This window comes from Zootoca vivipara, chromosome 13 (assembly GCF_965207765.1).
Source record: "Zootoca vivipara chromosome 13, rZooViv2.hap1.1, whole genome shotgun sequence".
Classification (NCBI taxonomy): domain Eukaryota; kingdom Metazoa; phylum Chordata; class Lepidosauria; order Squamata; family Lacertidae; genus Zootoca; species Zootoca vivipara.
In genome coordinates, this window is record NC_142596.1 from 26,889,617 (window position 1) to 27,031,976 (window position 142,360).

Here is a 142,360-nt window from a genome sequence, read left to right on the forward strand (position 1 = left end):
TGAGGTGCTGGACTACATTTTTATAATCCCTGTCATTTGACGTTGCGATTAAAAGGTCGTCAACGAAGGCAAGAATATAAGAAAATTGTCCATTACTCTGCTTAGTGTACAAACACTTGTCAGCTTCACCTTGCTTGTACCCAAGTTTCACCAGCATTCCATGCAATTTCAAGTTCCAGGCTCTGGCTGCTTGTTTTAAACCATACAGTCCCTTTTGAAGCTTGCAAACCAAATGTGCCTCATTTGGCTTTATAAAACCTTTAGGCTGCTTCATGTAAATTTCTTCAGAAATTTCCCCATGCAAAAACGCAGTAGCTATATCGATGTGTTTCACCTCCATCCCTTTAGATGCTGCGATGCTTAAAAGTAATCTTACGCTACTGTATCTTACTGTCGGTGCAAAGACTTGGTCATAGTCGTGGCCATATTGCTGTGAAAAACCTTGTGCCACTAGTCTTGCTTTGTAACGTTGCACCTCCCCTTCTGAACCCCTTTTAACCTTGAACACCCATTTGCTCCCAATTGCTTTCTTACCAGCAGGTAATTCTGTGAGTGTCCAGGTCTTGTTCTTGTGCAGTGCGTCAATCTCCTCCTGCGCGGCTTTCCTCCAGAGACTGGCTTCGGTGGCTGGCATCTGCTCTACCTCTTCCCAAGTGGAAGGTTCTGGTGGAGACGCCGACCCTGCAAAGTAGGACAGTCGTAGTGGCGGAACGCCCTTGTTGGTTCTGGATGAGCATCTGACCTCTGGTTGTGCAACCGCATCAGCATCCTCATCCTCCTCCAACGCTGGCATGTCCACGTACAGCTCCTCCTCTTCGTCTCTGGTGCCGCCAGGGGTCTGGACCTCTGCGTCTTCTGGGGTGTCGCCTGTAGGGGGTGTTGTGACACTAGAAGGTATATTAGTTCCTTGTGCTAAAGGAAAACTTATAAACTCTTCATCTGGTGACTCTCTAGAACAGTCAATAACAGTGTTCTTTGTATCAAACTTTCCTAGTTCATCAAAATGAACCACATGGTATGGGTCTGCTCTGCCACTCTTTGGATCTAGAACTCTATATCCCTTTCCTCCAGGAGCATATCCAACCAGGATACCTGCTTTTGCTCTGGAGTCAAGCTTGTGTCTGCGCTCTTTGGGCACGTGGTAATAACAGACACTTCCAAACACACGTATGTGCTGCAGACTTGGGACTCTCCCGTGCCAAAGTTCAAATGGTGTGCGTTCTGCACCCTTTGTAGGCAATCTGTTTTGCAGATAAATCGCCGTATTCGCCGCTTCAGCCCATAGCTTCTGTGACAAGTTGGCCTCTTTTAACATGCACCTTGTCATCTCCATAATAGACCTAAACTTTCTCTCAGCAATGGAGTTCTGTTGAGGCGTGTAAGCAACTGTAGTTACATGTGCTATGCCTTCTTGTGCCATGATGGCCTTCATCTGCCGTGAGCAAAACTCTCCACCATTATCCGAAATTAAGGTGGAAGGAGCTCTCTGGAATTTGTTCTTCACCATGTTTAAGTACAGTTTGAACAATTCCGGTGTCTGACTCTTTTCTTCTAGAAAATATCCAACACAATATCTTGAGAAGTCATCTATAAATATCAGAATGTACTTATTGTTTCCTAGGGAAGGTACATTCAGCGGACCACATAGGTCAGTATGAACAGTGTCCATGACTTTTGTGCTTCTCTTCTCTGTACAACGTGGGAAGGAAGGCTTGACTGACTTTTCAGTTATGCAAGTTGTACAGTTTGGCATTGGTGTACTGCAATTCTTTACCTGTAGACCTTTTACCAGATTTTCCTTCTGCATTTTCAGGATAACGTTGGTGTCCCTGTGTCCAAGCCTTTTGTGCCAGAGTTGCAGATCTGGTTGATCCTTTTCGCTGGGTTGTGCAACCCTTGCAGACTCATTCTCTGAAATATCAATCTCATACACATCATTGATTAGTTTGGCTTGAATAAACACTTCACCATCTTTTATCACATTGCATTGTCCATTTTTAAATATGATTTCACAACCTTTCTTGTCCAAGCTAGACACACTTATTAGATTACAGTTCAGCTTTGGTGCATACTTAACATTACTCACTGTAGTATCAAAAGACTCATTGTTCACTTTGAAATTCAAGTTCAAAGATCCTGCACCTATTGACTTTATAACATTTCCATCAGCAATTTCAATCTCAGACTGTTTATTATTGTCTATTTCATTGAAATATTCCCTTTTATAACAGAAATGGCTGCTTGCTGCACTGTCCAGAAGCCACTTATTGCGCTTTCCTTCACAGCTCTGGAAAGCTACATTTCTTTCTTGCAATATCATTGCACGCCCATGACCCCCCTTCTTTTCGCCTTTTGGTGGAAAGGGGCGGGATTCATTCTTTGTAGATGCTCCATACTTGCGCTCAATATCCTTTAAGATTTGCGCTGCATCATCTCTGCTATTAATTGACGTTAGATGCTTATTGCGAAGTCCACTCAAAATTATGTGTCTGGCCTCGCTGTTCATGCGTTTCCAAGTTGCTATCTTTGCTAAATCCTCTTCTGTTTCGCCAGTAGGCATAGGATTTTCAATGGCATCCAAAACATTCCTTGCATCTAAAAATGCTATCAGGCGTTGTTTCCAAAATACGTAATTGTGGTCATCTAAAGCCATTAATCCTAGGTTAACTCCACTATCAAAATCTGCAAAAGCCATCTTGGAATCTCAAAATTCTAAAGATTTCTCAAAATTCAAAAATTTGCCAAAAATTCCAAAATCAAAATCTCTAAAAAATATCTCAAAATGCAAAATAATCTTCACTGCCTCTGAGTTCTCAGTGCTGTAAACTCTGAGGGAGGGGAGGGGTAGCTAATCCCCTAGGCACACTGGATAACAATAGACCATGTGCTTACCAGGAAGTTCTAACTGAAAAAATCCTACTCAGTTCAAAATCACAATCCAAAGCAATCCTTCAAAAATACACAAAAATACGCAGTCCTGGGCCGTAATAACCCTTTATGGGAATGTTAGGGATGTGGATTAGGATATATTATTAGATAGATCCTATCCAAGCTTGTGTTAGCAAGCTTCCAATATCAGCAGAGTGACATTCCCCTTTTGTGCGCAGCAAAGCATGTGCGTTAGATTCGCTAGAATCTCTATAACAATATTACACTTTATAGTTCAATATTACACTTCCTGGCAAAGGTCCCCTTTGTCCCTCTTAAAAGAAATACACAATACAGTGTTTATAAAATAAGATAGAGTTTACTTACAGTTTCATCCTGAGTTACAGCATAATCTCAGAAAGGCAGGCTTGCTTAGAAAAGTTACAAGTATATATATATCTAGAGACTACTTAGTAAAGTAAGACTCCATTTGGTCTCACTCTTGGCTGCAGGCCTAGAGTGAGAACCATCCTAACTAGAGATTCTCTGGAGATGTGTCCTCATCGAAGGAGGAAGTAGCTAAGAGAGCGAGTGATTGCAGGCTAGGGCTTTTGTCCCACCTAATCTCTTCAGCATATCTGGAGGAACAGGAACTGACCTGTAGTCAGGTGTCCCTCCAGGTGAGTTCCTGTTAGTGGACACTCTAGGAACTGTTGTGACTTGTCTGCCCCAGTGTTCCATCCCACAGAAAAGACCCTGATGTTGGGAAAGATTGAGGGCACTAGGAGAATGGGAGGACAGAGGACGAGATGGTTGGACAGTGTTCTCGAAGCTACGAACATGAGTTTGACCAAACTGCGGGAGGTAGTGGAAGACAGGAGTGCCTGGCGTGCTCTGGTCCATGGGGTCATGAAGAGTCAGACACGACTAAACAACTAAACAACAACAACAACAACCCTATTTTAAAGCCACCCAAGTTGGAAGTCAGCACCACCTCCTGCGGAAGTCAGTTCCACAGTTTAACTACACTTTTGTGTGGGGAACTCCTTCCTCTTACATACTGCTATCTGTCCTTTTGGAACAATGTGTAACCCCTCCCACTGCTCTCCTCCAAATCTGGAGTCTCCTCTCACCTTCCCGGATTGCCTGACATATTTGCCTACAAAATGCTGAGCACCACCTCCTACACTGGGCCTGCTTCATCTTTCCCCATGCCTGTTCCTGTCCGCAAGAGGGCTTAAGCCCTGGACTTTTGCCTTCCTGTTCAGTTTCAAGCCCCTTGTGGTCTGGCTTGCAACGCACCCACTCAATGTGTCCTTCCCAGCCCTTGTAAGTTGCTCCCCACCTTCTGCCAAGAGTGTTTCATTTTGGTAGGGTGATCCCAAAACCCCAGCCCTTGCCCAGGAGGATCTGCATTGCCAGCTGTGCACTTCCAGCAAGGATGGAGAACTTTTGGCCCTCCAAATGTTGCTGGACTCGCAACTCCGATCATCCCTGAGCCTCCTGCTGGCTGGGGCTGATGGGAGCTGGAGCCCAAGGATGTATGGAGGGACACAGCTTCCCCCATCACCCCTGACTTCCAAGATTGCCTTGCTTTCCCTTTCTTCAAACAGGAAGGAGCAGCAAACACACACACACACACACACACACACACCATGCCCCCAAGACCATTTATTTCCTCCCTAAAGCCTCATAGTCTTTGGAGATCATTTCAAGAATTATTACTTTTTTCTTGCATTTCTATCCCACCCTTCCTCCAAGGAGACCAAGGTGGCAAACGTAGTTCTCCACCTCCCCATTTTATCCTGACAACAGCCCTGTGAGTTAGGTGCGGCTGAGAGTGAGTAACTGGCCCAAGTTGAGCTTTATGGCCACATGGGGATAGGAACCCTGTTTCTCTCTCAGGTCACAGCCTGACACTCCAGCCACCAAATCACATTGGCTCCTGGCTGTTTTTATGTATGTTTCTGCTGGTCATCTCATTCATTCCTACATGGACCAGCAGGACTGAAGGGCAGGGGGTGGGGTTGAAAAGTCTATTGACAACTTATTGACCCCTGGAGAACCTGTGGCAGGAAGGCAACCCACGAGGACCTGGCAGATTTGCACACAGCAGCCTTTTGTCCTTCTCAATAAGGAATCCCTGGGCACCAACAAACACATCTCCTCCTTCTCCTTCTTGGGGTGGTGGCTGGTTCAGAAGGCAGTGGTCCCCATTCAGAGGACCCCTGTGTGCCTTCCCCAAGTTTAGCCCTTCATTTCCATGCATTTCAAGGCTGCAGGGGGAAAAAAACAAGAAGTGAGTTTCTCTAATCATGTGCAGAGTGTCATCCTCTCAGAAGTTGAGCATCCTTCCCACATTCTTCAATTGTGGGAGGGGGCAAGGTTTCCGGAGCACAGGGGATGAAAAGATTCCTCCTCTTTTTTTAGGAAACTACCGGGTGAGGCAAGAAGAACCAAGGCCGCTGGACTTTTCACTGGTTCAGAGGCACGCTTACTGTAGGGCTGAGTGCTTGCCCATGTTGTCAAACATCCACAAACAGCTGTTGCCCCCCTGCCTGAGATGCCCTTGCACCACTGCCAGCAGCAGCCCTTTTTGAAGTTGGAAGTTGGCAGCCACCCCGGGGTGGCTCCCTCCTCCCACTCACGTCTCCGAGGGACTCTGCATCCTGATGACAAGCTAGAGAGGCAGGCAGAGGGGTGGGGAGTTCTCCTGGCATCTGCTCAGAGAGGGGACTGCTGGGTGGTTTTCCATATAGACAAACTTTCTCCAAGGGTGCAATTTCAGTTGACAACTTGTAAAGTATTCAATGTACATGGGAGGCCTGGCAGGCTTCCCGGAACGCAGAACCCTGACAGCACCCACCCAGCTTGTTCCAAAAAGTGTGTGTGTGTGTGTGTGTGTGTGTTGGAAAGAGGGAGTGGGAACCACCCCTGCCCCCCTGGAAGGCATCCTTTTCATTCTGCAGGGCAGGGCAGGCCTTTGCATGGCATTTTCCTTTCGGCAAGGAAAGGTAGCGAAATCTACCCTGCCATTTGTGGCGTGTGTCACGCCCACGGAGGCGGCAAGAGAGATGCTACTCGAGGATGGCAGAGCTTTGGCAGGGAAAACAGCACAGAGGCACTGAGAAGCAATGTTGCACTGGTTAGGCAGAGGTGCAGAAAGGAAGGTGGCCAAACAGCTGCTGAAACGCCAAGGTGGGCTCTCTTTGCTCGGAAGCACCAACTGGCAAATGACCTAGGAGGTGGATCAGTGGAATGCTGCGGATGTAGTGTAACTTGATTTCAGTAAGGCTTTCAACACAGTCCCTGGCGGGGGGTGCTGGGGAGAAGCTGGTTAAATGTGGGCTAGACAATGTTACTGTTAGGCGGATTTACAGCTGGTTGATTAACTGATCCCAGAAAGTGCTTGCCAATGGGTTGGTCTAGTGCAGGCACCCCCAAACTCAGCCCTCCATATGTTTTGGGACTACAACTCCCATCATCCCTAGCTAACAGGACCAGTGGTCAGGGATGATGGGAATTGTAGTCCCCAAACATCTGGAGGGCTGAGTTTGGGGATGCCTGGTCTAGTGGAAGAGGAGGGAGGGAGGGATGTTAGAAGTCCTGCAGTGTTTAGGGTCTCTCTCTGCTCAGACTTGTTTCTGCATCTCTCCTCATGGCTGGCAAAAGCAGAATAAAATATGTACGACAGAGCAAGAACATAGAAACACACTGAAGTCTAAGCACAGCCAGATTTCCACATTTGCCGGGGCTGTGCCAGAAATACTCAATCTCCTCTCAGTAGGAAGACTTGTAGGGCTAGCTCCTCCACCACCACCTTGGTTTGGCATCTGGCAGTGCAGGACAAAACATTACAGCTGGCACCTCTGCCTTATATATAAAAAAAGCCTGCTATCACATGAGAGCTTGTTTCTAACCCAGAGAGGCTTGCTAGAGAGAGTTGACTGAGTTCAGAGCAAAGCAGCCCTGCTCAGAGTTAGGTGGAAAATGTGATGGTGGCATTTATTTTTATTTTTGCAAGAACAGCTGCTTTTGCTTCTCCTTTCCAGCTGAAACTGGCACTTAGGTTTCTGCTGGTCAGCACAGTCCCCCCTGAGGCAGGATTTATTATTTGTTTGTTTGTTTGTTTATTGCATCTACCGCCCACCTTTCCTCCAAGGCTTGTTCCCCACCTCCACCTCTGTTTAATCCCCACAACAACCCTGTGAGGTAGGTTAAGGCTGAGAGGCAGTGACAGGCGAAAATCACCCAGTGGACTTCATGGCTGAGTGGGCATTTGGACCCTGGTCATTGAGTCTCTCTGTGTGTGTACGCAAATGCAGGCGTGTGTGCCAAACTGGGTCTTTGACCCGGGTGAAATAAAGCCTAGTTTCGCCCCTGTGTGCCTCCAAGCACACTTGACCTGAGGGGCCTGGGGCAGCCAGAAGCCCCACTGCAGGGTGTAGGCCCACCTCGGAGGCAGTCAGCCAGCACGCCTCGTTCCTGTGTGAACATGAGACAGGGCGGCGGAGACCTGAGCACATCTGCGCTGCTATCTGGAGCCATCTCTTTGAAAGCGCACGAGACACAGCCTCTCCCCCACCCCTGGAACATCACCCAGCCTTGCCTGTGGGTGGCAGGCAGCTCATTAGCTCGGCAGACAAGGGCTGCAGGTGCCAGCCTCCAGGGAAGGGGGTGGGAACCGAACAGGAAGAGCCGCCAAGGAGGTGATGCCAGAGGAACACACACAGAGACGGTGCAAGAGGCAAAGGTGTTGTGTTGCTGTTGCCTGAGTCATGGGAGGCAGGAGGTAGCAGGAGGGGGGGGTGGGGGCACTGCTGCGCCCAGTGCCAGGATCTGATCACTCCTCCTTGTTAATCACCCAGGCTGCTGAGCAAGATTGGGTGGGGTCACCACCACTTCGCCGGAGGGACGTTTGAGAAGCACAGAGCTTCCCTCGACAGCCCTCCAGGAGCTCCCACGCCGAAACCAGAGGTTGGAATGACACAGGGCGAGAGAGGTGCGAGGTGCAAGGTGCAAGGCGCAGGTGCAACCTGAGAGATCAGGGTTCAAATTTCAGAATCATAGAATTGTAACCAACCCCCTGCAGTGCAGGAATCTCAGCTAAAAGATGGCCATCCAACCTCTGCTTTAAAAACCTCCAAGGAAGGAGAGTCCCCCACCTCCCGAGGGAGACCACTTGGCCATGAAGAAGCTCACCAGGAGACCTAGAGCCATGCCTACTGCACAGGGTTGTTGTGAGGATAATATGGAGAGGGGGTGGCCAGATTCTCAGATGGTGCCCAGGTGGAGTTTAAGGCTGTGGCACACATCAAACTATACCGATGACAGTATTTGAAGGGGTGGTTGGTCCAAGTCTGGTTTTAAGAACAGAAAGCAAGAGGGGGGTTCATGGAGAAGGCTAGCTACAATGACTAACCACGACAGCTAGGCTCTGCCTCCACGGTGGGACATGGGAGGCAGCAATACTTCTGAATCCCAGTTGCTGGAAACTACAGGAGGGGAGAGGGCTCTTGAGGTCCTGCTTGCGGCTTGCCGGCTTTTTCCCATTTGGGCAAAGGGCTGGCCACTGAGAACAGGATGCCTGACTAGATGGGCCCCTCCTGGCCTGATCCAGCAGCTTCTTCTTATGTTCCTTGAAGTTGCCCATCAGGAATTAGCAAACCAAAACAGAGAGAGCAGGGACCTCGCTCCCCATTTCCCTCACGGCGGAGAGGTATCACATTGTGCGATTTCTATGAAAATTATAGTAACCCTTTCTCAATTTGCACCTCGATATTACCAACTAGCCTGGGCAAATTTTATGCAAATCCTGCGGCATTGCTCTCTCTTTCAGCAGCACAAGCAGCCCAGCCCAGCCCAACCTTGCAAAACAAGCATCGCTCCAAAGCTGTCAGCAATGGATGCTTAGTTAACAGAGGCACAAGTCGAGCCACAGAGAAGGCAGAGGAGTCAACCACGGTTGCAGGCGAACCTTTTAAGTTTCCTTTATTATTCCCCCACCCGCACCCCCAGACTCCACTCTGCTCCACGCCAGCACCCAAATGGCCTGTGCCTTGAATATTTGATAGAGGCAGAAATCCCTCCAAAGCTCAGCAAAGCATTTTGTGGGGGCTAAGAGGAAAAAGCTCTCCCAGACGAAGAGCAGCAGCTAATGAGCATCCCAGAGTCTCTGCTCAGTTTCGTCTTCTTCTCTTTTTTGCAGAGTTGCAGATGTTTTAAAATGAGGCAGAACCAGGCAAGGAGTTGCCTTTGGGGAGATGGCGGGAGCTTCTGGCTCTAAGCAACATTGCAGCGTTTGGGGAGCCTTCTAAGGCTGAGCAAAGCTTGCTTCTTCCAATTGAAGCCGACACCCAAAGTGGTCCAGGACCAAGCAGAGAGGAGCCCCTGCCTGCCTTCCACTCACCAGCTCAGATTCACTGACTCTTGTTAACAGGGGATGAATTGCTCTGGGATTTGCTCAAAAGCAGTGTTGCAAGCAGATAAGGATGCTCTGCACACACCCTCACAGTCAGAGGGAACAGAAACAACATCTTGCAGAGAGTCAAACTCCTGGTCCCAAATTGAGGCAAGTCAGCTGGTTCTGGCCTCTGAATTTCACATCGTAATATGAGATTTAACTTTGAAAAGTGTTGAGCTCATACGGTGGGCTGTTTTTTTCTTTCTTTCTTCCATCCTCACCTTTCTGCAAACACCGCGGGGAGCCTTAAAGTTTTATTACAATCAAGCTGGATTTCATATTCAGTTGTTAAATAAAAAGTGAGGCTGAATCCATTTTTTAAAATTAAAAAAAAAACCTGGGGGAGGTGTCCAGTAATAAAACAGAAGTAGCAAAATGCAAAATGTAAGAGGCAGGATTAGGCCTTGGAAGATGGACCTAGAGGCTATCGCCGCAAGAGACTCTAGTGCTGGAAGTCTACCTCTGACACAGGAACATTTCTATCCACTCAGAACTTTAGCAGGCGGCTCCTTAGAGACACAGGAAGGGACTGAAAATAAAACTCTTCTCTGATTCTAGAATTGTCATTACACCCTTATACGGATCCATGGTGTTCACACACACACTATAGAAGTGGGAAGCCTTTGGAATACCCTCTCCAACAAGGTCCACCTGGAGAACTTGCTATTTTTATCATTATTATAATCACCTAATACATATGTCCTAGTGACTTATGCACACAATCAAAAAGAAACCATCAAGTTTATAAAACAACGTCCCCACCCCCTGAAAGAATTCCCTGTTTTCCTAGGCCTTTAAGAACTGGCAATTCAGCACATTTTAACTTAGAGAAGTTTGATTCTCTAGTCTATTTGGATGAACTGTTGCTGTTTTAATTTGGCGTGTTAATAACAGCAAAATAAAATATCTTAAAATATCTTAAAATATCTTAAAATGGTTATTGTAAAAATGCACTTTTTGTTTCATGCTACTGCCTTGGGAACAAATTTATTTTTAAGGTGCAGGTTATAAATTATGTATAGTAAATAAAGAAATAAATCAGGTTGGTCACTCTGGGAAATATTCTTTCCCTCTCTCATATTCAAGCTGTATTGTATACTTTTTTTAAAAAAAAAGTGATACATCCCAATGAGTTTTAAAAGGATGTTCCCTAATTTGACAGGGAGATATTAAGAGGTGCCATTATATAAATGATGACTTCATTCATGTTTGGCAGAAGTGCTATGTGATTAGCTATTTCAGAAAGAACCCTGTTATAATCGCTTTCTTCTGTCATCAAGGAGATTATAGGGTAAATTTGGTAATGAGTCCCTGAGTTCTAGGAAAAGATCTCTTGCAGGTAACTTCTTAATAGCAGGAAACAACAGAACAAAAATAAGCTGAATGACTGCTGGGGGTGGGGACAGGTGGAGAAGGTGGGATTGGTATATATAATATTAACTAATTAGTGTTAAAGTTCTTGAATGCACCTGGAAAGGAAAGGTAGGAAGAGCCCATCAGTGGTGAAGAAAAGTGGAAGCCTTGGATCGTAACCAATACCTACTCAGAGTAGCCCCACTGGTAATCAATGGGCAAGTCAGTAAGTGCACTCATTTCAAGGGGCTTACTTCAAGCATAGACTGCAAGAAGATCAAACCTATCCATTCTGAAGGAAATCAGCCCTGAGTGCTCACTGGAAGGACAGATTGTGAAGCTGAGGCTCCAATACTTTGGCCACCTCATGAGAAGAGAAGAATCCTTGGAAAAGACCCTGATGTTGGGAAAGATTGAGGGCACTAGGAGAAGGGGAGGACAGAGGACGAGATGGTTGGACAGTGTTCTTGAAGCTACGAACATGAGTTTGACCAAACTGCGGGAGGCAGTGCAAGACAGGAGTGCCTGGCGTGCTATGGTCCATGGGGTCACGAAGAGTCGGAAACGACTAAATGACTAAACAACAACACTTCAAGCATGACTTACAATGCAATCCCATTAGAAGGAAACTGAACTGTTAAATGAAAGCCAGCATGGCAGAGAGGTTAGTGTGCTGGACTAGGACCCGGGAGGCCTGGGTTCAAATCCCCACTCAGCCACAAAGCTCACTAGGTGACCTTGGACCAGCTGCTTCCTCTCAGCATAAAGGTAAAGGTAAAGGACCGCTGGTGCAGTGCCCATCTCACTTTCAGGCTGAGGGACAGAGGCGTCTCACCCATAGAGGCTAGTGGTGTGGGGCAGCTTGCCACCCTTGGCCACCTCCACCATGCCGCCCATGCCAAAGCAGCGCCGTGCTCAAAGACTGTCTACCATGGCCACTGCGGCACGAAGCAGCCAACTGAGCCATGAGGCGCCACGTCCAGCCTCTTCCTTGCTAGAGGAGCCGCCCTCCAGTTGCTGCCCACGTCCTCCAGCCCCACCAGCAGCGCAGACCTCCCTAAAAAAAGGTTGACAACTCTGGGAAACGGAGGGAGCTTTGCACCACGGTGCTGGATATGCTTCATACGGCCCTGCCGTGGGAGCCAGCACTTGTCCGCAGACAGCTTTCCAGGTCATGTGGCCAGCATGACTAAACCGCTACTGGCGCACGGAGGACCGTGACGAGTGCCAGAGTGCGCGGAAATGCTGTTTACCTTCCCGCTGCAGCAGTACCTATTTATCTACTTGCATCGGTATGCTTTTGAACGTCTAGGTTGGCAGAAGCAGGGGACAGAGCAACGGGAGCTCACCACCGCCGAGCAGATTCGAACCGCCAACCTTCCCATCGGCAAGCCCAAGAGGCTCAGCGGTTTAGACCACAGCACCACCTGCGTCCCTTTCTCAGCTTCAGTCTACCTCACAGGGTTGCTGTGGGAATTAAATGAGGAGGGGGTGTAACCATGTACACCACCTTGAGAAAGGTTTAAATGCAAATAATAAAAATATTGTCTTTGTCTATAGAGTTTTCTTGGCAGGGATACTGGAGTGGCTTGCCAATTCCTTCTCCAAGTGGATCACGTTTGGTCAAAACATAACTTCTCTAAGTTATTTAAGCCCCTAGACAGCATCTTAAAAAGCAGAGACATCACCTTGCCTACAAAGGTCCGTATAGTTAAAGCTATGGTTTTCCCAGTAGTGATGTATGGAAGTGAGAGCTGGACCATAAAGAAGGCTGATCGCCGAATAATTGATGCTTTTGAATTATGGTGCTGGAGGAGACTCTTGAGAGTCCCACGGACTGCAAGAAGATCAAACCTATCCATTCTTAAGGAAATCAGCCCTGAGTGCTCACTGGAAGGACAGATCGTGAAGCTGAGGCTCCAATACTTTGGCCACCTCATGAGAAGAGAAGAATCCTTGGAAAAGACCTTGATGTTGGGAAAGATGGAGGGCACTAGGAGAAGGGGACGACAGAGGACGAGATGGTTGGACAGTGTTCTCGAAGCTACCAACATGAGTTTGACCAAACTGCGGGAGGCGGTGCAAGACAGGAGTGCCTAGCGTGCTATGGCCCATGGGGTCACGAAGAGTCGGACACGACTAAACGACTAAACAACAACAACAATAAAAATATTAAACGTTAGGGTCATACTGATGTGAGAAGGTATGGAAGGCTTCTTTTTCCCTGGGTTTCATAGTATTGCAACCATATCAAATTAATTGGAACTGGATCTTTTCGATTTTAAAGTTTTGGGTTTTGAAATCTAATATTGAGGAACATCACTCAGGGCACCAGGGGAATACAAATGCCAAATCCACTTGTGGGATCAACAGAGATCCTGGAGATTGAGCTGCAGAGTCTCTCTCAGACTGTCCCAGGCAAGTGATTGTGCTGCTAAATCATTCCCTTTGGGAATGGAGGTAAATAGAGGAGCAAATAGCACCAGCAGAAGCACTTGGGCTGGTCCTGTGTTCCAGCGATTCACAGGCTCCCTTTTCCCTGGTACATCTTTCCTTCCATTTCCCATTTCCCTGTTTCAATGTAGAAACACTGACCTCTGCTGGCCATCATATGTTCTTGCTGTTATTAATCCCTCTTCTTCCATTCCCCCCACACACACTTTGAACTGGCACCTGCAATTTTTTTTCTACAAGGGTCATTGACCTTTCTGGGCCCAGGAACACATTTGAAAGCTGGAGAAACTGTTGTGGGTGCTACACACACACACACACACACACACACACACACACACACACACACACACCAGCACTCCCCACGACCTATCAATTATCAGTATCACATCCCCATGTAAGACTGAGGGCCAGGCACACTGATCTTCCCTATTTGCCTGCTTGGAAAAACAAGCCATACAAGATTTTGCACAGAAATTGCCCAAGAGACGACAGAGAGACGGGAAATTCCAAAGTCGGCTGAGAACATTACTTTGCAGGCCGCCACTCTAACACAGAACACGAGAGCTGTTTAGAAGCCCTGTTTTTGATGCTACTTGCCCGAGATAACAGATAGTCACTACACACAACCACCAAGCAGGGATTGAAACTAACAGTTGTGCATGTCCGTAGTTGCAGGATGGCATCTACTTTTATACAAGCTGAAAACCGAATTCAAATCCTTTATTTGGACACTTGCAGTTCTCAGTGTTCAGTTTCCTGATTTTGTTTCTAAGGCGACTTTAAAGAAAAATACTAATATTAAGGCAACATGGTTGAACAAAACTTGGATTCAGTTGTTTGCTGTTTAGGCAGAGAGCTGCATTTGGGATCCCAGATGGCAGCGTGGGAAAACATTGAACAAGGAGTATATAAGAACAAGTTTTCCTGCAAGCAAATCAAGAGGTTTGACAAAAGTGAAGTTGCCTCTTCTAATCTGCTTCAACTCTAGTGTGAATTTAGCTCACGTTGTCACCAAGATATTGCAGTCGTTCTCTGGTGTAGACACACATAGACAACTCGGCTACTCTTCAAAGGTGATGACTTTCATAGGCAAAGAGCTTATAAGGAAGATAAATAAAATAGAATCAGAGTAGGAAGGAATACCAAGGGTCATCTAGTCCAACCCCAAAACACAGGGATCACAGCTGGAGAATCCCTGACAGATGGGCCATCCAATCTGTTTAAAAAACTCAAAGGAAGGAGAGTCCACCACCCTTCTAGAGAGTCTGTACCACTGTCAAACAGTTTTGACCGTCATAAAGTTCTTCCTAATGCTTAATTGGAATCTCCTTTCTTGAGAGGGATGAATGCATTTGAGGAATAGTCCATGTTTTGAATATTCCCACACTGGCAGTAGCTCAGAGGGAGAGAGAGAGAGAGCGCCAGCCTGAAGAACAGGTTTAGTTTTTTTTAAAAAACACACCATGGTTCTCAAAACACACACTGAACTCTGGGCAATTAGACTACCTCCATTTCTATTCAAATACAAATTAAGCCAACTTATCATCAAAGAGCCGGTGATGACAAGGATCAAAGCAAAGCAACAACTCTGGGAAAGATTAAAGAAAGTAAATGGAAGAGATTTTGAGAGAGATATTTAAAAGGCGTAAATGTAAATGAAGAAGAGAAAGAGCAGGCCATTCAATTAATTGCATGTTTGCACACCTCTTCCAGATCAGAGGGGGGGATCCACTGTACTGACGAGAGCTTGCATGGTGGTTAAAATAGCACCTTACACGGAACACAGATCTAACAGCCCAGCAGCGAAAGCAGTTAAGAGGAATTATTTGGAAGAATCTGAGACAGCCAACAGATATAAAGCCAGGCCAGATATGTGAAGGTTTAACCCCAATGTGGCATATTTAAGAGCATTAAAAAAAAAAGACTTGCATAGAAGGACTACAGTTTAGTAGGATGGCACCTGCTTTGCCTACAGAAAAGTCCCAGGTTCAAAGATCCCAGAAACTCCAGGTTGGGCTGAGAAAGGCCATCTGCATGGAATCTGGCTGAACTGGTACCAGTCAGTGTAGAAAGTGGACTATACAGTAAAAGGAAGTCTAGGTTGCTCTGTCTGTATTCCACATGGATTCTGCAATGCTGAATTCTGTCACTAGGAGCCAGTGTTCACCCCTTTTCACTTATGAGATGAAGCCATCATCCACGTATTTTAGTGATGTTTCCATGGATCCCAGACCCCAATACCAATCACTCCTCTCTGCACATTAGGCTGCCTTCTCATGTTTAATGCAAAAGTTGTATTTCCTTTGCAAATCAGCTTTTGCATTTCTAGTGCACACAGACTCCCTCGTGTTTATTTATTGATCAGGCAAACCTAGGCCCCAGGGAGCTCTTGAATAGTAATATATATATATTAAATAAGGTGAACAGCAACATCCAAGTGTTCCCACCCAGGTTGACTGCTGAATGCAACAACTTGCATCTGATGAAAACTGCTTGCCAGAAACCTTACATTTCCACTACTGCCGACAGCTGTTTTCCAAATTCTACAACCCAGGGTAGAATTTGGGCTGGCAAAGGTGAAGCCTAAAGCACAGCAACCAGATACTTTTCTGTGGACAGGGTAAGGCCAGAAATCCAGAAGACACCTCATGTTTACACCTCAGGCATGGCCCATCCAGAGACTTCACACTGCTGGCCAACAACTGTTTTTGCACACTAGGTTCCTTCTACACCTTGAGAAGATGGGCACCTAGGCAAGGACAGCCTGGTGTAACTCACTTAGGCAAGGTCCCAGCCTCAGACCAGCTGGTTCTTCTCATTTAAGCCCCCAAGGTTTCCAGTGCAATATGCCTTATATGCTACCCAAGGAATTGCCATGGGAACCACTGGATACTGGGTCCGAGACATTCCAGCCTCAAAAGGCACCAAGGAGCTTAAAAATAAATAAATCTTAAGGCTCCTAAAATCTTTGTAGATCAGCTTTCTTTGGAGTATTTAGATATTTTTATATTTAGATATTTTTCTAAATTCAGTTTTTCAGCAAGCTTAATCCCATTATGATAAAACAGTTGGAGGCAGCAATGCTTCTGAATGCCAGTTCCAGGAAACCACAGGAGGGGAGAGGGCTCTAGTGCTCGGGGGTACTGCTTGGGGGTTTCCCATTGGGACATCTGGTTGGCTACTGTGAGAACAGGATGCTGAACTAGATTTCCTAATCCAGTAGGCTCTGCTTATGTGTTGGGTATTTTATGGTGGTTTAATATTTCATTTTAAGCCACTCTGAAGTGCAGAGAATAAATCTCATCATCATCATATGCCAATGCTCTATGGCTCTTCATTTCTTCTCCCAAATTCACAGTCAAACTCGCTTCCCCCCAAGCAGCCCATAGTCTCAGTGAGGGATAGGAAACACTCAGCAACAATAACACAGAAGATAAAACTTTATTGATATGTAGTGTGGGAGAGAGAATAAAAATACACAAAATGCCTCCCAGAAAAAAGGAGAGTTACAATACCCAAACTGTCAGGATTAGTATATCAAAACCAATCGGTTACTGTCCAGTTGTTTTTTTTGGGGGGGGGGAATATTGCTGCTAAGAGCACGAAGAACACTTGGTGAACTGGGTTCCCCCACCCCAGGGCCATTCTTCAGAAAGAAGCAGTGACTGGCAGTTAACAGCAGGGTGTGTTCACTGATGTCCTCTGCAGATTCTGAAGTCCTAGCCCAGGGCTACCCAGTTAATGTGCAGGCCCTTCTGGGGAGTTCAGGACATAAGAAGCCCCTTTTGGCCTCTCAGTGGAGACAGCCAGCTCTGCAACAAGGAGACAATCCTGCCCCGAGGAAGGGCGGCTCATGCTTGCAAGCCACTTAATGATGTTGAGAGTCAAGAGCCTGCTATTTGCAAATCTGGAAAGTGAAGGCAACTGGGCTTGGCTTGCTTCATGGTTGGAGGCACTGGTTTCTCAAGCATGCGCAACATGAACTAAGAGGCAAGGCAACCTGCAGCAAGCTCTGCCTCCAGGAATGGATGCCAGGTGGGAATGGTGGAGGAGGTAGACACCACCCTGTGGGAGTAAGCAACGGCGCATGCGCTCTGCCTGAACAGTTTCCCAGCAGCAAGCAAGTTTGGCTGGAGATTATTCCCAGCTCTGCAGAGTACAACTGCCAAACTGGCATTTCTCTAAAACAACCCCCTTTTAAATATTTTTCCGTTTCTAAAGTTTCCGTTTCTTCTTCCAGCAACCCAGGATTTAACATTTCCGCGTTCAGAATTATTGCACATTTACTTAAAACCAACTATCAAGCCTTGTAGTGTTTATTCGTAGAAACAAACACACACGCACTGAGCTGAGTTACACCTCTCATCCTACCTACGCCTCTCCCTGCATAAATAAAAGCCACCGTAGTGATTTATAGTACATAAATTTACAAAACAATAGTATTTAAAAACGGAAGAAAGCATCTTAAGAAGTTGCTACAAAATTGAATGTCAGTCAAATCCAGCTCAGGGGGAGGCTTATTGAGTGATCCACACTTTTTGCATATAGGGAGAAAAAGTCTAGGGGCTCAATCCAACCAAGTCATACTCAGAGCAGACCCACCTGACTTCAGTGAGTGCCCTATGAACACATGACTGGATGAATACAAGCTCCTTCAGGCACAACCCCCACCAGGGACATCCGCTTGCATCCGGGGATGTCCAAAAGGGCTTGGCATGAGAACATGGGATTCTCAAGAGCTTGTTCCCTAGGAAGGTTGGCTGTTAGGTGCTGGCAGCCACTCTGAGAGACACAGGTGACACTAGCCAGCTAGCTGCCAGGCCAAAGGGGAGGGGTTACCCAATTTTCAGAGAAACCAGCAGATGAAGGAAGATTCACTTGCTCCTACGTGAAGCTGGAACTGCCAGTGATCACCTTTCCAGGGGAGGCTGCCTCTTTTCCTTGGCACAAGGTTCAATGAGCCTTTTCAAGCTCAGCCATTGGTAAGAACAAGTGGTCCCTCCCTTCCAGCTTGCAAAAGACAGCTGGGCCAAGTACATTAGGAGTAAAAAAGCAAATGGTATCACAAGGTCATCTTAAAAAGCAGGAGGCACATGTGTTCGTCTTCTTGTTTTTGCAAGTGTTTGCTCTGAGTTCTCTTTCTCCCCCCCCCCCCCGGACACCACTACGCCTTTTTTTAATTGCAGGAAATGTCCTTTGCTTCTGAAAACAAAACGGAGAATTCTCTAAAACAAATGTTAGACTGCTGCATTTCAAGATAAGGCAATAGCTTTTCATTCACGTCTTCCTCAGCCCTGCTGCTCTTGAAACTATGTGTAAATCAGTAACAAAGAATCTGTGAAAAAATATATATTATAAAAAAACACGCAAAACCGTTTGTAGGAGATGGATTTTTTTGCTTGTGAAGACAGCGCTAGAAAGGCACGACTCCTTCTTAAAATGATTTAAGAAGATGCAACTCGGCCAGCCAAGCTGCAATGATACGGAGCGTGGTCCTTGCAGCCTCCTTGACCGCTTGTTTCACCTGACTGGGCTACAAATACAGTCAACCTGACACAGCCCCCGAAAAATTGCCCCATTCGGAAAAGAAGAAGAGTTACATGATTTTGGCCACACTGACTTGGTTTGGGGCCCCCACTTTTGTTCACACTTTGCACTGTGCAGTCGAGAGTGAGTTTTGTGAGAGTGAGTTTTGTTTGGACAGGAAAAGAGCAAAGAGGGGTTTTCTTTCCTGATGTTTTATAACATTTGCGTTGTCAATCCGACATTCAGAAGAACTTTGCTTTTGTCATCATTTTGACTACCCAGATATCTAAACCGCAGGCATTTCACCTTTCAAATTCTAAGTTTAGTAGGCAAACAATTAACAGCCCCTTTGCTTTGTTAAAAAAAATCAAGACTGTGTAAATATAGCCCTTTTTTTCGCTTTCTGGATCGAAGCAGGAAGGAAGGCGTGCTTTCACAGCTGTAGGCACCTTCAGGGCCCTGACGACAGCACGACCCCCTCCCACCCCGACCCCCACCCCTAGCAAACAAGCCCTTGTCGCATGCGGATGATCTGGAGTAAGGCAGCTTGGACGTCTTCATCCATGTGACCCTGAAAAACAAAGAGGAGAGCTGCAGAAAACACGGCAGGACTTGGAAATTTTCAGTGACTTTTCAGTTGCAGTGACAAAACCTGTAGATCCCAAAGTGGGTGGTATCACCCCCTGGGGGGGCAGTGAAATTCACTAGGGGTGCTAAGAGGGAAGGGGGCAGCAGGGGGGTGCTGGAGGTGTAAAGGACTATTAACCGAATTAAATTAAATAGCTTTAATGGGGACTTGAAAAATGTGCAATTAATTGATACCATTTTGAATTTTGTTGTTGTGTTACTATCTTCCTTAGTGAGTTGTACAAACTGCTACAGTCATACCTCAGGTTACAGACGCCGAGTGGGTTACTTCCGGGTCTCAGCACCTGCACATGCGCAGATGCACTAAAATCGCGTTTCGCGCATGCGCAGAAGAGCCGAATCGCAACCCGTGTGTGTGCAGATGCGGCGTTGCGGGTTGCGAACCTGCCTCCCACACGGATCACATTCGCTACCAGAGCGTCCACTGTATTCTGAATAATGCTTTTTAGGGTAGAGGGCCACTGGGAATGAGTATGGAACCAAGGAGGGGGTTGCTCCGAAAGCTTTGGGAACCACTGGCCTAAACTATTCATTGGTTCCAGCTGATCACAGAAGGGAGCAGAAGAGACGTCCCTCCAACCCCAGTAAGCTGTTCCTACTGAGTAAGAGAAATTGTGGTGGAACAAACAACACAGGCAAGCTGTGGAACATGCCCCCCCCCCGCCCCTCCATGCTGCCTCCCTTGAAGATTTATCTAAGGCAGGTTCAGCAGGCATCAGTCAAAAAGGGTGCGAGAAAACAGCAGGCAGCAGCAAAAGCAGAACACGTACCTGAACAGCACTGAGAAGGTGCGTCCGATATATTGAGATGACCTCTTGGTGCTGCCTCTCAGCATCCTAGGATAAAAGAACACACCTGGTCATTCTCCAGAGTCACATTCTCAAAGTTTAGTCTGCTTCGCTAGCCCCCTTGGGGAAGGGCTGTGGTTTACGGCAGGCAGAAGGTCCCCAGCTCAATCGCAATGGCATCTCCAGATAAGGGTCGGAGAGACTGCCTGCCTGAAACCCTGGAGAGCCACTGCTGCCAGTCAGTGTAGACAATACTGGGCTAGGTGGGTTGATGGTCTGATTCCATCAGGGAGTTTTTCATATTTCCTAGTCTTGGAGAGAGGCACAGCATTACTGGCACCCTACTTCTAAGGCCAACAAAAATCCCTTCGTTTCCTAAGACTCCATGCCAGGCATTGAGCTGGGAAGCAGAGCTCACGCCATCCGTTCTGCTCCATCAGGCCTCCTCTCCCCTCAACTGCCATCTGGGGGCAGCCATTGCCTCAGACTGCTGCTGTGGGAGAGCTTTGCTGAATGCCCAACTCCATCAAGCACCTCCTGACCCTGAGCTCTGCCAGCCAGCCATTATACAAACAACTGTTCAGAAACTGGTGCTGGAGTTCAGGATTTTTATTTTCCCTTCCGTGTTTCTTTTCCCTTGTGTGTCATTTATTTTTTAGACAGTAAGCCTGCAGGTAGGGACTGTCTCGCTTTGACTTTATGTAAGGCTGAAGATTCAGGAACAAAGGTTCTAAGTAAACGCATAATAAATAAATTGCCCACAAACTTTCCAGCTTAGCTTTGCAACCGCAAATAACAGAAAATCATTTTTTTTTTAAATGGAAGCAAAGGTTATTGGACCTTAAACTGTTTGCAAGCATCATGCAAGACCACAGGTCAAGGATGGTCACCACAGCCAGTCCTGCTGTCCTCCCCTCGCCCCCAAGCACCAGAACCCTGATCAATGAGACAAGTTTCAGCTACCACCTGACGGCTGCAGTTCACTACTTACGGCCAGCTGCTGCTGAAGGGTCTTCACCTCCGCCTGGAGCACTTCGACCTGCTGGCTCTGTCGCTTTGTGGGGAGGCCGCTGTTGTATGTAAGCTGAGAGAGACCGTTAAGGGCCTGTTTTAGCCGCTCCACATCATTAAGTAGCTCAGTTATCTTCAAGAAAGACATTGCCAAAGTTCAAACCGTAAGCCTTTCCTCTGCGGTTCCTCAGCCACATCTACTACAGGGATGGGGAACTTGTGGCCTGACAGATAGTTGGATGACTACAACTCCCATCATCCCTGACCACTGGCAGTGCTGGCTGCAGGGGCTGATGGGAGATGGAGTCCAGCAGCACCTGGAGAGCCACAGATGTTTCCCATCCCAGGCTTACACTTGTGTGATCAAAGCAAAGAAAGAGGTTGAAAGCTGCTTGCTTCCAACCTGGCTTCTGCCCTGCCTGGAGCAGAGCCAAGCAAGCAACAGGAAGGTCACCCAAACCATAGCCCTTTGCTGGGGGGTGGGGTGGGCTGGAGGGGGGGGGGACAACAATGTGCTATGATACCCAAAGTCCCCAAAATTCAAGTCACCAGTTTGCAAGGAAACAAGGACTGTCTCAGGGCCAGGAGCTGTGGATGGATGCACATTGCAAAGGTCTATTAAGGAGGAAAAACAAGGTTGTCAAAGCACACACATGGTTTTGTCTGAGCTGGAGTGGCAAGAAGGTGGCTGTGCATGAAGCAGTCCAGAACCTCGCTACTTTTATTATCATTATTAATCTGCTCTCTCCCCTTCCCCCCCCCCCCAGAACACAGGCTGGTGCACAATGCAATAAATGCAAGACAGCAAAAATAATTAAAATAAGGATAATTTAAAACATGGGCTTTTGAACTAACCAACAGGAAAGAAGCCCATTTTGAATTCCCAATGAGCTGAAAGCCACAGGCAGCACCTCATCAGATGAACCAGCTCTGCAGGTCTGCCTCTCATGCAAGGAAATCATGTCTGAATCCATTTCCGATGTGGCTTAAAGGGTGCAGCCCACGCCCACTTCAACCAATCAGACTGCATTTGGCTTCCAAGTTGATTTGGGCAGGATTCGGAGGTTGTCTGCGTCTACTACAGGACCACCTTCACCAGCCTGGAGCCTTATTATGTTTTAGACTACAACACCCATCAGCCACAGCCGGCATGGCCGTACATCCTTGGGGGTGATGGGAGTTGCAGTCCAAAACACTCAGAAGGCCTAGTCTGGCAAAGGCTGCAGTGCAGCAGCTCTTCCAGGCCTACCTGCTCCCCCAGCTAATGTCAGAAGCTAGTCCCAGCGTTGCCTCTCCCACCAAGGATCCCTCTGCATTCGTTATCCTCTGATTTGTGCCTTATATGCTGCCGGCCGGCCTTTAGCCTACTGAGTCTGCTCCCTTGCCCAACTCACCTTGTTGTCTTTGGCTTCCACTTGCTTTGCGGACTCCTGGATCCTTTTCTGCAGCTCTGCGATGGTGCTCAGGGACTTGTCACACCTCTCCTTCTGGTCCTTGATCTCCTGCTCAATGCTGAAGTTCCTGGACTGCAGGGGCTCCTTCTTGTCCTTGGTGGGTGCCTCCTCCATCCTGCCTTGCTGGGCTGCCTCCAGCTTCCGGCTGAGCTCAGCCAGCTTCTCTGCCATGCTGCCTACTTGCCCTTCCAGCTTGCTCTTCACCATCTTGTGCTCCGCCATCCCAACCACCTCTCGGCTCTCCAGGTCCCACAAGGCTTCTTTGGCGCTCTGGATTTCAGACTGCAGCTTGGCAACCTTCTCTGCCCTCTCCTGGCTCTCTCCCTCCTTCTCTCTTAAGGCGGATTTCGCGGCGGATGCTTCCCTCTCCAAGCCTTCCTTGATGCGGAGGTGCTCGGCTAGAGGCACAGAGGCAGCCTTGAGATCGGCCATCTCCCGCTGCAGCTCCTGGGATTTCTGCACCTCCTGCTGGCAGCTGGCCTCCTTGCTGCTCAGCTCCCCTTTCAGCTCTTTGATGGTGCAGCCGAGCTGCCTCTCCAGGGCTTCCACCTGCTCCAGCGGGACGTATTGGCCGTGGAGGCGACTCTCTGCCTCGCGGGCCTCCGAGCGCTGCCGGGCGCTCTCTTCCTGAAGCCGCTCCTTCTCGCACTGGATCTCGGCAAACTTCTGCTGCAGCTCGCACAACTGCTTGTTGAGGCCGTCCATCTTGCTGGCAAACATCAGCTCCATTTCGTGCGACTTCTCTGCCAGGACGTAGTTCTGCTGCAGGTCGTTCTGGACGCTCAGGAGCCTGGCCTTCAGCTTCTCGTTCTCCTGGCTGCATTTCTTGACTTCCTCCTCTCTCTCTCTGCGCTGCTCCCTCTCCTTCTGCAGCTGGCTCCTCAGTTCTTTTGCCGTCTCCTCAAAGCGGCGCTCCTTCTCTTCGAAACTGGCAAGGGGGGCATATTTGGACTTGATGCATTCCTGGATCATATCGAGCTCCTTCTTTTGGGCCTTGATCTCAGCATGCAACTGGGCCACCTCCTCTTGTTTCGCCTGGTATTTTGCCTGCATTTCAGAACCGCTCTCCTGTAGCTCCTGAATGTTTTTGTGGAGGGCGGCAACTTTTGCCTCATGCTCCCGTGTGTTTATGTATTCGCCTCCTTGCACTTGGCTTTGCAGAGTTCGCAGCTTCCTCTTCAGGGTCCCGTTTTCATCGCTCACCCTCACAAACTCTTGCTTGACACTTTCCATTTTGTCCTTCAGCTCCGACAGCTCTTGGCCCGTCCTTTCGAGAGTGCTGTTCAGCACTGCCTTGACCTCCTCGTGAGTAGCCACCGGCACGTACTGCTCTTCCATGGTCTCTTGAAGAGCGGCATTTTTGGATGCAAACTCGGATGCCTTGGCTTGCTGCTCCCTGTACTTTTGGCTGAGCTCGGTGAGTTGCAGCTCCAGGCTGGCCGTGGTTAGCTTCAAGGCTCCCGTCTCCTTCTCGTGCTTCTCCCGGGGGATGTAAGCCGCCTGGAGCTGCCCAACCGTCTCCTTCAAGCGGAGGTTTTCTGCCAGCAGCTTCTCTGCCTCTGCGCTGTGCTTCTGACACTTCTCTCTGCTCTCCGCTAGCTTCTTGTTCAGGTCTCCAACTGTGACGTCGCTCGCCCGCTTCACCTCCTCACTGACCTTCAAAGGCACGTACTGGCTCTTCATCTCGCTCCGGAGGGCCTCCACTTGCTGCTTCAGCAGGCTGTGGCCTGCCTTGGCCTTCTCCACCTCTGCCTGCCAGGCCTGGCTCTGGTGCTTCAGCTCCGCCTGCACTCGTTCCAGCTCCCTGGCCTTCTGCTCATACCTGCCCTTCAGTTGCTTGTGCTCCTCCGGCCTCACATACTGGGCAAACTGGCCTCTCTGGCCCTCCAGCTCTGCTCTCAGCCCCTGAGCCTCCGTGCGCAGCTTCTGCCGCTCTGCCTCTGCCTCCACCAACCTCCGCGCCTTCTCCTCCACTTCGCCCGAGAGTGAGCTCTTCACTTTCTCGAGCTTCTCCGCCAGCTTGGCCGCCGCCTCCTTCAGCTGACCCTCCGCCTCGCAAGCCCTCCTCTCCCGCTTCTCGTGCTCCACCTTCAACATGCCCAGCTCCCTCTGCAGCTTCTTGTTGTCGTCCACCAGCCTGGCCTCATCCCTGCGGAACTCCTCCACCAGCAGCTCGTTCTGCTTCAGCTGGTTCCTCAGCTTGCCCACCTCGGCCGAGGCCCCCTCGTACTTGGCCTTGGTGTCCTTCAGCTGCTCCTTCAGCTCCTCCACCGCCTTGCTGCCGGTGGCTGCCGCCTCACTCGTCAGGTGGTCCTTCAGGGCCAGGAAGTGCGTCTGCATCTGCTTCACTTTCCCTTCCGAGTCGAACATCCTCTTCTGCACGTCCTTCAAGGCGTCTTCCAGCTGCTTGATCTGCTGGTCCGACTCCAGCTTTGTTCTCTCGCACTCTGCCGCCAGCGCTTTGCACTCTGCCGCCTTGTGGGAGAGCTCCAGCTGCAGCCTGCTCACCTCCCCTCGGGCTGCATCGTAGCAGTTCCTCAGGTTGCCCAGCTCCCGTTTCAGAGCTTCCGCCTCAGAGGCAGCAGGAGACAGGCTTGGGCTCAGGAGCTCCAGGGGCCGCACCATGGATCTACTCTGGAGGGCAGCTGGCGCTGAGACAGGGGCCTGCTAGAAAACAAGGAGACGGACTTCTTAGATTCCAGAGAGGGGCTTCTACCAACAAACACACACACATACCTTTAACTAGCTTTTATGTAGGGCAGCATTTCCCAAACGTGGGTCTCCAGCTGTTTTTGGACTACAATTCCCATCATCCCTGACCACTGGTGTTGTGAGCTAGGGATGATGGGAGTTGTAGTCCAAAAACAGCTGGAGACCCACGTTTGGGAAACACAGATGTACAGCTCAATGGCAGAGTACATGTGTCTTGTGTACGAAAGGCCCCAGGCCCATTCCCCAACATCTCCAGTTGAAAGGTAAGTAGATCTCAGGTAAGTGAGCTGCACAATGCCTCTGGGGAGTCACTGCCAGTTGACATTAGGGATACGGAGCAGACAGACAATAGGTTCATCCAGGAAGATCCTTAAGGGTCTCCTCTGCTCCATTAACACATTTTGACTGTGTAATGGATCTGTCACGGATCGCAGTAACTGAGTTACTAAGCTGAGGGCAGAAGCTCAATTTATCTTGCTAATGGGGCAATTGCAACAAGCCTCCCGCTTTCCGCTGATTCCCAGCCAAATAAGTGTGACATCCAAGTAATGGATGAGCCTGTTGTTCATTTCACTGGCTCTGCCAGAGGACAGTTGCTGGCCCACACCTTCCATTTCTGAGTAGAACACAGCAAAGCTCCTACAGTAGAAGGAACAGGGAGCAACTGGACACCACGATGGCACTTTGGAGCCCCAAGAGACGGCCCAGTGACTAGGTGCACCAATGGTATTTTAACATGCTCAACAGCATAGGAAAAGTAGCAACGCTGCAGATGGCCACATGGCATTCCCAAATGCACGAACGAGCCAACAAATAGAAGTACCTGTGGTTCTGCAGAATACGTGGAACCCTGCTTCAGCAGAACATCTTCTTTCCCTACAGAAAGACAAAATAAAGAACTCGTTCAATCTAATCTGACAAAGTACAAGTGTGCAATACAAATACAGCTCAATGGCGTAGTATATGTTTTAGAAGGTGGAACTCAGCCTGCACTATTGAAAGTTAAACAGACGGCTGCTTCCTGCAAGGCCCTGTAGCCAGGAGATGAGCAGCTGGGATGTCATAGAAAGCAGGGACACCCCCATTGCTGAGGGTAATGGGAACCGGGCCTCAGGGTAGCATCTATGGAAAGGGAATGGAGAGGCAAGAGAACCACAGAGGCTGCAGGACCACAGACCATACTATAAATCTCTGGTCTTGAAAGCACAAGATCTAAGACAAGGTGGGGGAGCTCTTTCAGCCCAAGGGTCACATTGGCAACCATCTGGGTGGGGCCAGAGGAAAAGCAGGTGGGCAACAGATGTAGCCGACTTTTGTACTGTCTGTTGGCTGCATTCCACCTGCACAAAAGTCAAGAGATTTACCCACTGACACACACATCCCTCTCCAACCCCAATCCAAACAAGCAAGAGGAATTGTCTCAGACCAAGGTCACTTCCCAGCCAGACAAAAGCACTTGAGGAGGGGGCAGAGCAGTGCCAGGGAGGGATGTGGCTTGGGTCAAAGAGGTGTGGCCAGGGGAGGGGGGTGGTCTAAGGAGAGCCTTGTGGGCGAGGCAGAGAGGCCTGGACAGCCACATTCGATCCCTAGGTCTGAGGTTCTCCGTTCCTGCTCTTATATTATCATTATTATTAAATTTATGAATGGGATATGTGTCCCAAGGTGATTTACACACAGGGCAGCTTACAACATTAACAGGTATGGTCAGTGAACTTTATAGCCCTGCTGTTTCCGTACGTCCCCAAATTACCCACTTTCACTTGACTGCCACAACTTCAGATAGAAGGGCACAAAAACCCCACAATGTTAGCGCTCGATTCCCTTTCTAAACGAGGTATCAAGGTACAGCAATACTCACTATTACCAAAACTGTTTCCAGGTGCCCCGTGGTCTCCCTGAAATCAAAACACACAGACTTCGGTTCAGAGAGATAACAGATTAACCATTCACAAGGGTTCGGGTTTTCAGAATGAAACTAGTTTTTCATAGTCTTAATCCACAGAGAACTTTCCTGAAATGAATATGATACTTAATACCTTCACAGAATAACAGAATTGTAGAGTTGGAAGGGATCCCGAGGGTCATCTAGTCCAAACCCCTGTAATGCAGAAATCTCAACTAAAGCATGCATGACTCATGGCCACCCAACCTCTCCTTAGAAAACAACCTTGCTCTATCTTCCACATGACAAACCTCCAGATATTTGAAGATAGGCAACATATCCCCTCCCTGTTTTCTCTTCTCCAGGCTAAACATACCCAGCTCCTTCAACCATTCCTAATAATGCTTAGTTTCCAAACCCTCAATCATCTTGGTCGCCCTCCTCTGCACACCTTCCAGAAGGGTCTGTGCAAGAGTGGACTGAGCCCTGTAGCTATGGCCTTGTCACCCAATAACACGGCTCCCAGTTCCTGCTAACTTAGTGGAGGGCTGCTTGAAACGGAGACTGGCTTCCCCACCAAAGGGCGACGTACCTCATAGAATCTCAGCTTTGACTTCAGAGCTTCAAGCATCCGTGAACTTTCTTCCTGCTGCTTCTCCTTTGCTGTTAGCCGCCTCCTGAGCTCATCTTTCTGAAAGTGAGCAGCAAATCAACATGGGACATACTGGTAATGTTTAAGCACGAAGAAATATAAATACGGAAATTGTGCAGGACAGAAACATGACACTTTCCAGCCTACCGTAGCTTACAGAAAAATAGGAAGCTGTTTTATATAGAGTAATATAGGAGAACCATTGGTCCATCTAGCTCAGTGCTGCCAACACTGACCAGCAGCAGCTGCTCTCCTGGATTTCAAGCAGGAGTCTCTCTCAACTCTACCTGGAAATGCTGTCAGAGGTGAACCTGGGACGTTCTGCATCCAAGACAGATGCTCTATCCCTGAGCTGCGGTCCTTCCCCTGTAGATCTCATCCATGCACAAAAGCACACCCTCCTTTCTGGATTCAGCCTGCAAGGTTGGCCCCCATGACAGGGTCACTTGACTCTTGCACTGTGCCTAAAGCATTGTGCCTAAAGTGGTGTGAGCAGATCTTATGGTGGGTGCAGTGGATGCCAAACACGTTATCAGAACTGACCCCAAAAGCAAAGTTTCCTTCCTTACTTTTCCATTTCAAATCAAATGTTCAGGTGCTGTTTAAGAGAGATGGAATAATTTTCTCCCTCAGGTTCAGATTTCTCAACAAATAAGTTTAGGGTGGGGAAAAAGAAAGATTTTTTTCCTTTACCTCGCTTTCGAGATCATCTGCAACCATTTGCTCCTGCAAAAAACAGAAACAGCCATTGGAATCGTATCTCGATTTATATTGTTATATAACATTATCAGCAGGAAACCTGGCCAACCTCGTTCAGTACCTCAGTCTGTAAAATGGGGATAAAGGCAAATAAATGCACCATAAACCCATGAGCGCACCAGCCCATAAAACGCACCAGATCACCCTAGAAGGGCCCTCTGAGCTGCTGTCATTGCAAACGGTGTTCCATTACCTCGTTCAGCTGCAGCTGCAGACCATTGATTCTGTCCAATAGAATCCGGTGCTCCTGCTGGATCTCCCTTAGCCTGCCTTTCAAGTCTTCATTCTCTCTTTCTAATTCCTTAAAACAGAGGACATTTTAAAATTGAGATCGGTTATCTCCTGCAGCATTAAAGCAACTGACGGATAAAATTAGAGAAACGGAGCAATTCCTATTTTAATGCACACCTCCCAAATTCGCACACTCCCAAACCACTATGCTAACCAAAAACACAGCTATCCTCCGAAATGCACGCTTCTCTGCATTCTGTGGCACAAGTTTACTTGCAAGATCACCTTACTCCATATAAACTCACTCAAACACTTTGATCTGCAGAACCAGCACTGTTACAGGTGCCACCCGTTCTGCATTTTTAAGAACTCAATCTTTAAGTGTGGCAGCACCCACATGTTGGACCTCCCTGCCTATTGACATCAGCTATGTACCTTCACTGTACTCTTTGCAGTGCCTGCTAAAAGCATTTATACACAAGGCCAGGTGTTTAGAAAGCTGGTGCAACTTTGTCTGTTTTTAGTCTATTGTTATTTTAACTTTCTGAAAGTCTTAATTTTTTCTTAATTCTTATTGACAATTTTATTGATTTAGCTTTTTTACAAACCACTTTTGAGTTTTTTCTTTTTACAATCAAGTGGTGCATTATTTTTTAAAGAAAGAAAGAAAAGTCTCCAGTCGATCAGTGCATACAGAAAAGTGCATATTAGGGAAAACAACTTACAAAGATGCTTTATATTAAGGTGAATTGTTTGCAAAGATCTGTATATTAAGAGAAACACGCATGAACTCTCACGCAGACTTTTAAAAAATTAATAAACTAATGTGGAAAATGGGGCAAACTGAACAAGACAACTGCTACTGGTGGATTTGTCCGCCCCTAGATATGACAAATCAAAGTAAATCCTAACAACTACCACTAGTGGGCACCCTTCCTAAATATGGCAGGTGGCCAGTAACAGCCCTCTTTCCTTATCCATATACTTAAGAGGCCATCAGCACTTCAAACTGCTGCTTATCTCCAGCCTGTCAACAGCTGAAAAACCAGCTCTTAGAGATGCTTAAAGTGTTTTTCCTCCGACTTGGATATGCCAGCTCAGCCCACACACCACAGACAGATCTGCTTAGCTCAAAAGCAGGCAGCATTTCTTACACCCAGACAAAAAAGGGGGGAAAGCTATCATGGTAACCAGTAATGGACCATCCCAAGCATGCCTTCATATTTCATAGTACTAGAAAAATGCAACCTGTGCTGCTGGCAAAAGTAGTAGTACAACTCATGCAACGCGTAGGCGTAAAATATTCACACAATTACTACCAAAATGATATACATTGTTTATCGATCTTGTGAGAAAAAGACAAAACCTAACACAATGCCACAGAAACTACCCAAACTAAAATGAACTTATAACATCTGGTTTCACTAGGTTTTTCAAGTGCTTGGCTCTGTTTTTTTGTTTTCTTTGTATTTTTACGTAAGTTCATGCAGATTCCAACAAAATGTAAGTTTGACGTTGTTCACAATGACCGAGGGATGCTGATGAAGTTGTAGACACGGTGCTGGTGTTCTGCACCTGTTTCGCCCTGGCACTCCAAGTAATTACGAGACCGCTATACATCCCCGTTGGGGCCTGTTTACTGGGGCTTGCAGATAGCACACTCCCTTGGTAATTTCGGGCTTTTTCAGTGATCTATTCTTGATACATTGAGGATACAATTTCTTGGCTTAGGTTTGAGAGACTGATTTGCTCAGCCCATAATTTGCTTAGCCCAAGTTTTTGTATATCATTTTGGTAATAATTGTGTTAATATTTTTTGCCTACGTGTTGCATGAGTTGTACTACCTCATATTTCATAGAGCAACCTTCCCAAACCTAATGCCCACTAGATATTTTGGACAGTAATTCCCATCATCCCTGGCTGTGCTGGCTCAGGCTGATGGGAGTTGTAGTCCAAAACATCTGGAGGGAACCAGGCTGGGGAAGGTTGGACTAGTGCCACCCAGTTAAAGGTACAAACAACATGAGAAGGGTAGAAGATGCAAGACAGCACCAAAATGGGTCCTCATACAGATCTCACTTAATTTTCTCCAAGCAAGCATTTGTACTATGCTAACAAGAACCTAAACAGCCATGTTTTGCTCAGAGAAGACCCACTGAAATGGACCTAAGCTAGCCATCGCTATAGATTTCAATGGGTCTGCTCTGCACAGCTCTTTTACATTTACTGGTTCCTATCACCCATTTAACTTTTGTGCCACACCTCTGCAACTTTGAAAAGAACCTGAAAAGCTGGAATCCCACACTTCTTTCAGCGTTTTCTAAAACCTGCTCGCTTGAGAGCATCCCACACAAAGCCCAAATCTCTCCCTTCACCTGTACATTCCAGTGTTCCTTCTGATGCGTCTTGAAGCTCATGTCCTCTAAGGTATTTGGTTGACTCCATTTTGGCAGCATGTTGGTCACCTGTTGTGCAGCATTGAAACACAGAATTGTCAGAGGAAGTAAGAGATGCGTACGAACCGTGCTAGCAAAAGCAGCAGCAGTGTAAGAGATCCATCAGTCACATTCATCTCAGAAAGCTATTGAGTCATGGAGGCAAACAGCAGCCCAGAAGTTGGCAAAGTTGGCAGGCCCTGCTGATTTTGAGCAGGCTTACAAACATACCCAGAGCCTTACATCTTCTCCTGAGGCCCTGCTCCAGGTCCTGCCTCTGAAGGAGGCTCAGAGGGTGAGGACAAAGGAGAGGGCCTTTTCAGTTGTGGCTCCCCATCTGTGGAACGCTCTCCTCAGCAAGGTCTGCCTGCCACCTTCATTGACATCTTTTCAGCACCAAGTAAAGACTTATCTTCTTCCCCAGGCTTTTAATGGACTAAGATGAAGTTGTTTTGCTACTCGTGTGCTGCCAAAGCTTTCTCTGGCTGTTATAGGGATTGTTTTGTGCTGTTTTCATGGTGTAATACCGTGTTTCTCATATTATAAGACACGTCTTATATTTATTTTTTCCTCAAAAAAACACACTATGGCTTATTTTCAGGGGGTGTCTTATTTTTTTCCTCCTCCTCCTGCCGTGGCCGGCATTGCTGCTGCGCCTATCACTATGTCTTCTTTTCGGGGTATGGCTTATATTCCTTGAATGCTTAAAAATCCTGCTATGGCTTATTTTATGGGTATGTCTTAAAATATGAGAAACAGGGTATATTCATATTTATCCTTTAATTGTGCTGTAAGTCACTTGGAGACCTTCCGGTAACAAGCAACTAACAAGTGTAATAAATAATATTATTACAATTAGCATCATTAAGGATGGATGAGAGGTCAATAAGGCAAGACTTTTCCTAGAAAGCAGAAACTCCCCCTGAATAAATATTAAGTAAGCAGGACCTATCTTGGTTATGAACTCGTAAGAACATATATGAAAACATGCAGAATCCTCACCTTGTGAAGAGGCTGTCCTTTCTTCATGACTTCGTAACTTGCTAAAAAAAAAAAGGAATCATTTGTTTTCTGTTTAGAAATTCCACGCAGAAGATTAAACAAAATGCAACACTCTTTCCAAGGGAGTCCGTTCCACTGTCAAATGGCTCTTACCATCAGAAAATTCTTCCTAATGTTTGGTCAGAATCTGCTTTCTTGTAATTTCAATCCATTGGTTCAGGCCCTATCCTTCAGAGCAGCAAAAACAAGTTTGCTCCATCCTCCTCCATGTGACAGGCTTTCAGATATTTCAAGATAGCTACCATATCATATCACAGTACATTCCCCAACAATGGGTAGCAATCAAGTGTAGACTGTCACAAAGAGAGGTCCCAAAGGCCAGTCTCCAGCCTATCACAAATAAAAACTGTCCACTCCTGGCTTATCAGCAACTTCTCATGCCCCAAACTGGAACCAGACATGCGTAGAGGTAAATATTCCACATTTCTTTTTAACCACCCGCTCCTCAACTCCAAGGAAAGGTAACGTACCTTTGTTGGACTCCTCCATGGCAGCCTTTATCAGAGCCAAGATTTCAACGCTATCACCAATCCTTGCATAGTAAGAGCAGTCATGGCCAAGGGCATCCACCAAAGTGACGTCCGCACCATTTTTGAGCAAAACTTCCACAGCATCCTTGCAGCCATATTCACAGCCTAACATCAGAGATGTCCTGAGGATGGAAGAAGAAGTCACATGGGAACATCAGGCGTTTTGTGGAGATGGCATGCAATGGGCTCCGTGGAACAATCACTATGCTTTTTCTTTTCATCCGCTTGCATTAATATCCCCAACTCTGCAAAACTGCGGGCAACGGGGCTCCCAATATGCAAACAGGTGCAATAAAACAGTTCGCACAACAAACCAGGTGTGTGGTAATGTGTAGTCAGTGTGGCATAATGGTTGGAGACCAGAGTTCAAATCCCCACTCAGTCACAAAGCTCACTGGGTGGCCTTGGGCCAGAAGCCATCTCTTAGCTTAACCTACCTCACTGGGTTGTTGTGAGAATTAAATGGGGAGGTGGTGAACCATGTACACCACCTCGAGCTCCTTGGAAGAAAAGGTGGTATATTCATGTAATAAACAGCAGTACAAGTCTGGAGGATGAAAAATGCATCTGAAAAATTTCCATCAACTCAAAAACTCTCTCACATTCCATTGGTCTAATACACCTACGGTAGATCATCCCACAAATGATCACAATGAGATTTTTCTTTTCTTCTTTTTCACAACACGTTTGAGACTTGAGATGCTTTTTTTTCTGCTATCTGCTATTTATTTACCAGTGGCTCGTTGACAGAGATATCCTTGTTTAAGCAGCTGTAGTTTGAACAAACCACCATTTGCTACATTGAACCACAACGATAAACTATGGTTTGTTCCTAACCAGGAATGGAACCTTTAAACCTCCTCCCTCTTGGCCACAGAGGGATGCGGGGAGAGCACAGAAGCCCAAGATTCACCCAGGCTCATGTAAGTATTAATAAACCATGGTTTGCTGTTACATCTGAACCAGGCCAGAATGTAGCCAATTAATCTGTCAACTACCAAACAGATGTCACTGTATTAGTAAAGAAATAAACGAAGCAGTCAGAATTTTGCTATCTTTGAAGAAATTCCACCACTTCGGATCAACACACCCCAAGCTTGTGTCCAACAGCTTCATGGTTTGAATCCCCAGAGAGTGTTCTTTGGAAAGCATACAGACACATCACCCACAGGGGCTAAATGCATGCATTACCTGTTCTGTTTGTCTCTTGCATTGACATCAGCGCCCCTGTCGAGCAGAAGTTGACATATAGATGGACGGCACATCTGAGTGGCCAGCACCAGAGGCGTCCTCCCATCCTAGAGAGAAGGGGCAGGAAAACATTACAAAGGAAGGGTAAAATGAACTAGACCAATCCTGGAGAAGGACCCTGAAAGGGGCCTGCATGAGACTTACTGCATCTCTGGCATTCACCAAGGCTCCATGGTCACACAGTAACTGGATGCTGGATGAACAATCTGACATCGCTTTGGGACACAGAAGGACATGACATCGTTAGTAAATGGGTCACTTTGCTACCAGTGGGCTGTTTATACTTTTTCAGATTTCTATGAATAGCTGCGCCTTTAAGATCTAGAAGCCACAAATATGTATGAATGAGCCCACCTCCTGTTGACACCTCCAACATTTGTTGTCATTTCCTTTATATATTTTCGCCAGTTTCGCCGGGGTCAGATGCCACCTATATTGCATTTTTAGGACATTTTCTTTTAAATCATAATTTGGGGTAAAATTTATATCTTTAATCCATAATTTTTCCCATTTTTCGACCAAAAACATATTTGGTGGAGTTGTAAATTAATCAAGAAATATTGGGGAAATATCTATACAGAGCTAAAGAAAATGTTGAAATACTCCTTTAAAAAAATTCTGAAATGTTTCTGTTGGGAATACTAAGCGAGGAGATCAGGGAAGGCGATAAGTGGGGTTTTTTAATGTATGCAACCACAACCGCTAGCCTCCTCATAGCAAAAAACTGGAAAAGTGTACAAATTCCAAAGAAAGAGGATTGGCGAATTAAGCTAATAAGATATCAGAATATGGCAAGGAAAATAGGAGAAGCTAAAGGGCTATCCGAAAATAAAGTCGATAAAGAGTGGGAAAAATTTAATAATTATAAGAAAAAATTTGTGGAAAACGCCAACCTCTTAGCAGATAGGTGAAGGGTTCAAGTAATATAAAAATCAAGATATAAGATATCTCAAAAGGTATAAAAAAAAATTGGGGGGGGGGAATTCATTTCGAATTGAGAATAGGCTGGAAGTCACACGGGGGGGTGTAGGGTGAAGGGTGATAGGGAATTATTTATTTTGAATATCAGTTTTTTCTTTTTCTCGTATTTTGTTAAACAATTATTATTTATATTATTATTTGTTATATATTATTATTTATATATTATTATTATAATTTATGTATTATTATTACTTGTATATTTGTTTATTATTATTATGTTTCGTAAGCTTGTTGTGTTCTATTTCTCTATCTTTTTCCCCCTTTCTTTTTCTCTTTTGTTGTTGTATTTTCAAAAATCTCAATAAAAGAAAAAAGAAAAAGAAAAAAAGATCTAGAAGTCACAACTGTTCTAACGACAAATGTCCAATCAGGGAACAGCACTTTCAAGAGCCAATATGGCAGTACTGTATCTTCCATGCTTTACTCATTGCACCTGAACTCCAGCCCTGCAAGAAAAGCCTGTGTGCTGTTAGTGGCTCACCTACCCAACTACACCTTTATCAGTTGCCTGAGGCGCAGAGATAGTGTGGAAGAGAACCTAGCCCAGGCATCCCCAAACTGCGGCCCTCCAGATGTTTTGGCCTACAACTCCCATGATCCCTAGCTAACAGGACCAGTGGTCAGGGATGATGGGGATTGTAGTCCAAAACATCTGGAGGGCCGAAGTTTGGGGATGCCTGACCTAGCCTCTCCCTAAAAGCTTCTCCTAACTGGTGGTCTGGAAGAGGAAGATCAATCACTGGGGGGTAATTGGATTGTTTTTGTTTTATCATGCATTTTGTGTTCTCATTTTGAATTTTTATGTTGGGAACAACTCTATGATCTTTGGACAAAGGGCAGTATACAAATTTAATAAATAAATATTGAAATAATAAGTTTGCAGCCAGCCCTTCCCAATCTGGGGGGTGTCCAAAGGTGTGCGTCATATGATGCTGGAGCTGATGGGAGTCATAGTCTAAAACATCGAGACAACAAATTGGGAGAGGCTATCCCAGCCACATATGGAAAATGAGCAGCTATTCATATGCCTTGCCAAACACGGTCTTTCTCAAGGCGTTAGGAGAAATTGCTCCAAAGGAAGGACACTCCCTTACCTGCATCGTGAAGAGCAGTGCGACCCTGAAGATCCACATTTTCTGTAGGGCAGTTGTACTATGGGAACAGCAAAACACATTTCACCAATACTGTTATTACTATTAATTATTATTATTGTTCTTGCTGTTAAATTTATTACTTGCCCTTCACCAGCAGGCCACAGGGCAGGTTACAACCATTTAAAATTCAGCTTTAAAAACGGCAAAAACAAATCACTGTCACAAGAATATGGGATAGGCCTGTAATTTATTTATTCTAACATTTATGGTTAAGGATTCCTAACAGTGGCAGCTCTCTCATGATGGGAATATTTCAAGAAACATTTAAATAAGATTCAGTTCCAGAATGTTAAACAAGCTGTTCAGCTTTGCAAATCTATTATTATTATTATTATTATTATTATTATTATTAATTTATTAGGTTGTTTTTTAAAAACAAATATTACTCAAAGTGACTTACAACAATAAGTAAATCACACATGCATTAAAACCAGCATAAAACAAAATGGGGGGATCTAAAATGCATTCATATTTTTAAAATAAAACATCCCATCTACTGAAAGAGGCTAAAGATAATTAAAAGGAGTCAGAACATATAGTGGCTGTGCTGTGCTGTAGATATCATACCTAACCTAATAATCTGGGAGGCATAACAAAGGAAGCTTCCTTATATAGAGTCAGACCTTGATCCTTGATCCACCCAGCACAGTATTGCCTACACCAGCTTTCTTCAACTAGCTGCCCTTCTGATGCTTAGGATTCCCATCATTGCTAGTAACAGGCTGGAGCTGATGGGAGAGACAATGTAAAAACATCTGGCTTTGGGAGCCTAGCCTACACTGACTGGGAGCGGTTCTCCAGAGTTTCAGGAAGCAGCCTTTTCCCAGGAGATGCTGGGTAAATGAACGTGGGAGCTTCAGTATGCTGTGAGCTATGGATCCTTCCCCATAAATCTTTATGAAACAGAAAGCTTCGTACACACAGAGGAATTACCGGTACCTGTTTATATCTATCCTAGCACAAAGACTCTCAGTTTTCTGCTTGTTTCTTCAGATTTCTTCAACATCCCAATTTGAAAATAACAAGGTTCAGGGTGATCAAAACCTTATTAGATTTTTGGCCATTCCTGCACCAACATTTGGGTTAAGGTGTCCAAACAGTGGCAGCTATCACGTGATGGGAATAGTTCAAGAGACGACACAGAGAGAAAGGGGAAAGTTTTGCTGTCATGGTTTCTCCTCACCCCCTACCCTGCCTTTTACATGCAACAAACAACTTGTCAAACATACAGTACCTGCAACAATTTTTGCAGACAGAGTGCATGCCCATATTTCGCAGCAAGGTGCAGACCGTTCCTTCCTAGAGAGGTCAAAGTGACAAGGAAATGCAGAACGGAATCATGAAAGACATGCCAGAGTATTCATTCAATGTCTAACACAGACCCATACACACAGAGATGGGTTGTGTGCTGCACATAGCTTGAGTTAAAATACTGACCATGATGTAATTACTGTTATTTTATACAGGTGAAACTCAGAAAATTAGAATATTGTCGAAAAGTGCATTTATTTCAGTAATGCAACTTATTATTATTTTATTTTTACAAATGCTTTCTTTTGGAAATTCCACAGTAATAAAACAAATAGTTACAATAATACAAAAATAAACATCGCTATTACATTTCATTGATTACATTCCATTTATAATTGACCCGCCTAACGACAAATAATTACAATTACAACAAATAAAGGCTTCACATATCTTGCTTTGCATGTCATGCATCTATCTCATATATTGGTTTCACCTTTTAAGTTGCATTACTGAAATAAATGCACTTTTTGACGATATTCTTATTTTCCGAGTTTCACCTGTACATCAATTCACCAGGGATGGAAAGACAATGGATTATTTTAAGTCAATCTACCTTGAAGAGTGACCCAGTTTATACCCTTCCATGATGTCTCAATTTCCCCATGGCTGCCAACAGCAAACCCTCACCACAACCCCAGAGATGTAATCAGCAAAAAGGTGGCTGGGAACCCAACAGGGACACTGATACACATCTAAGAAGCTAGTTTACAACAACCCCTTTCCATATTCACTCAGCAGGTTTGAGCAATACATGAAAACATTTGGCCAACATCTTCTACAATCTCTCTTTGGGAAGATCTTATCAGAGAGACAACCCTCTTATTTTAAACAAGGACTCATACCTGCTGCATCAGTAGCTACAATGTCAACCCCATGTACAAGAATGGCATTCAGACAATCAAGATTCCCTTTGGCAGCTACAACATGGAACCTAAACAAAGTAAAACAGGGAAATGTCTGTATAATGTTTATAAAAAATAATAATTTTTTATTTATATCCCACCCTTCCCGGTTCAGAAACCTGGGCTCAGGGCGGCTAACAACAAATTTAAAACACATAAAAGCAGCATAAAATACAGTATAAAAGAATGAATAACAATAAAAATCAGAAATCAATTTGGGGGAAATCCATCCAATGAACATTAGATAGTCACCAGGGCTAGCTGGCTAAATTAGACCTACTTGGGCCTGCAAGGAGGCCAGGGGAGAATTAGCTGTGGGGTCCCAGAGCGCGTAATCTTCATAAAAAGGGGCGGGGGGAGAGAAGGGAAATAAAAGATCAGGCTGAGTTCAAATTAAAGGCCAGGCGGAATAGCTCTGTCTTACAGGCCTGGCGGAAGGAGATTAAATCCTGTAGGGCCCTAGTCTCATGGGACAGAGCATTCTACCAGGTCGGAGCCATCACTGAAAAGGTCCTGGCCTTGGTGGAGGATAGTCTGACTTCCTAGGGGACCTCTAAACTATGGTTATTCATGGACCTTAAGGTCCTCTGCAGGGCATACCAGGAGAGGCGGTCCTGTAAATATGAGGGCCCTAAACCACAAAGGGCTTTAAAGGTCAAAACCGGCACCTTGAACCTGACCCTATACTCCACCGGGAGCCTGTGCAGCTGGTTTACATATACAAAGTTACAATTAAAATCTTGAAGTGCAATCCAACACAATAAAAATACAAAAGCAGCACATAAAAACACCTCCAGCAGAGAATAAAAAGAAATACAACAAATAGGCAGCTGGGATAGCTCAGTCTGGAGAGCATGAGACTCTTAATCTCAGGGTTGTGGTTCAAACTCCATGTTGAGCCAAAGATTCTTGCACTGCATTTACTCTTAGCCTAACCTGCCTCACAGGGGTGTTATGAGGATAAAATGTGGAAGAAGAGAATTATGTATACCACCTTCACCTCACTGGAGGAAAGGTGGGATGCAAATGTAATAAATTATTATTATTATTATTATTATTATTATTATTATTATTATTATTATTATCACCACCACCACCACCACAGCTATCTATCTATCTATTTCCCACCCTTCATCCTATGATCCCAGGGAGCTTACAACATTAAAACACAACTATAAATATAAATGGGATAAGTAAATGTGAGCTGAAAAGTCTCTTAGAGCCCTCGGGATCTAATAGCTTCTGGGGGGTCAACCAATTTAATAGGCCACCACACCCTTATAAAGAAGCAAGAGGAGGCTGACAGAAATTTAAACCTCAACAGGAAATAGCCTTACCATGGCAAAAAGCCTTCTTTAAAAAAACACACACACCCCTACCCCACTTTCAGACCTCCCATTCTCCTCCTGCCTCACAGAGAAAACCAAACCAAGCGTCTCCTGCTATGTTCCGTGGGCCAATAATGTGTTGGGGCCATAAAGTCCTGAACAGCTCTGAATCTGGCGGCACCAGAAGGACACTCATCCAAGGGGTTTCTGGATGTCTTGTGCAGTGCAATCCTACACATGTCTAGTCTGAATTAGGACCTTTTGGGATTTAATGGGATTTACTCCTGGGACACGGGTGGCGCTGTGGGTTAAACCGCAGAGCCTAGGGCTTGCCGATCAGAAGGTCGGCAGTTTGAATCCCTGCGACAGGGTGAGCTCCCATTGCTCAGTCCCAGCTCCTGCCAACCTAGCAGTTTGAAAGCATGTCAAAGTGCAAGTAGATAAATAGGTACCACTACAGCGGGAAGGTAAACGGCGTTTCCATGCGCTGCTCTGGTTCGCCAGCTTTGTCATGCTGGCCACATGACCCGGAAGTTGTACGCCGGCTCCCTCGGCCAATAAAGCAAGATGAGCGCCACAACCCCAGAGTCGTTCGTGACTGGACCTAATGGTCAGGGGTCCCTTTACCTTTACCTTTTACTCCCGGATTAAGCAAGTAAAGAACTGCAGTTCAAATCTTCCAACAGGAGAACAATCTTTTAGAACAAGCCTTCTAAAATCTTTACTCCAATTTGTATCTGGGATTTGAATTGGTTTTATGTATGTACTGTTGTTGTTTTGAATTGTTTTTGAATTTATAATTGGGTGATTTCTAAACTGTTCTTTTTATTTTTGCAATTTCTTTAACTTTTATAATATACACAACTGTTGTATATATGTTATATTGTAAACTGCTTTGGGATGCCACACAGAAAGAAGAAGAAGAAGAAGAAGAAGAAGAAGAAGAAGAAGAAGAAGAAGAAGAAGAAGAAGAAGAAGAAGAAGAAGAAGAAGAAGAAGAAGAATGGAAAGGCAATCTTTGAGCAGCCAGATACAATGTAGGTTAACCCTGGATTTCTGTTTTTCAGTCTGCTGAGAATGCACAAACTCAGAGATTTATCTAATTCTCAGCAACCCTTACAACAGCCCTGTGAAGCCAGCCATTGTTATCTCCATATTAGAATAAAGGGGCTAAGGTGCTGGCTTGCTCAACACCAACTAGTGAGCTCATGGCTAGGCTGAGAAGCCACACCTCTGGATGTTGGTCCCAGATAATGAGAAGCTGTGCCTGAATGCCTCTGACCTCTGGCTTTCATCTTGGAAACTCTTGGGGGTATGCAGGCTGTGACCTACAACCACCCAGACAGAGTCACTCACCACAAAGCATCCAAAACAAAGCTCACAGAATAACCCTAGCATTAAATGTCCTCACCGCTTACCATTTAAGACAGAAAACAGCTTTGTACAGTAACTTGAGACTGCCATTCAAAACTTCTCCGGATTGGCTACTGAGAAGCTTCTGAAGTTACCACAAATATCTCCCCTTTTATTATGTGCGCACACAGGAGTTCAGAGAGAAACAAAAAGGGAGCCGGGAGTGGGACAGGCACCACACAAGTAATACAAACCGCATGGGAAAAACCCAAGCCTTTTAGTCTTGTCCGGAGCAACTTTGGAACCAAACCACAAACACACCCTGCAACCTAGACAGATTTTTTTGAATCAACCAGGCAGAGACCACCCAATTACTTGCTTCTGGATCAGCTGCCTATTACTGTGTCAAGGAAAACAATTCATCTCAGGAAGCTTTCATAGTGCCTTCCAGTTGCTGTTGGACTACAGCTCCCATCAGCCCCAGCCAGCATGGCCCAAGGTTGGGGGTGGCCAGAGCTGTAGTCCAGTAACATCTGGAGGGCCCCCAGGTTTCCCCTCCACTAAACCACATGTTTACACAGTTCGGCATGACATCCAAACATGCCCTGTATGTGTGGAAGCATAAAATGCTCTTCCGCAGGATGCAGGTCCCAACAGCTTTCTGTTTATTTAAAACATTTCTATGGCACCTTTCCAAGGCTCAGGGAGGCTTACAGGAAATAAGCACAAGGCAGATAAGAGCCAACAGAAACAACAGTGCCCCTCTCAAAAATTTGGAAGGGGCCAGGAAGATCAAAGACAAAAAAGGCACATCTAAGCAGCCCTCCTGCAAGGGGTGGGTGGGCTACAAACTTGGTGGGAGGTGGGAAGAGCAGCTGAGGTCAAAACTCCGACTTCTACTCACGCAGATCTTCCTTCCACATCGAGTTTGGTGGGGTTTACGCCCTTCTTGGCAAGGACAGACGAAATCTTCTCCACGTCGCCCCGATCAGCAGCTTTCATCAAGCGATCATCGTACTTGTTCCAGTCTGCAGTCAACTGTTCAAAGAATGCAGGAGAAATGTTTTCAGTGTACAGTGGTGCAAATCCCTCAGAAATACGAGGAAAAGTGCCTGTTTCCCATGGAGGATAAAGTGCGGGAGGGGGGACAAGTGTTATTCATCTGCCATCCATGTAGCTGGAAGGGAAAATCCCTTAAGAAACGGAAGCCAAGGAAAGCTGCTTCTGGGCTTTAACAAAACAAAAAACTGAAGGAGCTTGGTTTCACATATTATTGTGTCAGTTTAATACGGGAAGTACTTAAGAAAAATCCAAACACTGAGAAAACCATGAAGGATTCATGCCTTTTGCGTCCCACTATTTACTGGCATGCAATGTTATTCTCAAGAAATAAGATAATAGGATATTTGCAGCACCTTTCTGCAGTTCAATTCATATTTGAATGTGCTTAGAGATGCAGAAGGTCTCAGCTCAATGGGCAGCTTCACTTAAACAACAATCAGAGGAATGGGTTACTTTAAACACAATCAGGCTTGGTGTGGGGAGTGTTTTGGCTTTTTTGAGCCTAATTGCTAGAGGGGAGAGATGACCTTCTTGCAGACTTCAGCTGGGGCGGCAAAGTTAGCCCTCCAGCCAACCACCCTCACTGCATTCTCTCCAGAAAGATCACCTCTCCTGCAACACAGTTAGCCTTCAACAAGGCTTTTTTTTAAAAACTGAATTTTACATAGCACACACATCAAGGCAGCGGTGGTGCAGTGGTTAATGCTGGACTAGGACCTGGGAGATGGGGGTTCAAATCTGTACTCAGCCTTGAAGCTTGCTGGGTGTCCTTGGGCCAGTCACTCACTCTCAGCCTAGCCTACCTCACAGGGTTGCTGTGGGGATTGAACAAGTAGGGGGAAAACCACGTAAGTCACCTTGAGTTCCAGGGGCAAAAAAGGTGGGATATAAATGCAAAAAAATAAACAAACATCCCAGTTACTGTACAACTAATTCTATACATACACACATGCACACACACTTAAAACTCTCTCATGCAATAAATAGGTTTTTTCCAAGCCTAATTCTGGTGCAGAGGAAGTTTTCAGAAGAAGGGTCACAGCTGGGGAGAAGACAGTCAACCATAGCTGCCAAGTTATCCCTTTTTTAAGGGATTTTCCCTTATGCTGAATAGGCTTCCTCGCGAGAAAAGGGAAAACTTGGCAGCTATGCAGTCAACCCTTCCCAGCTGCAACCCACTTTGAAAATGCTCACCACCAAATTCTATTGCTTCTAAGGGCGGAGTGTGTGTGGGTGTGGTGTGGGTGTGGAGAGAGGCGGTAAGGAAGGAGATTTGCAGGTGGTGTGGGGAGGGCCCAGGGCCTTCATTGCACCCAGCCTGAGGGCTGGCAATTCACCATCCCTGGCATAGAAGCTGATAGGAAAAGCATCTTCCTGCCCAAGATTGTGGAGAGTCGCTGCCTGCCACAGCTGACAATGTGCTAGGTCAGAGCTGAGGATGATCTGTGGCCCTTCAGTTAGTTGCTGGAGTCATGAGGGTTGTTGGGGGGATTTAATGAGGAGAACTACTATGTACAGTCATACCTCGGTTTAAGTACGCTTCGGTTTGAATACTTTCAGTTTAAGTACTCCGCAGACCCGTCTGGAACAGATTAATCCACTTTCCATTACTTTCAATGGGAAAGTACGCTTCAGGTTAAGTACAGACTTCCGGAACCAATTGTGTACTTAAACCGAGGTACCACTGTATACTGTTAGGATCGTCCTACTCTCGTGTAAGATCCTGGCAGAGACACATGCCCGACTGGCATGTTCTCTTCCTCCTGGTCGATCGTTTGGGAGCTTCAAAAGCTTTCTTCTGCCCAAACATCACAGCGACTGATGCCAACAGACATCAGCACACTCAGAGATCTGCAGTGTTCGCAGCTCGTGTAACAGACCTCAGCAACTCAGCATTTGGCTAATCTACTTTATTTACATATAAACACACACGGAGCACTGCAACATGGCTCCCTCTCTCTCTAGCATCAGACAGCAAAGAGAAAGAAGAAAGGACAATAATCCCATTTCACGGAACACAGTAACACGAACATCCTGTCTCCGTCAATTCCCATTCTGTGGAATGAAAACATACACCGTCATGTGATAGACAACAATCCCATGACTGCAGACACGGGGAATGAATCTCCAACACCTTGAGCTCCTTGGAGGAAAAGTGGGATATAAATGCAAATGAATGAATGAATGAGTAGGATAATAAGCCAGATCTCCCACAAAACAGCTTTTCCCTCTATTCCTTTGACTGTTCGAGAATTCTACCTTCCGGTAGAACTAATTACAGTTCTTCTAAAACAGAAGGAGTCTATGATATCATTTGCACACCAGTTTAACCATCAAGAGGCCCTTTCTGTTTCCAGAGCCTCCTTGCACTGGTTTAATTGGCAGGAGCGTTCAGTTTGGATTTCCAGTCAGGCCACCTCAGTGCCTTCTCAGAATAGAAACAAGGTTCTCCGCCCTACTTGGCATTTCTTGTTTTTAAGAGAGACAGAAAGAAAGAAAAAGCATTGCAATCTAAAATACTCTCTTCCCCTACTTCAGCCCACCCACGCCCAAGTCCTCCTTTCTTGCAAAAGGCTTGCATTTCTACTCAAAGGATAATGGCTACATTTGAACTGCACAGGAATGTGTTGTTTTTGAGGTTCTCCCACTTCCCATCTCAACTGGGTGTGGGCCTATTTCATGTGTTATTCCTCTCAACCTGCAGATTAAATCTCTGCCTGAAATGAAAGCAGTATCTTCCTGCCTATGAATGGCGGCATGTGTGGTTTGCTCTGGAAATGTACAGAAGAAGCCAAAACTAATGCCCACTGCAGCTTCCTGGCAGAAACACCTAGACCACAAAAAGAGAGAGAAAGGGCAATCCATAGTGTCATTCAAACACTGCAAGGCACCTGCTTTTTTCCAGTCATTTCTACAGAAAGACAACTTGCAAAGTGACCCAAATGAATGTGGAAGCAATAATTTTATTTTATTTTATTTGCCTATAGTGTCACATGAAACCACAGTAGCACAATTTGGGCATGCACCCCACTAGCTAGCAGGAAATCCATCACCAGAGGGAGAAACAGCAGTTGCCATACCAGCAGCAAACACTAAACTGGTACCAACAGGGAGAAAATTCTAGCCACTCCCCCCCCCCAGGTGCTAGCTTTCTACATGCAGGAAGCGTCCAAATACATGTTGCCATTCAACGGTCCACCCAGCTACCTTGTTCCATGTACATATAGACCAGGCTTTGCTCAACTCATTCCCTTGCAAATAAGAAGCTACAGTACTGTACTTCCAATTAGGGCTGGGCGATATCTGGTTTTCAACATCACAATATATCACCAGCTAAATATCACTATATCTCAATATATATCATGATGTTATTTCAATACCGGTATTTATTGCACAGCCCTGATTCCAATGTGCAACAGCAGTTAAAGAAAGCTATGAACAACAATATTTAAATCTTTCACCTCCCAGCAATCAGATTTTAAAACTTGTGCACACAAAAATCCCCTTGGTTATCAACAGCTTCAGAAAGGCATATTTGAGGGCACAGTGACCCACAAGTTGCATGTCCAGGTGTACCTTTCCATCTGGAATTGGGGCCGCAGCAGGACACCACGTTTGCATTTGCTGAGAGTCAGTAGGGAAAAACTGCACAAAAGCCAATGGACGTCATATTTGATTATCCCATGGCTAATTCTGGCCTGTATGGGATTATAGTGGTATGGGGCGAGCCTGCTTTCATCTCTCAGCCCTTCAGTCTTCAGCCGCTCCCTTCTAGGGCTCTTCAAAGGAGCAAAGGCGGCAGCACTGACCTCCTGAACCCTTTCTGGAGTCATCGAAATCAAAACATCCAGCATCTGAAGGCCAAACGAGACATTTCAAAAGAAACAAGCATGGAGTTGAGGGTGCTTATGTTACGCCGATTTTAATGCATGTGATTTGGGGGGTGACAGGGGCATTTGCAGGGAAGCTTGGGCAGGTGAGTGTCACTTAAGCCGTTCCCAGCTGGCCAATTCTTGCCTGCAAAACCTCTCCCAGAAAATTCTCAAATACCACCACTGCAACTCTAAAGCCACAAGTCAGTTTGGATGGGGAAGAAACAGCCTCACCTGGACCACCTACAGGGAAGAAATGACAAACACTTGAGGAGTTAAAGAGCACTGACCCTCCAACACATTCTCTATTTATTTCAGGATTGGGACCAAGCACTTGCAGCAGAAATCAAGTCCTATTTGACTTTGAAAAAGCCTGATAAATATTTTCAAGGAATCACAAGCAGGCACATTTCAAAAAGAAGAAAGCAATTGGAGGCACCATTTCAGTCTCTTCACTTTCTATATTCCTGCACATCTGTGTCATTGACAAATTAGCAGAATTCTCAACAGCGAGCATTTCTACCTAGCATAAAAATATGCTGGGCAGTGCTGGTGCAGAACGCAGAAGTGATGCATCCCTTTCCAGGAACTGAAATAAATGCTTTTGACCTCTACCCATTCCCTAAGCATACTTGACATTTTTTTAAAGTTTAGGCAATTAATGTTTCCTTTCATTGAAAACTTAAGAGCCCACGAGTGCTCCAGCATGCCAAGTATATAGAAGAACTAGAATGGTTTTGTCAAACATTCCCAGTTACAGTTATACAGATAAATACACCAATAGAAGCTCCTCTCAAAGTGAATACCTGGAGGGCTGCAAACAGTGTGTCTGTCACAGATGCAAGGTTCCAAGATGGAATAAAGGTGGGATATAAAGACAACAGGATTACAATTTAAAGGATTTCAAACATTAGAAGCCCAGCAACTCCTTTTGAACAGAAATCTACCATAAAGAGTGCAGCACTGATATCATCCATCTCTTCAATTCACCTGCTGCCTACTGCACAAAGGTGTAAATTAGCAGAAATTCTCACAAAGAGTACTAAGCGGAAAGTATACCACAACAAGCAGATGTTGCAATTCAGACCACATCAAGAAGGAACAAGGCAAGCTGTGGCAAAAAGTTGTAAGCTGCTCTGCCGTAAGATGATACCTACTGTGTTTTTAAGGGCACAGGAAAACCAGCAACTCATCCTAGAGTTCCCGAGTCCTGGCTGCCAAGAGTGAACAGCAAACCCGACATTCAGCTACAGCCAGAGTCCAAGGTGGCTGCCCAGTGCAACCTGAATTTCTGCTGCCCTTCTGCATTCATCTTGGCCCTTCTTCCCTTAGCTCGGATCCCCTGACATGCTGTCTCCGTCTTCGGGGTCTTCTTCAGACTTCATCACTCTTGAGAAAACAACTGGGCAGCTTCTAGGGACAGGGCTGTGCCAAGTGCCACCGTCCCATCCAGCGGGCTGTGCCAACTGCTGCAGCTGCCCCCGCCTGGCACTGGAGGAGGGGGATGCCCGACACCAACGTGGCTTTTGTTTTCACTCCTCCTGCGCCGTAGCGCCAACTACTGCCTCTGCAGTTCAGACACAGTAAATATTGCCCCGCTCCAAAATATCCTGTAAACAATATGCAGACAGTCTCACACCAGTCCAGAGCTATTTTTTGATTTGCCTGGTACTTGATAGCTGAGCGATCGAAAGAAATAGCTAATAATATATCCAGTGCATGCTCAACCGGTGAGTAATACATGATGGCCGCTGCCGGCCAGAGAGGCAAGAATGTGCACAAACTGCTCGCACCACGAGCGGGCGACATGTGCTACTGACCCAGGCCCTGTGCTCCCTCTAAGAAGCAAATACAGTATGCTGTACCCAATTAGCTTTCAAGTGACACTTTCCAAAGGGAAACTAAGCCACTGTAAAATAGGGCATGATCGGTTCTGCCAGGGACCCCTGTCATTAACCAGTACGGGCTCCCAACAGCTTAAGAGCCGATCACGGCTTTGTAATCATATGACTGCGTCCAGCAGAGAGGAATGCAAGAGTCTATTTTGACAAAAGCATCTCAGATGTTTATTTAGAAGACACACGTGCCCCTGCTTTTCTAAAAAAAAAAATTAAATAAATAAAAAGAACTCTCCTTTTACAAGCACGGACCCCATTCTGAAAGCCAAGGAGGTTTCAGTTTACTTTTGCTGCCAGGCTGTCTCCTTGCTGGCTAGTTGAGAAGCCCCATGGAGGTTTGTCAAACCATCAAATAGACAACGCAGTGATTAACAGGGCAAGGGATGCGGTGCTCCCTTTTCTCCTTTTCAGTTTTAACAAGGGAGGCACACTCTTAAAATGCCATCTTTAGCACAGTTGGATGACACCAGCTTTGAATCTCCCGGATCAAATGGTCCAAAGGGAGCCCATGAAATATGTGTTGGGGGGGGGGGTAGCCCTCCGGACTATTAAGACAGAGGGACTGAAAATACAATTTGCTGAGGTGACCCTTCTTGGAAAGTTCTAATGGCAGCTCAGAGGTCGGTTGGTGGTCTACCAGAGGACATTTGTCCATTCAATAGGCGAACTTCAGTTCCTCCTTCCCCTGCACCTCCATAAAAGACTCATGGACAACAACATTCAGCGTTTTAAAATAGAAGGATCCCCTCACTCAACCCCAGCCACAAAATGCTTGCCTAAATAAGGTCTTGCACTGATACCACTCTGGTGATGCGGAGTGGTTCAAAGCTGGGAGCAGCCATTGACAGCTTCTTTGGTTTGCCTCAATGCTTGGGCTCAGATAGGCTGCCCCAGTGCCCCAAAGAAATAACACTCGAGAGAGTGCAGCAGTACTCAGGTGATCTACTAGGTATGGGCAGGTGAGCTAACATTATCACTCCTTTTTCCTGGCGATGCAAGACACAGGCGAACTGTTCCTCAACCAACGCTCCCCTCAGCCTCGCACTCCATTCCACCCATGCAAAACTGCATGGTTGCAAAGGTTGTTGGTCATTTTCGACAACTGAACTCGCTTCCCTGGCAAGGCAGAAGTGCATCCACTTCTCACAACTCTGGAAAGTAGCAGCTGAATTGCTTTCTGCTTTAACATTAGAGTGAACTTGGAAAACAGTATATTCTAGGAAACCAGCTGTGCAACCCAGCAGCTTTTCCTCACGAAAACAACATTCCAAGAAAAATGAAACTGAAATGGTTAGCAAAATCTCATATGAACGGGACCAGCAAGTCATTTTGTAAATCCACCACAATTTGGGTTTATAATGTTAAGAAAGTTCAAGGGCAAATTAAACCAGCTTCAAAGATATTAAAAATAAGTTGTTTACCTGACTTGCCACATTATATCTTACTTCCTTCTGCCTACAGCAGGTGCCAAATGAATTCACATCCAAGTTCCAACCTGGTGAAAAACATTATACTCCCAAGGAATTGGTGGGCTCTTCACCCATTTGGTTCCATAAACTCATTCCCACTGCCCCTGCAACTAAATAAATACATGATTAAAAATCCCTTCTGGGATGAAATTACGTACTCACGTCTTTTCTGCTTTCTTTGAGTGAGTGGTCTCTCTCTCTCTCTCTCTCTCTCTCTCTCTCTGTGTGTGTGTGTGTGTGTGTGTGTGTGTCTGATAATGATTTTTTGTGATTGTCTCAATGTGGTCTTCATGATATTCACATGTTTATTTTTGGAAGTTTTATGGTATTAGCTGTATTAATGACTGTGAATAACATTTAGATATACAGAACCTCAGTTGTGTAAGTAGTTGACCAAATAACCTCAAGCCCAATTCCAGCTATGTGGATTTTTGAATTGGGGGCTGGTGGAAACAAGATGCTTGGATTGAAAAATGAGGTTGAATCAGGTTCCTGTAGGCCAGAATAAGGAACACAAGGAATATTTATAGTAAGAGGAGTGATGAAAGTCTGCAGGATAGATAAACCAGACACAGTGTAATGGGAATAAGGAATGAAGTAATTGCTGCAGACCGAGGCAGTGATTCTTTGGGAGGTGGGGGATAAATCACAAGACATGCTTCATCCTGATCAGAATACAGCCCAAGTTGGGTATCTCCTGTAAGTTTAAGTTCTTTAACCACTCAACCCTGAAAAATGTGAAGGAGTTCATTAGTCTTGTTAAAAAAGGCTTTTAACTACCATGTCCAATGGAGCTTACTCCTAAGACAGTTGGTTACTGAAACCACCTCACTCCTGCTGGTGGGTTTATTCTCCTTTTAATGCTTGACAAAGGTTGTGCTCCTTTTTTTATCTGCTGTTGTTTCTTTTCTGCCAGTTGTTTTGTTGCTTTTATTACTGTTAGCCATTTTCAGCTTCTTTTTGAAGAGAGTGAGATTTAAAGATAATAATAATACAGAAAATCCTAACTGCTGACAATGCTATACATTTATACTATATATAAGCAGTGTTAGAAACTCAGGTATACAAGCTAGGTGTCAAATGGTACCTTAAACCAAGGTCACGGTCACCACAACGGAATACCTATTTGCCAAGGGGTTGGATGATCCTTAGTGTCCCTTCCAATACTACAAATTTACGATCTTAGAACATGCCATATCATCAAAAGCCAACATGAAACAGATTATAAAGTTTTGCAGACACCCACAATACATCCTGAAGGAGCGTCTCCACCCCCATCGTTCTGCCCGGACAGGTCCAGTACCGAGGGCATTCTGGCGGTTCCCTCGTTGCGAGAAGCCAAGTTGCGGGGAACCAGGCAGAGGGTCTCCTCGGTGGTGGCGCCCGCCCTGTGGAACGCCCTCCCATCAGATGTCAAAGAGAAAAACAGCTACCAGATTTTTAGAAAACATCTGAAGGCAGCCCTGTTTAGGGAGGCTTTTAATGTTTAATAGATTATTTTATTTCATTTTTCTGTTGGAAGCCGCCCAGAGTGGCTGGGGAAACCCAGCCAGATGGGTGGGGTATAAATAATAAATATATTATTATTATCATTATTATTATCATTATTATTATTATTATCATCATCATCATCATCCAATGCAGCCCCTGTTGTTTAAAAGGGGTAAATCCTTCCTAACTTGTTTGGTTTTTGAGAGTCTACATATAAAAGACTTACAGTATCTTGCAGTAAAGGTAAAAAGAGGCATTTGTGGTATGTAATGTACCAAGAAGGGACGCGGGTGGTGCTGTGGGTTAAACCACAGAGAACTAGGGCTTGCCGATCAGAAGGTCGGCAGTTCGAATCCCCGTGACCGGGTGAGCTCCCATTGCTCAGTCCCTGCTCCTGCCCACCTACCAGTTCGAAAGCACGTCAAAGTGCAAGTAGATAAATAGGTACCACTCCGGCAGGAAGGTAAACGGTGTTTCCGTGCGCTGCTCTGGTTCGCCAGAAGCGGCTTAGTCATGCTGGCCACATGACCCGGAAGCTGTACGCTGGCTCCCTCGGCCAGTAAAGCAAGATCAGCGCCGCAACCCCAGAGTCCTCTGCAACTGGACTTAACGGTCAGGAGTCCAAAAAATAAAAAATAAAAATTTATCAAGAGCATGGATTACTCTTGCAGATCAGGGTAAAATGAGACAGGATGTTCTTAAATTACCAACGGAAAGGGCATACAGCTGCTGTGAACACAGAGAATTGGAATCACTGGGTGCTACCACCAATAAAGGCTATTAATAATTTCTGCTGCTTCTAAGCAGTTTGAAGTTTTCAAGTTTCTAGATTATCCAAGCAGTAAGGATCAAGGCCACCACTAGACTGGACCCATTTCTTCTTTCATTCTACAGAACTCAAGTTTTTGTCAAGTTATCTTACAAATGGAGATGGCCACAGGCTAATAAATCCTCAGCATTTGCTCTCAACTTGAGAAAAACAGCACCTGCCTTACAAGGCTTACCAACTGGACTGGTAAGGTGATCTCTCTTGCAGCTAATGACCTATGGCAAATGAGAGATGGTGGTGATCACTGAATGCCAAAAGAAAAGGGTGACAACAGAAGTGTAACCTCCTCAGCCCCGCATACCCAATCAAGTGCAAATCTCTGGCCTGCAGTTAAGTTAATGAGAGGTTTCCCTCTCAGAAAAGCCCCAACAAAGATGTACCCCAGTCAAAAGGAGCTGCTTGGTGGGGGCTTCTGAAGTCCTCTTACAGTTTTTGAAAACTGAAATCGTTTGCTATTCCTCTGTCACAATCATTTATCTCTGAGCCACATACACTGAGCACTGTTACAGCTCCAGTTCTAATGGAACCTTATATAATCACAGAACTGAAGTGTTGGAAGGGACCTCAAGGGTCATCTAGTCCAACCCCCTGCAATGCAGGAACCACACAGCTAAATAATCCCTAAGTGATGGTCATTTAACCTCGGTTGAAAAACCTCAAATGAAGAAGCATCCACCACCTTGCATGTCTCTAGGTCACAAAAATCCGCAAAAGAAGTAAGAAGCATAATCTGCCAGCACAATTAAGTCACACTAATGTTTTGATATACTTTTATGGGATTTTGGCTTAAGTGGTGGTACTTATGCTTTGCCACCACATTGTTCCAAGCATTAGACTACACTTCAGAATCAGGTTTTTGCTCACTGCATGTTATGCAAAACTCTGCAACTGGAATGTATCATGGCACCATGTTATTAGCCCATGCACCAGAATTTGCCTAGGGCAGCGTTTCTCAACCGCTGTTCCGCGGCACACTAGTGTGCCGCGAGACGCTGGCTGGTGTGCCGCGACGTGCGGCGACGAGAAGGGCGATTTGCATTGTCACGTGCCTGGCGGCCGCCAATATGTAACACTGACCCACCGAAAAGCAATATTTCTCCTCCTCTTTCCCAAAGCTCAGTGCAAACGAGTCTGGCGGCCGCCAATACACAACACTAACCCGCCGGAAAGCAATATTTGACAAGTGTTTCTTACAGTCATAATTATAATATAGGGCGGCACAGAGTTAAATTTTTTAACCTTTTTAATGGTGGTGTGCCTCGTGATTTTTTTCACGGAACAAGTGTTCCGTGGCCCAAAAAAGGTTGAGAAACACTGGCCTAGGGAACAATTCTAATGCTGGAGACTCTAAATGGAACAACTGTAAACAGGAGAATCATGGGACATTCCCAGATTATTCCAGGGATTTCTATGAAAGATACATATTGTACTTCTTATGCTGTAATTCTCTTTTCCGGTCACTCACTGCCCTGTGAATTCCACAACTGATTAAGTTTCTTTTAAACTGAGTAACTTTCAGAGTTCCTGTAAGAGACATCAGACTCCCACAATTTTGGGCCAAGGAGCTGTCTCTACATGGTCAGGATGCTTAAACAGATAACTGATAAAAGTGGCATTCTGTGGGATCTCAACTAATTAAAATGAGGGGTGATGCAGCAGTGTGCTAATCTTGTCAATGACCTCTTGCCCTCAAAGCCCACTCTTCTCATCAGCTTTGCAAATTTAAGCAAAAATTCAGATTCAATTTTATTAAACATATTACTGTTCTGTCTTCTGATCACACCCAGGCAGTGTGTCTAACAAGACACACATCATCCAAACACAATAAAATACTAAGTCAGACAGAGCAACATGACCTAGGAATGAGTGAAACATGAGTACTCAAGGGCTTACAATGAAATCTGTCAGGGCACTTATTTTCGGGGTAACATTTAATAAATCATACCCCAAATCTCCAACATATTTATTATTAAATAGAATGTACATACTATTTGATTCAGTGGGAGGGGACTCAAACATCTACCAAAGCAGTTTACAACCAAATAAAATTAAGCATTTATAAAAAAAGTTTAAAATAGGTATTAAAAATATTTAAAAGAGGCTTAAGTTCCATACTAGCTAAAACGATATTAAAACACATGTAACTACATGCATATAGACATCATATGCATCCCTAGGGATGAACATTACATGGCACCTTGCTGAAGCTAAAGCAGGTCTGGTTCTGGATCAGTTCCTGGATGGAACATGACTTGGGAACTGCAGGCATGCCACCTTGGGTTCTAGGGTGGGTGGCATACCTGCCAAGTCCTGGACTGCAAAATCCGGGATCGGCAGCCGCCTGACACCGGAAGTTGCTTAGACGCAACTTCCAGTGTCGCTTTGCCCATTTATGGGCACCAAAAATGGCCGGCGCCGGCAACAGATGCGTCTATGCATGTCCAGAAGTGCGTAGACGTGACATCCGGTGCCGGCGCCAGCCATTTTCGGTGCCCATAGATGGGCAAATAGCAAAAAAAAAAAAAAAAGGCCGCTGGCAGGAGCAGAATAAGGGAGAATAACGGGAGAGGAACCGATGTGGGGGACCGCTGGGAAACGGTACGAAAAAACGGGGGTTTCCCGGGGAAAACGGGGTACTTGGCAGCTATGGTGGGTGGAGGGAATGGGATATCAGCGTAAGGAAATATACATACAAGGTGCAACCCAAATCAAGAATATTCAAATAATAGTGGGAATTGACTAGAACTAGCCATACTGACAAATGCCACTGTTTGTATCAAAGATTGGGAATTCACTGAGATCCGATGGAATGCTTCCATGCATTTTAAAACCCACTATTCCTAAGGTTCTTCATTTGGAAATTTGCAAAATTGATTGATTGACTGATTGCATTTCCACCCCACCTTCCCTCCAAGGAGCTCAGGTTCTCTTCCTCCCCATTTTATCCTCACAACAGCCCTGTGAGGAAGGTGAGGCTGCAAGACAGGGAGCTTCACGGATGAGCAGGGATTTGAACCCTAGTCAAACACACTAATCACTGCACCACACTGGTTCTCCAAATGCATTGGCTGTACTTGTTTATGCACGTCCCTAGCCTGCCTCACATGCCAGACTACACACAGAAAGAATTAGTGGCAGAGGGTCCCACACTCATGCACTTACCCCAACTAATCATCCTTAAGTGGCATTTGCTGCCAAAAGGGAACTCAGTATAAAATGTGTATGTGGACCATCAAGATCCCTCCCTCTACCGTCGTTTTTGCCACAGATGCTCATGTGAAATTAGTGGTTGTTTGTTTACATTACACACACACCCTCCCCTTTTTGCTTCTTCCTGCCTCATGGCCCGGACTTGTAGCACGAGAACAACAACGCTAGTGATTCTCCTGCCAAGACACACAGAGGCACAGGCTTCCAACCACACAGCAGCTTTTATTTTAAAACAGGCTACCTGCCAAAGTGAGTGCCTCTGTAGATGGCACCCCACCTTGATGACACTCTGGAAGCCATGCAGAAACACACACAGCGCTCAATCCAGACACATTTCCCTTTCATAAACACAACCAGTCATGATTTCCAGTGGACCCCACCTACTGCCGGTCGTTTGCCTTCCTCATGGGGAAAACATAGAAAGCTGACATATACTCATTCATTCAATTTTATTTACGGTCACAGACCAGCTCACATACAGAATCAAAAATCATAAGGCTCAATGATGAAGCATTAAAATTTACACGGCAGGGAAAGTACACGTGTATATATTACATTTAAAATATGGTATATAAATTAAAAGTGGGTCGCTAAAATATAGCCTAAAATTGCCGTTGGAGGCCTTAATCATTATGGTAACACCGCTTGTTCCCTGAGTTTTATGGCAGTCGCACAAAATTTGGCTACTTTTAGCGTAATATCAGAGTCCTTATCTTCTACAAGGAATTTTAGGCATTGGGATTCAGATTCATTTGAGAAATTTTGTGGGAGGCAGTTTCTACCTCTGACATACCGCAGGGGCAGACTCGTTCCACATATGGTTTGCCTGTGAATCTTCCCTGCAGTAAAGCAGATGGCAGTACATTAAATCTAACAAGGGTAAATGCCCGTCTGTATTTAGGTATTTGTAATTTTGACAAATACTTTGCTGGGGAAAACCCTCTCCTATTATCTTGTATAGCTGGATGTTTATTCATCTCACGCTGACATATACTGAGTCAGACCATTGGTCCATCTAGCTCAGTATTGTTCACACTGGCTGGCAGCAGCTCTCCGGGGTTTCAGAATGGGGTCTTTCAAGGCAGATGGCTCTTCCTCTATGGGTCTTCCTCTGCTATACAGTCTCTCATTACCTCATTTAACGTGATAAATAGCTTTAATACTATCAAGCAACCAGAGGAGTGCGGTCATTGGATTAAGGGGACTAGGCGAGTTCCCTAAATATTCCCCTGGGACCTCCTTCCCAAAGCCTGGGAAGCTTCCGGCTGGCTTAGGGAGGGAGGTATGATGCTCACGTGTGCAACATCGCAATGTCATATGCACATTGTCGTCCCCGCCCCCCAAATCGTGCTAGCAAGCTGACACCTCTGGCATTAACTGTTCCCCTACAAAAAAAATTCGTCGCACACCACTGCAAGCAACATATTAGATACCAACATTGCTCACGAAAATAAATATTTTTCTGTGGAGTGTATCTAAGAACAGGTTTGCTCTTTAAGTCACAAGTCTGCCTACAGTAGCAACAATTCTGAGAATCTGGGGGTAAACTGGAGCAATGGGGAAGTCATTGGCATGGCAGCAACTGGGCACAGTTAGCCAAACTCAATATGTCAGCATCAATGACAGATAAACAGATACTGTGATATTCCATGCTAGCTCTATTCAGACTAGACTCTCTGAAGTTAATACCGGTAACTTAGGTTAGGACCTGAATACAACCCATATAGTCCTAGACTGTGCCAAAAGTGGAGATGAGGGATGAACAAGCTATACCAGCCTTCGTGAAGCTGGCTCCCTCCAGATGTTTTGTACAACAGCTGGTGAGAATTGTGGTTACAAAAGATCTGGGGGGCACCAGCTTGGCAAAGCCTGAACTACACCACACCAAAGTGTTTGCAGGGCAGATAAATCCAGAATGGCTTAAGCAAATGAGTAAATCTTTACAAGTGGACATGGAAGGAGGGGTGGGGAGGAAATGGAAGGGTCACAAGCCAATTGGCCTTGAAAAAAATTTGCTTACAAATCTGGAAAAATAGGCATCAGATCCTGAGAATGAACTAAAACTCTCCCATGAAGTTTCTTCAAACTCAGCATAGACAGGTCCCCTTGGAAAAATATTTGGGGAACTGGTTTTTTCCTATCGTTAAAGCTGCATTCACCCGAACTCACGATTTAGCCAAAGGAGGAGAGCATTCCAGAAAGATTAAAACATCACAGGAAGATACTGACCTTCCTGTTACATGTGGGAGGGACAGCCTGCTCATTCTCAATTAGCTGGCAGCTTTCTCGGTTTAATTGCCCAGCTCATAAAGTGTGTGTTTTGCAAATGTCAGTGTCTTCACCAAAGTGGGGTGGAAGGAATAAGTCTTGTGCAACCTTAATGAATAAGGACAATCTGCCATCAGTCATGAGATGGCTTCTCGAGGGTAGAATAAATTCCAGGCAAACACCCACAAGCAACAGGAGGAAGCACTTTCACACACTTCTACTCTTCCCGCAAGAAAAAGGAGTTTGAAGCTTATGTTTAGTTTGCAAAGAAACAGGACCCCACTACCACCTCCATATACAGGCGCGCACACACCCAATCTTACACACAGTCTGAGGGACAAACAAAATTAAATCCAGCTGATGTTTACATGCCATCACTCACACTGGCACAAGTGCTTCATTTCCGATTATGAAATGGAAATATCCCTTTCAAAGGGAAACCAGCAGAGCTTAGCTGACAGATTTGGAGGTGCCTGTGATTTGCACAGGCTGGAATAATAATACAAGCAATCCGACCTAAGAGCCTCACTCAAGAGTAGGAAAGTTAGAGAATACCCACAATGTGCATGTTGGCAAGAGGTCAGGACTGAAAATCATGCAAGCAAATAGAAGTCATTTTTGCTAGGGCTGTCTTTTAAACCCACAAACATTACTTAAATTGCATTATTCCTTGCATTGTTTTTTGTCATTTTACTTCCATTGACAGCACTGAAATTAACTGTGTACATTTCAGCCACAGCTGAAAGAGAGGACTTGGAGAAAGAACTATGTATGTCACCTTGAGCTCCTTGGAGGAAAAAGGTGGGCTATAGATGCAATTTATTACTTATTATTATTATTATTATTATTATTATTATTATTATTATTATTGCAATGAATGCAATAGTCAGGTAAACTGAATGTGGTGCAAGCGCAGGCCAAAGAATCACAGGCCTAAGCCTGCAGCTATCCACTGAGCGTACAAAACTGCCTTACAGGAAGTCAAGCCTGCATCATCTTCTCTGGCTAGCAGGGTTCTCAAGTGGAGGAAAGTCATTGCCAACTCTGCTACCTAAGGCTGTTTTTCACTGTGGATCAGCATTCCTTAATCTGGTGCCCTCCAGGAGTTTTGGATTACAACTCCCCAGCCATCATGAATACGGGAGTCCTATTCCAAAACATGTGGAGGGCATCAGGCTGCTATGATGTTGGGAGGTTGAACCTGGTACTTTCCCTATGCAAAGCAGATTCTGCTCCACCAGTGAGCAGCACTGGCCCCTCCCCTGCTAGAAGAGCAATGACTTGACAGTGTACTCTAGAACTGTAGAACAGCAGGTTTTAGATTAACCCTCCACCCTGTAATTAATACAGGCAAGTCTCGACACATTTAACCACTAATAGCATTTCATTCAAGGCACACATTTTTCTTCTCAGATGAAGTTGCATAAACATCCACTCCCTATATACCGGTATGAAAAACACACAAACACACATCAGTAAACAGTTCAGTAAAGTATGCTTCTGAGCAATAGAGCAGGCTGAAGTAATTCTGAAGCATGGGAACATGCCGTTGCAACACTCTGTTGAGACTCCAAGAAGAAATCTACAACTTGGCCATAATGATTTCGTTCATCGGCAGATCTCCTCAGTTCTTTTAAGCAAAGCTGAAGATCCAACATTCTCTTCGGCTGCAATCGCTGGACTCTGCAGAGAAGCGGCCACTGATCTGCCTTCAGTTGGGTTAAGACTCCTGAGTTTGGAACAAGGAGGGTTATGTCCACTATCACTTGTTAGTAAAGTAATAGCTGTGTAATTTGGCACAGATTATCATTGATCCAGCCAACAGCAATCAAGACCCCACACATATCCGCATAAAATCCATATTCCCATGAGCAGTGCAGAGTAGGGAATGCTGGAGGAACTGGGGGAAGGGGGTGCAGTGGTCTGCATTCCACAGCTAGCTTATTTGACCTGAAACTCCTAACTGAGTTGCACACTAGAACATGGTCCCTCTCTGAAATCCACATTCCACCAAATTCTAGGTGGTCCAACATCTATCTGACACATATGGTTTATTTCTCCTACAGGTAAAAATAGCTCGGAGCAGCTAGAAAGTGTACAGCTGCTCCCATCTGTGATGCAAATGGGGCCACAAGTTCTCCTAGGATTGATGTGATATAGTAATGTCCCTTCCTATGAAATTGTATGGTAAGTTTCCAATTTCATAGGGAATTGGTAGTCCTCCAATGCCATCTTATTTAAAGCAAGAATCAGCATACATTTATTTTTTGAAAAATATTGCTATCACACTGAAGTGGCTTATGGCACAGAAGCAAAACAACAAAAAATAAACACTTTGCTGAGGCTTGTTTTAAGAAAATAAAATAAAAACAATACCAGATGTTACAAAGAACAACAACAGTGTTACAAAGAGTGTGGTAATTGCATGGGGTTTCTGGCCCTTGAAGTAAGCAATTCCTCCTACAGCATGACCACCTTAACTACTACTCCCTTCCAAGAAGTTATAAACCAGGATGGCAACCAAGGTGCAAACCTATGTAAAAGTTTGCAGGAAAGCTAATGCTGTCAGCATAGTCAATATCAGATGCTCAGCATTCTGTTTGCTCTCAAGAAAAGGGCCACCTTTCCCTTTCATCTGATCACATTAAGGGTCAGCAGACTCTCCACAAAGCTGTTTGCTGAATGCAAAATCTGAACAAAGGAAAGAAGCTGCCCACTGAATGTGCTGATAACCCTGTGCCCCAATTCAACTCCACAGCCTCCACACCACTCCCACCCCCAACTGATCCGGGGAAATACCTGGGGAAATTTAAGAACAGAGCTGTGATCAGCATGTACTGTAAACTTAATAAATTACATCAAGGGTGAGTAGAAGGCAGATTTGGATCTACTGGTAGATCTCTTGGGAGACTCGCAATAGATCAACATGGGTTGCTGACTCCCAGTAGCAACAACAAAAGGACCTTTTCCACCCAAATTAGGCTGCCAAAATGAAGAAAGTGAATTAGGAGCAGCATTTTGTGTGTGTGAAAGTCGGGTCCTGAAAAGAAATTTCTATGCTTGGAGGCACTCTGTTCTTTTCTTCCAACCATCTTTTGCACCCAGCTCTGGTTGGTGGATCTTGCGGTTGTAGCAGACAAATAGTAAATCTGGCAAACCAAACCTAAACTGCCCATTTCTCAGCTACATTATACTGTACAGTATTTATATTGTCATGGAGCAAGCATGCCAGCAAATGTGAAGGCTGCTTTTAAATTAAAGGAGTACAGAAACATCAGCGTGGGAATCTTTGTTTCAAAAAGAGGAGGTAATAACAGCATTCCTATAGTTACACACTGGGCCTGGCTTTCTATGACTACAGACACAGGATGACCTCGGATTGCCTCAACGTTGCTAATTAATGAGTGGTGCAAGTTTATGACCAGCAATTAATCCAGGCACAGCAGAAATTGCAGCATGCAATAGCCAAAGTCTGATCAATGAAATGGAAAACTCACACAGCAAGAGCCCCTCCTTGCTTCTGCTGCTGTGTAAGACGGGTGGAGTCATGGGTCTCAAAAAGTACTTTTCCACAAGATACAATTCATGGGGCAAAATCCAGTTGTGATTTTATAAAAAAAAACTGCCCAGAAAGAAGATCTACCTTAGGAGCAAAGTTCAGCAACTGACAGAAAGACTAACTTCAGTGTGCAGACAGATATTGCCAAGTCCGATTGCGATGAAGAGGCTACATTTCTCTCTGAGTTGGTGGCATATTCTAGGAGGAAACTGTCCTCCTCAAATTTGTTCTCTGTGTTCCTCATTTCTAGCCTAAACACACAAAACATCATCATCTTTCACTATCCTGAGTATATGCAGATTTTTAGCATTCCTCTCAATGGGCAAAGCTCTGAGTTCTGCCTGCATGAATCTCAACATCATTAGCCCTCATAAAAAAGAGTTACAACCATTTATATAGTTTATGACAGTTCTGAATCTTTCCCTGTCCGCCTTCCTTTTGAGGGGATTCATTCTAACCAAAATAGGTGTAGCAATCCAACTTGATTCCTTGGTTTGCAGCCTATTCCAAATTCAAAAGTAGGCTGATGAGAGCAAGAGTTCCTACACACCTCATCTTCTCACTTTACACATCCAAAATGTGTGTTCTCACAAACATACAATGGGCACAACCCTAGTACTATTTCATGTGCAAAACATGCAGACACACAAAAAATGTGCCACAAACATCTCAAGGAAAACCCTCCTTATGCGCTCATATTTTCGACATTTGAATCAAAACAGGAGATAAGTTTGAAGAAAATAATGCTGAGACAATGTCTAATTTCATGGTACATGTTATATGTCTACAGTATTGGCTTGCATTGGTCTGGATACCTTTGGCAAACAGCAATAATTTCCAGACAACAAAGCAAATGAGTTTTTGTAAATAAGAATTTGTTCTTCCAAACAGCTGATACATCACTAATGACTGATGTATGTGGTCAGGTAAGCTAATAATGGGCAAAGGAGATTCCACCCATTTGGAGTATACTCTAGCTATGGTTCAGTGGGTATGAATGTGTCAAACCAGCCTTGAACAACAGGTTCCATAGCAAAAAATAAGTCTGGCAAAATCTTTTAAAAATGAGCTCCCTCTAAAGAACGAGTTTGTGTGTACTGTACACAAGTTCTTTTAATTTATTATCCACTCTTCACCCTAAGGGTCCCTGAGCAGGTTAGAAAGTTCCTCCCTCCAGCATATTTATTGAGTCACTCTAAAAGTCACAAATTTCAACAGCTTGCCAAAAGCCATCCATAACCTTTCCTAAAGGGATTTGGTCAAGGGTGCACGTGGCTTTATTTTACTCTGACCATAATCTGATGAACATTTAAGGTTCTGCCTCAGTATAGAGGTTGATATGTTTTATACCTCATTTTAACTTAGCATGTATAAGTTAAACATATACATATAAAACATAAGTCTTAATCTAAAAAACATGTTTGGGGGGGGGTAGCTTGCTCAGCTCTACTGTTGCTTTCACAATCACAGTCAGCCCAATGTTAAGGTTCCCAATACCACTTTTTCTCCCATATACTGTATTAACAATCCATAACACCAAGAAGCAAAAGCATGTTCTAATTATAAACGCACTTCAGTACAGAGGCAATACACATTGTTCCATTTTCACACCTTCATTCATTTCCATATTATTATTACATATTATTTTCTATTGAAGTTAGATACCGCCGTATACCTGCAGGTCAGACAACATCTTTTGCAAGAGAAATGCATTCACCTTGTCAAGTTTGTGAGAGAGGTTGCCCTATTCCAGGGAAAAAGAACCGAGTTTAGACTTATGTGCTGCCTCACAGGAAGAAAGCAACAGAGCTGCAAAGTTCCCCTGTGACATGAGCAGCTCCAAAGGCTCAGCATCAAGCTGTTCCAATGATGGATGGGAGCATCATTTTCTGGGGATTGGTCAAAGGCTACCAACAATTTGAGAAGATTTTACTGAAGGAGAGACTGACACCAAACACAGCACACTAAAGGTGTGTGACAGCCACCAGCAAATTAAAAATACTGGAGGGTGGGGGAGATGCACTCCACAGTTATGGAGCATGAAGGAATAATTATAACCTGTCATGCAATCAAAGCAAAACAACAACAACAAAGTCCTCAAACAAATTATTCAGCGCCTTCCTCTCAGATCCCAACACAACACATGACCTCAATCTCTTCCCATGTGAATTCACCCTGAGGTGAATTCACCCTTCCTGATAACAAGAGTATGGTTTTCCGACATGCCAAATTAAAGATGACTAATTTAGCATGTATCTTGTCAAGAATCCCAGAGTCTTGTCATTGTGATGACAACCAAAGTCATTAACAGGTACACAACTCCACCGTGAAATTCCAGCACTAGCCCTGAAGTCATCAAGGTTTGTCTCACTTCACTTCCCACAGACATTAATGTGAAGTAATAGGCACACAAATGGATTCAGGCCTGTGGATCAAACACATCAGAGGTTCTCAGACAGTGGTCACAGACCACTGCTGAACTGCAAGCTCCCTTTAGGTGGTCCTGGGAGAAGTTGTGGAACAACTGGATTTCTTCTTCTTCTTTTTTGATGACTGACAAGACCATTTAGAGCTGGGACCAGATTATTGAACAGGTTATGGCCCATGATTTTCATACAACAGCACTAGTGCAATATGGGATTTTCATCACTCCACCTCAAGTCTAAATACAGAAGCAGGAAAAATGTTGCAACTGACAAACCCAACTTCAAATAACTTTTGTTCACAAGAACAGGTACATTCATCACATTAGAAAAGACAATACTATGGTTATTAAAATACTAGTTAAACATGCGCTTTGCTTTACAGAACAAAAAAAAGTTTCTTAAGTGGTTTGCTGAAAAAAGTTTGAGGACCAATAAACAACTTAAGTGAACAGGGCCCTTTCCTATGTACATTCAAAGAAAGCATAATTACCGGTAATCATTTTATGGCTGCTGTCCCAAATCTATATAGTTGTAAGTATGTCTGGCTAGAAGCAATGAAACTTATTTCCAACCATACACACTACTGCAACAGTTTTGACTTCACCCCCAGGGACACACTCCACTGTCTCTTGAGACAGTTGGATGTCAACAACACACTTTGGGGTGAGATACAATAAATCTTCATGTTTTGTGAAGTCATGTCAAACTCAATTGAATGCACAAAGTGTTCAACAACTCACTTTGGTGCTTTCAAGGGAAGCAGTTCAACCAAGAAGCCTTTTTAGTTCACTTCGAGAGCAGCTGAACAGTTTCCCAGATGAACTTATTTTCAAAAACATGGCACACAGCTTTCCATCTCTTTTGCTCTCACACAACATTTCCTGGGTGCTCCTATTTCAGCTTTGCTCAGCAAGTGCAGAGGATCGCTATGCAGGGGAGGCCTTCTCAACTGCACGTAAATTCTGCCAGCACCAGCATCAGGAGGAGGGCCAAACTCATTCAGCTTTTTATTTGTGTGTGTGTGACAACAAATGCAGAGCTTACGTTGCCCAGGAAAGTGCAACCCATGCAACAGAGGGAGGGAGGGAGGGAGGGAGGGAGGGAGGGAGGGAGGGAGGGAGAGATCTGTGGCAACTGGATTAAGGGCGAAAACTTTCCTACCTCGGGATTTGGATCTCCATCCTCCCCCACAAAAAAAAGAGGGCGAGGGCGGGGGCGGGGGCTTTGAGAACAATATGTCAAAACAAGGAAGAGCGTGACCTTCCTGCTGCTCCTATTGCCCCTCCCCCATTCCGTTTTACCCCATTTCCCTCCCTCCTCCAGACGACCCTCCAACTACCTCCCTCGCTGTATCCTTTGGAAAGGAGGGAGCTGCAAGCCAGAGCCCCCCCTGTTCTCCCCACTTTCTCTTTCCATCCCTCTGCCCTCGCCCTCACTTGGCCTGAGGCTGCCCCTCCCCCTCCCTCCCGCTCACTTGGCCTGAGGCTGCCCCTCACTCTCGCCCCCTCGGCGCCCCCCCTCCCCTGGCCCTCCTCCCAGCCACTCACCCCCCCGAGGCTGCCACCGCCTCCCGCCACCGACACTTCCTGCTTCCTCAGGCGGGACTTGAGGCTCTTCATGATGGTACTGCCGCCACCGCCGCCGCTGCCCCTCAGACTTCGGGACGGGACGACGCTCGGCGCCGGCGCCCCTTTCCTCGCCCCGCCCCTCCACCCACACCCGGCCAATGGGAGACGGCCAGGCCCCCGCTGCAGCCATTGGGGAGGCGGATCCGCGGGGGAAGGGCGGGACTTCCTTGGTCTCCTTCGCATGCCATAGCGGCTCCCCGAGCGAAGGCTCCACACCTGGGTCGGGAGAGGGGCGGGGCCGACCAGGTGCCTGTGGGGCCACGCCCCCTGGGCGGGCAAGAGGGCGGGAGGCTGGGCAGCTTTAAAAAGGGCCGCGCGGGCTTTGCGCTGGAGGACCGGCAGCTACAGCCTCCCGGATGGGAGGCAGGTTGGGCTGCCCTCCGCGCCTGCCATTGCGCGGACGAAATAGCCAGGCTCCAATGGCGCATCGAACACTCACGTTGCAAACTCTTGATCTGATAATGTTGACAATATTTTCTTGAACTTTGCTATTTTAACCCGATGTCAAACTCATTCTACATACCTATTTTATAGTTTTGTTTTTCATCTTTTTGGGGGGTATGTTTTATATACATTATAAAATGATAATAAATAAATTTGCCAAAAAGACACACACACCCCACAAACCTTGCTGAAGCTGAGCAGGCCTGGTTGTGTGGCCTGCATGGCCATCCTTGCAGGGAGGGCTTTCCTGGGTCCTGAAAGGGCCAATGGGTCAAGGCCCAGGATGGGCATAGCCAAGGGGGACAGTTGGCCCCTCCCAATCAATACAAATCAATACAAATCTAAGGTTCTGCCCCTCCCCTACAAATTGTGGCTACGCCCATGAGGCTCAGGGAAAATTAAAAGGAAGGAGTTATTCATACAGCACATGGTTAAACTCTGCAACTCAGTCCCAGAAGTGGCAGTGGGTGGCCACCAATCAAGAGGGCATTAAAAGAGAATTAGACAAATTCATGGAGGAGAAAGCTATCAATGGCTACTAGCTGGAGAAGCTGTTCTCTGCTGCCAGAGTTGGCAGCAGAAATGCTTCTAAATACTGATTGCGGAAACCACAGGAGGGGGAGAGGGGTCTTGAGGGTTTCCCACAGGTTGTCCACTGTGAGGACAAGATACTAGACGAGATGGACCACTGGCCCGATCCAGGCAGCTTTTCTTATGCTCTTAAAAGGATGGGTGGCTGGGTCCTGACCCCACGCCACCCCAAAAATAGGCTTTTAACGGGGGGGGATTTTTTTCAGAGTACCCAGTGGGAATAAAAGTTTTATGTGGGGGAAAAGAAGATGTAGAAAGATTGCAATCCAGTCCCCTATAAACCTACTTGGATTGCAATAGGACCCATTGCGGTAAGACTGCCAGCTGGCTGAAATTTGCATTGATGTAACCCAGCCTTCCAGCATGATGGGGACCGTCTGCATGCAGAGCAAATGCTTCGTCCTTGCCGAGCTGCAGCTTCTCTTTCCAAAGGGTTAAATGTCATGCGAGTCTGCCTCCTGAAGATGATGATTTCCACAAGATCGGATGGCCTATCTCAGGCATCCCCAAACTCGGCCCTCCAGATGTTTTGTGACTACAACTCCCATCATCCCTAGCTAACAGGACCAAGGGTCATCTAGTTAGTATAACACCCTGCAATACAGGAATCACAGCTAAATAAAACCTGACAGATGTGCATTCAACCTCTGTTTAAAACCCTCCAAGGAAGAAGAGTCATGCACCTTCTGAGGTGGTCCATTCCACTGTCAAACAGTTATTACCATCAAGGAGGTTCTTCCTAATGTTTAGTCAGAATTTTCTTCCCTAGCCTCTGGAGAAGCAGAAAACAGGCTTGCTCCATCTGGTCATGCTGGCTGCTTAGGGAAGGCTGAGGCAGAATAATTAAAGTCACATATGGAGCTGAAATCTAAAATATGAAGCCATTAAGAAAATGAGACAAGACCCCAGGGAACAGCTTAGATCATAACTGACTTATCAGGGCCCGTCTGTCGCGTCTAAGCCTCACGATGCTTTGCCTTGAGAGCATCCACTTCAGTTGCCGCAAGACTCTGTACACAGGTGGGCCAGTTCTCATTCATACTTTAGCTGTGATTCCTGCACTGCAGCAGGTTGAATTAGATGGCCCCCTGGGGTCACATTGACTCTACAATTCTATGATTCTAGCATGTGATTGCAAGCATAACGGTAAAGGTAAAGGGACCCCTGACTATTAGGTCCAGCCGCCAACAACTCTGGGGTTGCGGCGGTTACAGCTTCTGGGTCATGCGGCCACCGTTTACCTTCCCGCCAGAGTGGCACCTATTTATCTACTTGCACTTTGACATGCTTTCGAACTGCTAGGTTGAGAGGAGCAGGGACCAAGCAGCGGGCGCTCACCCTGTCGCGGGGATTTCAAACCACAGCACCACCCACGTCCCTGATTGCAAGCATAGGTCTGTGCAAAAGGAGGAGACAAGAGAATCTGCTGAGATGGGGGGAGGTTGGAGTTCTTTACAAGCTACAAAGCCATTGCTGCAAACCTTCTGAATGTTCCGAGATCTCTCAGTGCCACCAAACAGTTCCTGTTCTGAGCACAGGAATAGCCAGCAGCTATTTGAGGTGCATAATGCATGATAATCCTGGCCCCAAAAAACCAAGGGAGCACTCATAGAATCCTCTTGCTCAAACCAGTATGGTATATAGTGGTTAGAATGTTAGACGAGGACCTGGGAGACCAGAGTTGAAATCCCAACTCGGCAATGAAGCTCTCAACCGGGTGACCTTCGTCAACACCTCTCAGCCTAATCTCCCCCTATTTCAGAAAGTAAAACTCCAAACACAAAAGTTGTTGAACTTTAAAAAAAAATTGCCCAAAGTTGTTTAGCTTTTGTTGTTGTTGTTGTCGTTGCAAAATATCAAAAAAGAAGTTTTTGAGCCATTTCCCAGGAAAATCTCCAAAATCTAGACTTCTGACATTGGTTGCCATACGTCTGGATTTCCCTGGACATTTTAGCAATTTCCGCCCGGACACTGCTTCCAACTGCAGTATTCTGGCTATGTCCGGGAAATTTTGTATGTATGGCAACCCATTCATAAAGGCAAGAAAGGAAAAAGGAAACAATATGATCATTGCAAAGACAGGGACTAACGATTGGTTCCTACTCTCAACTACTCAAACAATCGCAATTCATGCCAAGATGCAGTTTGTCCATTTTAAAGTGCTGCAGACAGGGAGAAAAGTGGGGAAAGGCCCCCCACTTTTTTGCAGATTTATTGCCACATCAAGCCTCTCAGGATTTGACAACAAAATCGCCAAGGGCCAACCTTGATCACAGTGTAGCTTTCTGAAAAGCCCCGCATTCAAGACCCCCAATGGAGCGGCCACAATCTGAAAATAAATCCTCTAATTTTATACCTGCCCCCATGCTAGGAATTCAGGCCATGCTTGCGGGTGACCTAAAATTGTAGGAGGTTACAGACGTGATATTTATCATTTTAAAAGTAGCACTACGCTGGTGGCTGAGATGCCCCATGCCTCCTCCTCCCCCCCCCAACCCTGCCGCTGTGGGCTATTTGTAGTTTGGGGCGCATCAAGAACATACCAGACAGCTCTACCGTCTCCTGCCTCGTTTGTTTTCCCTCGCCCAATACAAATAAGGCAATTGCACGACATGCTGTAAACTTAACCTGCCGGGTGACACACAGCCGCAACAATCCGAGGCATGCTCCTTTGGGGTCAAAACCTTCCCCCGTGTTGCCTGAAATCTGCCTTCAAACGGGATGGAAAGCAGCCTGCACCGCTGCTCAAGTTAGAAAGGCAGTGGCATTTGGAAGGAAAGATTCCAGAGTCCAGAGGAAATGCTTTTACAGTTTGGACATTGAGAAGGCACAACTATGTTCACCCTGGCCTCGCGCCCTCTCTCCCCCCCCAACCAGGACGAATTAGGAGCAAATTGGCCCGTCATAAGCAACAAGAAGTTTGCAAGCCAAGGTTTAGTCACAGGGACACTGATCCAGCTTATCTTAACACACTTCAGCCAGTAATCCATCCTTGCACAGTTCAAGTGTTAATGAGAACCTGAAGAAAGAGTTGGGAGGGAGGGAACCGTCCCCTAGTACTGCCCTTCCACAAACTGGGGCGCCCCAGGCATTCTGCACTACAACTGCCAGCAGCCCCTCCCAGCATAGCTGTAGGAGGCTGGGGCTGATGGAGGTGGAGGGCACCTAGCTCTATCTCCAGCGTCAAAGCGGTGAGTGTCTTTGCTGCTATAGCCCCAAAGCACCAGTTAAGGTGGGGGAGATGACCTTTTAGCAGTAGGAGAACCTCCCCGCTTGCAGCCTTGCATATGCTGCTGTATGGCAAAGCCATATTTATAACGACTGAAAGAAACCCGCAAGCAGCCCCCCACTTCCTGCGGTTTCCAGCAACTGGTACTCAAAATTGTCGCTGCTGCCTCCAACTGTGGAGGCAGAGCAGATCCATCATGGCTAGAAGTCACTGATAGCCTTATACTCTACATGAATCTGCCCATTCCTCTTTTAAAGCCATTGCTGACCATCAGCGCCTCCTGTGGGAGCAAGTTTAATAATTTTAACTCTGCACTGTGTGAATAAGTCCTTTCTATTTATCTATCCCGAATCTTCCAGCATTCAGTCGACAGAGCATGAGACTGTTGATCTCGGGGCCATGGATTCGAGCCCCATATTGCGCAAAAGATTCCTGCATTCCAGGAGGTTGGACTAGATGATACCGTACCTTCCAGTTCTATTATTCTGCTTGCTGATTCTGCTTCACTGGACGTCCACGAGTTCTAGTGAGATGAGAGCGGGAGGAAAACCATTTCTCTATCCACTTTCTAAATGCCATGAATTAGAATATTCTAATTCAATCCCATGCATAATTTTATAAACTTCAATTATTTCTAACTCGCCTTTTCTCTCTACACTGAAATGCTGCAACCTTTCTTCACAGGACAGTCGCTCCCTCCGCTTGATCACTTTGGTTGCCCTTTCCTGAACTTTTCCCAACTCTTCAAGATCCTTTTTGAGGCGAGGCAACCAGAGCTGCACACAGTATTCCAAATACAGTGCAATAGGATGCTACCCTCATGGCCAGCACTGACCCTTGCTTCAGAACTGGAATCCAACTAACTAAGGCCACATCCTCTCTTGCTCTGCCGCCAACACTCGGCTTTACCTTTTGCGTTGGGCTTTTAGGAGTGGCCTGCACAGTCGTGGCACGAGGCCACTGTACAGATTCCTTGCTGATCTCCTCCAGCAGAAAGGGAACTTTAGCAGTAATGTCAGATTGAGGCTCACACTCTTAAGTAGCGCAGGACAGCCTTTGTCAAGCTGGTGCCCGCCAGTTTAAACACAGACTTCAAGACACCTTCTGGCCTCCCCAATGCAGCATCTGAATCAGGTAGGGGCAGAACCCGTGGCCCTCCAGAGGTTGCTGGAGTCCAGTTTCCATCAGCCCAGCTAACACAGCCAATGGACAAAGATAAGGAGGGGCTTCAGAGTCCTGCAACATCTGGAGGACCAAAGGTTCCCCACCCCAGATCTAAGATTTACTGTAAGTAGAAATACATGATGAAAGCAAGCCCAGCCTATTGTAAGAGCTGTTTGACAGTGAAACAGACAACCTCGGAAGGTGTAAACGCTCCTTCATTGGAGATTTCTAAGCAAAGGTTGGATGGCCAGCCACCAGGAATTCTTTAGTCGTGATTCCTGCAGTGCAGGGGTTTGGACTAGACAATCCTTGGGATCCCTTCCAACTCTACAATTCTATGATTCCAAGACAAAACAGTCACAGTGAGGGGGGGAAAGGAGGATTTTATTTAAAAAGTCACAACAGGATAGACATTCTTGGCCAACCCCCACCCTTCACTCCCAGTTGAGCCCCTCCAGAAAACAAAGTCAAGACAAAGAGAGAGCTCTGACTCCTATCTCCTTCCACTTCCCCGTCCTGTCCCCCATCCCCTGGCATAAAGGCACAGCGAACAAAGAATAGCAGCCTCACCCAGAAAGAGGCCATCTTTGAACTCTGGCGGACGTGGAGGAGGAAAGGATGGGCGATGCAGAGCCCTGGGACGGACAAGACGGTGCCTTCGGTCCTCCGCTGCAGCTTGGTCCGCCGGATCATTGGCTCCAATCAGCCAACAGAGCAAGAGGGGACAAGAGGCGGGCTTCTCGGGCATGCAAGCTTTGCGGGTATTGCAGAGGCAAATGGTGCAGGAAGCTGCTCCAACACCGAGCATGAGAGAAGAGGTCGAGCAAAAAGCAGTGGACCATTTGATGTGTCGCAACGGCAAAGGATATGGATAAGGTGAAAAGAAAACAGCCCCGGTGGAGGCAGGAAGCTGAAAATCAGATTGCTATGAGGGGGAAAGGAAGGAAAGGGCTGGGACAATGGAACAGCCCTGAAAAAACAAGGCACTCTCTCAAACACATAGCAGAAACAGCTAACTTTGGAGCAAGAGATTGGAACGAACACTAGCAAGGAAGGCTTAGGAGCTGCCGGAGAGAACCTGCCCCATGCCCAACCTTCCTCAAGCTAAGAGACTAAGAAACTAAGAAGAGCCTGCTGTCAGGCCCATGGCCCATCTAGTCCCAGTTCTCAGAGATGCCTGAGGAAAACCCACAAGCAGGATTTGAATGCAAGAGCCATCTCCCCTCCTGTGGCTTCCAGGAACTGGTATTCAGAAGCCTCCATTGTAGAAGCAGAGCAGATCCATTTCGGCTAGTAGCCATCGATTGCCCTCTCCTCCATGAATTTGACTCGTCTTTTAAAACCATCACCGTCTCCTGTGAGAGGGAATTCCAGAATTTAGCTATGCGCTGCTGCCCTCCAAGTGTTTCGGACCACAACTCCCGCCAGCCCCAGCCAGGTTGGGGAGGGCTGAACAGAAGCATGGGTGTGAAAGTGGGGCCAGGGAGCAGACAGCATTGCACCAGGTTCAAATCTCCGTCCTGTCAAGCAGCTGACTGATGGCCTTGGGCAGCAGGGAGCCTGGCTAAAGGCCGTTTCATGGGGGTAAAGGCCCCCAGTCCACCTGCAGAGCATTTTGTACCACCAAAGCCTCCCGCAACCCAATGTTTTCATTCCAAACTCTAGTGCCATTGGCTCCGCTACGGAGCCAGTTTGGCATTTGCAAAATGGCCTCAGCCACCAGAGCAACACAGACAGGTCCAGGCGACAAGCAATGCCTATTTCAGGAACATCTGAAGGATACAAATGAGGAATAGGGTTATTTTTGTTCCAGTTATATAGGGCACTGCCAGAGGACAAAGGGCCAGTAAGAGACGGGAGGAAAGAGGCAATGGATTTCTGCAGGATGGGGCGCAGTGTCTCCACATATCAAAGGAAGAGCTGCAAACCAACACAAAAGCATGGCCCTCTCACTCTCCAGTGAAACGGCAGTTTATTTATTTAGGTAATTTGTTATACCAGACTCTTCAACCAAAAAGGGTGGAACCAATCTTTTCTGCTCTGGAAACAGCTCCGCTGAACGGAACTGGATTTCATCCAAAGGCCCCTTGCAGGAGTATATTCTATATCCTGGTTCCTGGGAGCTCAAGGTCACTGTTTTAAGAGGCGACATAGAAGTTTGTAAAATTATGTATGGCGCGGAGAAAGTGGATAGTTTCTCTCTCTCTCTCTCTCTCTCTCTCTCTCTCTCTCTCTCTCTCTCTCTCTCTCTCTCTCTCTCTCTCCCTGATCCAGCAGATTGCTCTTGTATTCTTATGTCCTTTAGGACCTGGACTCTAAAGTCTCCAAGTTGCCCAGCACAGTGTGCAGAGAAAAAGCTGAGAGGAAAGTTGCAACCTGTGCTTGCTGACCTCCAGTTGGCGTTAAGAGGAAGGACTAAGAGTGCAAGATCTGCAGAAAGCACACATCCCATTCTCTCTAGCTGCCCTCTAACCCAATCCAGCTACCCAAGGCACACCCTGTCTGGGTTTACTTTGGGCTCTGAGGACGCTCCCTTCCTGAGACACTGTAAACCACTGTTAAACACATTATGGGCCACCTATTAGCAGACAATTATGGTTACGAACCTTCACCCACATAGAACCCCTTTTGCACCCCACTCCTTTGCACATTCACCACTCATGGCAAGAATGCTTACGCCCAGCTAATGATCTAGATACCCTCCCACATTATCTACTTGGTCCCGAGAAAACTCCCTTCTCAGGTGACCAAATCTGTAAAAGCTACCCACTTCTAAACGACAGTATCCAAGGCCAATCAGGACAAAACCAGTCAACGAAATAAACAACTATTTGACTTTTAGAAGACATTTGAAGGCAGGCCTGTATAGGGAAGTCTTAAGTCTTTATGTTTTATTGTGTTTTTAGTATTTTTTGTGGAGCCGCCCAGAGTGGCTGGGGCAACCCAGTCAGATGGGTGGCATATAAATAATAATAAAAAAATATTATAATTAAGAACACAGATTATTTCAGTCCTTGTTAGCTTCACTGCCCTCCCTCCCCTTCTCACATGGCCTTTCACCTTTTTCAATAAGCCCCTTCTGCAGCTACTGCTCATATGTTAGGTCAGCATTCCCCAACCTTGTGCTCTCCAGATGTTTTGAACGGAAAGCCCCAGCAGTCCCAGATAGGCTGCCTTGCTGTCCAAAACATCTGGAGGGCAGCAGGCTGGGGAAAGCTGTTAGGTGATAACTTGTTTGCTACTTGTGCCCTCGCCACCTCCCAAAATGTAGCCTCACCACCAATATTTGCACATTGCTCTCACTCACCACCCTGCTCCCAGATCACCATTTAGGTCCTAGGTGCCTCTTTCCCAAAACTGTTTGCTTGTGTACATCCCAGTGCATTGCAAGGGGCTCTGGGGATCCTTTCCAACTCTACAGTTATATGACTACTATACGCATGGCTGGAATAAACCCACATTTTAAATATGTGTATGGTTTTGCAAGCAGCAAAACAGACCCCAGTCTTTTAACAGTTGAAATAGAAAAGTTTATTTGGGGACCTGTAAACATCCCCTACCAAAAAAAAAAAAACATTTCAGAAAACTTGTGAGACACAATGGCAAATCCGTCCTATGTTAGAAGGTGCATTTGAACCCAAGACAAAAGTTAACCCCACAATTCTTCAGCTATGCAGGCAAAGAACACAGACTTAAACCCACACATTTTTACCCTCCCAACACCAAGAAAGCACATGAACCCCCTCCCCACCCTGTCCCTCCCCTCCCAAGCTGCAAGTAGACATCTGCGTTTGGTCCTCCCCACTCGGCTGGAAGCAAGAGTTTGTTTGCTTGTTTTGAAGGGGTTGGGGGATGGAAGAGGATGACAACACACCATCAAACCATCATCAGCTTGGTTTCAAGGGGGGGAAATGGGCCTAAAAGCATGCAGGAGGCTCGAGACTATGAAATGTTTCGTCACATTTCCAGCACCACATTCCAACACCAAAATCGATCCAATGACACGCTCCGGGAGGCTCTCCCCTTGAAAGAGATCCGTCTGAAGGAAAAGTGACCTTGGGACGTGGGGCGGCAACAGTTCCATCTGAAGACACAAAACACTATTCACTTGACACGGATGTCGGCTGCGCGGAAAGACGCGTGCAAGAGGAGACCGTGAGCAGACGTGGAACTGGGCAGGTCTGCTGCAGAGACCCAAGGATCCCTTCCAGTGATGCACACACTCATACACACGTGCACACACACCATGAGTGTGAGAAGCTTACACAGCTTTCCGATGATACTCCGGAGGTGCAACTTCATAGTCGCTTGCACTGAACAGCGCGGAAGAGTTCTTTGCTAGGTACCTGCGGACGGGGAAGGAAGGGAAAGAAGCGTTGAGAGGGTGCCCCAGCTGCCCCACTCAGTCTTTGGAAACCTTATAAGAAGCTGTGCATTGCATTAGAGGAGCTTCTAGGACCAAGGTGGAACTGTCAAACTCCCTTATTATTTTTGCTGTTGGGCGTTATTAATGTAATCTTGTTATAGTACTGAAATGTTGTTTTGCATGTTGTTATATTTACCGTTGTGGGAAAGCGGCATACAAATACCGTATTTTCCCATGTATAGGACGACGCTTTTTGCTAAAAAAAAAAGAGAGGCAAAAATTGGCTGTCGTCTTATACACGGATAGTGAATGCAGAGGGGGGGACGACGTGCAATTAACAGCAGCAGCAAGGAGATTGGCAGCGGCGATTGGGTGGGTGATTGGTGACGGCGGCAAGGCCTGCTGGTAATTGGCTGTGGCAGCAATTGGGCAGGCGATTGGTAGCTGTGGCGAGGCAGGCAGGCGATTGGCGGCTGGGGCAAGTGGGCTGTTGGTGGCAGCGAGCGGGCAGACAATTGGCGGCTGCGGCAAGGTGTGCGATCAGCAGTGGCTGTGGCAAGTGATTGGCAGTGGCGGGCAGGCGGATGAGCAATTGGCGGAAGTGACCTCCCCCACCCCCTAAAAAAGTTAAAAAACTTAATTTCGGGTTAAAGGGGGGTCTTATACATGGAAAAATACGGTAAAATGGTGGCAGTTGGATGGGTTTTGGGAGAGGATGTTGCAAAAGAGTCAAGCTGTCTGAAGAAGTATGAAGGAACCTCCTGGCACTGATAGATGTTTCTTTGGCCCTTTTCCTCTTCAGTTCTTGTTGCGGATGTTACTTTTGCTCTGTCCCATAAGTCCATTGCTTAGTCATTACCCGAATGTAACGCTCTACACATGTGTAAAGCTAAAGCGAGGGAATGTCCCTACATAAGCCTGTTTAATTTATAGGCCTGTGGACCCCACTGCTATGTTGTTCTGACCAAGCCATCTCAGACATCACAACTGGGTGTGGTTGATAGAAGAAAATCCACAACAGTGTCCAGTCTTGGTCTTATTGTGTTAGCTCGGCATTGCAAGGAATGTGGAGACAGGCCTACAAACCCAGCTCACAGCTCCATCACATGCTTCCCCTCAGCCCCACAAGCCCCCCCCTCTTGCACTATTTTGTAGAACTAGGACAGAAAGTCAGAACACCCCTGGGCTGTGCCCTTAAGCAAGGAGGAAAGGGAAGCTCAACTGCTCACCCAGGCAGACAGAAACCTCTGCACCTACACAGGTACCGCTTCAAAGTAACTCACACAGAAATCTAGCATTTTGAATATGAAAAAAAACAATGATCTCTTTTTCTCCCCACTTGTGGGAGGAAACATTTCTACCTGCCCATATTAAGTGGCAGAGTTATGTTACGACTTTAGACAGAAGCAGAGCAAATCCTAGCCAGTATGTTAGTGTGCCAGAATAGGATCTGGGAGGCCAGAGTTCAAATCCCCACCCAACAATGAAGCTCACTGGGTGACCTTGGGCTGGTCACTTACTCTCAGCCTAACCTACCTCACAGGGTTGTTGCCAGTATAAAATGGGAAGCGTGAGAACTATGTTAGCACCATGAGCTCCTTGGAGGGCAGGTAGGATACAAACATAATAATAATAATAATAATAGGAGGAGGAGGAGGAGGAATTCCCAGAGGGCTCACTGCCTGCTGCAGCAAAAACAAGGGGGCTTGTGGCACTCGGAAGGATTTGAATTGGACTCAGAAGCTCTGCAAGGGGGCATATTGTGTTAGCAGCACAAGTTTGTGGCACAGCAGTAGACTAGGTCAGATCACTAGGGTGGATCCTTTGAGATTTGGCCCATTAAGGGCTTGCTGTATCTATGCTGCCTCTCAAAAGCCTGAAAAAAATGCTACACTTCTCTAAGGAAATCCATGAGATTAAGAGACCATGGAAGAGGACTTCTAATCCTGTCCCATCATCCATCAACATTTCAGCTTGCCAAGAGATAAAAGCACACTAGAAGGAAGAAGACCCCTGGAGGTGCCCACAACCCCCCATGCAAACACCTTTGCACAAAACACAAGCTTTCACAAGGACCAAGGTGCCTCTCTCAACTCGGCAGATATCAAACGCGATCCATTGTACATACTTTAGAAAATCGTGCAAGTAGTTCAACAGCAAGGCCAGACTCTTCTCGTCCAAGGGCGTGTAAGCGAGCATGGCTCCGATCCGGACTGTTCAGACGGTAATTTAAGGACAAGGGAGAAGACAACGTTAAGGGAAGCATTTCCACAATTCATAAAATTCACTCGCTCTATTTCCAGTTGAGTTGTCCAGCCATCACATCATACAGGTCATGACTGCAGCTGCCTTTTGAAAGTGACACATTAGTGATCCTAAAGCAGAGATAAAGTTTCAGGGATGCCTGGAAAGCCCCCTGGGTCAGAAACAAGTGAGGAAGCATTTTGGAAAATAGAGAAGTAGCACTGAGGGTTATGAAAGGTCCACTTTGTATGTGCTGCTAACCCCTAATAAAGCCTGGGCAGTTTTGTCTAGCACAGTGGCTGGTACCACCCTCCAGGGTGTGGCATTACCTAGCAGGGTGCTTAGAGGCAGGGGAGGGCTGGAGGTATAAATGGCTGCCAGGCTTTGAAAAACTGGTGGATCATGTTCATCCATTTAGTTGAATTAAACTAAATAGTTTCAACTGGATATTGAAAAAATGTGAAATACACTGTCACCATTTTAAATTTGCTTGTGTTATCTTCCTTAGTGGGTCTTGCAAACTGCTATCCTGAACAATGCTTTTTATAGGGCAGGGGGCACTGGGGGTAAGTTTATGGAACCAAGGGGGCAGCTGCTCCCCAAAGCTTGAGGCTGGAAGCTTCCACCCAAAGGAGAGCAGTGCAACTCCTAAGGCCTCATTTATGGAGAAATCACACCACATGCTCACTCACATGAACTTCTGCAATGATGCCGCCCTACACCCTGGGCCTCCAATAGCTCTTTGTGCTCAATTCTCAATTTCCCCCAACATAATTCTTATGTCTCTTATAATCCCCCCCTCCCCATTCAATGAATTGCTTTGTGCAGCTTTAAGGTAGGTTCGAAAACAACATGAATGCTGCACCTGTGAAGGAACAGGACATGCATACCGGAAAAGGATGGCCTCGTTTGTCAGCTAAGAAGCGGCTTCCACTGGCATTTTAAAAAACAGTCTCCTTATAAAAGTGCTGCAAGCCACATTTGTAAAATGTATCTTTCAGGCCAGACTTTGCGACCTGATGCGCTCCAAATGTTTTGACCTACAGTTCCCAGAAACCTCAGGCAGCATGGCTGTGCTCCCATCAGGACTCAGCATGCTGGCCGGGATTGGTGGGAATCGCAGACCAAAGTGACGGTTACCAGGTTGGGAAAAGCCTTTTGTGTCCCACAAACTATGTACATACCAAACAGCCGCAGGAGGTGGGGAGCTCCGTACACCTGTGACATCGGTGCATCAGGATGGTCCGCTAAGATTTCTGCGTACTGCGGCCTCTCAAATTTATAGAGCAGCTGTGTGCCCAGCATGACGTTGAAGTACTCTTTGATGCCCGCCACGACTTCGTTAACAGCATATTCTCTGGTGCACAGCAAGAAAAATGCAGGGTCAGCAACAGCCAGAACAAGAATTAATTATTAATGATTATTAATAGTTTATTTATACCCCGCCCATCTCTCCGGGAGGCTTACAGCATATATAAAAACACAAACATAAAAAAAACTTCCCAATACAGGGCTGCCTTCAGATGTCTTCTAAATGTTGTGTTATCTCACTGACATCTGAAGGGAGGGTATTCCACGGGGTGGGGGGTGGAAATGGACAAGGCCACCAAACCCTCCTGCTCTGGGAATTCTAGCTGTCACCTCATCTCCTGCTGACCTCCATCTGTGCACATCTGCAGAGTGTTCTCAGCAGCTGGGAACCTCCAATTCCCACCATCCCTGGCTGTGCTGGCAGCTGAAGCCTAACAACATCTGGAGGGCCACAGATATTCTCCACCCCCTGGTGTTATCTGCTCTGCTCCCAGGCTGGCCTTTGCATAAGAACATAAGAATAGCCTGCTGTTTCCCAGCATCCTGTTCTCACAGTGGTCAACCAGATGCCTGTGGGAAACAAGCTACAGACCTTCGGGCATGGACATCATCCCACCCCCTTTCGTGTGTCTCAGAAGCCTATCGTAGCAATAAGCCGTTTGTGGGGGGCCTGTGTAAGTGCATGCATAAAATCATGAGCCTGCATGCAGGGCAATTGCTTTTTTAAAAAATTAAAGAACACCTAGAATTTATTTTTATTTTTTATGACACTGCACAAATTATCTTTTCTCACAATAGGGCACTTCAACACCCCTAAGGAAGCTGTCTTGACTGGCACAGCCTCTTGGCCTTCACGGCAACCCTGAAACTCGGCAGTCACATTCTGGACTAACTTTTTTGCACAAAGCAGGATTCTGTTGACACCGCGATTGGTGTATTACCATGCTTTTGACATGATTGGGCTATTGCCAGATCAAAGCTGGGTTGGATCCAGTCGCCCTCTTCAGCATGGCAGAGAGAGCCTGTTCGGATGGCCTCAGAGAGTTACAAATTCAGTTGTGTCCCGGAATGCTTCAGGAAATGTTTCAGGATATTACAGTGGGCTAAACTCTGTAAAACCCCTTTGTGGATAAATGGAGTCAGGCGTTCAATGGGTCAATTGACCAGGGTCGCTTCCCGGCACCCTTTTCTTCCAGGTTCACGCAAAGCAAGCCCCCAAATAATTTACCTCAAACCGGGCTGGGGGAGAAGAGAACTACAGAATTGGGTTGTAAGATTACTTAAGGCATGGCTGCAAAAAAACAACAACCCAAATCGTCATGCTGAATTTGAGCCAGCCTTCCTGCAGGACTGGAAGCGGGTATTCAATATAGCGTGTCTATATTTCTTTCCCTGGTTCTAAGCTGCTTTGAACAGCTGTGCAGCACATACAAGTCTCATGCAAATAGAGCCAGTGCAGCAAAACAGTTGGATATTAAACCAGGACCTGAAAGACCAGGGTCTGAATCCCCCACTCAGACATGAAGCTCACTGGGTGCCTGTAAGGGGGTGGGCTTACAGGGAACAGCCACCCCCATCAAATCCAGTTCTTTGAACGGCTCTGACAACAGCGGAGGGGCAGGAGACAGGAAGGAGGAAATGAGCGGAGTGGGGCAGGGCTCAGGCAGCATCCAGTATCGTGTGATACCAGCAAGGGAGGAGGGGCCAGCAGAGGTTTCTAGTGGGGAAACAGCAGAGGGGCGTCCTTTCAAATTCACCCCAGAACTGAGGCGATCAGCGGCTCGCAAACGCAAGGGGCAGAGATTTGGGGTCCCCAAACTACTCTACTGGGGGAGGAGCCAAAAAGCGCCATTGGGAGAATCTGATGATACTGAGTAGACATGTTTTCATGAAGCCCTGGCACTGTAAATAATATTCACAATAAAAGTCTTAAAGACAAGATGGTTTGGAGTGTCGTTGCTCGAGGGTAGCCAGCAACCACCCTGACAGCGCCCTTGAGCCAGCCACAAGGTTGTTGTGGGAATTAAATGGGGGGGGGCAGCAAGTAAGTAGAACCGTATATACCACCTTGGGCTCCTTGGAAGAAAAGGGGGTATATAAATGTAATAAATAAAGAGTTTGAGGTCAGCCTCCTCATATCAAAGGACCGATACTTTTGGTTAGCGATACTGCACAATGGGCCCTTCTGATGTGCCCTCCTCCTCCTCCTCTTCCTCCTCACTTGTTATCAGTGTTCCCTCGGGACTTCTTGTAGTTTGCGTAGTCCTCCAAAATGGAGTCAACATTCTTCTTGGCAGGAAGGTAGAAGAGCTACGGAAGAAAGCAAGAGGTGCCTGAGCCAGAACAAAAAAGACTGGAGCCAGGAGAGAGGTGCAACTCCATGGAACCTCTTCTTTCAAGTTGGAAGAAACTTGCACCTCCTTTGCAAGCACAAGATGGGAAGGCTGAAAGTAGCTAACTAGCCTACAAGGGAAAACCCCACTATGGTCTTTAGAAGTATGATCTGCGGGAGCCATCAAGGGCCACCAGGTTTTCCACCTGCCTTCCCACAATCTGCTGCCAGGGACCTTGTAAGGCAAAGATGCTTCTTAAGTATTCTTGCCTTCTCTTAATATTTCTGTAGGGAATGTTCTTTGCCTTTTTGGAAGGTGCATGGATGGGTTTAGTTTGTAATACTGCTGAAACGTTTTGAAATTCTATCAATTGTACTTGCATTATTGTATTTTTATGTGTTGATTTAGTCTTGGGAGCCTTTTTGGCTGAAAGGCGGCTTACAAACAAACAAACAAACAAACAGTAATATCACATTACGTAACAACCAACTCAGGTTACTGCAGGTGCTAAAAAATAAGCAGTCCATTTAGTAACACAATTTCAGAGTTACCTGCTTTTGCCGGGTGATCAAATCCCAGTCATCCACAAGCCACGGTTTCAGCTCCTCTGGTATTTTTACCTTGACTTCAACCCTGTTCATAAATGTCTCCTCCTGAAGAATAAAAGACACAAGTCCTGCATTCAGATACTGGCATCAAGCAAAGCACATTGTTGTGTATTGGGGCTCGGAAAATAAGGCAAAAGAACAGAAAAGGGCATCTTTTTTTTTAACAGTGTATCAGTTAATTTAACAATATTGCACCTCTGTATTCAGAGATGTCCTCACTAGCAAGATCCAAGGAACTGAGAACAGACCTTGGCACTGTGATGGCAGGACACAACCATTCAGAAGCCTGCACAAGGAAGAAAGCCTCAGCTGTCTATTGCCAGCCCTACAGGGAGGGTTGCCAAGTGTATCTTGTGATTCCATGAAGACACAAAGTTTCAAGGAGCTGCAAAATGTGTTCACTGCCACTCGATACAAGCATTCACGTACAGGTATTCCCACAAGCTGCATTTATTATTTGTTTCATAAAATCTATACACGTCTTGATTGTAAAAAAGAAAAGAAACCACGTATCAAAGCAGTTTACAAAAATATAAAATGATCAAGAAGAATTAGCAGCAATAATTTAAGACTTTTGAAAAGTTAAAATAACAATTGACTAAAAGCAGATTAAAATTCACACCAGCATTCAACCAATCTGCATCATAGCTGCCAAGTTATCCCTTTTTTAAAGGGATATTCCATTATGCTGAATAGGCTTCCTCGCGAGAAAAGGGAAAACTTGGCAGCTATGATCTGCGTAGGGTTGTCTAAGCAAAAATGTTTTTAACATGCAATGAAACAGTACAGAGAAGGCACCAGCCTAGTGTCAATTGGCAGGGAGTTCCAAAGTGTAAGTCCTGCTGCACTAAAAGAGTTTTTACAAATGTGTAACAGCAGTTCCACTGATCGAAGCTGTAAATTGGGTGTATGTGGTGTATGGAGATATTGCTGGTAAATTGGTCCCAAGTTGTTAAGGGCTTTGTATACTAATAGTAACACCTTTAACTTGGCCTGGTAGTAAATTGGCAACCAGTGCAGATCTCTGAACACAGGTGTTATATGCAGACAAGGCCTCACTTGTGTCAGCAATCGTGCTGTAGCATTCTGCACTAATTGCAGCTTCCAGATCAAGGGCAAAAGAAATCCCATGCAGAGTGACTTGCAGTAATCCAATACTGAAGTAAGGGATTTGAAAAAAAAAAATATTATTGCCATCTATCCCCCTTCCTTGTGAAGTTGCCCAAAGGCCAAGATGGATCCAAAACATATTGGACATTCTTTGCTTTTTAAGACTTGCAAACTGTTATAACTGTGTAATGACTGCAACCCAACAAGAGGAACTCTACCTAGAGTCCCGGACAGTCCAAAATACTTACACTTTCAACAGTGGGATCTACACGAGCCCTTTTCTTCCTGGGAGGCTGAGGGTTTTCATTAGTGCTGCTGCCTTCACCGATTCCAGGAGCTACACAAAAGAGGCAAGGGAATCACTGTTGTGGTTTTAGCTAAACGTTTTACACAGGTGGCAGTTCACACACAACACATACTCGCGGAAGGGGTCTACTGGACAGAATCAGAAATCAGACACACACACACTGCACCCCAATGTTGTGGCAGCCCCTTTAAAATAATCACTGGGATCCTGGATGCAAAACCCATTTTTAAGTTGCTCAGCATTGCTAAGAACTGCTTTGGGAGTAGCTCCAATGTCCTGAGTTAATTGAACTGATTACAAACTTTTTGATTGACTTAAAGATGCATCCCATTGATTGGGCAATGCTTTTTAAGAAGTATTACATTAAAACTTTTAGTACTAGCAGGCGCTAAAAGATACTTTCCCTCTGTAAGTTATGAGGGAAGATCCCTGCTTCAAGCAAAACCTTAAAGAAAAAAGTAACTATTGTTTCATTCAGAGCAAGCCATAGTCTAGACATGCAGATTTAATCTGGTAGCTGATCAAAACTCAACTAAGATTTCTAGGGCTGCCACCTGATTAGAGTAGTTTTTATCACCCAAAGCAATTAACTGTTTTTTCCCCTTCCCCTTTTATTTATTTAAAGATACCAATATAAAAAATTTTCAAAGTTCTAGCAGGATGTGCATTATAGTAGGGCTGCCTTTTAACGCTTGTTCGTATTTATGTAGAGTGGGCAGCTTTGAATAAATTACTGCAGCAAAACAACAGCAGATAAAAAAAATTGCCTCCAAGTAACTAATTGAAAGTACTGCTGCTGCTGCTGCTGCTCCCGGATTCTAGGACAGGCATCCCCAAACTTTGGCCCTCCAGATGTTTTCGACTACCAATTCCCATCTTCCCCAATCACTGGTCCTGTTAGCTAGGGATCATGGGAGTTGTAGGCCAAAACATCTAGAGGGCCGCAGTTTGGGGATGCCTGTTCTAGGAACTTCGATTTTGGAGCCAACACACTGGGAGGGCCATCTTTTCCTTAACCCCTTTTGCTCTTACAAAAGTAAGGTGGGGCCTGGGGAGAAATGTTGGCGAAACATTGAAAATCTAGAAGAACGTCATGCTAGATAAGAGTGGGCAACTCAAAAGAGGTGCTCTTACTTTTCTGTTTGTTCTTTTTGGTCTTCCTGCCAAAGGGAAAATAGACACTGTTATTGCACATGCAAAGCAAATATAACACCAGCACTGTTTTTTTTTAAAAAAAGTTCCCTCTTCTAAGCCCAATCACTTGATCTGTAAGGGACTGACCAAGCCATGAAGTGCAAGGCCCCGTGTTGAAAGGAACGTCATCCACACAGGATAATTCAAGGTGCTTAGGCCTAATACAGAAAGGACAGGCTTTGGTATATGTAGAAGCTGCTTTCCCGGCATTTGCTAAAATAAAGGAAGAGCTACATGCTTTAAATTTTCTGCAAAGCTAGTACGCTTCCCCCGTGACTAACCATTCCTGCAGCTGCAAAGGCACACCAGAAATGTACACTGCCTTAAAAAAAAAAAGGTGTAGAAGCAGCCTCTTTCACCCCACCCTAATAGCTGGAAGCATGGCAGACCAGCCAACCACCTGCCTTCATGATTTATAAAAGAGCACAGCTACAATTCACATCAACATGTTACACATGGGGCTTCCTATGAAGACGGTTCAAAGACCTCAGATAGTGCAGAATTCAGCAGCTAGGTAGCTCACTGGGGCAAGACAGACTGAGCCTATAACTACAACCCTGGCCCAACTGCATTGTCTGCCAATTAGTTTCTGGGCCCAATTCAAAGTGCTAGCTTGATCTATGAACCTTTAAACAACTCAGGACCACAATATCTCAAGGACCACCTCCACCCATAAGCACCGACTCAGATCTTGTGATCATCATCTGAGGCTCTTCTTTGGGTGCCTCCCCCACAAGAGGTCTGGAGGGTGGCAACAGGAGAACAGGCTTTTTCTGCAGTTGTCTCCCTGTTTGTGAAATGCTCTCCCCAGGGAGGCTCACCTGGCACCTTCATTACATACATTTAGGCACCAGGCAATATCATTTCTCTTCTCCCAGGCCTTTCACTAATTAAACAATCTATTGCCTTTTAAATGGGGGGGGGGTCATTCTTTTGTTTGTTATAATAACATAACACTATGTTATGTGCTTTCATGTTTTTATACTGTAAATCCTATGATCCTTGGATGAAGGGCGGTATATAAATTTAATATTAAGTGGAATATCCATATGCGGCATCTGAAAATCAAATCCACCCATCACAAGTGACCGGAGGAAGTACAAAAAGGAGCGATTAACCGAGATGGTGGTGGTTTTTTTTTATCATGTAGAACACCTTCGAGAAAGTCCAATGCATTAAGAACTGCATAAATTGTTATTCTACCAGCTATCTCCAGGAAGGATATTCCATTACAGTGGTACGTCAGTCTACGAACAGTCCTGTTAACGAACTATTCAGGCAATGAAATCCCCAAAACCGGAAGTAGGTGTTCCGGCTAGCGAACTTTGCCTCGGAAGACAAATGGAGGAAGGGCACCAGCGGCGGGAGGCCTCAGTAGAGAAAGCGCACCTTGGTTTAAGAACGCTTTGGTTTAAGAACAGACTTCCGGAATAAATTAAGTTCGTAAACCGAGGTACCACTGTATAACATGCCTATACATCATTTTTCAGAAAGAGAGAGAGAGAGAGAGAGAGAGAAACTTATAAATCTACACAAAGCAAGGAAATCTGGATTTCAGGATGAAGATCCTGGCGTGACAATCCATCCTTAACTCACCGCGTCGATATTGCAGGGGTCTCCAAACCGCAAACTGTATGCGCTCCATCTCGTCTGAAAAATCTAGGCACAATGGGGGTTGAGTTAAGGAGAGAGTGTCAGACCCGACACATGGAACTTTTAAGAGAATGCACTTCAGTTCAGCTGGAAAAGGCAAGGCAGCTTTTAGAGGAAGTTACAGCCCCATTCAACAAGTGTCTAGAGGGTGGGAAGCCTACAGGGGCTGACATCTTCCTCCTACCTTGAATGCTATTTGACATATCTGGGCTCTGTTATGTACACTATTCATTCATCCATGGAAGCAACACAAGGTTGAGCCCAAGCTTACACAGATCATTGGTGTTATTTTCTCAGAGGACACTTGGAGAAGCCAGCAGGCTCCCCTCCCAAGAAGGACAAGGCTAGTTTTGTTCGAAATCAATGCCCGCTGCACATCTTGCCACCTGCTCACTTGAGACTGCTCAACAGTAAGGGAAAAACTCCTGCGATATTATAGAAGCCATGACTGCCTAAAGAACGCCTGTTGGACCATTCAAAGCCCAGCCTCTTGGAAATGGTGGCAAGCTCGTTTCCCATCACGGTTCTTCATTGGAAGGCAGCTTCCTCAGCACTAAAAGTTACATTTTCCAAAGCAACATTCCACATGTACCAACAATACAGCTTTAACCTTTGGAAATATGCTTGCTAAGATCTTCAAGGCCAAAAGATTATGAGGGAAAGCCTTTAAAATAAAAAAAGAATAGAACAGACAAAATAGTTTCTTACACTTCAACATTTTTCTGCTGGAGTCCGGACGTTTTTTTCCCTGGTGCGGCCCCTCTCATCTTTCCTTCTGCATACTGTTCCCTTTGAAAAAGAGAGTCATCAAAACAGGACTTAATTAGAGGCATCTCTATGCCTCTATAGCCACAGCTGAGCACCTTCACCGTCACATCAAGAAACCTTGAGAAGGGGAAAGGAATTTGAAGAGGGTCCCAATGTACCAGTTGAAGACCAATGCTTTAGAGCAGCCTTCCCCAAACTGCTGTCCTCCAGATGTTCTTATTCTGCTGCTGAGACTTCTTTTGTAAAAATGAACTCAGAAATGTAACGTTTTGGACTACAATTCCAATCAGTCTCCACCAGCCCATCTGAAGGGCAACAGGTTGGTGAAGGCTGCTTTAGAGCAGTGTTCTTCAACCTTGGGCCCATAGATGTTTTTGGATTACAACTCCCAGGCAGCAAGGTTGAAGAACACTGTGCTAGAGGATCCATGAGAGCAAAATGCCACCACCCTGGGAACCCTGGTGGATAAGAAATATGCTAAATAAATAAAAATATTTTATTTCTCAATGCTAGGGGTATCCTTCAATATGGCGTTGCTTGGGTTATTTAATCAAAGACTGCAGTTGGTTCTGGTACTCTTGTGGATAAACAGAAATATCTCTGCAACAGAAGCCCTGCCTATCTTGCTATTCTTAACTGCCAGTGCAACTAGTTAAAATTTAACATTGGGAATGTCCCTAAGTATTGCACTGAAACTGTGGTATCCTGGTCTGTTCCTCTTGCCCTGACAGTGCCCATGCTGCAATTTTCCCCCCAACAGTGTTATATGTTTATATATACCTGCACAGAATGTGAGCTCCATCCAGTACGTAGTTCAGGACTACACAGAAGGCATTTCATAGTGTATGTTTAAAGCAATTTGGGGGTAAGTAGATTATAGCTCTAAAGAGCTCTCCTGCATGAGCAATGAGAGAAGGGAACCTTTTCCCATACTAGGGGAAGTGAGTTCTACAAAATTCACACAAACATAAAATCCATATAATACATAGTCAGGCTGCAGGGGAAGAGACTGTGCTGAACCCTCAAGGGGCTGTCTTTCCCATTTGTCCTGCCCTCCGCACCCCAGCCTGCAACTCTTATAAGGAGAAGCAGCTCCCCAAGAATTTACTGCTGCTCTCTCTGCTATCTTTGGGGGCACACCCCCTTCCCTTTTGGCAGAGGCAATAATGTATTCATCTTTTTAAATTTTTGCTGTTTTAAGTTTGTGTTACATTGCAAAGGCCAAAGGTTCCCCACACCTTCCTTACACAAGAATACAGAGACCCCTGTAAAAACCAACAACCACTTATTATACACTGGCCTGGCTTAGTTCCTCCATTACTAGGTAATACTCACTGATTGGCCTTTTGAAGTTCTTTCTGCTTTTGCAGATTGGTGTCCACGTATTTGAGCACTCTGCTTTCTGGAACCCATTCATCCCAGCTGCAAGGGAAGGGAAGAGTTTTCAGGAGCTACATAACAAGAAGCCCACTGCCTAGCTGTTAATTCAGTGGCCTCACAGAAAACCAATAAACTTTATTCATATATTAAACAAAATATTTATAGACAGCTACTTATAAAAACTTTGCTGTTCTGACTTGCAGCCCTGCCTAACACAGGGTTACAGGCACAAGCGGGTGGATTTCGCCTAAGTTTTGGAATCCAGCTATTCAATCAATTCCTGTAGAAAAAAGAATCATTGTTCTAGCTGTTGTTGTTTCATTAAGAAGCACTTTAAAGTTAGCTGAAAACTACATTCATGGAGAAAGTTTGGGAACACTTTCTGATTGGGCGACAGGATTATGACCTTATGGTTTACCATCCCCAGCTATGACTGATCAGTTTTCAGCTTATTCTGTGGGGTTTACAGACACACACACACACCCTTTTTCCATCGCTCTGTTGCCACTGATCAGGCCACCAAAACCTGCCAGGACTTCCACTGTGCCTCTCCTGCCCAATCCGCTGTCAATTCTTGCAAGCCACAAAAACATTGCTTTGGCACGGCAGGCCTTTTGAGGCAGGCACAAGCTTTATTCTAGCGGGAGCTTAGAGAGGGAGGACAGGCAAATTACTCCCTTTCCCCACAACCACCTTGGGAGTGTGTGTGGAGTGGCTGAGAATAGATAGCAGCCTTCAGGGAGGACTGTTAGATTTGAGTAAAAAGAGAGGGCGTAGTCCGATGCCTTGATTGTGGCCCACAATGCTGGGAGAGCACCACATGGGAGGAAAGCAGGAGGGTGCCCTGTAATCTGTGGGCAGATCAAGACTCCTTTTTTGTGTCAACTTAAACCTGGCAGAGAGGGAAGCAGCCTTCAACTTAGGAAATTTCAGTTAATATTTCCACAGAATAACTAGTTAAATTTGGGGGTATCTTTTTATTCCTTTTTCTCCTTTCTGGTAAATTATCAATGTCTGCAGCAGGAACCATAATCATTACTTAGCATGTAATTCATCTTTTTCCTATCCTGGTGCCACCCAAATGTTTAGAACTATAGCTCCTGTCAGGCCCAGCCAGCACAACTGTGCTCCCACCAGCCCTAGTATCATACAGCCATGTTGCCTGGGCTGATGGGAGTTGTAGTCTGAAACATCTGGAGGATGCCAGAATGGGGAAAGCAGATGTGAATGAATGCAATTATAGCTATGATACTGAAATTAGAGACTTAGGAGAAATCCCCATTTCACATTCTGACTCACACCACCTGTAACTGTTTCTCCAGCAAGAGGTGAAGAGCCAAGAGCCTTCAATAATTCACAAAGCTGTGTTGCCTGGGGTTTTTTTGCTCAGAAGCCTCACAATTGTGGCAGTGAGTAGACAAGGTTGACTTATGGGTTCAACACTATTATTATTTTATTAATCTTGAAACTTCAAGCACATCTGAGATTGTTGCAATAAAATAATCAATACATAAAAATATAAACACATAAGAAAGCTAACCAAAATGTGTGTCAAAACAAAATAAAAAAATCCTTCCAGTAGCACCTTAGAGACCAACTAGGTTTGTCATAGGTATGAGCTTTCGTGTGTATGCAGACTTCTTCAGATACCTATGGCAAACTTAGTTGGTCTCTAAGGTGCTACTGGAAGGATTTTTTTATTTTGTTTTGACTGCGTCAGACCAACACGGCTACCTACCTGCTAAATGTGTGTGTGTGTATAAAACAGATCAACCGAAGTAAAAAAGCTTAGGAAAATAAAATAGGTATCTGCCTGGCACCAAAAAGATACCAAAGCAGGTGCCAGATATTCCTCTCTGGGAAAAGCATTCTAAAGTCAGAGCACCACCACAGAGAAGGCCCTTTCCCCTGAAACCACAATATGTCAGAAAAACCTAGAGAAGAGCCTCTTCTGCAGATCTCAATGAATTGACAGGTACATGTGAACCCATATAATTTTCCAGGTATCCTGGCCCTAAGCCACGATGGGTCTTAAAAATCAAAAGCAGCACTTTGAGCTGGGCCCAGAAATAACTGACAGGGAGCTGGTCTTGTTGGTGAAACGCTGGCATCACAACAGCTGTCCTCAGTTGCTCATCTAGAAGCCATATCCCTGAACTAACTGTAGTTACCAAACCACCTTCAGGAGCAGCTACACACATAGTGTGTTTTGGCAGCCTAGCCCAAAGGATGACTGAGGACAGGCTGCCATCTGCTTTGGCTGGAAATGCCAGGGATGAAATCCTGCAAAGATGCTGCACATATTTTGTACTGCCCCAACTTTCTGACCTTAAACATTAGTTTAAGTTGCCAGAGAAATGAAGGAACTTTAAGCATTTGTTGTTCATTGCATATTGATTTTTTTTTTGTTTTAATAATGGTTTTGTTATGATGGTGGCTATTTGATTGCCACTGTCACAGGCCATCCTGTGCTCCATTTTGGAGAAAGAGTAAGATATATAACTCGTATCAAATGCAGGTTTTGTTTGTTTTTTGTTATCGTTACTTAAAAATAAATACTCACTTCTTATTCCAACCACTGTAATGTATGAAGTATTTCACCTGTTTGTCCTTTATAGCAACCTTTACACACTAGAAGGAGGAAGAAGAAAGTCTGTCAATAACTTAGCAAGTTCACATGCAATTCAGAGACTTTTATGCCACTCTGGGCGAGATTAACAGTTCTTAGGCAGCCTACAGGGTATTTAATTGCCCCAGCCAAATCGGGTCCCTTGCTGTGGCAAGATGTTCTGGGAGTTCCCCAGCATGCAAAGTGTGAGCCCATCCTGCTCCTTGCAGCTGGGGACACGGTGGCTGCCCAGAGGGCACGATGTCCCCAGTCACTCGCCACACAGGCTGCCTCTCTTAGCATGAGGAATACGATACCATCAGTACTGCAGAAGGACTTCAAAAGGAAGGCAGGATGGAGCGGACCAGAGAAAGGGAGCCGGGCTGCTTGTGGCTGCTGTGTTTGCACAGGCTTGCTTCTGTGCGAGAATGCTGGCAGAGGAAAGCATGGTATGTGAATCAGGCCCTTTGGCTCTGGAGCCCCAGAGCAGGTTTTTTTGTTTTGTTTTGTTTTGCACAGCGCACGCGTCCCCCACCACCCCCTAAATCCAGCACTGCCATGGGTGGGTTAACGTCGTCTGCCACAGCAAACTACAGCCAACATACCTTTGCTTCGTAAAGAAGAGGTCCATGGAAACACAGCACCCGTTCACCTGTGAGAAAATTTCCATTTAGTAGGAAAAGCAGGCCTAGACGCACACGCACCACACAAACACTGAATAATATCATCATGGCACTGAAATGAAGATGCAAGGATCCGTTAACGTTCATCTTATTATTTCAGCTCCTCGTAAGAGCTTGGGCCAGGGTACGCAGAGCTGAACCGCCATTTTGCTCAAACTGGACTTCCCATCCACCAACCCAAATAAACAGGCATGTTCAAAAGCTGGTGTTTCTGTTGACGAGTGCAGAAAGGGATTCCAAGGCAACATATTTTTGCTTTCAAAGTTGAACGATAAGACACACAGAAAAAATCAGAGGATTTTTCATCTGTGCCTTTGAAGCAATGCAACTTCCTCATCAGAGATTTGGGTTGCACAGGACGCCAACGCCGCGGCCTGTGTGTGTGCGCGCGCATGGATGTCCTCATTTTCATGTTGAAATGCACAGAGTACCAAACCGTCAAGTCGCAATCTGCCTCCCTATAAGCTAAGAGGAAGACTTATTTGAGCACTGCTAATTAAGGGTGTCCAGACTCCGGGGCCTACCACAGAGAATGCCAGAGGTGTTGATCCTGTCCCAAACCAAAAGAGATGGCACAGGAGACAATGTGTCATATGCCCACCTGTGCTCAACCCACATGCATGAAGCCTGGGCTAGCTACTATTGTGCCAGGCTACGTGACAGAGCTCTGGTGCCCACAGGAGAGGGTGAAAGCCTCTGAGCAGGATGAGGGCATTTGCGGACAGAAAGAGGAGAGTCTGGCTGCTGCAGCTGGGCCAGCTGCCCAAAGGGGGTCCGCCTAGCCCAGCACCCTCCTCTCACAGTGGCCAACCAGGTGCCCCTCGTAGGAAGCCTTGAAGGCAGCAGGACCCCCCAACAGGGCAGAAGCAGCTCTCCCTGCCACAGGGATCCAGGAGCATCACTGCTTCCTACTGGGGGGTGGGGTGGGACACACCCGTTGTGGCTAGTAGCCATTATGACGAGTTGCCATTATGACTAGTAGGCAGTGAAAGGCAAATTCAGGTGTGTGTTTGGGGGGGGAGGGGCTCATTCTCCTCGGCCTGGCCCAGCAACCAGGGTCTTCCTCGGAGGAAGGCTGAGCCCAAAGACGCAGACAGGGGAGGGGGGAAAACACCCCCCACTGGCTCCCTCTCCCCCCTCCTGAGGAGTGGGGACAAAGAGAAGAACCAGAGGGGCCGTTTTGCTGCGGGGAAAACGGGCTCCTGTGCATGCACTGGCTGCCTGCCTGGGCTGGGGAGGGAGGGGGCAGAGCGGCCGCCGCCGCCCCCCGCCCGGCTCTGGGCGCCCCCTCCTCTCCCTTCGCGGTTGGAGTTCCGTGGTTGGGGGTCTCCGGCAGGGCGCCCCCTCCGTCCCCGGCTCGCCCCTCCCTCCTGCCGCTGCTCACCCTCTTGGAATTTGGGTTTGGGGTCCTGCTTGGGCGCCATTTATAAGCGACTCCTCCGCCTCCCCCTCCCCGCGGGGGCTCCTCAGCTGCGTCGCCGCATTATGGCAAGAGGAGGGGAGCCTCCGCTACGGCGCATGCGCGCGCACGGGATATTTCCACGCCTGGATCTTCCTCCTCTCCCGGGGCATGCTGGGGTTTGTAGTCTTCGGCGGCGGCTCCTCCTGCTTCCCGTCTCGTCGCTGCTGCGCCTGCCTGCCTGTCACATGAGCTGCTAAAACAAACCTCCTTCGTTTTAATTAACCAATGGGCAAAAAAGGCGCGCCCAACGTGGGGCTCGAACCCACGACCCTGGAATTAAGAGTCCCATGCTCTACCGACTGAGCTAGCCGGGCATTAGCACAAATCCTGCCGCCTGGAATACTTCTGCCTGCAACCCCTGATGCTGCTGCCTGGCTTCAAGCATCCGGCAATGTTGATCATCAGGCAGGTGCTTTCACTGTTTTCTTTTCAGCTTAAACATTTTTGCTTAGACATGCCTGTCCAGATGATCAAAAAGTTGATTCAAGTTTTAATCTACTCTTAGTCTATAGTCTATTGTCAGTCTCACTTTTAGAAATTCTTAAATTGTTGTTGTTATTTTGTCTTAGTGATACTCGAATTGTTTTATCTTTTTTCTACCCCCACTGAGGATTTTGAATTTATTAAAAAATTTTACAGTGAAGCAGTGTATAAGTTTTATGAAATAAATAAAATATCTGGAAGCTCTAGGGCCAGGATCTGGGCGGCATGGCAGAGGTGGCCAAGGGCGGCAAGCTGCCCCACACCACTAGCCTCTATGGGTGAGACGCCTCTGTCCCTCAGCCTGAAAGTGAGATCAGCACTGCACCAGGGGTCCTTTACCTTTACCTTTACGCTGAGAGGAAGCAACTGGTCCAAGGTCAGGACCTAGTGAGCTTTGTGGCTGAGTGGGGTATTTGAAACCAGGCCTCCCAGGTCCTAGTCCAGCACACTAACCTCTATGCCATGCTGGCTTTCATTTAACAGTTCAGTTTCCTTCTAATGGGATTGCATTGTAAGTCATGCTTGAAGTGTTGTTGTTTAGTCGTTTAGTCGTGTCCGACTCTTCGTGACCCCATGGACCAGAGCACGCCAGGCACTCCTGTCTTCCACTGCCTCCCGCAGTTTGGTCAAACTCATGTTCGTTGCTTCGAGAACACTGTGCAACCATCTCGTCCTCTGTCGTCCCCTTCTCCTAGTGCCCTCAATCTTTCCCAACATCAGGGTCTTTTCCAGGGAGTCTTCTCTTCTCATGAGGTGGCCAAAGTATTGGAGCCTCAGCTTCAGGATCTGTCCTTCCAGTGAGCACTCAGAGCTGATTTCCTTCAGAATGGATAAGTTTGATCTTCTTGATTATATTCTCTGCAGCCAAAGATGGAGAAGCTCTATATATACAGTCAGCAAAAACAAGACCTGGAGCAGATTGTGGCTCAGATCATCAGCTTCTTATAGCAAAATTCCAGCTTAAACTGAAGGAAGTAGGAAAAACCACTGGGCCAGTAAGACACAATCTAAATCAAATCCCTTATGAATACACAGTGGAAGTGAGGAACAGGTTTAAGGATTTAGATTTGGTGGACAGAGTGCCTGAAGAACTATGGATGGAGGCTCATAACATTATACAGGAGGCAGCAATGAAAACCATCCCAATGAAAAGGAAATGCAAGAAAGCAATGTGGCTGTCCAATGAGGCCTTGCACATGGAGAGGCGTGCAATTTGCCTGCTTCCTTCTCAGGATGGCAACCAGGGGAAAGGTAGGGTGTTGTGATGCCAACCTTGAACAGAGCAGCTGGCTTTCGTATTTCCATTGTGACAATGACTACAAAGGGTAGCCTCTCCCTTTTCCCACCAGATGGCACCCTTGTTCCAAGGCAGGGCTCAGTGATGGACTCCGTAAGCAGGAAATAATATATAATGGGCTCAATGAGCAGGGAAAGATATCCTATGAGAACATTGAAACTGCCTTCCCAGATCAGGCCAGGAGTTCTATTTCCAATAGAATAAAGTAATCCAGGTGCCTTTGGGAACCCAAAGCAGTGTGTGAGACTGATTTAAATAAATGGACACAATACCCAAGTGTTTCCAGGATTCCAGCTTCCAAATGGACAGGCAAACCACAGTTTATCACTGCTGACTGCTTTGGTGTTCGAAATGCTCAGCACTCCCTGTTTCCATTGCACCTCCATCTCTGGAGGCAAAGTTACAGCCATAGTTATGGTTTTGTAGAATTGTAGAGTTGAAAGGTACCCCAAGGACCATCTAGTCCAACCCCTGCAAAGTAGGAATCCCACCCACCGCCGTCCCTGGGTGGGCTCGAACCACCAACCTTCTGGTTAACAAGTCAGACATACTGACCCATTGAGCCACAGATACCTGTTTGTCGAGCCAGGCATTGTGCCGTATCCTATTTAGTGCAAGCCATTGTGTCTGTATCCGATTGTTGCTGCAAAGCATGCTTGATCAGTTCAGACATTGGGCCAAACCATAGGTAAGCTTCCCCAGCTATAGTTTGGCATGTCAGGCAGTCTTCCCCAATCTGAGACTCTCCAGGTGTGTTGGCCTGCAACTCCCACCAGCCCTTTTAGCACAGCTGGGCGGTGGGAGTTGTAGTCCAAAACATCTGGAGAGCAGCAGTTTATTGAAGGCTGATTCCTATCAGGTTCCAATCTAATGCTAGTTATTTCTATGGGATATTCAAATTGTGCATTATCTTACATAAGCTGTTTTGGGGGACTGAAAGACAAGATGCATTCAAATTAAACAGATTACTGAAAAGCAAAACGATATGATAGGATGTACGAGGCAGATTACCGGTAACTAGATCCATTTCAGTCTGGCTTTAGGCCCTTTTCTGGCATTGAGTTGGCCTTGGTTGGCCTGTTGGCTCACCTCTGCCTGGAGAGGGAAACAGGAATTGTGCTTTACCTGTGAGCAAAGTTCAGTGGATCTCCACGGTCAGAAAGGGAAGACCTGGATTTGCACAACTTTGAATCAAGAACCTTCTTACTGCTCCCAGTAAGCCTGGCGCTTGAATATCAGGAACCCTTCTTGGCATCTTTATTTCTGTAAACTCAAGCCCTAAATATCTGGGAGACCACCCTGCTTCCCCACAGACTGTCTGCAGTGCCGAAATTGGCAGAAGGGCTTCCTATGCCCCCAGAGGCTTGGCGGGGTGTGTGTGGTGGCAGCAGCCCAGGAGAGGGTCTTCTCTGTGGAGTCCCCTAAGCTATGGAACTCCCTCCCAGCAGTGGGACATCTGGTGCCTTCATTAGACAGAGTTTGGAGAACATGCACATCTTTACCCTGCCCTTTCAAACTCAAGGTGTATGTTTCAAGAACCCACCCTATTTTATGCATGGAAATTGTGTTCTTTTTTAAATAAATTAATAAATGCTTTAACCCGCCCTGGGAACATAGGTGGGCAAAAAATAGATTAACAAAAGTAATAACAACAACAATAATATTTATTATGGGAAGAAGCATTCTTCCCCGCGCCCCCCGCCCGTCCCTCCAAGCCAGCGACGTGCGTGGTTCTCCTCCCTCTCCACTTCGCCTGCGCTGCACAACATCCCTGCAAGGTGGGTTCCCAGCTGATGGACAGCATCAAGGTCAAGGAGCCACACTCTGGCTGCTGCGGAGCTGCAAGACCGCGCTTCTGCCACGCGGCGGCGCAGTTCCGGCCGACCAACAGCAGGCGGCGTCCCAGGGCTGTTCCGCCGGCCAGGCTGCCCGCAGTGGGGGCAGGAGAAGCGGCGGCGGCGAGCGCGTTCGCGTCGTGCAGCTGCTGCCTCCAGCCAGGGCGCGGAGCCGGGAGCCGCGGGCATGGAGGAGCAGGCGGTCGGGCGCCCCCCGCCAGCAGTCTGAGGACGCCCCCCAGCCGCCGCCGCCGCCGCCTGCCCAGCATGGCCCTCCCGCTGCTCCTGGTGGCCGCCCTCCTGGCCCGCCGGGGGGGCGGCACCGAGAAGCCAGGTGGGTGCTGCGGAGCGGGGTGGGGAGTCGGAATGTGTCGCCTGCTTTCTCCCTTGAAGGCTTCGTCTGCAGCCCCCGGCTCCTGGCAGGGAATGGTTCCTGGTGTATGAGCAGGGATGCAAAGCTTAGGTGCTCGGAGCATGCACAAAGTGCCTCGCAGGTCGCTCTCGTGTCCATTTTCAAGAAGGGCCGGCGGAGGCAAAGGTGCAGGAGGAGACTGTGCCAAATCGAGGGGGTGGCGGGGCGGGGGCAAGTCGGCGGTCCCGGCTCAAGTTGCAGCTTCTTGCAGCAGCAGCAGCAACAAACTTCTATACATTCCTTTGAAAATATCACTGCCTGCCATCTAGACTTCAGTGGGTTCTTTGGATGTTTGTGGACTGAATCTGGGCAAAAGGCTGCTTGGAGCAGCGCATCCCCCCAATTCTATTGTCTACTTGGAAATATTTGTGGCAAGATTGTGGGGGGGGGGGAGCGGGGAGACTCTCCTCCTCCTGGCATCCGGCAGCCTGTTTATATTCAAGGAGGGGGGCCCCTCCTTTGTAGCACCCGCTGGGCTTTCTCGGAAGAACAGAGGGATCTATCTCAGCTTTTTTAGAGTCCCAATCCAATCGAGAAAGTGGATAGAGAAAAGTTTTTCTCCCCGTTTTCCAACACTAGAACTCACGGTCATCCAGTGATGCTGAATGTTGGAAGATTCAGGACAGATAAAAGAAAGGAGTTCTTCCCGCAGCGCAGAGTTAAATTGTTAAATTGTGACAGCCTCCAAGTTGGATGGCTTTCAGCTGGCATCCCTTTGTCTCGAAAGACAATGGAGTGCACTTCCAGGGGGCCTGAAGTCAAACCAATGGCTTTTAAAAGCATCAAAACAGAAGGAAGAGCCTGGCTGTGGGGTCAGACCACTGGCCCATCTAGTTCTGCACCCCCTTTTCACAGTAGCCAACCAGATGCTCCAAAGGGAAACCCCGCAAGCAGCACCTGAGTGCAAGAGCACTCTGCCCACCTGCAATTCCCTGCAGGTGGTATTCAGAGGCACGATCGGGGATCATGGCTAGTAGCCATTTAAAAAGGATGAAAGACATTCATGAAAGATAGCGCTTTCAATAGTTACTGGCCACAAGGGCCAAAGTATATACAGTACTAGCTCAGGCAGCATGATGTTGAGCGCCAGTGACTGGAAAACTACAGGAGGGGAGAGTGCTGTTGTGCTCAGGTCCCACTTGAGGGCTTTGCCTTGGGGCACCTGGTGGGCCACTGAGAAAACAGGATGCTGGACTAGCTGGGTCCCCTTTGGCCTGACCCAGCAGCCAGGATCATATCCCGCTCTTGGCCTCTGGAGGACAGAGCGGAGGAAACTGGAGATTTGTCTACCTGCACTCTCAGGTGATGTCTGCCAGCCAGAGCTTAGGTGATAAAGCTTTGGAAAGCACAGGTTCCAGCTTGTTGTTTAGTCATTTAGTCGTGTCCAACTCTTCGATTCCAGCTTAGTAGAACAATAAAGCTTAGAGCTGGAAAGGACCTCAAGGGTCAGGTGTGCCAACTCCAGGGGCCTCTCGAAATCTCTGGGCAAGGAACCCCAGTGTTAAGGGGGCAGGGAAGGCTCCCGACAGTCAGACTCCCCGACCGTTCCTTCTCCATGAGCCTTGAGTGCCATCGACAGATGAGAAGGTGTTCTGTACCTTGACGTGACCCTGCTGACGAGTCCAGCACATCTTCCTTTGGCTTCATAACCTTGTAGGGAAAAATGCGGCTAGGCATAGCCTTGCAGCGACAATAACGCAGGTTTAAGGTGCTACTTGGCTCCTAACTTTTATATCTCAGTTTCTAACACTGGCCTCACAACTGCCTCATTGGGGCAAGATCTCCTGGGAAGAGTTACAGTGCTCGCTAGGCCTGAGCTGGGTTGTTTCTTTGAATAAAGAGCTCACTGACACCTTGTGAGTTATTGTTGACCGGCTTCCGGAGTTCTGGTCTAAAACACCTGGAAGGTGCCTTGTTGCCACCTTTGAGGGACTGGCCCTCCCTCTTTCCAGATGATCATTCCAAAGTATTTCCTGCAGGGGTTGGATCTGCCGACGCACAAGATCCTGGCTATGACGTCGTTCACCCTGTCAAGGTAGACGAGCGAGGCTTTTTCGTCTCTTACAACCTGTCCTACCGCTCGCTGTACAAAAGGGCCATCTCCTCGAGGAATCGCCCGCTTGCTTTCTACAAGCTGTACCACCGAGGGCAGGAGATGATGTTCAACCTGAGCCTGAACAGCCACCTCCTGGCTCCTGGCTTCGTCAGTGAGAGACGGTTTGGAGGCATCGCCCACGCCAAGATCCAGGCTTATAACCAGAACTCATGCCATATGATCGGGTCCGTTCAGAACCAGGAACAAGAAAGTGGATTGGCTGCTCTAAGCACCTGTGATGGGCTGGTAAGCGTCATGGACTCTTTGCATCTTAAAACATAGAACCATCGGATCGTAGAATTGTAGAGTTGCAAGGGACCCAGTGGGTCATCTAGTCCAACCCCCTGCAATAGACATCTTCAAATATCTCAAGGGCTGTTTTCTCCTACGCTGGAGGGTAGGTCTTGAACCAATGGCTTCAAGTTACAAGAAAGGAGATTCCACTACATATGGAAAAACCTTCTGAGAGTAAGAGCTGTTTGGCAGTGGAGCGGTCTCCCTCTGGAGGTTATGGACTCTCCTTCCTTGGAGGTTTATAAGCAGAGGTTGGATGGCCACCTGTCAAGGATGCTGTAGCTGAGATTCCTGCACTGTAGAGGGTTGGATTAGATGACCCTTGGGGTCCCTTCCAACTCTACAATTCTATGATTCTATGATTCTAATGCCTTCACCAACCTGGTGCCTTCCAGGTGTTTTGGACCACAACTCCTATCAACTCAACATCATTAGCCCCAGCCATCATGGCTGTGTTCTCCTCATTCCCAACATAACTGGGACTAATGGGAGTTATAGTCCAAGACATCTGGAGGGCACCAGGTTGGGGAAGCCTGGCTTAGAAACTGGCTTTAATGCATTGTAGAGTTGGAAACTTCCTTAATGGCAAGTTTTAAATGCCGCTGACCTTCAGTGCAACATCCCTCTTTTGTTATGTTTTTGCACAACATCTGGTTTGGCGATTGTTGTTCGGCACGAGTAACGGTAATTATAAGTCTCGTCTCCTTTTCAGATTATTTTCTTTCGTTTGTTTTTTTTAAAGTCATGTTTTGTTCTTAGATATTGTGATTAAAGGAAACAAACAGGAATCCTGCATGCCGTGCCCTGGAAAGCTTTGCAGAAGAGATCATGTGCAACACACATGGGATTCTGAGACCACCGATGTTGGGAGCCTCATTCCACTCTCAGTGACGGTCCAATCCTGAAAGGCTTTATTATAGTCAGGTTTATTTAATTCTTTATTTATTATAAAACAGGTTTCTGGACTAGATAGGTCATTGGCTTCATCCAGCAGGCTGTTCTTATGTTCTTATGTTATTTGCAACCACATCTGCAAACTCTTAAGACTTGGAAATTGAGGTACCGTAGTGATGATGACTCTTGTCGTCTCCAGAAAGGAGTCTTCCGACTGGCTAACGAAGACTTCTTTATCGAGCCACTGCCTGAGAGCAAATTCAGGGAGAAGGTGGCCCATCCCCACAGGATATATAGACGCCACGTCCCAGATTATGAGGCCGAAGAGTTTATTTCAGTCGTGAGCACGGAGCAAGACAGGAAGCAGTCTGCCATTGCCAGGATGTGTGGGGTCCAAGGTAACTCCACCCCCCCACACACACACAAATGATTTGTTGGCTGATGGAAGCCTCCTAATGTGTTAGCATGTTTGCTTTCCTCCCCAAGATTGCATGCTGACTTTGTTATTCAAAAATTCACATTATATGTCCCCTAGAAGTGACATTAACGGCATGAATGCTGCTCACATGAATGTACGTGTCAATGTAAACAGCAGTTGTGGGTGAGAAAAGCAGCATCAAGTCTCTAGTGGGGGACTTTTTATCTAGAGAAATGTTGAATCCATGCTTCTGAATGGAAATTACTGGGGACATGTTTTCAGCTGTGGCTCAGCTAAGCAGACCAGGGCTGGATTTGACCTTCAGAGCTCTAAATACAGACTTCCCCGACCTGGTACCCTCCAGATGTTTTGGACTACAACTCCCATCAGCCCCAGCCAGCATGGATGGAAAGAGAACTTTAGAAACAATGCGCCTGCAAAAAAAAAGCAGAAAAAATATGTTTCTGCTGGCTGGGGCAGGTGTAGTCCAAAACATCTGGAGGGCACCAGCTCGGGGAAGGCTGTCCAAATCTTTTGGACACAATTCAGAAGAGCATTTTCTGCATTTTTGCAGGGGAGTTGTTTCCAAAGTTCACTTTCCAGCTGCCTAATTGACCGTGACCGCAGTTCAAAGGCTGGAAGAGAGAGCGGGGATTGTGTGCAGCCCTGACTGGGCATTCCCCAAAGGGCAAGGTCTTCTTCATGCCATGCAGCTCCTAAAAGTCTCCTTCTGTGTTGCCACTGGGGTAAAAAAGCCTCTGGAGCAAATTAGGGGGTGTTTTCTGTCGGTTTTGATTTCACTTTGGGCCTCCCACCTTGCCTGGGAGGGTCTGACGTGTAGATTTCACTTCGAGTCGAGACACTGATTAGCCACGGATACTGTTCCCTTACAGACTAGCAAACACTTTCCATCTGAAGGCAGCCTCAATTGGGGGCAAGAATTTGCCCCTGTTGTTTTTAGGATTCCCCCCGCCATTCAAAGCATGGTTTTAGAAGCTTTTCTGAACTACAACTCCCATCGCCCCCGCGGTTGGACTATGCTGGCTGCTGGAAGTTGTAGTTCAGTAACATCTGGAGAGCCAAAGTTTTCCCACCCATTGACTACATCAGGCATCCCCAAACTGTGGCCCTCCAGATGTTTTGGCCTACAACTCCCATGATCCCTAGCTAACAGGACCAGTGATCAGGGATGATGGGAATTGTAGTCCAAAACATCTGGAGGGCCAAAGTTTGGGGATGGCTGGACTACATCAAAAACCTGCCTGGAGAGTCAAAGTTGGGTGGTGGGCATGTATCCTTGTTGCAGAGGAAAGAGGTCTGTTGGATCGCATTATTTGAGTGGGAAGATGGCATAGATCCAGAGGTTGGAAGCCTGTCGGACATCAGCTTCCACCAGTCCAAACCAGCAGGGTCAATTGGCAGTGATAGGAGTGGAAGCTGAAGAACATCTGGAGAACTTCAGGTTCCCCATCCTTGAGTGACATCGGCCTTCCCAAGCCTGCTGCCCTCAGTGGTCATGAGTGGTGATGGGAGATGGAGTCCAACCACATCTGTAGGGCACAGGTGGACCCATACACCTGTTGAAGGGACCCAGATGCTTCGAGGCTGATCAGCTTGTAGAGCAGTAGCAGCAGAGGGTCCCAGGCATCCTCAGACCTCTCATCTTCTGCTCTCAACCTCCAAGAAAGCCTCGAGACCTCTGAGAAGCAGAGAGAGAAGTGGGAGGAGAAGCGGCAGAGGAAGCGGCGGATCAAGCAGCGCTCTGTCAGCAAGGAGAAGTGGGTGGAGACCTTGGTGGTGGCCGACACCAAGATGGTCAAGTATCACGGCAGCGAAAACGTCGAGAAGTATGTCCTGACGGTCATGAACATGGTGAGTCCTGCAGGGGTGGGAGAGAGAGAACCGGTCTTTGTGCTGGGTGGGGGAAGCTGTTCAATGCACTAGACCTGTGCTTCCCAAACTTTTTCCAGGCCAACTCCCCTTTGGTCCCATAAACTCATCCCCAATGCCCCCTACCCCATAAAAAAGTATTATTCAGAATAGTGGTTTGCACAACCCACTAATGAAGAAAGTAACAAGTCTAGAGTGAGAGACTAGGGTGATCTCCGCTGTGGTGAGACTTTTGTGGGTGAGCTGAGAGTTTGTTGGACCCTGGGCGAGAACCCAGAGGCTGAGAGGGAGGCTGTGTCAGAAGAAAAATGGATTGATACTGATTTTTATATACAGTCATACCTCGGTTTAAGTACGCTTCGGTTTGAGTATTTTCAGTTTAAGTACTCCACGGACCTGTCTGGAACGGATTAATCCACTTTCCATTACTTTCAATGGGAAAGTTCGCTTCAGGTTAAGTACGGACTTCCGGAACCAATTACACTCATACCTCGGGTTAAGTACGCTTCAGGTTGAGTACTCCGCGGACCCATCTGGAACAGATTATCCACTTTCCATTACTTTCAATGGGAAAGTTTGCTTCAGGTTAAGTACGCTTCAGGTTAAGTACAGACTTCGGGAACCAATTGTGTTTGTAATATTTTTATATGTTCAGTCGTACCTTGGATCTCAAACACCTTGGCTCCTGAACAAATCGGCTCCCGAACGATCGAAACCCGTGTTCTGGTTTTTGAACATTCTTTTGGAAGCCAAATGTCCAATGGGGCTTCTGCAGCTTCCAATTGGCTGCAGGAGCTTCCTGCAGCCAATCAGAAGCTGCGCTTTGGTTTCCGAACATTTTGGAAGTGGAACGGACTTCCGGAACCGATTCCATTCGACTTCCAAGGTACGACTAACTGTGTATCAAATTTTTTATGACTTCTTAGCTCTAAATCAGAAGAAAAGGCAATCTGTGTAAAATCCTATTGCTGTTTATTCCAATTCAGCGCCAAACTGCTGCTTTCCCCAGAGGAAAGCAGTGGGGCAGACGGAAGCCTGGATGAGCCCTATGTCAAGTTCATCAGCTTCAGTGGGTCTGCTCTGAGCAGGACTAGCGTTGAACACCAGCCTTGATCTTCTGAGGACCAAGTGTAGCATGGTGGTTAGAATGCCAGACTAAGACCTGAGAGACCCGGGTTCAAATCCCCACTTAGCTATGAAGCTAACTGGGTGACCTTGGGCTTTCTCAGTCCAACCTGCCTCACAGAGATTTGAATGAGGAGAGGGAGAAGCATGCACTGCTTGGAGAAAAAGGTGGGATATAAATGCAAGGAATGAGTGCGAGTTACAAAGGGAGTGTGGTGATAGCAGGGCCTTCCCACCCTCCACCCCCTTAGCCTTCAACAGCTCTGTTTCTCCTTTGGCACAGGTGGCTGGAATGTTCCACGATGCCAGCATTGGGAACCCTATCCATGTATCCATTGTGCGCCTTATCATCCTGGAAGAAGAAGAGGTACAAAGAGGCTTTTAATACCGCTGTGCTGTTTTCATTATCCGTATTTTAATAGATTCAGGGTTTTTTAAAAAATTATTATTATTAGAGTTCAATTACTTTTTAACAATTGCATTCTATAGGCTGTTAGCTTTTTGTATTTTATCTGCGTCGTTTTTTATTTGTGTAAGCTGCCTTGAGTTCTGGTCTGGGGAAAAGGTGGTATATAAAGAAATATAATAATAACAGAAGCATTTAGCTGTGAATCCTACATTGCAGGGGGTAGGGCTAGATGACCTTTTGGGTCCTGTCTCTACAGTTCTATGACTCTGAGGCTAGCTAGCACACCTTCCGTTCCTGACAGCACCTCACAGGATGTAGGAGCAACTTTCTGCAATTAGGTTGAATGGGCCTCTGGGAATTCAGGTGCCTCTCTGCACAACCTGCAGACCACAATTCAGGCTTCCCCTGTCAGCCTAATGCTGCCTCTGTGAAAGGCAGGAAGTGTTTCTGGAACGGTTGTCCAAGGCGGTGGTTTGCAGCGGCGAGGGTCCTTCATGCATGAGTCTTCTAATTTGTCCATAGGTGTGTGCATTTCTGTGCAGATAAGGCTGCTAGGGTGTGTTGGGAGGAGATGTTGTGTGCTTGTATTGCATGCTTATGCATGCAATTATTGGGGAGGGGGAGTCTTCAAAGCAGGGCTGGACCAAGGGCAAGAGATGTTGCTCAGGGCAATGACACCAATAGGCACATCAGTGATCTGGTGCACGAGGCCCAGGATCTCTTGAAACGCTGGCCGGGGCTGCTGGAAGTCATAGTCCAAAACGTCTTGAGAGTGCAACAGCTTGGCAAAGGCCGGTTTAGTATCTGACCCTATTAGGAGCTTTGTAAATAATAAGGTGGAGGAGACAGAGTAATGGGAATGCCCCCAAACTGTGTCTTGATGGAATGCTAAACAGGAATACAGTGCAAAGCATAGAATCATGGAATTGAAGAGCTGAAAGGGACCTCAAGGGTCATGTAGACCAATACTCTGCAGTGCAGGAGTCACAGCTAAAGGAACCCTGACAGATCGCCAGCCAACCTCTGCTTAAAACCCCCCACTGATGGAGAGTCCACCACCTTTTGCTAACGGAAATTTTATCCTAATATTTAGTCAGAATCGCCTTTCTTGTCGTTTGAATCCATTGGTTCCAGTCTTCCCCTCTGGAGCAGCAGAACTTGCTCCATCTTCCATGTGACAGGCAGCCCTTCAGATATTGGAAGATGGCTATCGTACCTCCTCTCGGTCTCTTCTTCTAGTCCAGACTAAACATACCCATCTCCCTCAACTGTTCCTCATAAGGCTTGACTTCCAGACCCCTGGTCATCCTCTTCTGCACACCTTCCAGTTGGTCAACATCCTTCTTAAATAGTGATGCCCAGAACTGGGCACAGGTGGGGTTGGACCAAAGCACTGTTTGCTAACCGGGAGGGGCCTCATCTCCATTTCTGTAGGACGACCTGAAAATCACTCACCATGCAGACAACACCTTGAGGAGTTTCTGCAAGTGGCAGAAGGCCATCAATGTGAAGGGGGATGACCATCCGCTGCACCACGACGTGGCTGTCCTGCTCACAAGGTATAGCTCTGCTCAGGCTCTGCATTGGCGCTACCACGCATTTCTTTGAAGGCATCCCATGTGGCTCCCCACTGATGTCGTAGGTTTCCAGATCCCTTCGGTCCCAGCTGGCAGAGCCAGCAATTGGGGTGGTAAAGAGAGCTGGAAGCATCATGCAGCATGGAGCCTGTGTGGTGCAATGGGTCAGTGCTTCTGGCTGTTAACCAGAAGGTTGGTGGTTCAAGCCCACCCAGGGACAGCTGTGGGCAGGATTCCTGCATTGTAGAGGGTTGGACTAGATGACCCTTGGGGGGTGCCTTCCAACTCCACAATTCTTTGAACATCTGGAGGGCACCAGGTTTGTTTGTTTTATTTCTTACATATATAGAGCATCTTTTCCTTGCAAGGAGATCAAGGTGGTGTACATGGTTCTCCTGCTCCTCTTCCACCCCCCCCCCCAAATAATTTTTATTGGTTTTCATGTACAGTAGAACCTCAGCTTGCATTACCCTCGGGTAATGTAAACTTCTATTGCGCTGTGTGCATGCGCAGAAGCGGCACCTCCAGTTGCGGAAACCTCGGGATCCTACCGGAGCTCCGGAACAGATCCCATCTGCAACCGGAGGTACCACTGTAAATACAAAAACAACATATAGCTACAGTAACTTGACCAGTGGTAGATTAAGTTTCATATGCGGTACACAGTACATAAGCGGTGTGTTAATTTTTTCATTGTCAATTCACGTATCCTCCCACAACAACCCTTAAGCTGAGGGGGAGGGATTGAACCAAGGTCACCTGGTGAGCTTCCTGGCCAAGTGGGGATTCGAACCCTGATCTCCCAGGTCCGACATTCTAACAGCTACATTACACTGGCTGCTATCTACTCAGATATATATAATAATAATAATAATAATAATAATAATAATAATAATAATAATAATAATTTATTATTTATACCCCGCCCATCTGGCTGGGTTTCCCCAGCCACTCTGGGCGGCTTCCAACAGAAAAATAAAACACAGTGATCTATTAAACATTAAAAGCCTCCCTAAACAGGGCTGCCTTCAGATGTCTTCTAAAAGTCTGGTAGTTGTTTTTCTCTTTGACATCTGATGGGAGGGCATTCCACAGGGTGGGCGCCACTACCGAGAAGGCCCTCTGTCTAGTTTCCTGCAACTTGGCTTCTCGCAATGAGGGAACCACCAGAAGGCCCTCGGTGCTGGACCTCAGTGTTCGGGCAGAACGATGGAGGTGGAGACGCTCCTTCAGGTATACTGGACAGAGGCCATTTAGGGCTTTAAAGGTCAGCACCAACACTTTGAATTGTTCTCGGAAACGTACTGGGAGCCAATGTAGATCTTTCAAGACCGGTGATATGTGGTCTTGGCGGCCGCTCCCAGTCACCAGTCTAGCTGCCACATTCTGGATTAGTTGGAATGAATATGCAATTAACAGCAGATGTGATAGAACCTCTGCACAACCCTTTATGCAAACACATCAGGCTGATTGCTGCCTCTTTTTCCTCATTTGTGTGTTTTCTGCCTGCCCGGAGAAGGAAAGACCTCTGTGCCGCCATGAACCGTCCCTGTGAGACTCTTGGCCTGTCTCACGTCTCCGGCATGTGCCAGCCTCACAGGAGCTGCAACATCAACGAGGACACGGGGCTGCCTTTGGCCTTCACTGTGGCTCACGAACTTGGACACAGGTACTGAAGGGGAAGCGCTCGTTGATCACACAGTGCATAGCTAAACTGTGGAACTCCCTCCTACAGGAGGCAGTGATGGCCACCAATCTAGATGCTTAAAAAAGGGGGGTTAGACAAATTTGTGGAGGAGAGGACTATTGATGGCTTCTAGCCATGATGCCCATGCTCTGCATCCACAGTTGGAGGCAGCAATGCTTTTGAATGCCAGTTGCTGGAAAACACAGGAGGGGAGAAGGCTCTTGTGCTCAGATCCTGCTTGAGGTGGGGCTGATGGGAGTTGTAGTCCAAAACATCTGGAGTCACCAGGTCAGGGAATGCTGCATTTAGAGCAGGGGTCAGCAACATGCGGCCCATGGGCCGGATGCGAAGACCGTTTTACCAGCCCACGAGCCGCCCCTGAACTGAGCCGCCTGCTTGGCGAGTCCCCCACGGGCTGCACTAAACCAGTGTGGCGCAGCTCAGCACGGTGTGGTGTGGTGACTCACCGAGCGGTGCCAGAAATTGCGTCCGCACACGCACAAATACTGGAAATCGCGTCTGCGCATGTTCAGACACCGAAAATCACTTCTGCGCAGGTGTGATTTTTGGTATCTGGGCTTGCGCAGAAGCAATTTCCGGCACCACGCACCTACGCGGACGCGATTTCCGGCATCACGCTGCGCCAGTCTGGCCCACGGACAATCTCCGTGGGAGTAATCCGGCCCCTGGCCGGTAAACGTTGCTTACCCCTGATTTAGAGCCTACTACCTCCCTCTTCCCCCTGGATAGCATGGCCCCAGTGCCACATGACCCTGCTGGCTGGGGCTGATGGGAATTGTAGTTTCAACCCCCTGGAGAGCACTCGGTCAGCCAAGGCTGATGCAGACCATCCCTTAAAGGCTCGGGGAGGGAAGACCTCTGCCCCGGGGTGTGTGGATGTGAATTTGGCTTCCGTCCCGGATCTTGGGGTGCCCCCTTGAAACTCCTTTGCGGTCGTGTCTCTGGGCGCGTGGCTCACCTCCCCCTTTGCGGGGCTGTGCTCTTACAGTTTTGGGATTCAGCATGACGGAAGCGGCAATGACTGTGAGCCAGTTGGGAAAAGACCTTTCATCATGTCTCCACAGCTCCTGTACGACACCTCGCCACTCACCTGGTCCCACTGCAGCAGGGAGTACATCACCCGCTTCCTTGAGTAAGTCTGGGGGCCATTACCATTGGCGTGGCTCTCGATAGCTGTGGCTGTGATGCAGAGGTTGTTGTTCACTCTGTGTGTGTTGGAGGGGTAGGGCGAGGCATTGGGTCATTTGGGTCCCATATACCTGAAAGATCGCCTCCTTCCCTACAGACCCTCTGGGGTGCTGACATCAGCAGAGAGGGCTCCTGCAGTCAGTGCTCCTTTAGGCTTTTGAACTTTTTTTTGACATGGTGGTTTTTGAATTATGAGCCATAGAATCATAGAATTGTAGAGTTGGAACAGACTCCTCTAGTCCAACCCCCTGCAACGCAGGACTCTTGCCTAACGTGGGGCTCGAACTCACGACTCTTGAGACTAAGAAACTCATGCTCTACCGACTGAGTCACAAGCCGTGGACTTCTGCAGGAACGGCAAACTGCAAATGATAGTCACACCCGTGCCCATTCACATCCATGCCACTTCTAAGATTATGCAATAATCCCATAAATATACAATAATAAGAATAATTAAAGATGCATTGCGATGACCAGGGCAGATCTGCATGCGTTGCCTTTCAGGTAGATCCGCTCAGTGCTAGGTTTCTAGAAAAAGAGGTGCCGGAACGCACCATGAACACCTCCCTTGTTCTCTTATCATGGCAATGGTGCCCACTTCAGAGGTGCCGGAACTGAGTTCTGATGAGTTCTGGCTGAAAAAAATAGACTTGGATCTACTATTTTCTGTGCACATACATGGGCAAATTATTTGGGGAGCTCCAAGATCTTCTTTCAGGTGACTTCAGTTGTGTTTTCATTGAAGTTTCATGATACATAAGAGAACTTGCACGCCACTCTCTTGAAACGGAAGGCCCACCTGTCTTTTCTTGGTTCTCAGTACTTAACTTTGCAGCACACAGTGGCCGAAAAGTTTCCTTTTCATGCTGATGAGGCAGTTATAGGAGGCTTGAGGCAGGGACCCCACTGCAGAAATTTGTCCCCCACCCTGATCCCATACCCTCCAACATTTAACTGATGAAAATAGGGACGTCCTATTCAATAACAACAACAATAAGAACAGTATTTTTTACTATTTATACCCTACCCATCGGACTGGGTTGCCCCAGCCACTCTGGGTGGCTTCCAACATACATAAAAACATAATAAAACATTGAACATTAAAAAAAAAACCTTCCCTATACAGAGCTGCCTTCAAGTGTCTTCTAAAGGTTGAATAGTTACTTATCTCTTTGACTCGGGGGAGTCGCATAACACTACATCACTGGATGACTGTATGTGGGTCGACACTCAGAATCGGACAGTGTGTGGTATACATGAATGAGAGATAATCAGTTAAAGCCTTGATCAATGGTTTTTTAATAAAAAAATCTTGATTTACAAAAATATGTGCAATGTCTCTCGTAACATTTTTACAAATCAGTTTCATTTGTTGAGACATTGGGAAGAAAGGGGGAAAAGAGGTAGATGGGGGGGGAAGATGGGTGATGATGTTTCTATTTTACTTAATATATGTGGGGCTTTTTGTCAGCGTCGCTTCTGCAGGTTCTCTGCTGTTCGCTTGTGTTCCTTTGGTGGTGAGAGATGTTGGGGTTGGCCTAGGGTGTGGTTGTTCATTTGTGGTTGGCTGTGGTGGTCTTTGTTTCGTGTGTGAGTGGGGTGGGTGGGTGTTTTGGATCAGGTTAGCCATATTGATTTGTATGCTGTTGGTGGTTTTTTGTCATTGTCTTGTTAGGCTGTGTATGTGATAAAGGGGAGCCATACCGGGGTGAAGCCATCTTCTTCTATTTGTCCCCGTGTCAGTTCCAGCTTATTGGTTAATTTTTCTAGTAAGGCTGTTTCCCATACTATTTGGTACCATTGGTCCATGCTTACTCCTGACAGGTCTCTCCAGTGTCCGGTTACATCTTCCAAGACAATAATGCCCACCTACATCACAAAGAACTCATAACCCGCTTACTCTCAGCAGCCAGAAACACCATAATCAAGGAGGGTTTTGACTCTGCCTTGGCCCTGTGCTTCTAGTGTGGACTCAGCCCTGTCCCAGACGAGATTGGTCCTCTTGGAAAGGTGGTGCCAAATTCTTTCCTCCGGCACTGTTTATTTTTAACACCTCCTTGCTGCCAATTCCGCTGCCTCCCCCCAAGGCACTTAAGCCAGGCGCCTGGGGATTGGGGTCTGTCTGTCAGCTCCTGCTTGGCCCAGCTGCTCTTCCCCGTTTTGGCTCTTGTAGAAAGGAACCACAGAGGTTGTGAGGGCAGCAGCTGCAGTCCAGCTGCCTGCCGGCCCTTTTCTTGCTATTTCTTGTGACAGAGCAAGCAACGAGCACCTTAGCCCAGGTTTCAGGCCCATGGCTCCAAGGCAGGGGATGAGCCAAGCCATTCAGGCCTTGCATTGGTCTCACCTGGGAATGAGGTGCAACCCTGCCTAAAGGCTTGAGGTCTGCTTGCAGAGGCCATTGTGTCAGATAAGAGATTCTGGGGCTCAAGCCAGGCTGGAAATTCAGGTGGCTTTGATGGTGCATAGTACCTTCCATCAGCTTCAGCTGGTGGCCCAGCTCTGCCCCTATCCAGACAGGGACAGCCTAACCTCTGTCATCTGCGCCTGGTAACCTAGGTTAGATATAACTGCAACATGTTATATGTGTGGCTGCCTCTGAAGACTGGTGGGAAACTTCAACTGGTGCAGAATTTGGTGGCAAAGCCGCGCAGAAGCCATGCTATGCCCTGCGAGGGCGCCGGAGCGATCTCCGCCCCTCAGCGCCAGGGCGCGCGACCTGCTCGAGACTGCCCTGCCTGGTTGCTCACTTGGGCAAGACAGTTTAAGCATATGACACCGATCCTGGCCCAACTGCACTGGCTGCCAATTTGTTTCCAGGCCCAATTCAAAGTGCTGGTTTTGCCCCTATAAAACCTTTGTTAACATGTCTTTAGGTACCAGGTCCCCTTCTCCCAGGCCTTTGGCTAATTCAGCAACCCATGCCTTTATGTTCACCCCTTTCATTTGGGTCCTTCTCTCCACAGCCGGGGCTGGGGGCTCTGCCTGGATGACCCACCGGCCAAAGATGTGATCGACTTCCCCTCCATCCCTCCGGGAGTTCTCTATGATGTCAGCCATCAGTGCCGGCTCCAGTATGGTGCCTACTCCACCTACTGTGAAGATATGGATGTAAGGAGGGGCTGGAGCCTTCGTGGCTTCCCAGTTATTTTGGATGCAGCAACAGCATCAAATTCTAAACTGGGAATGCAGGTGGGGTGGGGTCTAATCTCGTCTGAGAAACCCTGTCCAGAAGGAAACTTTGGTGGAGAGGAGGCCAGTTCAGCCAAGATTTGGGTAAGCAGCTGCTGTGTTTTCACCCCAGGTAGAGCCAGTACTGTGACCATAGAATCACAGAACTGTAAAGATGGAAGGGACACCCAAGGGTCATCCAGTCCAACCCTCTGCAGTGCAGGAATCAGAGCTTGACAGATGGCCATCCAACTTCTGTATAAAAACTGCCAATGAAGGAGAGCTCACCACTTTCCAAGGTCACCCAGTGAGCTCCATAGCCCAGTGGGGGATTCAAATCCTGGCCTCCCAGGTCCGAGTCTGATGCTCTAACCACTACACCACACAAGCATTTCCTCCATTCCTCTTCCCCCACTTTCTGTTGTATGCTTACCTTTCCCTTGTTAGTCTCCCACACCATTAAAGTTTAGGCCAACCTTCCCCAACCTTGCACGCTCCAGATGTTTTGGACTACAGTTCCCATCAGCCTCAGTCACACTGTGTTGGTGCTGATGGAAGTTGTAGTACAAAACATCTAGAGAGCACCCGATTCGGGAAGGCTGACTTAGATTGTAAGGTCCTTGGAGCGGGGACCTGTCCATTTTCGCTTGTCTTTACTTTATCAAGCACCATCTCTACATTGATGGTGCTATGTAAAGAATGCCAATTTCAGGCCCTTTCTTAATGTGCTATTTTTCGAATTGGTCTCAGCCTCTTTGGTTCACACGAGACTGTCAAAAAGAATCCAGAGTGTTGGGGGCCACATTGCCAGGGGACCTGCACTGCCTGGATTTGGAGATGAGAAAGGAATAAGTGGGAGCTTCTCCCCTTTTCTCCACCCATAAGGAGAGAACACTCCTCACCTCTTTTTTTGCCGCCTTGTCTTACAGAGCGTCTGCAGCACACTATGGTGCTCTGTGGGGAACACGTGTCACTCCAAGCTGGACGCAGCGGTCGATGGCACCAAATGCGACGAGGGCAAGGTAATTCCCCTGCAAACACATGTTCTTTAGTGGTTAGAACTCTGGACTAGGAGCTGGGTTCAAATCCTCACTCAGCCATGAAGCTCGCTGGGTGGTGACCACAGGCTACCTCTGTTATTGCAACTTAAGGAGATTTTACTTTCCTCCATGGGACGCGGGTGGCGCTGTGGGTTAAACCACAGAGCCTAGGGCTTGCCGATCAGAAGGTCGGCGGTTTGAATCCCCGCGACAGGGTGAGCTCCCGTTGCTCGGCCCCAGCTCCTGCTAACCTAGCAGTTCGAAAGCACGTCAAAGTGCAAGTAGATAAATAGGTACCGCTCCAAGCGGGAAGGTAAACGGCGTTTCCGTGCGCTGCTCTGGTTCGCCAGAAGCGGCTTTGTCATGCAGGCCACATGACCTGGAAGCTGTATGCCGGCTCGCCGGCAGGTTTTCACTGGGAAAACTCCAGGGCGAAAAAAATGGAGCACTCAGACATGGAACTTTAAAGTGCAGAGCTGTGCCTGAAAAGTGCAGGGCAAAAGATGTGTGTGAATAAGCCCTCAGTGCAGACAATGCAGAGCTAGATAGATGAGTGGTCAGACCTGGTTTAAGGGAGCTTTTTGTGTTCCCACTGCTGGATTTGGCTTCTACTTGGCTCTATAAAATGCACCCTTGCTCAGTATATACAGACAGCCACTCTTTCCTTTCCTTCCACTGCAAAGAAAGTATGTTCCAATTAGAGCTGGAGATGGAACCCAAATTACTCTTGGCTTTATTGTTTTCATTTTTTTAAAGGAAGGCATCTCAACTTTCTTCCTCCCGCTGGCCTTGGGTGCAACCTGAGATGTTCACACACCAGCCACAGGCTGCCTTCATTAAATCTGTCATGGCCCTCTCCCAATTCTGCCTTAAAACTATGCCCTGTTTAGGGAAGCTTTTAATGTTTAATGGATTTCTGTATTTTAATGTTTGATGGATTTCTGTATTTTAGAATTTCTGTTTTGTTGGAAGCCGCCCAGAGTGGCTGGGGGAACCCGGCCAGATGGGCGGGGTATAAATAATAAATTATTATTATTATTATTATTATAAAACTATCCCAAATTGCAGGCTGAGAGGTTGCTTTTACAAAATCCACAAATTCCTTTTCTCCGCAACCCCCTCTTCTTCTTCTTCTTTTTATTTTTAAAAAAGCTTCCAGCCTGACGAAGAGTTTTGCAAACTTGAGAGCTCACTCACTGCTCTACAACCTTTCATTTGGACATAATGTTTATTACATCTATTTTATTAATTTGGTTTATGAGTCACCTCGTAAAAAGTGCTCTCTAGGCTACAATAATGGTTTTATTCTACTATTAGCTTCGAGGTTCGGATCATGCTATTTGTTCTGGTTGTGAGGCTTTTAGGACATAATTTCCCCTCTTTTAAAGCTGTCACGAGTTAAAGAGAATTTGTAAGTCATGCTCTGCTGGTTTGCGGATAAAACGTTGTACTTAATTAGGAAGACCATTCGAGGGAAAATGATCATACTGCCTGCTTCAGGCTTGCATTTTCAGATATTGCCTGTGGGTTTTCTAAAATAACTCCCCAAACATGAAGCCCAGAATCTTTTTCATATATACATACACACACACACACACACACACACACACACACACACACACACCTATTTATATGATTGCTAAGGTATTGAAATTCTGCTACAGTTTAACAACTGTAGATGAGTTGGAGATGTAGATGAGTTTGGAGATGTAGTCCAAAACATCTGGATGGTACCAGATTGGAAGAAAGCTTTGCCTGAGCCTGGATGTGCAAGCCAGCCTCATCTGATGTACTCCTCCTCCCATTCCTCCACAGTGGTGCTTCAATGGGGAATGTGTCCACATGGGATACCGCCCTGAGTCCATCAATGGAGGCTGGGCAGCCTGGAGTTCCTGGGCGACTTGTTCTCGGACTTGCGGGGCAGGCGTGCAGAACGCCGAGAGGCAATGCAACAGCCCCACGTAAGTGACCGACCGTTCTGCTTGCAGCGGGGGCGAGCGGGGGGGGGGCATATGAGAACCTGAGAAGAGCATCGGCTGGATCAGGCCAGTGGCTCTTCCAGTCCAGCATCCTGCCCCTGAATTTGTCTAATGCTCTTTGAAAGCCATCCAAATTGGTGGCCATCACTGCCTCCAGTGGGGGGGAGTTCCATAGGTTAACTATGCACCACAGGTGTAGCCAAGATTTATGTTGCCCGGGCTGGGGTGTGTGTGTGTGTGTAGGACACCCACCTGTCCTCATCCTCTGTTTGTCTCTGTCTAGCAGATTCGGAATGAAATGTCTCAACAACTATTGTTTTAAATTACTTTCTTTTGAGCCTAAGCGCTCTGAAAAAAAAACCCTGTTGAAATCTTCAGTCATTTGAAAACAAGGAAGTTACATTTAAAAATTAAAATTAAAAATTAACAACATCATCCAAATGACCTCAGCGAGCATTTCAGTTTCAAATATTCTGATTATTTCTACTTTCAGTTAAGTATTTGTATTTATTGACTGGTGGGGGGGCAGCTGCCTCCCCTGCCCCCTGGCTGCACCCATGCTGTGTGCTGCGTCAAGGACTTTTCTTTAATCTGGCCTGAAACTTCCAGCATTCATCTTACTTGGATGTCCACGAGTTCTAGCATAATGAGAGAAGGAGAACTGCGGTTCCCTTTCTCCCGGGCAGATGGCCATCCAACCTCTGCTTAAGAACCTCCATTGAAGGAGAGCCCCCCACTTTCCAAGGTATTATGTTCCGCTGTCAAACAGCTGTTATGGTCAGAAAGTTCTTCCTAAGGTGGGTATGTGTCTGTCTCTCTGTCCCAACCTCAGGCCAAAGTACGGTGGGAAGTATTGCCTGGGGGAGAGGAAGCGCTTCAGGGTTTGCAACACCAAGTCCTGCCCCTCCGACGGACCCTCTTTCCGCCAACTCCAATGCAGCCGCTTCAACGGCAGAGCCTACAAGGGGAAACTGTACAAATGGACCCCCCTCCTTAATAACAGTGAGTCCACCTCTCTCTATCTCTCTCCCCAGCAAAACAGCAAAGATGTATTTCTGCATATATGCATGTATTAGTATTCCACCTTTCCTCCAAAATGCGGAATACATGGTTTCCTGCATATTACTCACACAACGACCCTGGCAGGTAGACCCAGGGTAGACCCAGGCTGAGGGAGGTAGCAACTGGCCCAAGGCCACCTGTTAGATTCATGGCAGATACGAATCCTGGTCTCCTAGGCCCCAGTCCAGGACTCGGACCACTGCTGAATTTATACGATTACTCCTGCGGTTATTTAAAACATTTATTTGTTGTATTCCACTTTTCCTCCAAGGAGCTCAAGGTGGCCTATACGGTTGCCCCCCCCCTTTCAATCCCCACAACAATTCTGTGAGGTAGGTTAGGCAGAGAGGAAGTTTCCAGCCCACGGTCACCCATTGAGCTTCCTAGCAGCGAGGGGATTTGAACCATGGTCTCCCAATTCCTGTTTCAGTACTCTAACCACTGCACCATGCTGCCGTTCCTCCCAGCAATAGCAGGGCAGTTCAAAGAAGACAAAAAACACACACATTAATCTATTTATAACCTCAGTAAGATTATATACATGGTTGTGTGTGTGTGAGAGAGAGAGGGTGGGGGGTGACTAGGACCTGAGAGACTTGGGATCAAATCCCCACTTGGCCAAGAAACTGACTGGTGACCTTGGGCCAATCACTGCCTCTCAGCCTAACCTACCTCACAGGGTTGTTGTGGGAATTAAATGAGAAGGGATAGAACCATGGACGCCACCGTAATCTCCTTGGAGGAGAGAAGTGGGGTGTGAAATGTAATAAATAAAAATCCATACTGCCAGAAAATGCTTGTGTGGACAAGAAAGTCTCAAGGAGGTGCCAAGATCTCATCAGTCAGCGCCTGCCTTAGCTCAGATAAATGTGTGTTTATTTATAGAAGAACTAGCTGGCCATGCCATGCGTTGCTGTGGGTTAGTCGTGTGATTTCCCCTACCCTGTGCCAATCCATGACGTAGCCCTGTGATTCCCCCACTCCTCCCCTCACACCCCCCGGCTTATCCCTGTGATTGCCCCCTCATCCCTGTGAATCCCCCAACTCTGTCCTGATCCATGACCTATTATGCCCCCTCTTCCCCCCATCCCCCGGCTTATCCCTGTGATTTCCCCTCTCTCCTCCCCCTAACCCCCCCCACTTACCCCTGTGATTTCCCTCCTCTCCTCCGTCCAACCCCCCTCCCCCCGGTTATCCCTGTGACCCGTTCATTTTGCACACAATCATTCCCCCAATGCGTGTGTTTTGTAAAATTTTGCCCTGTCCCAACCCTGACTCCCCTACCCACGTGTGTTATGTGAAATAGTATTTATTCTACCCAAAAGCACGGCCCTATAAAAGGCCCATATTCAGTTGATTCTATGCTGTGGCCTATTCGGCCCCCCCACCCCCCACCCAGGCAAGCCCCTAAATCCACTCAGCCTAGTCTGCAAAGCCAAGGCAAGATACTGTGGAGAGGGCAGGTTTCATCCCCGTGTCTCCCCCCACCCTGTTCTGACCAATTACCTATCCCTGCCCCCTTTTTGGCCCCCCATCCCACCCCCCGGCAAGCCCCTACCTCCACTTGGCAATGTTGGGCCTTGTTGCTGCAAAAGGCCTGTTTTCAGTTGGTTGCTGTGGAATTTTGTGATGTCATCTGGTGGCGCAGCTTTCGAGGCAGCAGTGGGCGATCTGCCTTTCTATTGGATGCTGCTGGAGTCTTCAGAGCTTCTGCTGGTGACGTCTAATTTGGGCGCCACTTTTTTGTGTTTAACCATTATTTTAGGTATAAAAGGTTTGCTTTTTCACTGATGGGCATGGAACGTTGTGGCCAAATTTGTTACATTACAGTTCAGCGGTTACGGAGAAAGGCTATGACCCCTGCGCACGCAATGCCTACATTTTTATATAGATAGATTATTTATATATGACCCTTTTGTAAGATATCAGGGCAGTGTACAGCAATATTAAAATATTTTAAAATGAGAAGCAGTACAAAACATTCACTAAGCTGACTAGCTAATCAATGGCCATTTTAACCAGCTGCACAGGCTGGTCAGTATATATTAAAAAAACCTTTCAAAATTAAAAGTGAGGGTGCCCGCCGCATCTCTGCATGGGACCAGCAATGTGTAACGTGTATTGAATACCTAATGCTGGCAAGCTGTTCCTTGGCCACACGGCTTGAGGAGAGGAGAGGAGAGGCAGTCAAGCGTCTGGACTTTTCTCTCTGACATCCGCAGTTAACCCTTGCGAACTTCACTGTCGCCCGGAGAACGAGTACTTTGCAGAAAAGCTCCGTGACGCTGTCATTGACGGGACCCCGTGTCATGAAGGAAACTCAAGCCGAGACATGTGCATTAATGGGATCTGTAAGGTAGGCAGAAGTTTGGGGAAGTGTGACTCCCTGGATGGAGGAGAGAGAGAGAGAGTATAGAGACTAGCCCTCACCTTGTAAGAAGATCCCTGCATGTAGTAAACTAGTGTATTGAAGTGCTAACATTCTACATGCAGGGCATGGTGAGTCAGGTGAGAGAGCCTTCAGAGACACAACCCTGCAATCCAAGGTGGTGGTGCAATCCAGTGAGATAGGAAAGCTAGGAGCTGAATGACACCTTAAACCTAGATTATGGGCACAACAATGTAATGTCTAGGCATGCCTTTTTTATAACAAGAATACAAAGCTGAAAATGAATGAATTGCAGCTAAAATATGATGTTCATTTTTCACATGGTCTAGTCCAGGCATCCCCAAACTGCGGCCCTCCAGATGTTTTGGCCTACAACTCCCACGATCCCTAGCTAACAGGACCAGTGGTCGGGAAAGATGGGAATTGTAGTCCAAAACATCTGGAGGGCTGAAGTTTGGGGATGCCTGGTCTAGTCCTTCCCTTGCCCAACCCCCTAATATTCTTATGAGGATCTCTTCTCCAATCTTCAGAGAGGAGCTGGAAGTGGGGAGGCAGAAAAAGTCCTCCTTTCCGACCACTCTGCAGTTTTAATCTGAAATCTTAGGCACAGTACTGCACCCAGAGCTCAGAAACGGCTCGCCCTAATGAAACAATTAGATGCCAGTTAGAACCATTAGATGTCAAAGAGAAAAACAACTACCAGACTTTTAGGAGACATCTGAAGGCAGCCCTTTTAAGGGAAGCTTTTAACGTTTAATGGATTGTTGTATTTTGGTGTTTTGTTGGAAGCCACCCAGAGTGGCTGGGGAAACCCAGCCAGATTTTTTGGGGGGGGGGTTATGAATATTAAATTTTATTATTATTATATTATGAACACTGGTGCAATCTAGAACCCAGCCACTTTAAATTCTGTATTGTGGCCAAAACTGCCCTCGTAGGCAGGATCCCTGTGTGTGGAAAGAGACCATGGAAACAGTAAGCGTGGAATTTCTTGCAAACCCTGATGATGCCTAAGGTTTCCGGAGGAAAGGAACAAATCCAGTGTTCCCCTGCCAAACCTAGCCTGGCAACTTCTCTCCCTGATAAAGGAAGGTCCCCCTGGAGAGTTTTAAAATAAATAGCCTGTCGCTGACTCCAGCGGATTAAGTGACCAGAGAGGCTGGTGCGCCAGAGAAGGATTCTCAACCCTCCAAGTGATGGCAGGTGAATGGGGATGTGGAGCAATCCATACTTTGCCTCTTCTGGCTTCTCAGAGAGGAGCAGGAAGTGACAAAAGTGGGGGTAGAGAGGGTCTCCCCGCAAGTCGGGGCAGTGCATGAGCCTATTCTAAAGTGGCTGCTGGCCTCTTTCCTCTCCTCCCTGCAGCCTATTAGAATTTATGTATTTACTTATGATCTCTTTATACATGTATATCCTGCACACTGCAATTCCCGTGGCTGTGTAATAAATGCATGTGCCCTTGAGCTTCTGCCCTGACTTCCAGAGAGCAAGCCTGGATTTTCGCCTCGGAAGTCAGCCAGTGTGAAGATCCAATTGACCCCCACCCAAGCACCTCCTAGGTTTTTGGACTACGGCTCCCATCAGTTGCTCTGGAGGTGCCAGGGGCATGGCTAACCCATTGCCCTTCCCTGATGCCTTTCAGAACGTCGGTTGTGACTATGAGATTGACTCCTACGCCGTGGAGGATCGATGTGGCGTGTGCCGCGGGGATGGTTCAACCTGCGAGACCGTCAAGAAGACCTTTGAGGAGAGCGATGGGCTGGGTGAGGGTGTTTCCGCCAGATTTGGGGGCCCGGTTGGGAATAAGGTGGGATGTCAGAGGATAGAAATGGAAATGGGGCCGCCTGCAATGAATGAACATGGATCAGAACATAAATGGATGCCTACTGAAGTATAGGTGGGTTCCCGTGAGGCAATACACATTAATAACAGCAAGAACCTTTATTGAACTAACAGAACTGGACAACAGGGGCAAAGCAACTGCTTATATACATTTCTGAAGGCCTAGACCACTCCCACTCCCAACGTGATTGGCTGTCTAAACTTCCAAGCTGCGAATCAGGACTCAGAGTTTAAGGGCCAATGGCAGAGGCCCAAATCCTGAAATGTTCTGTGATTGGATATCATGTATCGAATCAGAACACAGGGGCTCAGAATCCTTGGTCCAGACTGAAGCTCAGGCAAACACAGACCACTGAATACATAACACCTACCTTGCTCATTTCCCTCCTTAGTCCCCATCCGTTTTTGAGAAGTTCCAGATAATTTGGCATTTGTGGAATTAGATGCACTGTGACAAGGATATAAAGGTGCACTTGATGGAAGCTAGAGGTGCAAATAATATGGATTGGGGCAGTGGGGGAGCTTTGAAATGCAACCTTCCAAAATGTTTTGTGCAGGAGGCTAGACCTCACAGAGGTCCCTCGCTTCTTTGAGGTTTTTCCATTATCCATGAATGTTGTGTTCACATCACCTGCTTTCCTTTGGCAAATGTTGGAGGATTTCCTCTGTCCCATTCATGTGCTCTGTTCAGAAACATCCCTCCTCCTTTTCCCCCCTCCACCAAAAAATATTCCTTGGTAAAGTCATGCGCTGGGTCTCCCAGTGGCCATTTCCTTTGACAGTAGAATGACAGGCATTCTGGGAAAGGGTGTGGACATTCAAGAGGGGACTATGGTGACATTCAGAAAAAGGGACTTTGACTCCACTTTACAGAAAGAATTACTTTTTGTCCTGTTAACCTGCAACTGATGGGGAGTTTGATCCCCCTGAACAGGCTACGTTGATGTTGGGCTCATCCCAGCTGGTGCACGAGAGATCCAAATCGAGGAGGTGGCGGAAGCAGAGAATTTCCTGGCCTTGAGAAGCGAAGATCCAGAGAAGTACTTCCTGAATGGCGGCTGGACCATCCAATGGAACGGCGATTACAAGGTGGCCGGGACCACCTTCACCTACGAGAGAACTGGGAATTGGGAGAACCTCACGTCTCCAGGCCCCACGGAGGAACCAGTGTGGATTCAGGTACTTGCAGAGGGTTCAAGTGCTGGGCTTTGAACCTGTGAGTTCTGGGTCCAGTCTCTGCCACTCTCATGGACTCACTGCTGCAGAGTTGGGCAGACTTAATTAAGATATGTGAAGCAGAAATTCAACAGGTGCGGCTTCCTAAAGCCCTGCTTTTTGGCACGAGGGAAAGCAGCACTTGTTGAGACTTCACTCTCCGACTGCAGCTGTGAGGCTGCCGAGGTCATAAACATATTTTCAGCCCTTGGTGATTCCATGTCCTGGAATCTGCTCATCCCTGGCTTGTGTTTAAACAGCCCCTCCCAGCTCAAGCTGGAGTGGAAGGTTGTTTTGCTGCCAACAAAGAGTTGATTGAAATTGACTCCCAAACTCTTGTAGGTAACGGTATGGTATTTGTGCTCTCACAGAATTGCAGAGGGACACAGACGGTCATCTAGTCTGACCCCCTGCAATGCAGGAATCACAGTGACCAAGATGATCAAGGGTCTAGAAACCAAGCCTTATGAGAAACAGGGGAGGGAGTTGGGTATGTTTAGGCTGAAGGAGAGGTGACTGAGAGGGGATGTGATAGCCATCTATGAATATCTGAAGGGCTGTCGCATGGAAGATTGAGCAAGCTTGTTTTCCGCTGCTCCAGTGTGGAGGAACCAAACCAAGGGCTTCAAGTTACAAGGAAGGAGATTCCAACTAAATATTAGGCAGAACCTTCTGATGCTAAGAGCTGTTTGACGGTGTGAAGGTGTTGGCCTCTCCTTCATTGGAGGTTTTTAAAGAGGGGTTGGATGGCCACCTGTCAGGCATTCTTTAGCTGTGATTCCTGCATTGCCAGGGGTTGGACTAGATGACCCTTGGGGTCCCTTCCAACACTACAATTCTATGATTTGTCAGACTTTAAGGTGCCACAAAGCTCTTTAGCCTTGCTTGGGTGTCATTTTAAGCTATAGTGAACATGCAGAGTGCACTAGCATTAAGTCAAGAACAAACTATGGCTTGGCTCACAACAGCGTGTTTGCGCCAGGAGGGAGGGAGAAGCCACACGCCCACAATTGCCGCCATGTGCACCACCAGGGTTCAGTTTTAAACCATATTTCAGTTTCCCTGAAATGGCCTGCGAACAAGGACTTTGTCATTTCGGAAACTGTGTTTGTCTCTTTTCTGTTAGCTGCTTTGAGCACTACGGATTTCTGGGAAACGTAGCATGTAAATAAACTGGCTATTGCTTCATAGCCTCCATCTTCACAGGCTTTGTCTGCCCCTGCCCCCCGCCAGCCATGCTTCTTGCTGCTTCTGTTCTGCAAAGCTGCTGTGCGAAGTTCTGAGCAAAGCAGTCCTCTCGGAGTTACTTTGGAAATGGCAGCGTCTGGCATTCGGGAGGTTCCTGCTGATCTGGGAAGCCTTTGCTGACTTCCGTGGGTGGACCTGGCCTCTCTCTTGCCCAGCTGAAATTGAAATCTGTTGCTGCATTCCTCCAGATGTCTTGAACTGTCACTCCCATCACCCTCATCTGGTTCATTGGCCTGGTTTGTCGAGGGGGCAGGAGGAGAGGCACCACCAAGGGCCTCTGACCTTTCCAGAGGCTGCTATGAATGCGGAGACCACCATAGGCCCCCTCCTGTCAGTGGTACAGGATCCTGCCCTCCCTGTATGGACAGTTCATCGCCAATTTTTTTTCTGCACGGAAGTCTGGTGGGTGTCTTCCTGGCTGCCAGGGAAGCCTTTCCTTTGGAGCAGCCAGACTTCCCAGGAGAGCTCTTTAGGAGTTAAATAGATTTCTCAGGGCTAATTCTTTTTCTCTCCCTCTTGCAAGGAGGTGTTTACTTTAACATTCTCTTCCCCTTCCAGCTTGACAAGGAAAGGAATTCTTTTTCCTTTTTTGACCCCTGCTTGTCTTCCTCCAGCTGCTTGTGAATTCTGAAACAAAGGAGCTGGCTTTGAGACCCACCAGGCAGGCAGGCAGGGAGCTCTCCTCTTCCCAAATCACACCACCTTGTTGGATGGGGGACGCATGCCAGGCTTGGGTGGGGGGCTTTTTTGCCACTGCCCTGGCAGGTTATTAATTTTGTGTTCCAAGAATAACTTGTGTTCTTTGCTTAAGAGCTATTGTGCTTAGCGTGTTGGGTTCGAATCCCCACTCGGCCATGAAGCTCCCTGGGTGACCATTGGTCCAGTCATTGCCTTCTCTCAACCGAACCTACCTCACAGGGTTGTTGTGAGGATAAAATGGGGGAGAAGAACCATGTACACGACCTTCAGTTCCTTGGAGGAAAAGGTGGGAAATAAAGTCAATCAATCAATCAATCAATCAATCAAAGAACATCCAGCCAGATTCCTGAGCACAACAGCCCTCTCCCCTCCTGTGGTTTCCAGCAACTGGCATTCAGAAGCATTGCTGCTTTCAACTGTGGAGGCAGCATTATTATTATTATTATTATTATTATTATTATTATTATTATGCTACCTTTCATCTTAAGATTTCAGAAGAAAATACAAGATAAAAACAAAAGTAAATAATTAAAACAGCAAAATAATACCCTTCCCTTCCCACAGACATATTTAAGGCTGTAGAATATTAATAAGCCAAAGGACTGGTTGGAGAGCAATATTCTACCAGAAAACCATCTTCCCATTTTCCCCCCATCACTCAGTTGTATATCATCGGGAGTGTTTTTTAAACCTTGATGGAAAGAGCTCCGAAGCAAACGAAGCTCAATTCTCTCTCTCTCTCTCTCTCTCTCTCTCTCTCTCTCTCTCTCACACACACACACACACACACACACACACTCTTACACTTTCATCAGAATTTCTTGGCTGGTCCTCAGAAAACCCAGGGCACCCCCTTGTTCAATGTGGCCAAACCTGTCCATTTCATTTCTCTGTTTCTAATTTTTCCAGCCTTCCTCCGATTTCTGCATACGTTTGCAAATTTCTCTTTTCAGACAAGATAAAGCTTGCAGAGAGGCTTACAAATATCAAGAAGGTATGCTGGCGCTTACCTTTGGCCCTTCTTTTTCAAGGCACATGTCTGCGCTTTAAATCTCTGTGTCTGAGCTGTCCCCCAAAATGTGCTCTTTAAAGCTAAATCGCAGCAAACGTCAGTTCATGTTTACCATGGGTTGACGCTTGCTCCAATTGTGTTTTCAAGAAGGAAAAAGGGGGGCACTTGGACACGGAGTTTTAAAGCGGAGGCCACACCTGGAAAGCACAGAGGAAACCTAAGTGTGGATAAGCCCACTCCTTGCACTCGGACTTATTGACATAAAAGGTACGACACAAAAGGAAAAAAACTGGGAGGGAGGAGGAAGAAAGCAAGTTCAGGCAGTGGTACAAAGTTATAAAGTTCTCATGCCAGCCAGCTGGAAGGGAAAGAGTTCAAAGAGTGGGGTTAGATGAATGTTAATGCCGTGGTTTATTAAAGAGAAAAACAACTTTGGAGGGAGCCTTAAACTGCTTTCCCCGACTTTTTAAAGATTATTAGTTTCTATGTTCACGCTAATGCCTTGGAATGACTTATAGCATATAATCTCTTGGAACATTCCCTGGGATTTGTAACAGAATTGAAAAACCTTTTTAAAAAATGTTATTTAAAAAATATTCCCTGAGAAGTCTCTTGGACCAATGCCCAAGTCCATTCCAAGAGCAACAAAGTTTTGGCAACAATGGCAGCTTCGAGGGTGGGCTTATTCACACTTACCTTTCCTCCAATCTTTCCAGGCCACAGTCCTTGCTTTAAAACTCCTTTTTGTTCTTTGGCTCTGGAGCCTTCCCTGTGAAAACCCACTCTTTAAAGCTCAATGGAACAATCCTCAGAAAACCCAAATTGAGCGCCGAAGTGCGGGTTATCGAAGGAGAAGCTCAGGGGCAAAAACCAAATACACTTGGGCATGAAGCTTTTAAGCAGAGACCTGTGCCTGGAAAGAGCGAGAGATAAGTGTGGATAAGCCCTTAATTAAGTTGGCATGCCTTTGCCAGAGCTGTATGCCCGCACGGACTGATACTTGAACCCTCCTGCAGGTAGTCTGCCTTGGGGCATTCACGTACCACTACAACAAACTGAAATCAGTTTGGAAACATCATCTGAGAAGCTGTTTTACATCTCAGGGCTGTTACCCCCCTTCAGCCAGTCTTGTAAGGATGCTGAGAAATGATTTGGGCCTCTTATCTCAGACTTGCTGTTCGCAGGGGTGATGTGAGCCAAACAGCCTTCAATGGCAGGTGTGCCTTTGCAGATAAGCCTGCAAATACAGTAAGTTTGAAGATAAGCTGCGGCTGATATCTGGGGGTGGAGCTGAAATCACACACACACACACACACACACACACACACACACACACACTTGACTATTTAAATGGCCCGGATGAAGAAAGTGAGGAAACGAAGGAAAACTGTCCGTATTTTGCAAGAAGGGTTCACACACACACCAGAACTTTACCAGTGTGGCATTACAGTGGATTAAATGCCTTAAATATGTCACTCTAGGGCAGGCATTCCCAAACTGCGGCCCTCCAGATGTTTTGGCCTACAACTCCCATGATCCCTAGCTAACAGGACCAGTGGTCGGGGAGGATGGGAATTGTAGTCCAAAACATCTGGAGGGCCACAGTTTGGGGATGCCTGCTCTAGGGCAACAAAGCCACCTTAAAAAACCCCAAACAACAGACTTTGCAATTACGTAAGTGACAAGGGCATGTACTGAAACATGTGGCATGAGTGAATGATTGAACATGAAACTTTGCAGACGCCCTGCAAGCAGATCAGGATGAATCCTCATTGTTGTGTAACTGCCCCGTAAACAAATTGGAATGAATGCTCTGCAAAAATGCGACATAGTCTAACCCAGTGGTTCCCAATTTGTTTCGGGCCACCGCCCTCTTAGTTCCATAAACTCACCCCCAGTGCCTCTCCTCTGTAAAAAGCATTATTCAGAGTAGCAGTTTGCCCGGCACACTAAGCAAGATAGCACAATAAAATTCAAAACTATGGCAATTAATTGCACTCCCTCCCCTCCCCCCCCCCAAAATCCAAATAAGACTATTTGGTTTAATTCATTCAACAGAATTGACAAACTTGATCCAGTGAAAAGCAAACACTGGTCACTTTCTAAACTTTCAGTAAGTTTGCAGTTGCCTGTCCTCTGCTGCAGGCATCTCAAGGTCTTTTCCTGCTGGCCCTCTTTCTCTTGGCAGGACATCAGACTTCCTCGGTACTTGGACCACATTTCGTTAAACGCCTCTTATATCGTCTGACTGGATGCTGCCTAATAACATTTTCTTCCTTGCCTCTCAGCTCTTATTTCAGGAGAAGAACCCAGGAGTCCGCTATCAATACACCATTCAAAGGGAACCTGAGAACGAGAATGAGATCACGCCAGCCGAATTCTTTTGGCAATACGGACCCTGGACGAAATGCACAGCCACCTGTGGCACAGGTAAGGATGCCTGCCTCTTTCTTTGCCTTTATCTCACTATTCAGTGTTTGGTGAGAAGTGGCGGGGGGGGGGTCACGTTCTGGCCTAGGAGCCACAGCAAGAAACTTCATGCATTGGGGGAAATCCAGAAAAGTAGGTGAACCTTTTCCGAGCCCCCCAGTCACCACCAGAGTCTCTTTCTCTTCAGACCTCATCAGAGGGAGATGCAGAGAGAGAGAGAGAGAGAGAGAGAGAGAGAGAGAGAGAGAGAGAGAGAGAGAAGGCCTTTTCAGTGGTGGCTCCCCAACAGTGGCATGCTATCTCCAGGAAAAGATGCCAGGCATCATAATTGTCAGCCTATTGCTACCAGGCTAAGACATTCCTGTTTTTCCAAGGCTTCTGGTTGTTCATTTCAGATCATAACTTTGTAAGATTCTCTTCTCTTTTGTGGAGCTTTTGTTTTAGTGGTGTGCAGGATTTGTCTCTCTCAAAGTATTGCTGATTGAGCACTTTAGGAAATATGTGTCTGGTATATTTTGTAATTATTAATATTATTAATATTATTATTTAACTGCTTTTAGCTGTTTTTGTATTTTATGATGCTTTATGTGGCTTTGAGGCATTTTTTGAATAGAGCGCTGATTAAATGCAATTAATTGTTATTATTAAGAATAATAATAATATTTTAGCTGATTTTAGCTGTTTTGTATTTTATGATGCTTTAAGTAATTTTGAGGCATTTTTTTTAATAGAGCACTGAACAAATGAAATGAATGAATGAATGGTGGCAGAAGGACTCAGGACACTGCTCTGTAGGCTTCTTCTAACAGTGGTGAATTGGGATCTGACTGTTAAGAGCCCCGAGTGTCAGTGTCCTCAATGCATATCTCAGCTGAGCCATGAACTCATTTCGTGGCCCAGCTGTGATAACTGTCTTGATGTAGGAAAAGCATTGGGGAATACAGAGTGCTCTCAAGCATTAGGAGCCCAGGATCAGGGGCAGGAAAGGCAAGTGGACGTATCCTCTCCCCAACCCCCAACAGTCCACCTTGCAGTAGGAAGGATATGGTTAAAAAAAAAAAACACCAATTAACTAATGAAGTAGCCAGAAAATTTTGCTATCCCTTAATGGTGTCCATAATCCCCTGCTTGAGGGTGCAGCTTGTCTAGACTGCTGGGGTAGGAAGTACCAAATGTATTTCATGTTTGGCCACTTCAGCTAGATCCCTGAATTGGGGGGGTGCAGCACCCTGCCTTGAGGTGCTAGCTAACTGAGAGCAAGATGGAAGGGCAGGCGGGCAAGATAATTTATTCCGCCGGCAAGGAAAGGCGTTTCCAAAGGCCCGCTGCCACCCACTCTAGCCTGTGGATAAGGGAAACGCTGTTGTGGAGTGCATAAATTCTCAATGCAAATGTATCAAAGCGATCAGGCAGGCAACACTGCTGGATGTGTTTAGACCCTGCCTGTGCCCCTTTGTCCAGGATGCTTGACTCTCTGCAAATGTGTGTGCCAATACATGCACAGTGGTGCATAAGGACATGGGTTTCTGTTTGCGCAGCTGCAATGTGCTCCTTTCTCTTGCCGCCAGCTGGTCAAGGCCTCTTTGGAAACAGACAGCTTGAAAAACAGAAAAGCAGAAGGCTTTGCCGTGTCCTTTGATGTCCCCGCCTCTTATTGAATGGGGTAACTGGGAAAGAGTCCTCCTCTACAGCAGCGTTTGATTAAAGCAGTGTTTCTCAACCAGTGTGCCTCCAGATGTTTTGGGACTACAACTCCCATCATCCCTAGCTAGCAAGACCAGTGGTCAGGAATGATGGGAGTTGTAGTCCCAAAACATCTGGAGGCACACTGGTTGAGAAACACTGGATTAAAGCATGAGACGAGGGGACCAAGTGCACAGTTAAGGATGCTTCTTCACTCTCTCCTTAGGATGCTTCCAAATTACCACTATTTTGGGGTGGGATCCAGTCGTGGCTAATTCAGGTTGTACAATTACAGTTGGTTTGGGAGGTCTTGTGCAACACACCCAGTTCCCCCAAAGATCAGACCTTTTGCAATAAGGAAAAGGAAAGGGTTTTTAATTAATTTATTTCATAATATTTATACACTGCTTGATTGTAAAGCTACAACAAACCTCAAAGTGGTTTACTATCACTAAGAAAAATTAATGGCAGCAATTTAAAGCTTTTAAAAAGTTAAAATAACAATAGATTAAAAACAGATTAAAGTTTGCGTTGGTTTTCTCAATATGTGGACAGGATTGTTATAGGAGGGCTCGGCATTCGAAATCAGACATTTCATAACTATTCCAGTTTGCTTGATCCAGACATGAAGGGTTTGGGGTCAGAATGAGGTTCTTCTGAAGCAAATGCATATATCCCTATTTCCTAGTGTTGTCCAGATGGCAGTATTTTCCAGGTAAACGTTTACAATGGCACTTGGCTCTCCCTTACATAAGAACAAAAGAACAGCCCGGATCAGCATCCCATCTAGTCCAGCATCCTGCTCTTACAGTGACCAACCAGATGCCTGTGGGAAACCCGCAAGCAGGATTCGAGCCCAAGAGCCCTCTACCCTCTTGTGGTTTCCAGCGATTGGTATTCAGAAGCACTGCTGCCCCCAGCTGTGGAGGCAGAGCAAAGCCATGATGGCTAGTAGCCATTGATAGCCCTCCTCCATAAATTACAAACCTGCCACACATGGTGTGCCTGCTTCTACTGGGAGCCAGTGTGGTGTAGTGGTTAAGAGCGGTAGACTCGTAATCTGGTGAACCTGGTTCGCGTCTCCGCTCCTCCACATGCAGCTGCTGGGTGACCTTAGGCTAGTCACACTTCTCTGAAGTCTCTCAGCCCCACTCACCTCACAGAGTGTTTGTTGTGGAGGAGGAAGGGAAAGGAGAATGTTAGCCGCTTTGAGACTCCTTCGGGTAGTGATAAAGCGGGATATCAAATCCAAACTACTCCTCCTCCTCCTCCTCCTCCTCCTCCTCTTCTCCTAGAAGTGGCAAAACATCAGCTCCATGGTTTGATGGGACGCAACTCAGAGCTCATTACTGCACGTTTCCCTCGTATGGGCAAAACATTTCTTGGGGAGGCATTCTCCCCATCCCTCACCCTGCTACCCCACTTCCAGTCTGTTGCTGAGAAATTCAGTGTGATGGATCACAGCTGCCTGGAAGGCCCTGTGCAGATGGGTTTCCCAGCTCTACAAAAGCCCAGAAACCTGAGCTTCAGAGGCAGCAAATTGGATGTCTTCAGAGGGGGCAGATTATGTCACCTGGGAGGACACAGATTCTCTTCTTTCAGCTCTCCCAGCTCACTGGGGCCTGACGCACAGTTACACTTGCCAAATATTTCTTTTCTCTTTTCTTTTCTTTTCTTTTCTTTTCTTTCTTGGCATCTCTGTCCCTTTTGCTAAAACCAGATCATCTTCCAGGACTCCTCTGCAGTGTGTCGCTGCTCCAGATTTTCTGACAGATGCTGTCACACCGCCTTGACAAGGCCCAGAGCAGCATTTGGGGCGGTGGTTTGGGTCTCTGTGTGTGTGTTCCTTATGATGTATTTATATTTGACTGCATAAACACTATACATTTAAAGCACATGGTTTGCCCCCAAAGAATCCTGGAGAAGGCAGTTTATCCCTCACAGAGCTACAAACAGGGGAAGAGACACCCCTCAGTAGCAGAGCAGCTGCCTTGCATGCAGAAGGACCCAGGCTCAATCTCCAACATCTCCAGATAGGGCTGGGAGGGATTAGTGCCTGAAACGCTGGAAAACTGCTGCTAGTTGGTACAGAAGTGAGCTAGATGGTAAGAGCTGTTTGTCAGTGGAGCAGGCTCCCTCGGAAAGTGGTGGACTCTCATCCAGACGGCTAGATTCCTGAATTGCATGGGGTTGGACTAGACCAGAGGTTGTCAACCTGGTCCCTACCACCCACTAGTGGGCATTTCAGGATTCTGGGTGGGCGGTAGGGGGTTCTACAGCACAAGCTGAATCCTTCTTCCATCGAGCACTGGTGGGCGGTAAGGAAATTTTACCATCAAGAAAGATGCATTAGTGGGCAGTAGGTATAAAAAGGTTGGCTACCCCAGGACTAGATGATGCTTGGAAGTCCCTTCCAACTCTACAATTCTGTGATCAGTATAAGGCAGCTTCCTGAGCTCCTATGCTCCTAGGGCTATACAGTGGTGCCTCGCTAGACGAATTTAATTCGTTCCACGGGTCTTTTCTTATAACGAAAAATTCATCTAGCGAATCCCATAGGAATGCATTGAAATTTTTTTGAATTTTTTTTCCCCCATAGGAACGCATTAATTGAATTTCAATGCATTCCTATGGAAAACCGTGATTCGCTAGACGAATTTTTCATAAAACGAATTCGTCTGACGAGGCAACCTCCGCTCAAAAAATCCTTTCGTTAAGCGGAAATTTCGTTAAGCAGGGCATTCGTTAAGCGAGGCACCACTGTACTTCCCAGCACCCTTAACAAACATATGGGTGCATTTGGGATTGTGAAAGTGGATTTTCCTCTAGGCTTGATTGGCAGGATGAATTTCCCTGAATCTGATTGGCTGTTGATTGGTCTGCTGCCAGCAGACTTCAATCAGGGATCCCGTCCAGGGTCTCCCCCACACACCCAAAGCCTCTGGTGTGCTTGCTGTGCTGCAAACATTGACGCCAAACATAGTTTGTGGCCTGTTAGCCTTATGAATTGTTATTGCCAGACTATGAAAGGGAACCTTTAAGCAGGTCCTGGGTCTGGGAAAGGAGAAGGGGCAGATAGGCAATCGGGTGACATAATCGTGGGCTGAGGGAGGCGGGGAGCTCTCGGATGATTTCTTCATTTGCTGGGTTGGGAGAGGAAGTCTGCCAGCCAAGCGCCTTCTGGGTTCCCTGCCAGAAACTGAGGCTGCCAGAAGCACATCAGATCCTGGCTTGTGACCGGCCCCCGTGGGGACTGTCCAGCCTGCACGCCAGGAGCAGCTCCAGCCCCACTGAGCTACGCCAACCCCCACGTGCCTCCTCTTCAGCTAGCTGGGAAAGGATGAGGGAGACACGTACACACACACACACACACACAGAGAGAGAGAGAGAGAGAGAGAGAGAGAGAGAGAGAGAGAGAGAGAGAGAGAGAGAGAGACTCTGGAGCAAAGGGTCAGCTGGCAATAAGGAGGGGAAAGGACAAGGCAATGGATGTTCTGTGTCTCGTAGAGGAGCCCACAACAGGAGCAAGAGGCAGGTTGTTGCAAGTAACAGGGTGGGGAGACTGCACATAAGGACATAGGTAAAGGTAAAGAGACCCCTGACCATTAGGTCCAGTCGTGACCGACTCTGGGGTTGCAGCGCTCATCTCACGTTATTGGCCGAGGGAGCCGGTGTACAGCTTCTGGGTCATGTGGCCAGCATGACAAGGCCGCTTCTGGCGAATCAGAGCAGCACACGGAAACGGCGTTTACCTTCCCACTGGAGCAGTACCTTTTAATCTACTTGCACTTTGACGTGCTTTCGAACTGCTAGGTTGGCAGGAGCAGGGATCGAGCAACGGGAGCTCACCCCGTCGCGGGGATTCGAACCGCCGACCTTCTGATCGGCAAGCCCTAGGCTCAGTGGTTTAACCCACAGTGCCACCCACGTCCCAGCGCCACCCGCGTCCCAGTGCTTATTGGATCAGGCCAGTGACCCATCTAGTCCAGCGTCCTTTGGCCAACCAGTTGCTTGTGGGAAGCCCACAAGTAGGATTTGACCACAAGAGCCCTCTCCCCTCTTGTCGCTTCCAGCAACTGGTATTCAGAAGAATTGCTGCCTCTGACTGTGGAGGCAGAGCAAAGCCATCATGGCTAGCAATCATCGATAGCCCTCTCCTCCATAAATTTGTCTAACCTAAAGTTACCAGATTTGAATCTGGAGACACTTTTCAACTTCAATGGATTTTGTATGGGGACTGATTTGTAAATCCAGCGATTGTCCCCAGGAAACAGGGACGTCTGGTAACCTCAGTCTAACCCTCTTTTTAAGCCATGCAAGATGGTGGCCGTAATTGCCTGCTTTGGGAGCAAGTTCCAAAGTTTAACTATGCCCTGCGTGAAGAAAGACTTTCTCCGTCCCAAATCTTTCAATGTTCAGTTTCATTGGATGTCCACAAGTTCTGGCACTATGGGACTGGGAGAACAACTTTTATGTATCCGCTTCCTCCATGCCATGCATTTTACAAATGGCAAAGGAGGCTCTCCAGAGGCAACAATGCTGGCTGGGGTGTAAGGAGGAGGAAGGTGGTGTCTATTTGCAAGGTCCAAGCCCAGAGCTGGTGCACATTCACACAGTCACCCAAGGATCAGATGCAATATTGTGCGCACTCAGTTGGGGGAGGAAATCCTATTAAAATCCATGGGACATATTTGTCAATAAGCCTGTCTAGGATGCAGGTCAGGGTCACTTCCAGATGACATGTTTATTGAGCATCCTTCCCACAAAGTTTGCAGGGAAGGTAAACAACATCAACTGTTTATTGAGTGTTCGTTCTGATTTGTTTGCAGGGAGATGAAATGATGTCGCCTCAAGCAAATGTTACCCCACAATTTCCGTTGCACTTTCTCATCCCTTTCCTTACTGCAAACTGTCCAATTCCCCCCCCCCTTAGGTTTAGGGTTGGAGAAGTGGGTTTGTCCTGCAAAAGTGCCAAATACAGTTTAATTATGCAACCTGAATTTGCTGGTAATTCAGTTGAAACACCCTTACCCCCACGAAATAATGACAGTCTGGAAGCAGCCCAGAAGTCTTTTTTCGCAAAGCTAGTTTGGAGGCAGAGCATAGCCATCATGGCCCTCTCCTCCATGAATGCTCCATCAGTTGTAGCAATTTCATACAAAGAGCTCCTGGTGCTCCTGCTTTTGGCTTCTGCAGGGAGAGGCTTTTGCAGCTGTTTTGTGTTTTGACCTCTCAGCTGTTGCTGATGTGCAGAAGCTGAGGCTAGTCCTCAGCAGATGGCCTGCTCATAGGTGCTGCTGCTGACCAAGGGGCCCAAGCAGGCAGCCTTCACTGAGCCATCTCCCAGATGCTTCCTATCTAAAGCTGCCAAGGTTAGCGGGCAGCAAACTGTCTGTTTTGTCCAAACAGTTGTGCTAAAATAGCTCCAGAGGTCTGGAAATAGCCCTTGTGCCATCTGGGAGGGTGGTGGGCAGGCGCCTCTCTTTCTCCTGGAGGAAGGAATGGCATGGCATCACAGAAGGAAGGGGAGTCAGGAAAGAGCCATGATCACAATTCAACTCTGGACACCTTCTGCCTGAATCTTGATGCTTGTATTGCAACAGAGCAGAGGGTATTCCAGGAAGCCAGAGCTAGAGCCTGGGTAGCTCAGTTGGTTAAAGCATGGTGCTGATAATGGCAAGGTTGCAGGTTTGATCCCTGTATGGGGCAGATGCATATTCCTGAATTGCAGGGATTGAACTAGTTCATCCTCAGGGCCCCTTCCAACTCGACAATTCTGTTCTTCTAAGTAGGGCTGGGTGATCTATCGATAATTGTCCCAAATCGGTTTGAAATCCATATCATGATATTTTGTTTATTTTTAGAAAGGGGGTGTTTTTTGTGATGGGGGTGACAGAGCACACTTGGATCCACTTTAATTGCATGAACTTTTCTGATATGTGCTTGAATACCGGCTGGAAAACACAAGACAGTCTGGTAGCATCCTCAGCCTATCTGAGCTCATATGGTGAGGTCAAATTGTGCACACTCCTTTGAGCTCTGCAAAAGAAAGAGGGAGGTGGCAATGGAACTGTACTGTTGGAACATGGACACACCAAATCAAATAAATCCGTAGAAAAAGCTCTCTCTCTCCCGTGGGATTACCCGTGGGCCTCTCCCGCTGCTAGGATTGATTTCGGAGGCTGGCTGCAGAGTCTTGGCTTGCAGGCAGCTCACCCCACGTGGCAGGAGATCAGTTTCCAGGATTCTTTCCCAGCCCTGTGGAGTTCCATGCATCCAATTGCAAGAGCTCTCTTCAGATCGGCACTACTGTTCCTGGCAGAAAAGGGCTATTGTTCCCACAGACAACCTGCGGCATTGTACATGGAGGAGGGCTCTGAGCCCGCCCAGCAAAAAAATGACTCTGCGGGAGTCTCGTTACCAGTTGCACCAATTATTGCAAGAAGGCATTGCCATAAAAACAAAAACACAGAGGAATAAATTGCAGCTTTTGTTTTTAAAATAAACTTAAGGCCAGGACCAACAGTTTAGATTTCTTTCTTGTTAACGGCTCTGGGCTCAAGGTCACAAGCGGACAAATCAACCTCTGAAATGGAGCGGTTTGGGCATTATTTAAGTCTGCTGCTTTCAAAGGTTCGGTTGAGGGAACGGATTTTCTTTGTCCTGCATGGTGAAGCGCTTTTATGCCTGGTTTTGAGACCACAGCCCCACCCCATCTTAGAATAGCTTAAAGATAGGGAGTTGGATGCAGGAGCTGCTGGCAGAGGCCCTAACAAAGAAGCGGGGCAGACAAAGAGGGTCCTTGTTTGTTAGCTGGTCATCCATGCAGTGTGTGTGTGTGTGTGTGTGTGTGTGTGTGTGTCTTGGCATGCTTGGTTTTCAACCTGATCTTTGCTGACCTCATCCCCCCAACTGTGCTCGTGGTGACTTAATTACAACATTCCAAGTTCCCTGGGCTGCCTCCTGCTGCTTCCCCTCCCTAACCTTGCAGGGCGGGGTGGGGGGGGGGTATTGTTAGTAACAGGTGCAGGGCTTAGAGACCTGCAGTGTCTTCTGCAATCATTAACCCCTGTGCTGCTCCCGAAAGGTCCTTGCTACAGCTGGCTGCCCAACACAGCAATTGTGTGTGGTGGTGGGACTCTAACACCCAGCTGGGGAAGTGGCTGTACCATCAGCCCTGCATGCAGAAGGTCCCAGTCATATCTCTAGGTAGGGCTGAGGAATGGCCCCTCCTGAAACCCTGGAGGGCCACTGCTGTCCGTTGGTGTGCAGCTGTTTCAGTCCAAGAACCACTTTTCCTCATGAGCGATCTTCAAGTGGGGAAGCACAAGCCAAGAGTTTTATAGCTTAATCATAGAATCATAGAGTTGGAATCATAGAGTAGGACCCTGAGGATCATCTAGTCCAGGGGTCCCCAGACTTACCGGCGTTTGGGCCGGTTCCCACTGCGCCGATTGCGCGGCGGGCCGGAGGGCGGGGGAGCGCGCGCCTGTGCGGGCCGGCGGGCGGGGGAGTGCGCGCTTCCAGGGTGGGAAAAGCACCGAAAATCCATTGTGCGCATGCGTATGGACCTCCCCTGACCCGGAAGTGCACCAGAAATGACCTCTTCCGGGTCGGGAGAGGCCCATACACATGCACACAAAGGATTTTCGGCGCTTTTTCCCCAACCTGGAAGAGCGCTGACGCGCTGCACGCCGTAAGAGCGGGCAGCGGGCGCCGGGGGTCGTTGCGGGCCAGATTGGCAGGCCAATTGGGCCGCATCCGGCCCCCGGGCCGTAGTCTGGGGACCCCTGATCTAGTCCAACCCCCTGCAATGCAAGAATATGCAGCTGTCCATTATGGGGACCTAGGGGCCTAGGGCTTGCCGATCGGAAGGTCGGCGGTTTGAATCCCCGCGACGGGGTGAGCTCCCATTGCTCGGTCCCAGCTCCTGCCCACCTAGCAGTTAGAAAGCACATCAGAGTGCAAGTAGATAAAACCCCTCCAAGCGGGAAGGTAAATGGTGTTTCCATGTGCTGCTCTGGTTCGCCAGAAGCAGGTTTGTCATGCTGGCCACATGACCCGGAAGCTGTACGCCGGCTCCCTCGGCCAGTAAAGTGAGATGAGCACCGCAACCCCAGAGTCATCCGCGACTGGACCTAACGGTCAGGGGTCCGTTTACCCTTTACCTTATTACGGGGACCAAACCTGAAACCTTGCATACATAGTTCTCTGCCTCCCCATTTTATCCTCACAACAGCCCAGTGAGGTAGTCTAGGCTGAGAGGCAATGACTGGCCCAAGGTCACCCAGCGAGTGCCGTGACCGAGTGGGGATTTGAACCCTGGTCTGCCAGGTCCTGGTCCAATACTCTAACCACTACACCCCACTGATCCTTGGTTCTTGGCATGCCAGCATATACAGGGCCAGTGCTAGGTTTTTTTGCGCCCTAGGCAAGAAGTTCCGGAAGTGTGCGGGGAGCGGCAGAGAAGCGGCAGCGGCAGAAGGGTGAGCGGGGCCCGCCAGCCAGCATGATCAGCAGGGTCTTGCAGGCTGCAGCAGAGCAGGCTGCAGCCCCGCCTCCAGGCTCGCGCCCCCAGCGATCTCCGTGCGCCTCCGGAGCTTCGCACAGGGAGCGGCAGCCTGGGGCCACCTCAACGGAACAGCTGAGAGGCGCAACGAGGCGGCCCCAAGCTCGCGCTCCGGGCGCGAAGCTCCGGAGGCGCACAGGGGGAGCGTGAGCCTGGGGCCACCTCGCTGCACCTCTCAGAGCTGTTCAGTTGAGGCGGCCTCAGCCTCCCGCTCCCTATGCAAAGCTTCGCAGGCGCGTTGGGAGCGCAAGCCTGGGGTTGGGGCTGCCTCCTCCCGCTCTCTGCTCCGCTGCAGCCTGCAAGACCCTGCTGATCATGCTGGCTGGCGGGCCCCGCTCGCCCTTCTGCCGCTGCCGCTTCTCTGCCGCTCCCCGCGCACCTCCGGAACTTCTCGCCGGGAGCGCGAGCCTGGGGCCGCCTCGCCCGCCTTTCAGCTGTTCAGAGGAGGCGGCCCCAGGCCCGCGCTCCCCGCGCGCCTCCCAGGCAGCACCGGCGGGCGGCAGTGGGTGGCGGGCGGCCTGGTCAGCGCCCCCTCCATTTTGGCGCCCTAGGCCGTGGCCTAGTTCGCCTTAATGGAAGCGCCGGGGCTGAGCATATACCACTGTGCATGCATGGGGCGTGCCTGATACCCACCTCCTTCTCTCCTCAGGGGTCCAGAGGCAGGTTGTGCACTGCATGGAAAAAGTGGCTGGGTTGGTGGAGGAGCACTACTGCAACGTTCTTAGCCGGCCGGACGACAAGCAGAAGAGTTGCAGCGAGGAGCCGTGCCCTGCCAGGTCAGCTCAACTCCCCTGCATCTAAACACAAGAACAAAAGGATCAGGTCAATGGCCCATCGAGCCAAGCATCCTATTCCCCAATAACTGTGAAAGGAGCCTCTTAGAATCATAGAACTGTAGAGTTGGAAGAGATCCAAAGGGTTATCTATTCCAAACCCTTGCAATGGTTCATGCTCCCAGAGTGGACGTCTAATTGCTCTTTCCCTAGCCTAACCCTTGAACCCCTGCTCGCTCCCTTCCAGGTGGTGGGCTGGCGAGTGGCAAGCGTGTTCTGCCACTTGCGGGGACACTGGGCTGACGAAGAGGACCGTCCTCTGCATCCAGAGTGTGGCGCTGGATGAGCAGCGGGCACTGCAAGCCAGCAAGTGCCAGCATCTCTCGAAGCCGGATGCCACGGCCCCCTGCAACCGAGAGGTCCTCTGCCCAGCTCGGTGGCTGGCTGGCAATTGGTCCAAGGTGAGGAGAATCCGAGCGCAAAACCCTTGCTGCAAGTCTTGGTTCAATCCACGAGGGCATCTCCAGGTAGGGCTGGGAATGTCCCCTGCCTGAAATCCTGAAGGGTGGCTGTCAAATCAATTACTGAGCTAGATGGACTCAACGATCTGATTCATTATAAAGCAGCTAGCTTCCTACCTTCCTCCAGACAGGAACTGGAGGATTCTCTATTGCATAAATAACCATGGCTGTTGCAAATTTGGCAAAGGCCAACACTGTACTCTGAAATCCAAATCACTCGCTAGGTCTTTGGGAGAGGACAGAGGAGGCTGCCCAACATCCTTGGCCTTGGGCAATCTGGGTCTTCCCTCCCAGGGTCAGTGTAGAAAGACTCCACTTTTAATGTGGCTGGCTGGGAGTCACATGTTCTTGTGGCATGAAACTATTTTTGATATGTGGGTTGCTGCAACTCTGGAGAAAGGTCAGAAGACCTCTTATCTGCTCAGCCGCAACAAACATTCTTCTTGTGCTTTGTTTCTCCCTGTTAGCAAATCCCTACTTGCTCTTTTCCCCCTCAGCTAGGAATCTTGCTCGGATGAAGGGTGGTACTTGATGGGAACCCCAAATAGAGATGACCTATGATGTCACTGGGTGCCAGCCCCCTCCAGGGTGACCCGCCAGCCCCCCAGCTGTCTGGGTTTTTCCATGCAAGCCAAGCTTCGTCAGGAAACAAAGATGACCTGAACCTGAAGAACGATGGCTGGGTTTAGATTGAGCTTCTGTAGTGGAAAGAGCAAATGACCTAGGATTATAATTATTTCTGGCCCTTTTTTGCATGGACCAGCCTTCCCCAACTTGGTGCCCTCCAGAAATTTTGGACTACAACTGGGGCACCAGGTTTGTTTATTTACTGCATTTATATTCTACCACCTGTGTCTCCAAGGAGCCCAAGGTGGGGTATACATGGTTCTCTCCCCACCTTCTATAATCCCCACAACAAACTTTTGAGGTAGGTTCGGCCGAGAGGTCATGGCCAAGTGGATATTGGAAACCTGGTCTTCCAGGTCCTTGTTTGACACTCTAATCAATGGTTCCCAAACTTTTGGGGGCCACCAATCCCTTGGTTTTATAAACCCTTCCCCGGTGTTTCCCTACTCTATAAAAGGCATTATTCAGAATAGTGGTTTGCATGACCCACTAAGGAATACCATAACACAATCAAATTCAAAACAGTGACAACTAATTGCACATACATTTTTTTTAAAAAAATCAATTAAAACTACAGTGGTACCTCGACTTATGAACGACTCGACAACTGAATTTTTCGACTTACGAATGGGGGTAATGGCGGTGCGCTTACGAATGTTGCGACATCCGGAAAAAAACCGTGGCGGTTTTAGATAGGGATTTTTCGACTTACGATTTTTTCCGTTTTCAATGCATTCCTATGGGAAATAGCATTTCCAATGGCGTTTTTTGACTTGCGAATTTTTCGACTTATGAAGGTGCCTTCGGAATGGATTAAATTCGTAAGTCGAGGCACCACTGTATTTAGTTTAATTACTACAACAAAATTGATTGACAAACTATTGATACCAGCTTTTTGAAATCTGATAATCATTTGCACTTCCTGTTCCTACTTGCCGACGCTTCCTAGCACCCCCACCTAGGTAATCCCATTGCCCCTCAGGGGGTGCTACCACCCACTTTGGGATCAACTGCTCTAACCACTATACCACGCTATCTCTCTTGGAGGATCATAGCATGGAGAAACTGCCAGCACTGTGTTGGCCACTGATGTCTCTCACACTCCTTCTTTTCTCTCCCCTTTCCCATACAGTGTTCGGTCACATGCGGAAGTGGGATACAGCATCGCCTGGTGTACTGCCCCAATAATACCAGAGCCAGCTGTGATCCAGGGCAAAGACCAGCCTCCGAAATTGCCTGTTCGTTGCTGCCCTGCTGGAACAAGATCGAGAGCATCTTCTCAGACTGGTCAGGCTCTGGTTCCTCAAGCCGGGAGCTGTACAATGAGATCAATTTCATCCCCAGCCACCCCATCCCTCGATTCAGCCCTTTGTCGCCCAAATCTGAAGACCTTAATGCCATAAGGGAAGAAGATTATTCACCCGGCAACAACAAAAAGGGAAATGTGTTTGTGGATGATTTTTACTACGATTACAATTTTATCAACTTCCATGAAGACCTGTCTTACGACCCAGCTGACGCCAAGGGTGGCGGGAGAGAGGACTTGTTGCCGGATGTTGGGGTGAAGAAGGTCAGCGATGTGAAAGAGGACCCTCAAGAAATGGCTCCTGATTCTCTCTCTACTGTAAACCCAGAGATGGACCATGGAAGCCCGACATCTCCAGCTGTTGGGTGGAATAACAAAGGGGTAACCAGTGGGTTTCAAGAGCATAGCACTGCTGTCAGTTGGCATGGTTATTTGGGTACAGCTGTTGCTGTCTCTCCAACCTTCTCCATGACAGTTAAAGTGAAGGAGAACCCACCAGCCATTTGGGGAGATCTTCCTTCTTCCACTTCTGCAGCTGCAACGGATTTCCCTTCTAGCACCAACAGCCACGTATCTGTCAATCATGCCCAAGAAAACACCACACGTTGGGAAGGGAAGGTATCAAACACGGTCCCCTCCGTGATCTTCCCTTACTTGACCTTCCGGACTCCAACCGTACCTTCTGTTGAGGGCAGCCCCAGTCAAGACCATGAGTTTAGCACTCCCAAGAGCTGGAAGAAAGACGCTGGAGGCTCAAAGGTCCCATATCTCAGCACCATCAAAGACAATGGGTTGTTGAGCCGTGGAGAAGGTGGTGGTACAGACCGGGCCATCATTGATCTCAAAGATGACGTTGGTGATGAACGCAGAATGGAAGAAGCCCTGGTTAGGACAGTTGCAGCAGGAACTGCAGAAACAGCATCAAAGGGGACGCATGGGAACTTCATTTCTCCACTGCCTGGTCCTACTGAAACCACCCTTCACCTTCCTGCTCAGGTCCCAAGCGAGATAAACAGGAAGCCCGATGATGGTGTGACTCCATACGACGTGGCAAACTGCAAGAGCCTTGCAGCAGATGCACAGGACCTCCAACACTCTCCTGCCGATGTGGTCAAGGCCAAGGGCAAGCCTCCCTCCCTGGAGCCCACACCCACCTTTGCATATGAGCCACCTGGGCTTGACAGCAGTACGGTCGAGAGGCAGCCCCCTTCCAGCCATGTTCTGCTCATGCCACACAGTCCCAACTCACTGGGGCAGCGGCTGCCAACTGAGCCGACGTCCTTGGAGTGGGGGCCCTCTCCCCCTGGCTCTTTCACTTCCATGCCACCTGTGCCAAGGCGGAAGGAGGAGTCTGTTGGAATGAAAAGCAAGTGGGACGCTGAGCGTATCCCTCCCAGTGTGGGGGACCAGGGACTCTCTGGGGGCAGAAATAAAAGTGTTCCCCATGGGGCTCACTGGATGTTTGCAAGCAGCCATGGAGGTCTCGGGCCCAGGCCCACGACTGCAAGACACCAGGAGGAAAAGGAGGACAGGACGCTCTCGGCTCCTCCGGCGACTGTCGCAGCTCCTCTGAATGCCAGCTGGGAAGCTGGAAACTGGAGTGAGGCAAGTTCCTGGCAGGAAGGAGAGGATACCTGCCGGTTGCCTGGAGTTCTCTGCTTGGCGCTGAGCCCCTTGGCACCAGGCCTGCTTTCCCCAGAGCTCAGTTCTGCAGAAAGTGGGAGGGTTTGGGTCACACTCTCGTCCAGAGCAGGGTTAGCCAGCTCAGTTCCCTCCAGTTGTTGTTGGGCTGCAATTATTTTTATTTATTTGTTTCATAAAATATCCATATAGTTTTATTGTAAAAACAAAAACAAAAACCACAAAGCAGTTAAAACAATAAAATTATTGTTAAGAAGCATTAACAACAATAATTAAAAACTTCTAAAATGTTTTTAAAGTCTAAAAACAGATCAAAACTCTCATCGACTTTCTAAGCAAAATTGTTTAGACAACAATCACTGGCCATGCTGGTGGTTGGAATTTTATTTATTTGCTATTTGTTTATGTATTAAATTTATATTTCTCCCCCTACCTCCCTGAAGGGTGCCTAGATTGGCTAAAAAACATAAGGGGAAAGGACATGTCCAATATATAATAATTAAAATGACAGCATACCTTCCAACATTTTTCCGTTGAAAATAGGGAGATCCGATTCAACAACAACAGCAATATTCCTATTTATACCCCGCTCATCTGACTGGGTTACCCCAGCCACTCTAGGTGGCTTCCAACATACGTTATATAAAAAATAATAAAACATTTTTTAAAAAACCTTCCCTATACAGAGCTGTCTGGAAGGGAGTTCCAGAGATGGGGGTCCTGACAAAGAAAGCCCCTTCCCATGTTCACAGTGCCCTTTCCATCCAGGGGTAATGCTGGCTATGCTCTGCCTCCACGGTTGGAGGCAGCAACGCTTTTGAATACCGATTGCTGGAAACCACTGGAGAGGAGAGGTGCTCTTGTGCTCGGGTCCCATTGGGGCATCTGGTTGGCCACTGTGAGAACAGGATGCTGGACTTGATAGGCTACTGTCCTGATCCAGCTGGTGCTTCTTATGCTCTTAGGTGCTTAAGAAGCTCCCCCAACCTGATCATAAACAGCAAGTTGGGACGTATGGAGTAAGGCTCTCCTCTAAGTCCAGGTCTTTTAGGGCTCTGTATACTAGCACCAAGGGACGCGGGTGGCGCTGTGGGTTAAACCACAGAGCCTAGGGCTTGCCGATCAGAAGGTCGGTGGTTTGAATCCCCGCAACGTGGTGAGCGCCTGTTGCTCGTTCCCTGCTCTTGCCAACCTAGCAGTTCGAAAGCATGTCAAAGTGCAAGTAGATAAATAGGTACCACTCCGGCGGGAAGGT

General features: G+C 47.1%; 3 protein-coding genes and 1 non-coding gene across 10 annotated transcripts in view; 1 reads left to right on the forward strand and 3 right to left on the reverse strand.

Annotated features, from left to right (window-relative positions):
* Positions 1-16,560: 16,560 nt before the first annotated feature.
* UACA (uveal autoantigen with coiled-coil domains and ankyrin repeats) lies at positions 16,561-71,083 on the reverse strand. 5 transcript variants are annotated; one of them, XM_035130515.3, is made up of 19 exons: positions 70,820-71,083; positions 42,014-42,147; positions 38,369-38,457; positions 37,450-37,514; positions 36,156-36,213; positions 34,225-34,295; positions 34,021-34,127; positions 32,770-32,951; positions 32,240-32,280; positions 31,178-31,267; positions 28,764-28,871; positions 28,505-28,537; positions 27,752-27,850; positions 27,136-27,172; positions 26,101-26,153; positions 22,506-25,232; positions 21,092-21,184; positions 20,083-20,148; positions 16,561-19,235 (listed from the first exon to the last, which is right to left on the reverse strand). In XM_035130515.3, exons 1-19 carry the CDS (start codon positions 70,940-70,942, stop codon positions 19,164-19,166), a joined length of 4,248 nt encoding a protein of 1,415 aa, XP_034986406.3. In that variant the 5' UTR covers positions 70,943-71,083; the 3' UTR covers positions 16,561-19,163. The 5 variants fall into 5 exon arrangements, with proteins under 5 accessions (XP_034986406.3, XP_088513501.1, XP_034986405.3 ...); XM_088657375.1 differs by having other exon boundaries at positions 21,092-21,244; positions 22,506-25,229; positions 70,820-71,082; XM_035130514.3 differs by having other exon boundaries at positions 21,092-21,244; positions 70,820-71,082.
* A 2,673-nt stretch (positions 71,084-73,756) lies between these two features.
* MORF4L1 (mortality factor 4 like 1) lies at positions 73,757-92,305 on the reverse strand. 3 transcript variants are annotated; one of them, XM_035130519.3, is made up of 14 exons: positions 92,199-92,305; positions 90,737-90,783; positions 90,449-90,562; positions 90,087-90,154; positions 87,479-87,565; positions 86,084-86,164; positions 85,319-85,381; positions 83,663-83,688; positions 82,470-82,558; positions 81,055-81,156; positions 80,392-80,480; positions 78,044-78,216; positions 76,744-76,828; positions 73,757-74,595 (listed from the first exon to the last, which is right to left on the reverse strand). In XM_035130519.3, the coding sequence occupies exons 3-14, from the start codon at positions 90,449-90,451 to the stop codon at positions 74,511-74,513; spliced, it is 951 nt and encodes a 316-aa protein (XP_034986410.1). In that variant the 5' UTR covers positions 90,452-90,562; positions 90,737-90,783; positions 92,199-92,305; the 3' UTR covers positions 73,757-74,510. The 3 variants fall into 3 exon arrangements, with proteins under 3 accessions (XP_034986410.1, XP_034986409.1, XP_034986412.1); XM_035130518.3 differs by lacking the exon at positions 90,449-90,562; XM_035130521.3 differs by lacking the exons at positions 90,449-90,562; positions 90,737-90,783.
* Positions 92,306-92,517: 212 nt separating this feature from the next.
* TRNAK-CUU (transfer RNA lysine (anticodon CUU)) lies at positions 92,518-92,590 on the reverse strand. The gene has a single exon. It is a non-coding gene; the product is annotated as a tRNA-Lys (tRNA).
* A 3,386-nt stretch (positions 92,591-95,976) lies between these two features.
* ADAMTS7 (ADAM metallopeptidase with thrombospondin type 1 motif 7) overlaps positions 95,977-142,360 on the forward strand; it is a 65,080-nt gene continuing 18,696 nt past the window's right edge. Inside the window, exons 1-19 of the mRNA XM_060282968.2 lie at positions 95,977-96,225; positions 98,283-98,644; positions 99,786-99,984; positions 101,689-101,876; positions 103,303-103,386; positions 104,863-104,987; positions 106,525-106,674; positions 107,702-107,845; positions 110,865-111,009; positions 111,999-112,091; positions 113,925-114,070; positions 114,921-115,090; positions 117,373-117,506; positions 119,182-119,302; positions 120,316-120,560; positions 125,844-125,985; positions 136,887-137,013; positions 137,258-137,471; positions 139,291-141,069. Coding sequence (XP_060138951.2) covers positions 96,159-96,225; positions 98,283-98,644; positions 99,786-99,984; positions 101,689-101,876; positions 103,303-103,386; positions 104,863-104,987; positions 106,525-106,674; positions 107,702-107,845; positions 110,865-111,009; positions 111,999-112,091; positions 113,925-114,070; positions 114,921-115,090; positions 117,373-117,506; positions 119,182-119,302; positions 120,316-120,560; positions 125,844-125,985; positions 136,887-137,013; positions 137,258-137,471; positions 139,291-141,069 — 4,635 coding nt within the window. The 5' untranslated portion in view covers positions 95,977-96,158. The remainder of the gene's footprint in view (positions 96,226-98,282; positions 98,645-99,785; positions 99,985-101,688; positions 101,877-103,302; positions 103,387-104,862; positions 104,988-106,524; positions 106,675-107,701; positions 107,846-110,864; positions 111,010-111,998; positions 112,092-113,924; positions 114,071-114,920; positions 115,091-117,372; positions 117,507-119,181; positions 119,303-120,315; positions 120,561-125,843; positions 125,986-136,886; positions 137,014-137,257; positions 137,472-139,290; positions 141,070-142,360) is intronic.

What these genes read in the sequence shown, in the direction of transcription:
- MORF4L1 (XM_035130518.3), bottom strand. Translation starts at nt 92,238, where the DNA reads ATGGCGCCCAAGCAGGACCCCAAACCCAAATTCCAAGAGG. An exon ending in GAACTTCAAAAGGCCAATCA is followed by an intron (nt 86,165 to 87,478) that starts GTGAGTATTACC and finishes TCTTTTTCAAAG; the next exon opens with GGAACAGTATGCAGAAGGAA. An exon ending in ACCCCTGCAATATCGACGCG is followed by an intron (nt 83,689 to 85,318) that starts GTGAGTTAAGGA and finishes TCCCTTTGGCAG; the next exon opens with GAAGACCAAAAAGAACAAAC.
- UACA (XM_035130514.3), bottom strand. Translation starts at nt 70,942, where the DNA reads ATGATCCGGCGGACCAAGCTGCAGCGGAGGACCGAAGGCACCGTCTTG. An exon ending in GATGTGGAAGGAAGATCTGC is followed by an intron (nt 38,458 to 42,013) that starts GTGAGTAGAAGT and finishes TACTTTGTTTAG; the next exon opens with GTTCCATGTTGTAGCTGCCA. An exon ending in GTCTGCAAAAATTGTTGCAG is followed by an intron (nt 36,214 to 37,449) that starts GTACTGTATGTT and finishes CTGTTCCCATAG; the next exon opens with TACAACTGCCCTACAGAAAA.